We start from the raw sequence: 112,995 nt of genomic DNA, 5'->3' as shown, positions 1-112,995 counted from the left end.
AGTGTGTGTATCTGCAAGGTGCTTCGATGATAAAACCAGAATCAGTTTGCTTAATTATCACCTATTTATAGTGCTTGTTGTTGGACTTTAACTTGACTGGGCTTTTACATTTCACACCTTGCAATTACTAAATATATTTTTAGTGTTTTGGGCCTATTTATTGTGCCTTGATACCGTACTATATCCTTAAAACTTTTCCATGAGAAATGCACGCACTACGTATGAGGTACCTCTCATTTAACTACTTGTTAAAATTAATTTAAATTCAAGATATTATTAGAAAATAATTGAATAAAAATCAATTTTAGAGACAAAAAATAATTAGTTGTTATATTGACTAAATTAAATATTATTTTAGAAACTAAAAAAATTATTGGTATCTAAATTAGTTTATATTGTTGATAAATAATTTCTAAATTGATATCTAATTAGTTACCAATGTTTTAGTTATCAATTATTCTAAAGTTGGTAGCTGAAACATTTTTAGTATGACTGTTCCTACCAGAGAAAGAATGAACAATAGAGGATTGCAAAACATTTTTATTGGCAATAGAATTTACATTTTTGACATTTGCAATCAAACGTTGCTACTTACTTGACGTTCTTGTCGATAAAAAAAAACTTAGTTGACGTTCTTGCTGAGCAACCATGGATTTTTTTTTTGTTATGGTAGGAATAGGATCCATAAGGTGATCATGAGCCTTAATATTGTTATACTGATCATTAATACCTCTTAAAAATTGCATAACCTGATCTTCATTTTTTCTTTGAGAAATGATAGAGGAATCACTATAAGAACATCAACAGATGCAAACCCTAAATCCTAAACCCATATTATTCTTAACTTGGTAAAATACTCATAATGGAAAGGTCACATTGGTTTAAAGAGGACGCTTCCATTTGAAGGTTAGATATACGTGAAAAATCTCCTTGTGTGTATCTGGTTCTGAGATCATTCCAAATATTGGTCCCTTTGTCCATCTAATAATGCTTTGTCGGATCGGAACTGAGACAAAATGTACAAGCCACAAAACTACCATGTTATTGCACCGATTTTATGCTGAAAAATTTGAATATGTTTTTGCTGGTTGAGGAACTACCATGTTATTGCATCGATTCTATGCTGAAAAATTTGAATCTATTTTTGCTGGTTGAGGAGTCGTGCACCTTTTTCTTTGCACTAAGTGTCGTAAGCATTGCTCCATGAGTGATAGTTGCTCGAATCGAGGACCGACGAGACAAGAGGAGTCACTGGGTTTTCATTCAGATGAAGTCGTCTTCTTTCCATGCTGAAAAATAAATCAAGAAATCAACAAAGAAAAACAGGTAAAACATCATAAGAACACAAAAGAAAACAAAAAGAAGATTTAAAAGAAAACCAAGATGAGATAACACAATAGAGTTCTTTAAATGAGGAAATCTGATACCATAACAAGATAATCACATAATCCGCACACGATTATGAAAGTGAAATCACAAAAGGCGAATTTCACAATGAACAAAGAAAATAAATAATAAAACAAAAAAAAAGAGTGAGTAGAAGAAGAGAGCAGAGAAAATAACAACTTTCATTAAAAAAAAAACAAGATTATATACAACAAAAACAAAACTGAAAGAGAAAAAAAATAGTAAATGGGCTTTGAGCCCAATAACATGTAACAAGCTTGATAAAGTATTTTATTAATAGGAGTCTTAAAGCTTGAATCTTAGATTTTCAGTGGACTGTTTCTTCCTGCACCTCCATATCTTCTTCTGGCACTTCCATACACAACATGAAAATACATTTTTATCCTTCTTGTGCCACCCCATAGAATAACTTCTGGATTATGTAATCCGAAAACGCATTTGGAAAAAGACTTCCGAATTACATAATCCGGAAGTTAAAAAGACTTCCGGATTATGTAATCCATAAAGTAATCATGCATCTAAAAATAAGACTTCCGGATTATATAATCCGGAAGCTAATTACAAATTTGAAAAATGACTTCCAGATTATGTAATCCAGAATATTATAGAGGGGTAGTTTTGGAAATATGAAAATCTATGGAGGTGAGAGAAGAAGGTATGGAGGTGCAGGAAGAAGCAGCCTTTTCAGTGCGCGAGATGAGTACCTATAAAGTAGGGGTGGTAATGCGGGCTGGCCCGCCCCGCACTTGGTCCACAAAAGGCGGGCTGGGTTGGCCCGTCCCGCATAAAATTTGCGGGCTGATTTTTCTAACCCGCCCCGCATAAGGGTTGGCCCGCGGGCCTGCGGGCCAACCCGCATAAGAAATATTTATTAAAAAAATAATTTTTTAAATACAAATTTTGAATTTTTTTTTATTTAGATGCATTAGGTAAATGATTTCATAATATTATTTTCATGAAACATGCGTAATAACATGTTATTAAAAATTTTGGAATGTAAAATATGAGACTAGATGAAGAAAATATAGGGATGTAGAAAAAAAAATTATACATTTTAAAGTTATGCGGGTTATGCGGGCCAATCCGCCCCGCCCCACACTTAGCCGCGCAGGCTACGGGTTATGCGGGGCGGGCCTAAGCGGGTTAGCGGGTTGAAATAAGCAATCCGCTCCGCGTTTTTTGCACTAGGCCGCGGGCTGGCCCGCACGGCCCGCCCCACTTTGCCACCCGTACTATAAAGGGTGATGCAACATTCAAGTATTATTTAGTATCTAAGTGGTTAGAGTGATAAATGTTATTAAATATATATAGAATAATAAATATTATTATATATATATATATTTGTTTTATTTTAATTATATATTTATAAAAAATCAAATGAATGGACTCGAATTAACATAAATAATTAAATTAATTTTTATATTAAATTGGTATTTCATAGACCTTAATTCTATTTATAAAGTGCCTTAAAGAGTGATTTTAGCAATATGTTTTAAGATGTACTCAGTTAATTTGTTTGATAGATATTGATCACTAATTTGAAAGTATTGTGATGTATAAAACTATAAAGCTATTAAATTAATGAACGACAACGTTCAATTATCAGCATTTTTTTACCTAAAGGAAGTCTTTTTGACAATTGTCACCACTTTTTGCTCTTTTTCTTTATTCTGTCGGGAAAAAGAATTAGATGACAATCACTTTTAAAAATATCCAGAAAATTTGGTACAATTGATAGATACTTAAGCTCAATATTATAATTAAAATTTGGAAAAATGTATCCATTCTTTCTATTTTGTAAATAGTTAGAATCTAGATAATTTTAAGCATTAACAAAAGAAGAAAATAAGAAGTTTATATAAACTAAATTTAGTTTTCAAATAACTAAATTTAAATTTTGAATTGTATACAAACTAATTGTAAACTATTTTTTTATGATGATTTAGTATTCACACAGCTGTACAAAAAATAGAAACAAAATCAAGAATAAAAAACGAGAAAAAATTAATTAATTTTTTGTTATTCAGAAATATTTTATTATTATTTATGTTTAGATATATTAGATTATAAAATATTTGTATTATTAATATTTTATTAATATATTATAATGTAGAATATCATCTTTTTCCTAGAAGTACAATAAACTAAATAATTAATATCCTATTTTTTGAAATATAACTTTTTCGTTATGACAATTTGGTGATATTTTTTTTATTTTAATTCTAATTTATATTTTTAAAAATTAGCTTTTTATAGTAAACTATTTTAAAAAAATTATTATATCGTCAAATTATTTATATTTTGTTTTATTTCTTTATGAAATTTTTGCTTATAACATAAATAATCCAATTTTTCATTCTATTTCTTCATTTATTCTCCTTTCATTATTCTTTTGTTGCCAAACAAGTCTTAATGAAAAAGGTATTCTTATATAACTTTTTTCTTTTCGTATGAATTTTTTTAACTGTATATCAAAATCGTTAACCTTAATTATTATATATTAAATAAATATTTGTTTCATATTAAACTTTAATACGATGAAGTTATTATTCTAATTTTAAAGTATGGAGTTAATATATTAAAAAGAGAGGTATGCTTTTTATAATGATATTATGTAATTTAAATAAGGTTGTTTCTATAGTAAAATATTGTCTATAATATAAAAAGTCTTATTTTTATTTTAATAATTTACCTACTCCTCCTCGATAGGCAAGTTCTAGAAAAGAACCAAAAAAAATACCAAAGATAAAGCAAGAAAATAGAAAGTTTGGTGTGGGATTTTGATAGAATGTGGTATAATAAGGTAATAGTTTTTTCTTTAGTTGTCATTGTTGTAAAAAGGAAGTCTCAATTTATATTATTTTTTAACATAAATATGAAAAATATTCAACTTTATTCTTGGTAGAATCTTACTTAAACTTATTTTATTTTCTCTATTTTCTAAATTATGTTTAATCATATCTATAGGAAACTTTGTTGATATTTAAATATACAAATATTTTTTGACAATGATGATATTGAATAAGATTGAGGGAATACATTTTTTATTTATAATAACATTTAAAATTTACGTGAATAAATAATTAATATTAGTATTATTGAAAAATACACATCTTTCTATTAGTAGTTATACAATAAATAAATTAATAGTTGACTAAAATTATTTAATTATGATCCAAGTCACCATAACCAGTTTGTAAAAATAAATAATTATAACTTTTACAATTCTATTTAACATTTTTCCTAATTAGTGAAATTAAAATATTTAAAATTATTATTTTTACTTAAAACTATTAAGAATTAAGAAAACATTATAATAAATAAATTAGAAACTTCTTTATTTAGTTATTGTAATAATTATTCTATATACTAGTGAAAACACATAAGGCTTTTGTTTTTTTGTCTGTGTATCCATATTTTTTAATTTTAATCATAAAATAAATTTTAAAAAATTATTTTCTTGTTTATTGTCTCCTTATTCCAAAAACAAAATTTCTCCCATAAAGATTGTGGCTTAAGTCCGTAAAATAAGAAGTTAAAGGAAGAGTGAGAAATTAGTTTACATATAAAAGTTTTCCGTTAATTAAAAATTAAAAATAATTTTATTTTTAAGTGATTCACATGAAATGACGAAATGCTTTTTCTCATAATAATAAAATTAAATATATTAATAAAGATAAAATCAAAAAAATTTGTGTACACCAAAAAATGTTATGAACAAAAATCCTCATTATATATAGTTATAGATAATACTTAAAATATTAATTAATACTATAAAGTATTTACTTGAAAAATAAGTCCATTTAAGAATTATATCTTTCCTCCTTGTTAATGAAAATTATGGAGATAAAAATGTAACACCCTGAAATTTTATAGTAATAACTATAAAAGAAAATGTTGTACTATTTTTTTTTAAAGTCTCTCTTGGCCATGTATATATGCTCATGTACATATTACAATTATCGCACTTCATACACAACCAACCCATACAAAGGTAAGCTATCAAAATTAAATTCCAACATAGAAAAATATAAGTAAAATAAATCAATTAGATTAATCATTCAAATTATTTAGTTCCATTTTATTTTGCATAAATCATTATCATATAATATTAAATATCAATCATCACAATCCAAATTCCTTTCAGTACCATCAAGACAATAATTTTCATTTCAATACTGACTCCTCATAGATCCATTTGTCTCACAATACATTGATCTCCTTTCAATCCCTAGTACTTTTGATTTCATTTCAATCATAGTCATTGCATATGAATCTATCGTCTCCCAAAAAACTCATTAAGTATGTCTTTACTAGCTAGTAACATCTAATCCACTCCAATAAGATCAGAGTAAGTCTAAACATCCAATATTGTATGTCTTTGCAGGTTAATGTGTAGGGACCCCCCAACTTCTCACTACCTGCCTGATACCTTAGTCTACGTGACTTAGATCATCAGTGAAGCTAGAAGATTGATAAGTGTCATTATTTAGTTAAATTTCATGCAAAAAGTTAGATATTTATTGATTTTAATTTTTGATTAAGGTATGACTCAACCCTAATTTGAAAAATCAGGATTAATAGTATATTTTAGAGTTGTGAGATTAATAGAATTATTTATTCCCAATTTTGTGTTATTTTCAGGAATTTAAGGAGAGACAAAAGCAAAAGAATATATCATGAATAGAGATGTCACTTAATTCAAACTCAATCAGGTGAAATAAGGGCAAAAGACTTAGAGGAGGAGAAGAAAACCCTAGGAAGCAACCGTCAAGGGGAAACACTCTAGATTTTTTTCTTTTGCTTTCAATAATCTTTTGGTGCATGTAATGGTTACCATGAGTGACTAATTCCTTTTCTTTGGGATTGAATGCAATAATTTCAAATTCTTATATAGTGAGGTGATATTTATCTATAGCATTATACTCTTATTTGATATTGTTATTTTTATTTTATGCTTAAAGCTTGAATTTTTATTTTTGGTTTAGATCTTTGGAATTGACTGGGAAGTAATTTTGATGATTTTACTTTAATGAAAATACTTTATGTGTTCTAATCCTAAGAATAAATTATTATATATCAAATGCTTTATAACATCTTTTCTTAATGATAAGAAATTTTGCTAAATAGTTGAGGAATCAATGTTTAGGAGATTATCTTAATAATCTCATATGTGAGGAATCAATATGAATGACATCAATATCAATTGAGTAAGAACGTTGTATGCTTTTATTTATCAAAATACAAACGAGTGAGAAAGATCATATACCTTGAATCAATTTACTGCACACATTTCAATATCTAGTGAATGCTACACATTAAAATTTTAATAAAACTGTTCATTAGGAGTTTGATATCCATTTTTTGAGAGAAATTATTACTTCTAACTTGATACACTTGCCAAATTAGGTCAACAAAAATCTATGTTAACACATAGGTTTTTCATACTTAATATACCATTACATAACATCTCATACATTATCCCAAATGTATGACATCAATTTCATACAAGCTTTCATCATTCACATACAAAGCATATCAATCATTCATATATTATTTAAGATTTCTCAAATCAATTATTTAAGATTTCTCAAATCAATTGCACCTATATCTTAATTTCATACATCTTCCATCATTCACGTCAATCTATATCATTTAGGATTTGTACAGTTTAATTGACCATACAATATCATTCATATATATATATAAACATACATTATATAACATTTAAAAAGTTCACTAATTAATTAAATATACAAACAAATGTCTACTTTACACATAAAAAAATGAATTCATGCAAAATTCAAATCACTAAAAATACATTAAGAAAAGAAAGAAAGAAAAACATTTGGAAGAAGTTTTTTTTTAGTCTAGCTCAACTGAGAATGAACTTTTAACTTGAGCGAGATTTTTTAGCTTAATAGAGAAGGAACTTGCTTTAATGAAAATTTTCTCACTTAAGCGAAAATAAACCTGAGACCATATTTCTTCAATCAATTCCATATATACAAAATCATTCAAATTCATTTTAACTACTATACACTTAAACATGTATAATGCAACGTCCAGATTAATTTATTATCTAAACCAACTACCCTAAGGTTATATTCAAACACAACTAGTTTCCCTTATCTGAAATTCATTATTATAGTAAAAATTAACTATAGTAGAAAAAACACTCCAAAATCTAGCAATCTAAAACATATTAACCAAACATTACCAAAATTCAATATGTGGTAGAACAAGTTGAGAGAAACAATTTTCTCAACTGTTACCATGAAGATTTATGATCAAATCATAACGAAAAACAAGAAATAAAGAATCTTTAGATAATTTACTTTATTTAAAAACGAGATAAAATAAATTATAATAAAAATGATTTTTTTTATGAACATACGTGTTTAGTGTAGATTTCTTTACACTATTAATTATGAATTAAAAATAGTGATTCTTAAGGTAATATGGAAACGATAAACAAATTTGAGTATTAAAATGGAAACTCTAAATATTTTTTTTATTTTATTCAAGTAACTACATTTTCTAATTAGAATCAACAGACTTTGTATGATATTTAATTAGACAAAGATACTAATTTGTTTTAGAATTAAGTATGTTGGGAAAATAGGTTATTATTAAAAATCATTATTTAAGTTTTGAGAAAGTAGCCAAAGTTGCGAACTTGTTAGTAGGAGCAAAGAGGGAAGTGTGTGGGAAAAGCACACACCGAAAAGCGCAATGCTGTTATTGTAGTGTAGATTTATTTAGACTATGAACATAGGTTGTTATGTAGATTTTGTATGATATTTGATTGGGCAAAGATATTAAATTGTTTTGGAACTACGTAGTTGGGAAAATAGGTTATTATTAAAAGTCATTATCTAAGTTTTGTGAAAGTAGCAAAAAACTTGTTAAACGGATCAAACTGGAAAGAGTGTGGGAAAAACAGACCAGACACAGCACAATGCAATGCTTGTGCTTTTTCTGCTTTCAGGTACATTAGTTCACACTGTTCTTTCCTCAAAGTTTCCCTCAATGACTCAGACTCAGTCACCTTTTCTCTCTCTTTCTCACTCATGATCCTTACCTTATCTATCTATCTATATATATATAACCCAAAGACTCTGACTTCTTATTATTTTGATACCTTAAAACAGGTCTCACCCTTTGTTTCCTTGTTTTTCTATACTTGGTAATGGAATCAATCTCTTATATCTTTACTTCTTCATACCCTTTTGCTTGCTTTGGTCACTCTTTACTATAACCTGTATGGATTCTTTCTGGGATAGTGCCAATAAACATGTCCCCTTTGTGTTTGATGATTTCACCATTTCTAATGATGAGAGAACAGTGTTGTTCCTTGTAAAATAACCCACTTTAAGATATTTAGACTCTGTTCAAAATGCTTGGTTGGTGGGGAGGGGGATAAGCTTGTGCTTAATTATAGCAGTACATGCTTTACTTTTCATTTTCATTTCTCAGGAAGTAATGGTATAGAGGAACCCTTGAGCCTGTATAATTTGGAAACCTACTGGTGCTGTCACAAAAACTCTTGGCTTTGTTTTGTTTTTCATTTTTTTTTCTTCATGAAAGGATGTGATTTTGTCAAGAGTAGAAAAAGAGATAGTAGAGTGGGGATGGGAGACTTTCCAAAATTAATTTGAAAAAGAAAATGAACTTTTATTGTTTTTTCTGGTTGTTTTTTCCCACCATCATGTCATCTCTTGTACCTTAAAGTTTCATTGTTCTAACGTCAGTTTCAATCATTTGAGTCTTAATTGCATGGACTGTAAGTTTATGTGAAAGGGATTCCTTGTATCCTTATAGTACATTATGTTTCATTTTCACATATATATGATGGTCATTGAATGCTCTTCTTTCTTGTCACTCTGTATGTTTTTGTTTTTTTCACTTATTCTGTTTTGTGCATAGGTGGATTAATTTGACTTTGATATCACTGTTTTGACATAGAAATTGAGATTTTGATTCTCTTTTTTTTTTTTATAATTTGCAGAACACATGGCTAATTTTGAGAAAGATGAGGTACCATTTCTATCAGATAGTCATCCCCAAGTATCAACTGAAGTCGTTGATTCTATACTCCCAAGGCATATATCTAGGACTCAAAGTGTATCAATTTCTATTCCTACGACTCTCACAGAGCCATATGAAAGAGATACTAATAGTGTGGGATACACTGGTCCCCTAAGGATTCAGAGAATAACTCCATTTAATCAGATGAGTGGTCCATTGCATGATACTAATAGACCCGAAAACCTTTCTCGGCAGAATAAAGTAGCACCCAAGCCACAACCAGAAGAAAGTAAGACTGAAATTTTTTCTTCATGCTGTGGCATCATGGGTGAAAATGATTTGCAGACCTACTATGCTAGCAAGAATGAACATTTAGTTAGGTCCGGTCCACAGGGAATGTGTAGTGATCCATATTGTACAACGTGCCCAACCTACTTCAAAGCTACTCAGCAAATTAATCATAAGGTATAAAATAAATTATCCTTTCTTTTCTCTTAAGAAGCTAATGACTACTATATGTTGAAGTTTCCTTAGATTACACTTTGTGTGTCAAGGTTCTTAAGTTTTTGCATGTATAATGGTCAAGAATTTTATACAACATATGTATGCTTCTGCTATAGAGTTTAATTGTAAGAATTGCTTATGCTTTAATATGATGATTTTCTAATGATGCCTATGGAATTATTTGAAACTACAACTTCTGAAGCAGCCAGAGATTTCTATGTTTTACATAGTATTATGGTGTATTTTATTCTTATTGTGACTACTTTGTTGTTTCCATAAAATATTTTTTCACAAGGTAATGAGATTTGGAATTGCTACTGCTGTTGGACCTAAAATGGAATTACATACCATTTTGTGATGCATGTATATAAATGTTGCAGCTCTATGTTTGGTTATGTAGGCAATAATCTTTCAAATTTTGAAATCTATTTTTCCATTTGTGGATATTTGATCTTATGAATCACTTTGACAGTATTAACTCCATTTACTCAATGAATTTCAACTTTTAACATTTTCAGTTTCGCAGTACTCTTTACGGGGAGGCCAAGGATTGGGCGAGAAAGCTTTTTACTTTCTTGATTCCCCATGTTCCTAGAATTATGAATCCTCACAATAAACTTGTACAACAATGGAGTAATTTTTTTACAATTTGTTGCTGGGTGACATTTTTTGTGGATCCGTTATTTCTCTTCTTGCTCTCTGTGCAGAAGGTATGGTTTAACTCCTTTATTATGATTCAAAATATTGCATGCTGTATCTTGTTGCTTACTAATCTTTGTTTCTACCAATATGAGCTCTGATCACTTCACAACAAATAATTATATCAATGACATGGTGATCCTTATAACTTAAGATAGTCAAGAAACACTCTAGCTTATCAAGACACCTTAGAATTTGGTGTTTTCATCTCATTTTGTTTCCCAAATCTATATGTCTTGAAACATTATATATCAGCAATTGTATTTCAGATTATGAGGTTTTATTTTGCATGCTAAAAATGTCCAATAACCTGCTTCAGTTAGTATTTCTAAAGTTACTATTTACATTTCACTATTGGAAATGGGGATTATTTAACCATGACATGATAGGAAACATTCATGAATTGCCTGTTGTGATCAAACTTGGATGGAACTTGGCCTTTAAACTTGTTATATAGGTTGGAGTGTGTTGGATATATGCCTCAAAGAAAAATATAGTCAGTGGCCATTTACTATAACATAAGCAGGATTGATACAAATATCCAGGAAATCAAGTTCTCTTTGGAAAGGATATATATTAATAACAGAGTTTATATTTTTTCCAATATTACCAAACAACATTATTGGCTCTTTTATTACCTTATTGACCTAAGTCGTCTTTGTACAAGAAGGAAGTTAATTTGTAGGTGTTCACCTCACTAATTTATTGGCATCGTAATTCATAATTCAAGTAATAGTCACTACGTGATTCTTGTTGTCTCTGATTAAGCGATTAACATGTCTTCAATTCTCTGTGAAGTGTCTAACGTGCTCTAAGTTTTCTGACTTTTTTATGCAGGAAAATAAATGTATTGGTATAAACTGGGCTTTTACAAAAGTTCTTCTTGCACTTAGAAGCATCACTGATTTCATAAACTTTCTACGCATTGCTCTTCAGGTAACTTTTAAGAATTTTCTTGGGTTGTTTACTTCTCTGTAACTGTTTAACTATTTTTCTTATATTAAGTCAGAGTACTATATTGTTACTTTGAGACATGTATTTACAAGTTTTCAAATATTGTTACTAAGAGAATATATGATAATCTGCTGAATGTTCCTTAAAGCAACCTATGAATCATTTTTGTTTGTTTTCTTTTTCATCAATTATAAAAATCTATATGAAAATTATCGGATCACAGACTTGCAGAGTATGCCAAATTTTTCTATTGAATTTAAAATTTGGCTTCGATACCATTTTGTGCCAATTTCTTTCCTGTGAGCTTCGTTTTGTGTAACAATCACAACTATCATTAGTGAAAAAGTGTGGAGGTTGAGACTGTAGTGTTCCTGTAATGTTGTTACCAAACAGAGACATGTGATGATCTTGAATCTAGTTTTATTTGTTCACAAATCTATGTTGGTACTCTATTCTGATGCAACAGAGCTCAATTAATTCTTTCGTGTTGATTCTCTGCAGTTTAGGTTGGCTTATGTGGCTCCTGAGTCTAGGGTGGTTGGTGCTGGGGAGTTAGTCGACCATCCTAAGAAAATAGCTCTTCATTACATTAAGACATATTTTTTTATTGACTTATTTGTTGTACTTCCTCTTCCTCAGGTAAATCTCTCTCCATCCCTTTCTGGTTATTTTCAAAGCCATATCATTGCATCTAATATGATTTTTTTATGTTCAAGTATACAATATACACTACAAAGTAATGGGAATTGTCTGTTTTCATTCCTTGTCACTAACTTTGGGTGTATACCATTTTATCAAGATGGAAGCAAATTTGTGTGAATAATTGTATATTTGTCAAACTCCCGGTCATGGTATAATAGTGTGTAATATTTGCAGATATTCATATTGCTTGTCCTACAAAAGAACTTGGCGACAGATACTTCAGGAGCAAACTATGAAAATGAACTTTTCGTTGTTCTGATGATGCTTCAGTATTTTCCCAGATTGTTAAGGTTTTTTCCTATGGTGTGTTCTCCAGATGGATTAGTATTTGAGTCCCCATTGTTAAATATCTTTATAAATCTTTTGACCTTTATACTATCTGGACACGTTGTTGGGTCCTGGTGGTACCACTTCAGTTTGCGGGTAGGTTAAGACCTTTCCTTTATATAATTGTATTTCTTTTTCAGTGGAACCTATTTCCTGCCCTTTTTTTTCTATACTTTCTAATTTTAAATTGACATAGCATTGGAATTCAGTTTAAATTGTAAAGGAAATGAGTCCCTATGGTTTTATGAGCTACATTAAGTTTTAAAGCATTATTTTCTAAAGTTGTGCTCAAGTGAGAAAAAGAACATGGTTGTGTACTTCTGATATTTTTTATATAGTGCATTATTGTTCAAGTGGAATGTAAATTATGCTCAAGCAAAGTGTACTATTATTGAAATGAAGAAAATTCATCTCGCATTCACTCTCTCACACACACACATTTTATTACTACCAACTAATAATGAAATGATGATAAGAGATTCAATTAAAAGTTGGGGAATTTCATTTAGGTGGCTACATCAAATAAAGGTTCATATTCAGTTATTAGTCTCAGCATTCTCTCTATTTCTTCTCCCAGAGGGTTAATCAGTGTCTAAAAGATGCCTGTGATACCACACATATTACTGGATGCACAAAATTCATTTATTGTGGGCATGGAAATACTGGAGAATATCAACATAATGCAAGTTGGCTTAATTGGACGAACAATGCTGTTGCAAGTGCTTGTTTCACTGAAGATGGTTTTCGTGATGGTTATGGTATCTTTCTTAAAGCTGTCAACCTTACCGCACATCCTAATATGCCAACCAGATATTTCTATTCATCATTTTGGGGATTCCAGGTAACCGTGTTTATTATCTTCAAGTTTATCATGTTACCAGAATATTTGTGAGGTGTGTTTCTATTAGAACTTAGGAACATAAAGCTTGCCTAGTGTTGAAAATTGAGGAAAGATAGCAAGCATATTACTGTGTCTTAGAGCACGAAATTCCAAAATGAATATCCATGAATCAGGAAAAGCCACATTGAAATTATCTTGGGAACAAGATACTTTGTTGTTGCATATAAATGGCATGCCTTTTAGTTCACTATTTTATTTTTCAAATAGATGAAATCCTACTAATGCTCTATGCCTGTGTTTTCTGCAGCAACTTAGTACACTGACTGGGAATTTAACCCCTAGCTATTATCTTCCCGAAGTCCTTTTTACTAAGGCCATTCTTGGGTCAGGACTGTTGCTGTTTGCTCTTCTCATTGGAAACATACAGAAAATTCTTCAGGATTTTGGACGCAGGTAGAATGCCTAGCTTCATATATGGAAAACTACATGAATTTATACATAGAACACAGTATAATGACTAACAAGCGTTGTTTTAGGACAGCATTGTATTCTCTCCACCTCTCTTAAACAAGTAATGTTTTAGAGTTCCTTTAAGGAATAGTTTACAAAGTTATCTAATGATCTACCTTGAATACCGAAGATTTGTTAGCTTCATAAAGGGAAAAGAGTTGCACTGCTTTCTCTCCCCTGTATCTCTGGTTGGGTTAATACTGCATTTTCTAAAGTTGTTACCTTTACTTTGATGTAAATGTAAACTGAATAGAAGTTCATTACAGGTTTCATGATTTTGGAATTGGGACTTTTTGAATTGATGCTTTTAAACTAGAAGAGCCCTTATGAATATTATATCCTGGTAGTTTTCCTATAGTGGTTATGGCTAATAACTTTGCCACTTGTTATGTGTTAAATAGTTAATAACATGTTATACATACATATACATACATATATATATATATATGATCTTCTTACTTTCTCTTAAAAGGAAGCAGGAGATGTCAAATAGACAACGTGATGTTGAGCAATGGATGAGCCATTGGTGCTTAGCAGACCATCTACGAAGGTATCATCCTTTCCCATTTCGGTCAGGCTTGTTTTGCGTTCATATTTGTTGTTAAATTGGTTAAAATTTTGTCTTGTTATATCTCTACTCCTTTCCAAAACACCAATTTTTTTGGCAATATATGTATTAACTTCAATAAGAAAATACTACTACTTTACAGGTCAAAATTGATCCACTCAAGTCAACAACTATTAGAGAATCTTTTATTGAGAGACCAAAGATAGTTTGTTTTTCTTTTTTACCTGGATAATTTAAAATTTCTTGAATCTCTAGTTTATGTGTGTCTGAATGTGCTTCCACTTGAATGCATGTTTTGTTTTGCTAAAATGCATTATGCACAGGCAATCTCTAGGAAAAGAGTGTTGATGGAAAAGGGTTATCTACAACTTAAAAAGAGACTATTTACCAACCTTACTTCGTCCAAAAACTTAATTCCTTCCTCTGAATCAATATCCTAGCTACTAATTATTGCCACCCTACTGGAGGCTATTTCATGTTTCCTTGAGCAAATGCTTAAAAGCAGTTTTACAATTTGCCACTTTAATTCAAGCATTGAAATCATAAGATTTGTCTAGGTGATATAAAGTGAGAGATATTCCATTCCACTTATATGATTTGATTGGTCTGTCATGTAGGAGAGTGCGACAAGCTGAACGTTTTAACTGGGCTGCAACAAAGGGGGTGAATGAAGAAATGCTCCTGGAGAATTTGCCAGAAGATCTCCAAAGGGATATTAGACGTCATCTCTTCACATTTATTAAGAAAGTTAGTACAGTAGTTTCCTTGTCATCAATTCACTGGTTACATAGATTTTGCATGTTTCTTTTTTTGAGGCAGGCTATAGCTTTGTAGTCAGTTATAGCTTGATGTTAAAACTTGTTCATGACAGAGTGTTATAACGTCTACGTTCATATGCTCAAGAATTTGATCCTTAGTGTTCCCATTATGCTAAGTCAGTCGAGTTTTATTGGGTGATTTTGTGCATTGCCCATACTTCAAGCTTAAATGGATCTTACATTGTTTTTTATATGCTGCAGGTTCGAATTTTTGCGTTGTTGGATGAGCATATCTTGGATGCCATATGTGAGAGGCTAAGACAAAAAACATATATCAAAGGAAGCAAAATTTTGTATGATGGTGGTTTGGTAGAGAAGATGGTTTTTGTTGTGCGTGGAAAGTTGGAGAGCGTTGGCGAAGATGGAATCAGTGCTCCCCTTTATGAAGGGAGTGTCTGTGGTGAAGAACTTCTGACATGGTGTCTTGAGCATCCCTTAGCAAGCAAAGGTACACTTCATTTCTAGAAGGCAAATATTAGAAAAGTAACAACTCCTCCAAGGTACTGTTTGACATAAAAGTATAGAAAATGTTATGAAAAAATGGAAGCATTTATCATATGGAATATATAATAATCATTTAATGCTTGCATTTTCAATTAATTTGATTTATTTAGACTTATTTGAACTTCTGATCTCTTTTCCAATCATCATTTTGCAAATTTAGTCCCTCACTTAACCTTAACAGTGTCTTTACTGGGTTTTTCTTTTTGGCATATTCAGCTGTGTTTATAAGACAACACAAATTTATATATAGAAAATTGAATCAATACAATAAATAGAGGATATTCTAATACATGATCTAGATGTTCTTGATTATATACTATCTATTTTTTCTTTCTTCTTGTTTCCATGATTATAACAAGATGAATCAAAACTGTATAACTATAAAAAGAGACCAATTATCAGAAACAAAAATGAGGGAGATCAAGTCTCTGAAATGAATATAGTTGAAGAATCAAATGTATAATTAAGTAAAGCATTTAATAAGTCATTATGTTTAAGGCTTCTTCACCAAACTCTTAAAAGGTGCTCATTAGTAATATCCTTTATAGAATTACTTTTAATAGGCACATGTTTCAGAGATTAATAATAAGAACATTTCATAGTATAAGTAGATGTAAATCTCATCTTATATAAGTCAATTTTATAAAATTAAGTTAAACTTAAAGTTCACATTGCTAAAGTCAACAACATTAACTTATTTGAAGTTTGTCTTGCAGGTTGCAGAAAAGAAAGTATTCCGAGGCCAAAGTTGGTGAGTAACAGAACAGTATGTTGCTTAACACATGTGAAGGCATTTTCCCTCAGAACAGCAGACCTTGAAGAAGTTATAGGCCTATTTGCAAGATTCTTTAGGAATTCCCGTGTTCGAGGAGCCATAAGGTTATCTTCTTGTCCCATTTTATGTTTGGCTATGTGATTCTTCCTAATTTTCTTTATCTTCTCATAAACCTTTTCTTACCACTAAAAAAAATCATGAAATAGAAACCAATTTTAAGATACCAAAATAATTAGTTACAATAGTAACTAAATTAAAGACCATTTGAGAAACTAAAAAAAAATTGGTTTCTAAATTAGTTTCTATTATTGTTAAATAGTTTCTAAATTGGTATCTAATTAGCAACCAAGGTTTTAGAGATCAAATTTAAAAACTAAATAATTGGTAGTTAAAACTTTGGTTGCTAATTAGATACCAATTTAGAAATTATTTAATAATAATAATAAAAACTAATTTAGAAACCAATTTTTGTTTTAGTTTCTAAAATGGTATCTAATTTAGTTACTATTGCAACTAATTATTATGGTCTCTAAAAGTTGGTTTCTATTTCATGATTTTCTTGTAGTGTACACGGTCATATATATGACTTTGATTGTATCAAGTGTTTGTCTTTTTATAGAGGTAAAAAACATGTATTTTTCTCATTCAATTCAAGAAAATGAGCAACAGGATAATTTGTGAAAATCAATTTAAATTCAAGATAATATACACACATATTTTTAGAAAATTTCATGTGTTTTTTAAGCTTTTCATCCTTATATTTTTTCAAACAGTCCATGTAAAGTTATTTTTTACTGAAAAAAAAATCATTTTTTATAATATTGTTGTAGACCCTACATATGTTTATAAAATGTGGTTCTTTTTGAATTAGTCTTTCTGTGGAAAAATAAATTGATTGAGAATAAAAGCAAATTATCCAATGTACTGCAGCATGTTTGAATTTTGATTTCACAAAGTCCAACATATGAATACTTGGTCCCCTTTTCCATGAACTTTGTCAAAAGTCAGTGAAGAACTAAATGCTTCAACACAAATAAAAGACTACATAGTCAAGTGTAAGAAGGACCTAGGACTGAGTCCAGTTGAAAGGATTGGTCTCTCAAGAAGGTTTAAATTATTACTAAAATAAATGTTTATATTTAGTGTCTCTTCGTACCTTCTCCATGATTTTTAAATTTGATAGTGAGCAAAATAAAAAAAAAGTGAAGACATAGATTATCATTACAAGAAAAATATTAAATAAAAATTAATTTTATAGATCAAAATATTTAGTTATTATTTGATTAAATTAAAGATCATTTTATAAACTAAAACAATTATTGGTATCTAAATTAATTTTTGTTATTAATAAAAATTTATAAAATAGTTTTTAAATTGGTATCTAACCCTCTTAGCTACTTAGGTTTTAGTTACTAATATTTTAGATTCTAAAAGACCGATAGAGACTAATTTAGAAAATAAAATAGTAAGTAACTAAAACCTTGGTAGTTGAGGGGTTAGATACCAATTTAAAAACTAAAATATTAGTAACTAAAATCTAAGTAGTTAATTTAAATACTAATTTAGAAACTATTTTATAAATTTGTATTAATAATAGAAACCACTTTAGATACCAATAATTTTTAGTCTCTAAATTAGTATCTAATTTAATTAATATAATGACTAATTATTTTTAATTTCTAAATTTGGTTGCTATTTAATAATTTTTTTGTAATTTATAAAAAAAAAATTACATAGTTTTATGACCTAATAAAATAGTCAAATATTTGATGATGTTAGTCCTTAAATAATGGGAATTAGGTATATCTCCTTAAACATGCATTTAACTATGAAATTAATTATCCCTTATTGTCCATGATGTTATGATAGGTATGAATCACCTTATTGGAGATGCTTTGCAGCAACAAGCATTCAGGTTGCATGGAGATACAGAAGGAAATGTCTTGGTCGTGCTAAAACTACACAATCAAATCAAACATAAACATTTATATTTCACTATGTAATATAGGTGCATTAGACAACACTTATTCATTCCTACAAAATATTGTAAAGTCATGTGTGTGTATATAGCTTCCTTTTGAGAAGCCATCTTTATAAACACATTTTTAATAATAATAATAAAAAGGCAAAAGAAAAAAACTAAGGCTTCATTAGGCAAATTTCCCCTACACTTTCTTACCTTCCCCTACACATCTATATATTTTTTTTAATTTCAACTATATCCAGTCCGAATATGTTGGAGAGTGTAGTATCTTCTTTTTTATTTTCAAGTAATGGTAGTTGTTTGTTGTGACTGGTGGTAAACATTGATATTGAGGTAAGTTTTGAGGTGTTTGTACGGTTATAGTTGTGTTTTTGTTTGCTTATTTTTTTTCCATACTTGAAAGTCACGGAACCCAAAAAAAAAATCAACAAGATGCAAAAATGAAATATAAAATTAAAAAAGTTATCTTCACACAAAAATGTCTAATACAACGAATTTTTGTGTGAATCATTTCGCTTTAATTAAATAAAGACAATTAACTACACTACAAACATAAATGTTTTAGCATTTTACCAATTAGACATAAGATATATTTAATGATAAATCTTATGAAATTACTCTATACCTACTTAACTATCATATCATAATCATAATAATATGAATTAATAAAGATGATTTAAATTTATTAAATAGTTGCATATTTTTATGAAATTATTTATGTATAAATTTTCCTTAATATCAAGTATATATACGAAGAGTTGTGAGAGATTTTAATAAAATAACTTATTTATATTACAAGAAAATCATTAAATAAAAAATATTTTTAAAGAAAAAAAATTAATTATTATTTAACTAAATTAGAAATTATTTTATAAACTAAAAAATTATTTATATCTAAAATAATTTATATTATTAATTAAAATTTATAAAATAGTTTCTAAATTGGTATCTAACCTTAGTTACCAAAATTTTAACTACTTATTACTTACCTTAGTTATCAATTTAAAATCTAAAATATTAGTATCTAAAACTTAGGTAGCTAATTTAAATATTAATTTAAAATTATTTTTTATTTTTTATTAATAATAGACACTACAAGAAAATCATGGAATAGAAACCAATTTTTAGAGACCAAAATAATTAGTTGCAATAGTAACTAAATTAGAAACCATTTTAGAAACTAAAAAAAATTCTAAATTAGTTTATATTATTGTTAAATAGTTTCTAAATTGGAATCTAATTAGCAATCAAGGTTTTAAGTACCAATTATTTAGTTTCTAAATTTGGTAGCAAAAACCTTAGTTGTAAATTAGATACCAATTTAGAAACTATTTAACAATAATAGAAACTAATTTTTTTTTTAGTTTCTAAAATGGTCTCTAATTTATTTACTATTGCAACTAATTATTTTAGTATCTAAAAATTGGTTTCTATTTCATGATTTTCTTGTAATGAGAAATCACTTTATATACAAATAAATTTTTAATTTCTAAATTAGTTAATTTAATGATTAATTATATTTTTTTCTCTAAATTTGATTAATAGTTAGCACTTGTGTTGTTACAAATAAAAAGGTGATTACATATTTATAAAAAAAAATGTTACAAATGTCTTAATATATAAGAGATTTCTCATATGTGATTCATATTTGTCACCAAGACAATGGAAAAATTATTTTAGTATTTTCACACTCTTATATAAATAAACTATGAATAATATCTGAGTTGATGGGAAATTTAATACAATAACAATAATATCTCAACAAAAGCAATACGCAGCAGATAACAATTTCCCCAACTTGCAAGAATATGTGAGGAGCAATAGCAAATAATGGCAGCAACACAAAACACACTTCAAGAGTTGACCGGAACGCTGGAAACTGCCTCGTCAAAGGATCGACGTGCGCACCGCTTCGAACCTCCGTTCCTCTTTGAGATCCACCTCAAGAACCTGCAAAGAAACAGAGGCCAGTAGTAGCCTGCACGGAGAGTCCTCGCGGCCAGAGCTCGACCCCCAACGTGGCTTCCGCATATACCCTCGTGGAGCTCTGCCATGATCCTCGTGCACTTCTCGCCGTGTACGCATTCCAGGAGTGGGTGAGTGAACCCAAACCTGTACAGATCGCCATCAATCAATGTGTATTTGCTGGAATTTTTCTTTACCTTCCTAGCTTCTGTCGGATCCAGTGGGAGGAGGCCATCTGCCAGGCACTGCTTGTACTGTGTTATCCAAGTGTCTGGCTCATGGGTGGCGCAGACCTGCATCACATTCACCTTCTCTCCTCGACATGCTCTAATTCTCGGCGATCTCAGAGTTTCTTGCGTCAAGGACTTATGGCTTCTCGCTGCTTTCTCCGTCGACTTGCTTATCTGAAGGACCAGGTGATCTGCTACAAATGCCCTTGGCGTCTTCAGAGTTTCTTGAATCAATGTGAGAAGTAAAAACCACGGGCACAAGCCAGTCAATCAAGGTTCCACTATGATAAAAAATATGGTTACAAGAGACTCAAATCACAGCACAAATTGTGCTCAATGACTAGCCAAATACCAATACAACAGAGATGAAAACAGAGAACAAGGAACCTGAAAAATTCACAAACTGCAGTTACCGTACACGGCGTATATGTCACTGTTTCAGTGACTTTTGAACAATCCGAACGGTCAAACTGAAGAACCACGAGGTATGAACCTTCTGACAAAATTTCAGCCCGATCCAACGGTGGACGAAACCGCAGCAGCAATCTGAAAATTCCCGTTCTAAAAAAAATGCTGAAAAATGCTGCTGCAGTGTGAGATAAATTTCTCTCTGCTCAAGCACCTTCTGCAAGATCCGAACGGTCAGATTGAAGTTACACACAGTATGAACCTGCTGACAAAGTTTCAGCCAGATCCAACGGTGAACAAATCGGCGGCGGTGGTCGGAAGTTTTTGACGAAACTTTCTCCTTTTCTCTGCTTCACTATCACTCTCTATGGATGACACACTGTTGGCTCTCTCTGCTCTCTCGCTTGCACCTTGACTGCACTCACTCATCCATTGAAAGAATGATAAGCAAAAGGGACCTAACCTAATTTCACTGTGGGCTGGGCCTCCACATGTGAGCCCAAGCCCAGCCCAACATGAATGAATACTTTTCGTAGTTCCACCACATTTAATATCCATATATTAAACCACGCAAGATAAACAAATCCTTTTAGAGTTGGTTGAAAAAATTTATACAACTCTTTAACAAAAGTTTTGTGGACAAGAATTTTGAGATAATAAGAGAATGATTATTGACAAAAACACTTTCTGAATTGCATATATACATACATATTAAAGGAAGAGAAAAACCTACATATCATTTTTAATGTTTTTACTTAAATTCAATAGTTGTATTATTTTGTATGACGTATAAGGATATGTTGACCTATTCTAATTGGTCTAATATTTTTATCTGTTTTTATTTAATAATATATTCAACTATTGAGTTTATAAATATATATATATATATATATAACTATAAAGTTATTAAATTAATAAACGACAAGGTGCAATTAAAAATAATAATTATGTGAGTCTTGTGAATGTGAAAACATGAAGCAAGTCTTTGACAACTGTCATCACTGTTTTGCTTTTTTTTTCTTTATTCTGTGGGGAAAGTCAATTAGATAACAATCACTTGCTGTAAAAGTAATTCAAATATCCAGATTTTTTGGCACAATTGATAGATGATTAAGCTCAATATTATAATTAAAATTTGGAAATATTTATTTTTTAATTTTGTAAATAGTTAGAATCTGGATAATTTTTTGAAGTATTAACTGAAGAAGAAAATAAGAAGTTTTTATAAATTAAATTTAGTTTTCAAATAACTACTTTGTAGACACAATTATTTTAAATTTAATTTTTGAATTATATACAAAATAATTATAAAATATTTTGTTTCTGAGGATTTAGTAATCACGCAGGTGTTAAAAAAAACAAAGTAAAATAAAAAATAAAAAATAATTTTTATTATTATTCGGAATTATTTTATTGTTCTATAGATATATCAGATTATAAAATAAGTGTATTATGGGAAAACACAGTTGAAAAAGAAAGACCTTGACATGTTTCTATGCCGTAATGCACATTCCAAGGACCATCCCTCTCACCAATGACTCTCCAATTTCATTTCCAACTCTAACTTTCAATCTTCATCACACACACTTCACTTCATCACAACTCACTTTTTCACTCTTACACCTCTCACTTTGGTGTTTACCTCTGTTCATTTCTCCTTTTGAACTTAAACTGATTTCACCCTTTTGTGAGAATCTCCTCTTCATTGACCCCATGACGAAGAAGCTCTCAAAAATGCAATATTTCCCTTAAATGGATTAAAAAAAGCTGGTGGGCGTTTTAGGTTTTGACTCTTCACTGGGAAATTTGCTCCTCACCAGGTTTCTTAATTCTGATCAGTGTTGTTTTCCTTGATTATTGTTTGATCGCTGCCTTTGTACAATGTTGACCACTTTTCATCGTGGTAGAAGAATTCTTCCACTGATTCCAAAGCTAATTGCTAGTTTTCAATGCTGCATGTTACAGTATGTATATGGATGCTAATTTTTATGGAATGCATGTGGGGGTAGGAAAAATGGGTTGAAGGGTATCTGTAGAGGTTGATGATTCATGCATGTGCTTTTGTTCATTGGTTTTGGTCAATGGATCATTATTTAGTTCCTTTAAAGCTCCAGAGGATTTTAATAAGTGAGTGAGTTAATCGCTATTTTTTATCTTGAATAAATAAATGTTCTATTTCTAGTGAGTACGGGGGAGATATAAATTTATAACTAAATTTCACTATTTGTTTTCGTGAGTTGCAACACTTAAATAAGTACCCCTTTTAATCGTTGTATGATCACACATCCTCATCATCTTATTGCTGTTTAATAGTCCTGAAATGCTGAAAGTCTTTGTCCGGAAAATGAATTGCAGCCGACTGAGTTTTGGTAAAGAATCAATGTGGAATAGAAATACAAGGGAAAGATAATGCTGGTATCCTTATTCTGTATTAAATTCAATCTGGTTCTGTTACTGCTGTATAGTATTTGGCTTCTTCATGCTGCACTAAATCACTTTCTAGTTTTACATTCCCCCTTGTTACATTTCAAGTTAAATTGCAGTATTTGATTTAGAGTTGCTGATATGATACATAAACATATATGCATTTGATGTTTTGCTAACTTTGTAAACAGTTTTTGCAGAATTATCAAAACATGGCTAATTTTGAGAATGACAAGCAGCCTATGCTGTCAGATACTGATGCACAACCATACGATGATCCCTTAGACTCTAAATTCCGAAGGACAGTTACCAGGACTCAAAGTGCTTCAATTTCTATTCCTATGAGTTCCTTGGAGTCATATGAGAAAGAAACTAGCCTTGTGGGACATACTGGTCCACTTCAGAGCAAGAGAAAAACACCCTTTATGCATATGAGTGGTCCATTGTATGCTACCACTGGAACTGGAAATCTTTTGCAGAAGCATATTGTATCGGGAAACAAAGCAGATGAAAGAAAGACAGATAGTTTTGCTACTCTCCATGGCTCAAGTTCAGATTACCAAAATAGTGACTATGATAGAAAAAATGAACACTTACTAAGGTCTGGGCAACTGGGAATGTGCAATGATCCTTATTGTACTACTTGCCCTACTTACTTCAATGCTTCTCAGCAAAGAAATCCAAAACCTTCAACTAGATGGGATCCAAAGGTTTTTGTCTTTCATCCTAAAATAGACTATAATTTCAGTTGTCTTCAATTATTTAGTGCATAGACAAACATTTCAGTTGTTTTCATGTTATAGGCCTTTATTCTGACAAAGATCAGGAATTCACTATGGTATAATAATAATTTGTATTTGGTTCAATTGTACTAATGCAATTTTTAAGTAGGCTATTAATAGCAGACCTGTAGTTAAGCAGGTCTATGTTATGAAGAAGGGGATTAGTCCAGTAGCTAGCAAGGACCAAACTATCGTAGCACAAGAGTCAGTTTAGCTATTAGTGGTAGTAATTATAAGTTTGGGTCAGAATTAGCAGCAGTTGATATTTGTACGAGGATATCAGATTAGGGGATTTGGTTGCTGCACAATGTGAGGCATATAGGAGAGTCTAGTATCTGTCTGACTTTGGTGGAGCACAATATCCTTGTTTTTGTTGCAAAGTCCGACATTGCCCGCTTCGCTTCAATTCTAAGAGTGATGCTTATATATTTGTAGGGCAACATCACTTAATTTCAATTGGTTTTGAGATGACTTTGACATGGTATCAAATCCTATAGCCCATTCCAGTCAATTCCTTATTCTAATAGGCATCTATGGAGGGGGGTTTTAGGAAGTTTCACGTTGTCTGTCTCAGTTATTGGAGTGCTACCTATATATCTGTTGGATAACATAAAATCAGTTGGTTTGAAGGTGAACTTTAGCATGGTATCATAACCTATAATCCATCTTGATAAATCACTTCTTCTGGTAGGCTAGCCTATTTTGACAAACATCTGTGGAGGAAGTGTTAGGAAGTCCCACATGTCTCTCAATTTTTGGGTGTTGCTTATAATTTGTTGGACAATTTACTTAATGCCAATTGGTTTTAAGATGAACTCTCACATAGTATCAGAGCCTACAAACCATCCTGGTTAATCGCCTATTCTTGTAGAGTAGTGTAGTCTGACCCGGCAGACAAATGTGGCGAGGGTGTTGGGAATTCCTACATGGTTGTGTCAATTTTTAGGGTGTTTTTTTGTATATTTATTGGATAACTTCACTTAATGATGCCGATTAGTTTTAAGATGAAATTTGACCGTATTTTCTCTTTTCATGCTGCTCTCATAATGGGTCAGATCTGGAGATTGCTGCTATTCAATAAATATTTACTCTTCCTGTTTTCAATATCGCCAACTGTAGCAGCTATTGCTCTCATATTTATGCATATCCTTATAATATTGTTTGTACTGTCAGTCATTAAGATGACTGTACTTCTCTAGTTATATAGTTGCGTTTTTTGTTTTTGCATTTGAAATCACCATATTTTAATAATATCTCAATAATCAGCATGTTGAATGGTTTTGCTACGAAAAACACTTGGTTTAAGTAGCTAATCTTTTGGATTCATACTCACGAGAAAGATTGTTGGTCCTTAGTGATTTAGCTAAAGCATACAAAATATATTTGCTATTTAATTTTGGTTAATCATTAGTAGTCATTGTTTAGAAAACTCATATTATTTAGGAAGTTAAGTATTTACAATAATTAATGTGTGATTTAGAGAAAAAGATTGTTCTTCTGTGAAACACTTGTTTGGTGATGCTCCTAGAGAAAACATCTGTTAGCAAAGAGAAAAATAAATTTCTCTGGGAGTTATATTCTCCTAGTTGAAGGCACCACTCTTTGAACTCTCGTGTGAAAATTTCCAATGGGAAATATTACATATTGATAAAGTTTGTTCACTATATCGAAAGAAAATACAGAAAAAGGGAGAGAAGAGAGGATATTGCAAATGTAATTCACTAACTAGGTTCTGAATAATTGTAACTTACTAATTTGTGATGCCTTACTTTGACAATTGGTAAATTCATAGTATTATCTACTATCATATGATCCTCTTATATTCTTTTAATCTGGGTACATTACAAGAAGCCACTCTCTTAATCCTCAAGTTTGTCCTTATTAATATACTTTTAACAAAATTCTTATTTTTAAGCTATGTCAATGAACATTGTTTTGCTACCACTAAGGCTATTACTATTTGTCCTTGTTCACTTTGAGGAGAAATGATAAGTTGTTATCGTTATTTATCTCATACTTGTTATCTGCTACAGGCTTTACTGTATTATTATCTTTAATCTTATAGTAGCATTTTCCATTTCTTTTTGTAGACATTCGTCACTGACAATCACTTTCTCATAACCAAGCCTACTTTTTTTCATATTTTGAATGCAGTTCCATAATGCTCTTTATGGGGATGCCAAGAGTTTTGTGAGGAAACTTATTTCTTTCTTCTCTTCTTATGTTCCTGGAGTTATGAATCCACACGCTAAAGTTGTACAAAAGTGGAACAAATTTTTGGCCATTTTTTGCTTAATTTCTATTTTTGTGGACCTATTGTTTTTCTTTTGCCTCTATGTGGAGAAGGTACGATTATTTTCTATCATTTAACTAGAAAGTGACAATTCTAGAAGTCACTTATCTTTCTATTTACAAATGTACCCTTCATTTTTCCTGATCATTATGCAGGATAATAAATGCATTCTTATCAACTGGCCATTGACAACAGCACTTGCTTTATTTAGATGCCTGAATGATTTTGTTTATTTCCTTAACATTGTTCTCCAGGTATCTTCTCATTAATTACCTTTTCATAAACCCTTACTCCTACACCCTGATTTTTAATTTGTGCAAATCCTTTAACTCTCAGAATGGTCAAACTCTGTTATTGATGCCATGTTTTTATTAATATATGTTCTTAGTTTTGAGAAGGTATATATTCTGATGCATGTACTTCAGCATAGTAACAGAGTTTAGTTTCATATAAGCCAACTTAAAGAAAGTTTATTCCATTCAAATAACATGTTACTATTCCATTCTGCAAGTATGTCTACATTCTGTTTAGTTATCCACCCATAATTTCATTTAACCACACTCCATTTTAAACAATTGCCCGATATAATCTATCGGGTATAGAGCCTTGTTCCTACATTTTCCAAATCCAAGAGTATATTATTTGCTGATAAATAAATCATAATGTCATGATAGCGATGAAGAATCTAAAGAGACAAGCAGAAACATGCTAAGAATAAAAAATGGAGGAAAAGTTTGAACTGATACCTTATTGAAGTGAGAGAAAAGAATGTCGTAAATTTTATTGATAAAACATTTTATATACAGCTGTAACAAACAGAAAATTATCTCAACTGATTGTTAGAACAGAAATGTGATAGAATTATCTATCTCTAATAATACTAGATGAAAATAATTTTTTTGAAATGATTAAAAAGCACAAATGCTGAATAGACTGGACTGTATCCTTTTTTATATTATGAAGTACTCACATGTGTCTTGTACTTTGTTTATTAGTTTAGTTCAAAAGGAAAAACAAAGAAAAATAGCATTGTCCTGAATCTTAAATATGGTTAAGTTTTTAGCCTAGTTGGCTTTGTTTTCAAAATTTAAAGATTCAATAACTCTATGAAGTTGCCTGTTTACAGTTTAGGTTAGCTTATGTTTCTCGTGAGTCGAGGGTGGTTGGTGCTGGAGATTTAGTTGACCATCCAAAGAAAATTGCTCTTCATTACCTAAAGGGTTATTTTCTCATTGACTTATTTGTTGTATTTCCTCTTCCTCAGGTAATGTTCTTCCTGTTTTCCTTTGGATTTTGTTTTCATTTTTTTTTCTGAGCTTGCTCGTGCAGATTTAGTATATCAAACATCCTAAATGCCGGATTTTTTATTTATTTTGGAATACATGATATACTAGCCTAACATCTGAATATGAATATTTGTTCATTTTTTCTCTTCTTTTCCTGGCAATCATCAAATTCTGCTTTCTAATCATCTCATGAGATTTATGTTTTTTACAGATCTAAATTTTCAGTTGTCATACAAAAAGGGAAAATACAAGGGTCCTTGGTGTCCTACAGCCATTTAACTTATATTATCTGTTTAGAGTTGTTGGGATTTTGTAAATAAAATTCTGCTCTCAGCAAATTCGAGCATTAGGTTTTCCCTATGAATTTGAAGTTTCAATCCTCACTGAAGATATAAATTATTATGATATGTTAAATAAGGGATATGGTTAAAATGCTATTAAGTTTTTTTTTTTGTAGTGTCATTGTAGTTACTGTTGTCATATGAGCCAATTCTTTAACAGGCATGCCACTTTCCTATTTATCTCTTGGCAGTTGACAATTATTCAAAGCTTTGACACCTTCTAATCAATTAATGTTAGATTCCACACTGACTAGAGATAAAAACATTTCATGGTATATAAGTAAGTGCAACCTTACCTTATGAGGTGACTTTGTAAGGTTGAGTTAGGCTTAAAATCCACTTCTTAATATGGTATCAGAGTCATTTAGAGTCTATTTTAGCTAGATTTTGTTGGGCTTATCAGGCCACCTGCTATTGGGTCGTTATCGGATCACCCATAAATATATAGTTTCACACACGAGTTGACAGGTTTTGGCGTGAGGGGTGTGTACATCGACTAGAGATAAGAATATTTCATAGTATATAAGTAGGTGTAAACCTTATGAACCGGTTTTGTAAGGTTGTATTAGACTTTGATTGTTATTAAAGGAAAAGAAAGAATAGGGTAAATCCCTTGTGTATATTGAACACATAGGGTTATGTTTATATAGGAAAAAGAAACATATGGGCTAAGCCCATTACATAAATATGAGATATCTAACAATATCTATAATATCTCATAATATCAAATAATATCTAATTATATCTAATAATATCTAACACTCCCCCTCAAGCTGGTGCATATAGATCATATGTACCCAGCTTGTTACAAATGTAATCAATCCTAGGTCCTCGTAAGGGTTTAGTAAAAATATCTGCTAATTGATTATTTGAATTAACAAACTCAATCTTGACATCTCCTGATATAATCTTTTCTCGAATGAAATGACAATCAATCTCAATATGTTTTGTCCTTTCATGAAAAACTGGATTTGAGCTAATATGAAGAGCAGCCTGATTATCACATATGAGTGTCATTTGAGTAACCTCTCCAAATTGCAATTCTTTAAGTAACTGTTTAAGTCAAATAAGCTCGCAAGTAGCCGAGGCCATAGCTCTATATTCTGCTTCTGCACTAGATCTTGCCACAACACTTTGTTTCTTGCTCTTCCAAGAGATCAAGTTATCACCAATGGAGACACAATAACCAGAAGTTGACCTTCTATCAGATGGAGATCCTGCCCAATCAGCATCTGAATAACAAACGACTTTAGTATGGTTATTATGACCATATAACAAACCTTTTCCAGGAGAGCCTTTAATGTACTTCACTATATGAATGACTGCATTCCAATGATCTTCACATGGAGAATTAAGAAATTGACTCACCACACTGACTGCAAAGGAAATATCAGGACGAGTAACAGTGAGATAGTTCAATCTTCCAACTAATCTCCTGTACTTCTCAGGATCTGAAAGAGGCTCCCCCTGATTGGGTAGAAGCTTGACGTTGGGATCCATGGGAGTATCAACAGATTTCGAATTCATCAACCCAATTTCCTCCAAAATATCTAATGCGTATTTTCTTTGAGAGATAACAATACCAGTATTGGATTGTGCTACCTCAATCCCCAAGAAATATCTGAGTTTGCCAAGATCTTTGGTCTGAAAGTGTTGACAAAGGTGTTGTTTTACTTGTGAGATGCCATGGTGATCACTGCCTGTAAGAACAATGTCATCAACATATACTACAAGATAGATACACCCAGCACTCGAGTGACGATAAAAAACTGAATGATCGCCTTCACTGCGAGTCATACCAAATTGTTGAACAACATTGCTAAATTTTCCAAACCAAGCCCTAGGAGACTGCTTGAGGCCATATAAGGATTTGCGAAGACGACATACCAATCCAGAAGACTCCCCCTGAGCAACAAAACCGCGAGGTTGCTCCATATAAATTTCTTCCTGCAAATCCCCATTAAGAAAAGCATTTTTAACATCCAGTTGATAAAGAGGCCATTGTTGAAGAGCAGCCATAGCTATGAATAAGCGAACAGAGGCCATCTTTGCTACTGGAGAAAAAGTATCACCATAGTCTAAACCAAAAATTTGGGTATAACCCTTACCCACAAGACGAGCTTTGAGACGATCAATAGTACCATCAGGACCTACTTTGATAGCAAAAATCCACCTGCAACCAACAACAGATTTCCTAGATGGTAAAGGAACAAATTCCCAAGTTCCATTATTCTGAAGCGCATTCATTTCATCAAGCATGGTCTAATGCCAACCAGGATGGGCTAAGGCATCACCTACAGATTTTGGAATGGATACAGAAGAAATAGACGAAAGGCAGGTATAAAAGGGTTGAGATAGTCTATGGTAACTCAAAGCAGTATAATGTGGAGAGGGATTACGAGTAGAACGTATACCTTTACGGATAGCAATAGGAAGATCAGGTTCAATAGTCGGAGGTTCAACTATAGGAGCCGGAGGGGGATGAGGTGTTGGCACCAGAATAGAGTCTGCTGATGGACGATGAGACGGTTGACGACGACTATACACCTGAAGAGTTGGCGGCGGTGGTGAATTGTTAGGTGCACTAGGCACAACAAGAGGAATATTAACTTGATTAGATGAAGAAATTGAAGGAGAAGGACAAGACTTAAAGTAAAGGGAAGATTCACTGAAGGTGACATCTGCTGAAATAAAATAACAGTTTAAAGACGGTTAGAAACATTTATATCCTTTTTGTGATCTAGTGAACCCTAAAAAGACACATTTGTGTGACTTAGGAGATAATTTATCAAGACCAGGACTAAAATTATGAACAAAACATGTGGACCCAAAAACTTTGGGAGGTAAAGAGTGGAGAGGGTCATGTGGAAATAAAATAGAATGAGGAATTTTGTTATCTAAAACTGAAGATGGCATGCAATTAATGAGATAACAAGCACTAAGAACAACATCACCCCAAAAACGCTGAGGAACATCACCATGGATTAAAATAGTACGAGTTGTTTCAACAAGATGTTTATTCTTGCGCTCAGCTACCCCATTTTGTTGAGGTGTATAAGCACATGAAGTTTGATGAAGAATACCATGAGAAGCCATAAAATTTTTAAAAGAATGAGAAAGATACTCACGTCCATTATCACTGCGCAAAATTCGGATGGAAATTCCAAATTGATTTTTAATTTCATTGTAAAATATTTGAAATATAGAAAACAACTCAGAACGGTTTTTCATTAAAAATACCCAAGTACATCTTGAATAATCATCAATAAAAGTAATAAAATACTGAAATCCTAAATTAGACTTAATACGACTTGGTCCCCAAATGTCAGAGTGAACTAAGGCAAAAGGAGATGAAGCACGTTGTGAGACACTACGAGGAAAAGAACTACGAATGTGTTTCCCTAACTGACACGACTCACATGATAAAGTAGACACATTAGACAAACTTGGAACAAGCTGTTGCATCTTGGCAAGACTAGGATGACCCAACCGAGCATGAATGAGAGATGGAGAATCCATAATTGCGCTAACATGTGCAGAGATCTGTAGTTGATAAAGTCCATGAGACTCACATCCGGTGCCAATCATCCGTCCCGAACTCCGGTTCTGTAAAGTAACAGAATCTTTGGTAAAAGAAATAACACAGTCAAGGGAACGAGTGAGACGACTAATGGATAGTAAGTTAAATGGAGATCCAAGAACATAAAGAACATTATCAATAGATAAAGATGAAAAAAGATTAATAGTACCAACACCATGTGATGGTACCCTATATCCATTGGCCATGGTAACTGAAGGTAAATAACCCGTAGTAGATAGGGAAGAGAAAAAAGATTTATTACCAGTAATGTGATCAGTGGCACCTGAATCTAGAACCCAAGGGCCATGGGAAGTGGAGTGAGTGAGGCCAACAAAAGATGTACCTGAATGTGCAACAGAAGCCGTGGAACTAGGGTTCTGACGATCCTCATACCATTTAAGAAATTCATTGAAAATAGCAGGCTGGCTTGGGGTATCAATTGAAGTATGGTTCATGGTAGAAGGTTGCACAGGGGCAATTTGAGCAACCGCAACAGATCTAGGAGGACGACCATGTAAGGCATAACATCTGTCAATTTTGTGGCCAAGTTTGCCACAATGGTCACACTTGTGACGCCCTTTGCCCGGCTTGTGAGGGCGAGTACGATCATTATGCTGAGATACTAAAGCAGAAGAGTCATCAACATGAGACGTTATATCAGCGGTGTGTTTACCTGGCACGCGCAAAAGGGTAGAACAAGTGGAAGTAAAATTGGGCACAATAGGAGATCCCAAAATTTGATCACGAACGTGAGAATAATCATCAGGAAGACCATGTAAACCCAATAACATGAAGAACTTGGATCTTTGTTCTAGTTCTTGAGAAGGAGTAGATGCAGGAGGTAATAACTCATTAAAATCATGAAGAAGAGCATGAAGTTTACCTAGATATTCTGCCATTGTACCATCAAGACGTTTGGGAGCAACAATTGTGAGAAGATTTTGACACACACCATAAAGACGTTGAGTATCATTGGTGTATAATAATTTTGCTTGTTCCCAAACTTCTGAACATGTTTCATAGGTACGAAAAATTTGTTTTAAAGATGAGTGAATGGTCGATTTGATAACAATGCATAATTGAGCATCAATTTTCGACCAACGAACAACCTCATTTTCAGCAAGAGTAGGATGAGTAAGATGATCAACATAACCTTGACTCTTAAGCCAAGTGTCATAATTGGTTCCATCCAATTTGTCAATGGAAAGATGAACATTGACGTAATTAGTATAAATAGATGAATCCGGCATAATGACTGAAGAAGAAGCCATAGTGGCAGCGGAAGCGGAAGAAGCCATAAAAGATAAGGGCAAATCCAGTCACCGGTTAATTGGCGGGAGCAACAAAGATGAAGGCTCCGACAGCGATTCCGGCGGCGTCTCCGGCGAAGGTCCGGCGAAGGTCCGGAGGCGGGTACGGCGAGACAGTGGGGTGGTGGCTGGAAAATTCCAGTGAATAGTGGGTTCACCAATAAAAATTGAACCCTAAACCCTAAACTCTAACCTTATGCTCTGATACCATATTAAAGGAAAAGAAAGAATAGGGTAAATCCCTGGTGTATATTGAACACATAGGGTTATGTTTATATAGGAAAAAGAAACATATGGACTAAGCCCATTACATAAATATGAGATATCTAACAATATCTATAATATCTCATAATATCAAATAATATCTAATTATATCTAACAATTGTAAACCTGGTGTCGACCACTACTGAATGTGAACCAATCAAATTATGCCGAATGGTCATTTTGCAAATCCATTCAAATCAATCATAGTGCACAATGTTAAATAAGGTGTCAACTTGTCAAGCATAGGTCTCCTAAAGCACATTTGTCTCCACATCAACCAACCATTGTTGGTTGTATTGGCATTGCTAACCTTTACATTATACTACATTATGTATTCAGTCTTTTAAAGTAAAAAGCATTAAAATATATAATATTAAGATAAGATCAATATATATATTTTAATTACTATAATGAATTGATTCTGTATTTTAATAATCTTATGGCAAATAAATGATTTTCACTTTCTTTATATATATTGGATGCCATGCTTTATCTGTTATAAATTATAATTATAATAGGTTGCTGTTATTCTTTATGTTAATAGAATCAATATTAAGGTTTTAAATTAATAAAAAAAGCTTGAAATGTTAAAATACTGTCTATAAGGATTCATGATAACAATTTATACAAAAAGTAGCATCTCAACACACGCATACTCATTAATTATGCACTGGTTCAACAATATTCAACTATTAAACCGTGAATCCAATTTCACTGATCCAATTACTGGTCTGACATCAGAAGCTTGTTTTTGTTATTAAACTGCTTTTTTTATGGTATCATGCATAATCGGTTTGGAGTTGACCAAAATGGTTTCTCCTTTCTGTGTCTTTCCAAGGAATCATTTGTCCATGGATATGTACATGCATGGCACCGCATAGGAAGAGTTTTCAATCTGCAAAACAAGATAAAGCTATTATGAGCTTGTGTACCTTACCAAATTCCTTGACATATGTAGTAAAATATGTGCAGATAATATTATTATTTGTCCTACCAAATTCCTTGGAGGGAGCAAATTATGCCAAGAATCTTCTGCGTGCAGTGATATTAGTGCAATATTTTCCGAAGTTATTCAGGTTTCTGCCGCTACTAATAGGCCAATCTCCAACAGGATTCATATTTGAGTCAGCCTGGGCAAATTTTATTATAAATCTTCTCATTTTTATGCTTGCTAGTCATGTTGTTGGCTCTTGCTGGTACCTCTTTGGTCTTCAGGTGAGGGACATAACATTGAACTTGTTTTTTTTTTTTAATATTGAATTTTATCCTCAATATATCATAAAGTCCACTAAATTCTCTCTTTTCGTTGGGGAAGAGCCGAGCTCCCAATGATATTGTTAATGAGTAGCATAGGCTACAAATTGCATGCCTGCCCTCAAACCATGATAAGAGCAAAAGGAAAATAAAACTCAATTCACTTAAATGCATATTTCAATGTGGTTGTGTATTATATAAAATAGTAATTATTATTATTGTATGCTATGAGATTTATCGAAACATGTTATCAATATGCATATGACATCTTCTATTGTTATCCCAATATCTGAAATGAAATTGTTCTACATAATACATTGTCTTCTAGGATGCTTTAAAGATGACTGGCTCAATTAGAATCAGGAATTTAATTTGGTAAGCGAAAGTTAGCATTGGATTTACTTTCTGCTTTTCTTCTTCTTTCTTCTTCCAGAGGGTTAATCAGTGTTTGCGGAATGCCTGCCATAGTTCTAATATACAAGGATGCATGAGGCTCATTGATTGTGGACATGGCGTAACTGAGTTCATATCAGATCAGTGGATCAACAATACTGATGCTGTTGCTTGTTTGAATTCCTCTCCGGATGGTTTCACTTATGGGATCTATGAGAATGTTGTACCACTTACTATAGAAACTAACATAGTAAAAAAATATGTGTATTCCCTTTTTTGGGGATTCCAGGTTTGCATCTCTCTTTCTCTCTCTCTCTCCCTTCTGTAGCAATTATACAAAAAGTTTGACTCCTGGCTAAATAGGTCACAGAAACTCTAATTTGTATTAACACTCCTAAATACTAAAGCAGCCACATCAATGATTTGATATCTAATCTAACAGTTATGCCCTGGATGTTCTTGATACAGCAAATCAGTACCCTGGCTGGTAATCTAGAACCTAGCTATTTTGAGTGGGAAGTCCTTTTCACTATGGCGATCATAGGATCGGGACTCTTACTTTTTGCAATTCTCATTGGTAACATACAGAACTTTCTACAGGCTCTTGGACGGAGGTAGAATAGAACTTACCTAATGCTGCAAGATTAATATTTGACAGTTTTGTTAATGTTTTTATTATTGCAATATGTTTGATATGTTTTCTTTTGTTCCTTTTACAGGAAGTTGGAAATGCAACTTAGAGGCCGTGATGTTGAGCAATGGATGAGCCATCGGCGATTACCCGAAGGTCTAAGAAGGTATAAGTTGACAAAAGTACAAAAGAGATAGAATGAATGAGAGAGTGAATTTCACTCTCTTATGATCTCATATTTATAATAACTTTGGATATACCATATACAATGTATGAGAAGGGAAGAGAAGAGGATATGACAATATATATCTAGGAACTAGGTACAACACAAAGCACACAACACCTTTACAATAAATTCTACTTAAGACTATTTATTCTAACAGTATAAAATTTTCTCATTCTTATTATGAATTATGCCAGCATTGGCAAAAGGTATATTTGTCAACTGTTTAAGTCACTGCTTGATTGTTAATTCTCCATCCTCTCCCAGAACACCAATTATTGAAAATGTAAACATTTTTGTTGCACATTAGCAGATTATTTTTCAAAGATTCAAATGCTCTTTACCTGACAAAGTTAAGTTAGCTGGTTCTGAAGGATTTTAAAGTGAGGCAATGGAATTTGGAATTTTTTGCATCTGTCTGTTTCTGTCTTAATATGTGTTTATTAAATATGATTAGTCATTCTGTACATTAATAGTACACGTAATCTTGCAGAATATGTAAAGTCTGTTGAACATGTTATTGGATATCCTGTTGAATTATGTGGTGATTTAGACAATCAATCAATAGAACATGGTTTATAAATTCCACCAAGTGGTAACTTTTGACACTAGTGTCTCCCCAAAATTTTGACACGTCAAATTTTCTTGTGCAATGTTGCCTAATAAATTATTCCAAAAATATTAAAAGTTTGAAATTCTATTATTGCTTGTTACAAACAATTCAAAATTTGAATTCATTAGTATCTTATTGTGAGAAAGAACTCATTAACATCTTATTACTTAATGTAGATCTAAATTTTAAATATTTTATAATTTTGACTTGATATCTTTCTGATGGAAATAATTCATTAATATATTAATACACAATTCAAATTTTTAAATATCAAATTCTTTTTTTATATAACTCAGTGCATCACATGAATGTTAATCTAGTATGCAAATATGAGAAGCAACCAATTTTCCCATAGTATTACATGTCTATAAACTTCAATTCTGAGAAAATAGTATGTGCACTACTTTCCTTTTTATTTAGGTATCATGTATCATGAAACTTGAAAGTATGGATCATATCTTGTGTGTAACTACTCGATAATATGCCTGTCACGCAGGAGAGTAAGACAGGCTGAACGGTATAATTGGGCCGCAACAAGGGGGGTGAATGAAGAAATGCTTATGGAGAATTTGCCAGAAGATTTGCAGAGAGACATAAGACGTCATCTCTTCAAATTTGTTAAGAAAGTATGTGCACCTATGTCTTAAATGAGTAATAACTGCTCTAATTTGTCATGCTTACACTTCAAGTGCATTTAAATTTTTAGGTTTAAATGTAAGGCAAGCATCATAATGTCAGTCACTGATTTATTTAAATTTTAGCTTTCATTAGGTCTCTACTTGTAAGCTGCTAGTTCTGGATAAAAGTTTAAATTGAAAGCCAGTTTAAAGGAAAAGTTTTATGCAACTTCATCATGAAACTAAAGCCATGAATACCAAAAGCCAAAGCATGTCATACAACCCTAAGTTCCTTATAATGATGGTTTTATTTTCTTTTAGATTTTGTACCAATTTGGATCAATAATCTGAGGATCTGAATTATCTGCAGATTCGGCTTTTTGCTCTGATGGATGAGCCTATATTAGATGCCATTTGTGAGAGACTAAGACAAAAGACACACATCAAAGGAAGTAGAATTCTAAGTCATGGTGGTCTGGTAGAAAAGATGGTATTCGTGGTGCGTGGCAAATTGGAGAGCATTGGAGAAGATGGAACCAGAATGCCTCTATCTGAAGGGGATGCTTGTGGTGAGGAACTTCTGACATGGTATCTTGAACATTCTTCTGTCAGCACAGGTATATCAATAAGCTATGACATAATCTATGTTAATATTTTAAAGTATACCAGAAGGAGTTGCAAAATCAACAAAAGAAACAGAATGGTTCAACAATTTGATCTCTCTTGCAGATGGTAGAAAAGTAAGGCTTCCAGGACAGAGACTAGTTAGCAACAGGACAGTAAGGTGCTTAACAAATGTGGAGTCATTTTCACTCTCTGCTTCAGACCTTGAAGAAGTCACAATTCTTTTCACAAGATTCTTGCGGAGTCCATGCGTTCAAGGAGCCATAAGGTCCATCAATCCCTTGTTTTTTTGTATCTATATGAATTTATGGCTCAACTTAATCTTCTTAACATTTCCTGACTAACAAAAATGAACATAACCAAACCAGTTATAATAATGCACATGTTTTATACTCACAAATCCCTCACACATAACATGTTAGTTCTGTTATAACTCTTTCTGTCCTCTTCAATTTTTTCTTATTTTGCCCCCAAGAAAATTTGTTTCAATTTAATTTGTGTACTTGTTAACTGATGATGTAGCTAACCAAGATTGGAAAACAGCCTTAATGTTTCCTGAAGAACACAGACTAGAATGAAAATTTTCCAATATAAGAAAGGACCTATCGAAAGTTTACAACTGAACACATTAAGGACTACATAACATAAGAACCAAAACAGGAAAAAAAAAGAGTTTAAGATGGCTAACCAAAACAATCTTGTAGAGTTAAAAAAGTTACTTAAACCACACATGTAGGAGGTAGTAACATCAAGCAAGTTTGTGATTTTCACCATAAAAGGTTCTATTTCTGTTTTCAAATCCATGACTTTCTTAATCATTTGATAATTGTCTTACATTAGATATGAGTCACCTTATTGGAGATCCCTTGCTGCAACCCGCATTCAAGTTGCATGGAGATACAGGAAGAAACGTCTAAGTCGTGCTAATTCCTCACCATCAGATTGAACATTGAGGTTTTGGGTTGCACTTTTATATTTGATTTCTTAGTTTTTATGATCTCCAACCCAATATTGTAGTTTCACTAGGTTGTTATCACATATAGAGCCCTCCATTTTTCACTAAAACAACGAAAGTGTAAGTTAATTTCACCTCCAAGTTTATTGTGTATACACTCAGTGCATTGTATTCTGAAAAAGAGAAATGTGTTACTCACAGATAGTTGATAAAGCACATCCTCAATTTTGGTCCCAAGAAAGAAAAGGTATTGATATTTTTGTTGTTATAACAAGTTTGTATAAAAGCCTTTACATTGTTAACCAATTTATCATATATGATAATTTATAATTGATAATAGAATACATACTTTTGAAAAGTTATTCCGAAAAACATATTATAGAATGTATTATATACATTTTAGAAAGTTTATTCTGGAAATTCTTTTTGGAAAATGTTTCCGAAAATCCTGTTTTTTTCCAAAAAAACGTTTTCTGAAAATGAATTATGGAAAGGGGTGTTCCAGAAACTTCCAGAAAAAATAATGTTGAAGTCATTTTAAAAAGGGTAAATTTGTCTTTCAAGGAATTGATAGGTGCAGGAAGTGTTTCGATAGGGTGCAGGAAGAAACACCCTCCATTAATTTTTGTTTGTCACCATTGTTACCAATTTTCATGTAGCTTATTTAAGGGGTGTTAGCAATAGGGTTTCTAACACATTATTTTTACCTTTTCTTTTTATATTGATTTTTTTAAACTAAGAAATCATAATCTTTAAATATGATATGAGATCCAAAATTTTGATGGTGACTTATGGGATGATTTGTTTACTTAATGCTAGCAAAATATTCTATAATGCATTATTTTTAATTGGGTATTTTTTTAAACTACAAAATCATGAGAGAATTGTTAAATTGGATGAGGGCAAATTCTCCCACCTCCATATACCTTTTCGGTCACTTTTATATTAATTTATATTAATTGTGAAAAGTCGGATTTAACTTTTTAATAATCCTAAATAAAATATAACTTTACATTTTTAAATAACATTGTTCTTCTAACTATAACCCTTTCACTTTTTGTCTAGCCATAATGTTTTTTAGAACAATTTTATCATTTGAGTATGTGAGAACAATTTTATCATTTGAGTGTGTGAGAGAGCGTTGACTAAAACTAAAAAATTGGTAGTATTTAATGTTTCCTAACACAAAGATAATTTTTTAAGTTTTCTAATTATTTTTTTAATATTGTTAGAGATTTGTGTTACAATTCAAAAGAAATATCTTTTAGATTGTAAAAGGTGGGAGATTTTTTAATTTGTGATAAAATCCACAAGATAATGTTTTTAATAAATTTTAATCAATAAAAAAATTTGTTTAGACCTATATTATAATATATTCCTAACTCTTTCTTGTTTACATATTTATTTCAAAATTAAATAGTATCACACATGCATTCACCTGATTAAATAACAAACATTAATAATTAAAGCTAAAATTGGTATAGGAAGGAAATGGAAATAAAACAAAACAAAAAAATATTTTTTTTTTTAAAAAAAATTGTAATTTTATAACGTAACTTGTGTAAGTGATCCAGGCATTAGCTGATACAGTTTCCATTCGGTCAGGCATTGACCACAAAGTTAGATTAATATTTCATATTTTTTTACTAAGTTAATTATAGTTAAGGGATAAACAACATTAACAAGTACCAAAGATTTAAAGTAACAAAAAAAGTTTATAGTAACTAAAATAAAACAGGATAGTATTTGCAGGGTTTTAAAAAGTATTTAAGTTAATTATTCTATTAATTTTACATCGTGTAAAAATAGGAAAAAAGAATAATAGTAAGTTTTTAAATCACATATAATTTTAATATATTAATTCTAAAAGGATTTTTTTTTTTTAATTTTCGTTAGAGATAAAATATATGTGATTTAAAAATATTTTATAATAATTTAATATTATAAGTTTTGGGTAAAATATAATTATTTAAAATAAAAACAATATTAAAAGCAAAATAATAAATGAAAAAGGTAAAAATAATATATATATATATATATATGTAATTGTATTATTTATATTAAATAATTAGTATATTACTTGATTAGATTACATGCCTTAAAATATAATCATCTGTAAAATATTATATTAAAATAATTAGTATATTAATTGAGTAGATTATATTAAAATATTATAATAAATTTACTTTTTTTTAATAAAGGCCTTATTTTTATCTTCTGTAAATGCAAACACTAGTGTAATTTACTTGAAAATAAATGAAGAAAAATAAATAATATTTCATTAAAAAATTAAGAGAATTAATAAAGTGACAACAACTGTGTCAGTTACCAACATCAACTGAAACAACCACCCTTTGCTCCAAAGTAGATAATGTTCTGTTCTTCTATGTTACTTCCATCAAATCCTTAGACAGAACAAAACAAAGTTAGACAAATAGAAAAATGGTGAAGTGAAGCAAAGGCTTTTATATTGTGTTTTTAAATTCAAAACAATTCACACTAATGCTGCAAGTTTGAACAGATCATGTCACAGTCAGCATTCCAACTCCCTTTCATTATCCCTCACAATCTCATGTCAGAACTGACATTTTGACATTTTCAAACTCTTCAACCCTCATCTCCAATGCAAGGGTTGCTATTTTACTTCATCAGAGTACCATTTATCATATCATTTGTAAGACTTTATCATAATTTTTTTTCCAAGAGTTTTACAAAATTCATGTTATGATATAATCTTCTATTCACTCTTCAAGTTTTCAAAACTTAAAAAAAAAAAATTTTTATTCATTTGACTCAACGTGTTACTGAATATCTAAAACCTTAAATTTTATGGTATATTAACATCCTCTGTCTTATAAAATTTAGGTGTTGTTGACTTTGAAAAATGCATGCTGTAATGTAAACTTGACGGGATCAAGGTGTTGGCTTTTCACTTAGAAAGCTTCAAACTGGTATTACCACTGTTTTTGGCTGCACCTTTGTTGTTTTACTTGGTTATTTTTTGTTTAAACATCACCTTGTTGCTATTACACAGTTTTTATGCATGTAAAGGCATGAGGTCAATGGATGTTTGATTAGTTTCTGCCAAGCTTCAGAGGATTTTGCAGAGTAGGATTCTATTCTACTATAAGGGGCAGACAAACATCAAGACAGTATTTTCATTTTAGAATTAAGTATTCTTAACATTCTCAAACATTTTAGATTGATAAATTTTTGTTCTGTAGTTTTTTATTAGGCCAGTTCATCATCAGGAAAAAATGTCAGCAGTAAATTTTGAGAAATGGTTCAAGAAACTTAGTTCCCTTATGTTGCTTTAAAGTCTATCTGTCTTTATCACAGTTGTATAGTATTTGGCTTTCTGAAACTGAAGTAGTTACAGAATGTTTTATAATCTATATTCTCTTTAAAGTTTCAAGCTGAATTCCATTATCAGATTTTAAAATTGTTATTGTTAATGATACATATTCTGAATGCAAAAAAAGTTTCAGAATTGTCAAGGAAGCATGGCTAATTTTGAAAACGGTGAGCAGCAGAAGATACCAGAAGAAACAGATGCACAACCATATCATGAAACTTTGCATCCTAAATTCCAAAAGATTTTATCCAGGAAACAAAGTGCATCAGTTTCTATTCCCATGGAGTCATATGAGAGAGAAACTAGTCTCGTGGGAGATAGTGGTTCATTATATTCTACACCAGAAATTGATAATCTTATGCAGCATAGTATAGTAGTAACAGGAAACAAAACAGAGGAGATCAAGATAGATGAATTTTCTACTTTCGACAGCACGGTTTCAAAGTACTGGAATAAAAGCTATGATAGCATAAATGAACATTTACTGAGATCTGGGAAACTGGGAGTTTGTAATGATCCTTATTGTACTACTTGTCCTACTTACTTCAAGTCTTCTCAGATAAGAAATCCAAAAGCTTGTAATATACCTGATCCCAAGGTGTCTGTCTTTCTTCCTATGATAAATTATTGTTTCAATTGCCTTTGATTACATGGTACATAGTCAAACAATTTCTTCTAGATATTGGTGTTTGTGCTTTATATCTTACTTTTTACCTTTCTTTGTGTTCATTACAAAGAAAGCACTCTTTACACTCCACATATTCATTAGTATTATAATTTTAACAAAATTCTGAAGTTCTTCTGAGCATTTCATTCACTTTGCTGCTAAAGTTTACTGTTGTCTTTATCATTGTTCAATTTGAGAGTCAAGTATTGTCAACTTACAATTTTGTGATGGTTATGAATTCAAGTGAGTCGAAGTCTTACATTTAATATAAATGAAAAGGTTTAGTAAGATATAAGGAAGAAAACCCATAAAAATCATTGTTTTCTGGTTGAAGGTGGTGTCGATCCTTTATGTGAGTGTAGCTTATTTTTCACTGGTTTTTGAATCTATCTGGTGAATCTAATTCTCATTTTCCTAAGGCACTTATAAGCTTTTCTTTATCATTACACTTTATCTTATTGTGACCTTTTTCATTTGCCTTTGTAGACATTTATCATTTGCTATCACTTTCTCATTACCAATTATACTTCAGTTTTCAATGTTTACAGTTTCAGAATGCTGGTTATGGGGATGCCAAAGGATTCACTAGAAAACTTTTTTCTCTATGTTCATCTTTTGTTCCTGGAGTTATGAATCCTCACTCTAAATTCATACAACAGTGGAACAAGGTTCTTGCCAGTTTTTGCTTGATTGCAATTTTTGTGGATCCATTATTTTTCTTCTTATTCTATGTTCGGCAGGTATAACTTATATAGTTATTTTCCTTTTATTTAATTACACAAATTTTGTAAGTTCTAATGAAATATCTTTTCCTGCAACTGTGAAATTTAAATTTGCATTTCTCGGATGCAGGATCATAATTGTATAGTTATCAATTGGAAATTGACAAAAGCACTTGTTATAGTTAGAAGCATGAATGACTTCATATATTTCCTTCACATTCTTCTCCAGGTAACATCCCAATAACAATCATTTTAGAAGTTCCCCCTCCCATTCTCCATTCTCTAACTTTTTCATATCCATATATTCATAGAACAACAGTTTTTTAGTTTAAAAAACATTGTCTATCAGTAGATGTCATTGACTTTGCACTAATGAATATTCTGATAAATGTGTCAGAAGAGTTTTCTAGCGCTAATCTAACAGGCTTTAGGCTAGTAAAAGCCAACTCAAAGGATAACTGTAATATTCAAGGGAATTTTTGCTCTTGCTTTCTGCAAGTATGTCTGAAATCTTGTTTAGTTACCCATCACTCTCATTACAGCCACCCTCAATTTGAAACAATTATGAATCTATAAATTGCAGATGTTCTTCCAATGTACAAGTACAGTATTTATTTATTTTGTCAACCTACTTATAAAGAATGGACTGGAATAGAACTATTATATTAGGACTTTCTCAGTTTTTTACCAGGTATCACAGTAGTTATTAAGTTAGTTTGCTTCCTTTCCAAAATTTAAGGCTAAATAACTCTACCAAGTTGCTTTGTCACAGTTTAGGTTGGCTTTTGTTTCTCCTGAGTCGAGGGTGGTTGGTGCTGGAGATTTAGTTGATCATCCAAAGAAAATTGCACTTCATTACCTGAAGGGTTATTTTCTTATTGACTTGTTTGTTGTATTTCCTCTTCCTCAGGTAATTTCTTCCCATTTACATTCTTCCTTTAGGAATTTTTTTCTTCTTTCCACTGAGTTTTCTCCTTCGAACTTACTAATTAAGTTTCTAAATGTGTTAATCTCCCAATTCCTGATTATGAAATATGCAAGCCTAACAATTTGAACATGAATTCAATTCCTTTTTATATTTGCTCTCGAATTCCTGGGCATTGTCAGTTTTGAAACTATACATTTTTTCAAGTTTCTTACTTGAGTATTTTGAGATATCAATTATTCAGTTATGATATGTTTCTTCTATAAGGCACACATGAGAAAACTTATATACTATGACAGAATCTACAGAAATTACTGCTAATTGTTAAAAACTTATAGCTATAACGTGCATACACTTGAACAACTTTTATCTCTCATAAAATTATCCAGATAATGTTATTGACTGTTCTACCAAAGTCCTTGAGGGAAGCAAACTATGCTAAGAATGTTCTGCGTGCAGCGATCCTAGTGCAGTATATTCCCAGATTATTCAGATTTCTGCCTATGCTGTTTGGTCAATCTCCAGCAGGATTCATATTTGAGTCAGCATGGGCAAATTTCATTATAAATCTTCTCATTTTCATGCTAGCTAGCCATGTTGTTGGCTCTACCTGGTACCTATTCGCTCTACAGGTGAATAAAAATGGCATTTATTTGATGCTTATTTCAAAAATACCAATTTTCTTCCTCACTAAAACTTCCTATGCACCGATGTTTTTTTACTAGTATCAGATACTAATTGTTTTCCTGCCATCCAATCCTGTTAAGAACAGAAATTGAAAGAGTAAAAAGTAGAACTTGATTGATTCATTTGAATGCACATTCCCATGTGCTTGTAGTATAACAATATACAGTGAGATTTCTAGGAAGGATGAACTGCTTTGTGAATATGATATTAGTATGTCCTCTTAAAGTAAATTTTTTCTTTGTAGATATGATTTTAGTCTTGGAAATCACAAATTTAATTATCAAAGTAGTTATGCTTCCTTGGATACTTTGAAGATGAGTGATTCAATCAGAATCAGGGATTTTAATTCAGTAAATGGAGGTTAACATTTAACTTGCTGAGGTTCTTCTTTTCTCTCTCTCCCTTCTTCCAGAGGGTTAATCAATGTTTTCGAAATGCGTGCCATAGTTCTAATATCCCTGGATGCCTGGCATTCATTGATTGTGGACATAGCCATGTTGGAGACAATCAACTTGGCTTATCATCAAACCAGTGGAACAATCATGCAGATGCTATTGCATGTTGGAATTCCTCTTCCAGTGGCTCTTTTGCTTATGGGATTTATAACAATGCTGTACCTCTTACTACACAAACAAACATGGTCACCAAATACATATATGCTCTATTTTGGGGATTACAGGTATGCACCTTTCTTTATTCAGCACTGGTATGCACTTTGTTCTTTATTGTTTTGTTCTTTTAGTAGTAATCTTGTACACAATATATAGAGTGGATCAAATGATACTGGTGAAAAATTTGATGCTCCTAGACCAACTCAATGTAGAAATTTTAAATGCATAAAAATGGTTTACTAACTCAATATCAAGTCATTTGTCAAGGTCCAACTAGTACCAACCAACACTCTTCAAACTAAAACTAGTGAATGCATATGAATGGTTTATTATGTCTAGTAATTATACCCCATTTGATCTTTATGCAGCAAATCAGTACTCTGGCTGGTAACCAAACACCAAGCGATTTTGTGTTTGAAGCCCTTTTTACTATGGCCATCATAGGATTGGGACTTTTGCTTTTTGCGCTTCTCATTGGAAACATACAGAACTTTCTTCAAGGTCTTGGACGGAGGTAGAACTTATCTAATACTGCAAGTTTTAAGCAAACTTTGATGGTCAAGTGCTAATGTGTTTGGTGTTGTAACATGCTTGATTTTTTTTTCCTTCCTTCTCTTCTATAGGAGGCTAGAAATGCAACATAGACGCGGTGATGTTGAGCAATGGATGAGTCATAGGCGCTTGCCAGAATACCTCAGAAGGTATATAACATTTTCCCATTTTTTCCATGAATCATGTCAACATTATCGATGGACTGTTTGTCTATTTCTTGATTCAAGTCATGGGTTGTTAAAAGTTAAACCAACTGAAAAACATCACAATTCTATGATATAGAGCGTCTATAGTCCAAAATTTCAGATAATGTGTGTCTACTTTTGTCATTTTATGTAGGTATTATGTCATATGAAATGATGGATGAAACGAATGTAAAAGTGATATAAAAGTTATGTTTGTCACACAGGAGAGTACGAGAGGCTGAACGGTATAGTTGGACTGCAACAAGAGGGGTGAATGAAGCAACACTAATGGAGAATTTTCCAGAAGACCTGCAAGTGGATATAAGACGCCATCTCTTCAAATTTGTTAAGAAAGTAAGCACCAGAATATCTGTGGCATAGATGACTAGTTATGCAACTTCCATTTTAAATTTTTGTTCTGCATAATCTGGTCTCTACTTGTAACCAACTATAATTGAATGCAAGTTTAAATATGAAGACAATTTTGAAGGAAAAACACTATGCATCCTCACCATGAATCTATGTATTAAGGCCTAACTGTGTGAAACAATCATTGAAGTTTTTGAAGATGGTTTAGCTCACTTTACTACTCTACCAATTTCTAACCATGACATAAAATTCTTCAGGTTCGAATATTTTCTCTGATGGATGAACCTGTGTTAGACGCCATTTGTGCGAGACTAAGACAAACTACATACATTAAAGGAAGTAGAATTTTGAGTGAAGGTAGTGTGGTAGAGAAGATGGTGTTCGTGGTGCGTGGTAAATTGGAGAGCATTGGAGAAGATGGAACTAGAATTCCTTTATCTGAAGGTGATACTTGTGGTGAAGAACTCTTGACATGGTATCTAGAGCATTCTTCTGTCAGCGCAGGTACACCAATAACTTCTTTCTTTCTGGTTTTTCACCTGTATCCTCCTTCATAATGCAGTGGTAATATGCTTATGACTCTACATTCTGAATCAGAAGAACCACACTAAAAAAAAATTATCAAATAGAAACCAATTTTAGAAAATAAAATCATTAGTTGTTATATTGACGAAATGAGATAAAAAAATTATCCGTATCTAAATTAGTTTTCATTATAGATAAATAATTTCTAAATTGGTATTTAATTAGCAACCAAGATTTTAGCTATTAACGTAGAATCTAAATAATTAGTATCTAAAACTTGTAGAAAAAACTAATTTAGATATAATAATGGTTTTAGTTTCTAAAATTTAGTCAACATATCAAATTGTTTTTTCTCTAAAATTGATTTCTTTTCTAATTTTCTAATGGTGATAGTAGAGTTATAGCAGCTTAGTTCATGAATTTGATTACTGGTGCAGATGGCAGAAGAGTAAGGGTTCCAGGACAGAAGTTGCTTAGCAACAGGACAGTAAGATGCTTAACAAATGTGGAAGTACTTTCACTGCGAGCACAAAACCTTGAAGAAGTCACAATCCTTTTTACAAGATTCTTCCGCAGTTTGCGTCTTCAAGGAGCCTTAAGGTCACTCCCTTCTCCTCTATCTATACTTCTCATTCACCATTCTCTTCTCAACTTATGACTTCAACAAAATCAAAGTTAACTAATGACAATAGGCAAAAACACAGCTTTAAACTCACAAAGAGATTGATATAGGAAAATGGTAGTTAAGGATAATGGTTTATGTTCCTCTTCACTTAATTCATTACAACAAAATCATTAAATAAATACTAATTTTAAAAATAAAAATAATTAATTATTATATTAAGTAAATTAGATATTTATTCGGATTCTAAAACAAATATCAATATCATAGTACACTATAAGAAAATGATAAAACAGAAATCAATTCTTAGAAACCAAAATAATTAGTTGCAATAGTAACTAAATTAGAGATCATTTTAGAAACTAAAAAAAAATTAATTTCTAAATTAGTTTCTATTATTGTTAAATAGTTTCTAAATTGATATCTAATTTACAATCAATGTTTTTGCTACCAAATTTAGAAACTAAATAATTGGTACTTAAAACTTTGGTGGCTAATTAGATACCAATTTAGAAACTATTTAACAATAATATAAACTAATTTAGAATTTTTTTTTTTAGTTTCTAAAATGGTCTCTAATTTAGTTACTATTACAACTAATTATTTTGATTTCTAAAAGTTGATTTCTATTTCATGATTTTTTTGTAGTGATGATTTCTATTATTGACGATTAGTTTATAGATTTATATCTAATTAATTATCAAAATTTTAGATACCAACCTTAAAATCTAAATAATTGGTAACTAAAACTTTGACAGTTAATGTTAATTTAGAAATTATTTATAAATTAGTTTAAATACCAATATTTTTTAGTATTTAAAGTAGTATCTAATTTAGTTTATAATAATTAATTATTTTTATCTTTAAAATTAGTTTATATTTAATAATGTTCCACGAACTTTTCTTTTCAGAGAATATGTGTATTATATTTCAAAAAAAATAAAAAAAATGTGTATTATATATTTTTCACTCTAGTCTAGTGTGTTTGTAGAAACATATATGATTCTTTTGAAATCCATGAATAACATATGATTTGATAATTGTGTTATTTTAGGTATGAATCACCCTATTGGAGATCCCTTGCAGCAATCCGCATTCAAGTTGCATGGAGATACAGAAACAAACGACTAATAAATAAACATTCAGATTCTGAGTTCTTATAGATTATATGAACAACTGTGGGAAACTATAGAGATGTAAATAAATCATAAATAAGATAACATGACATTTGTTAGACTTAGGTAGTATTTAATATATATATTAATAAAAAAAATACAATACAATTGAAAAGGTTTAAGTAACATTTATTAAAGAAATAGTCTTACTAACTTTGGTAAAAAAGTATCTTAATTAACATCGATTTCTAAGCTAGACCAAAAAGTAATTACAATTAACTTTAATCTATAAGTTATTATGAACATCAGTAAAAAAATATTAAATTAATAATGTTCCAACAAAAATCGAGTCAATAACAACATAACCAAAGATTAATCGAAAAGAAAGTCAGAAAAAAGAAGAAGATAAATACGAGAGAAGGTAAAAGAGTAAAACTTCATATAAAATTCGAAATGTATTTTGAATTTTCTATACATTGAATTACGTTTTAAAAAAAATCTCATTCAAACATACTAAAATATTTGTCCTATTTAAAAGGTGTTAAAAACTAATTTTGTTACATATAAAGATAACACGCATTTTCAATTTGTAAGTTTATTTTAATATTTGTAGTATATTCTTCATTGTTTTAGTAAGAGATATAAGGTGAACTTGTAAGAAAAAAAAATTGCTACAAGACTATTCCTTTTGCTCTGTTGGCTCTATATTGGTCTTGTAAAACTTGTACAGTGGTCAAGCTTTTTCGAAAAAAAAAATACTTATAAAAAAATGTATATTACCATGATACAATGAGTTTTTCTATTCTTTTGAAGTGTATTAATATTTTATATTATTTAAAAAATTTATTTTACCGTTTATTTCCATAATTATACTGAATTTTGATTATCTGAAATTTGGCAATAAATTGAGACATTAGAGCGAAACTTTAAAATCAGCTAGCAGATATTATTATTTCATTTGGTTGCTATTTATTGCTAGATGTCTTTCATTTTATTTATAAAGGGTAAGTTTGAAGTTTAGGATAAATTAGATATTATCAATTAAATTTTTATAGTTTATTAATTTAAAAAATTTAAATTTTTTAATTTAGTTATTGTTGTTTCATTTTTATATTAATTTTTTTTTATTATAAAAATGTTTTCATAGCATCATTATGCAACTTGACATCTTAACTAGGCTGACACTTCAAGTAACAACAATCATTTGCCATGAGTGATTTGAATGTTATCTTATCTTGTTACCTTCCTCAGTTGTTTCTGCATATTATTTTGTGTCAATGTAATTTTATGTTTAATATAACATGTAACTTTTATTGTTGAACGACGATAAATGCAAACAAAAAGGGAAATAAAATGAAAACCTAAATACGATTTTGGGAAATTACATAACAAATGCAAGGTTAAACAAAAGAACAAGCATGAGATTTGAATTGCGCATGAAGGACATTCAATAGTGAGACTTACTTGTGGGACATTCAATAAACAAATGTCTTTTATTGTTTTGGTTAAAAACCAAAAGGAACAACTTGTTTGGATGTGATTTAAAAGGAAGTGAAAATGAAAACGTGTTGGATGAGGTAAACGAAAACAAAGAGAAAAGTAAAACGAAAATCTAAATATGATATTGGAAGACTTGCAAAGCAAGAGTGAGGTTGGAGTTGCTCTGAAGGTTAAGGAGGATAAAAATCTTACACAACCAACTTACTTATATTTGGCCCTAACCCTTATTTTATAGTTATTGTTATGTTGTTCAACCATAGGTTTGTTCTCTCAACATCGTATTTAGATTTTTGTTTTGCTTTTCTTTTCCTCGTTGTTACCTATATCCAACCATAAAAAGTATCATTATGTTAACCACAAAACTATGTTGTCTAATATTAACAAAAAAAAAAACATATAAAGACAACTAAACAATATAGTAAGATAACAATAACATCATCCAGTTAATAGAAAAACTAAACAATAAAATTTCAATTAAAATATATATATTTTTTAATACTCAATAAACCAAAATATTTAATAAAGACTCCATTGAAAATACTCAAATTTATTAAGGATTTGAAACTTAATTAAGCAATTTATAATTTATAATTTTGTTTTTTTTTATAATTGATTCCTTTAAGAAATGTTAATAATTTTTGAAAAAAATAATTATGAAAGAATATAATTTTTCAGTGTGAGGCACATAAGCAGTTTGAGTTCAAACATGTCCCATTCTCAGCTTTGTCTGAATGACGCGTGTTTATACTTGTTCTTCATACACCTCCATAATTACTAACTACACTCCCATACTAAAAGAAAAAAAATAATTAAAATACTCTCTCTGGCTGCACCATTATAGATGAAAAAGCTCGTTTTAAAAGGTATTATATATGAGACATTGCTATTGAGACACCCCTATTTTACTCTTCACACATTACTGCACTTATACGTATATAGTATTCTAAAAGAATAATTATGAAGAGAAAAGTAATTTACTTTTCTGATGTTTCAAGGGATTTTATTAAAAGCACAAACATATATTTTAAATATACTTCATTAAATTAAAACTATATCTTGGAATCATATGATTTTTCAAAATCACAAATCTTGAAAATTAGGATTTTTATGAATAACTACATTTGGTTTGATGTTGTTAAAAATATTTATAATTTTTTTATTTAAAATCATAAAATAATTTATTATATTTTCAATTAAAATCTTTAATGTATTGTAAAAAAATCAGTCCATAAAATAATTTTATTTAAGAATGTTGTGAAAAAATATAAAAAGATATTATTACGTCAATGTTGAGAACACGTGTTTGACCTAGTTTTGTTTTTTTGGTTGTTAATTTAAGAGGTGACATTGATCCATTCTTCAAGCCTTTCTTTCCTCTATCTTAAATTAAAACATTCCAACTACCCAGTATTATATAACTTAAATTAATTAAGTTAAACTTTTTTTATAATTAGGTTAAAGCTAATTCAATTTTGTAAGAGTTGCATAATTAATTCCATAAGTATTATTTTAAAATTCACCTAATTAAAAATATTAAATAATAATTATATTTATTTTATTAATTAAATGTATATTTTTAAAATATTAAACTGTTCAAATATCAGAAAATATAGGTTATTTAAAAGTTATTAATCTAATATAAAATTACAATTTTAATTATAATCTATATCTTAATTTATCTAACCCATTCAAAAATTGAATTAAATATAATTAAAAAGTATAAAAAATTCAATTCAACTTAGCTTTGATATTTATTTATTTAATTGGAGAATAAATTTATCTAAACCTAACATAATTCAATCTAACCCAACTCTACCTATATGAATCTTTATTTATGTTTTGATTAAAGATGTTCCCTTACGTTGTTAGGCTATAAGATTTTGCTTTTTAAAAATTTAATTTAAATATAAACTATTATATATGCTAAAGTTATTAATTTTATGTTTAAAAATTATATGTATGTACAAAATTTATACCATCAAGGTATGTAACATTAAACTCCTATTATTTCAACCATATATATTAGGTGGTAATTACTTAAAATAAATATTTGAGATTTTGACCAGTTTTCAAATATTGTTAATTCAATACTTTATTCTATGTAATGCATGACATAAATGTTTATTCTATAATTAATTTTATCAAAAATAAATAATTTTAAATATAAATCATATTAAATTAAATATTTTAAATTTATAATGAAAATATATACTATAATATTTAACTATTAATATATTTTTGAAAAAAAGTACTATATAACGTAAAATAAAATAAAATGGATTAAAAATTAGAAAATAAATCCTATAAGGCTAAGGCTAACATACTTTTCTTAAATGGCGTATCCGTGTCGGATATACGTATCGGTGTTGACACTCGTACGACATTCGTATGACACATATTGGTGAAGTGTTCAATTCAAAAAATACTTGTTGGATTTTTAAAAATTCTAGTACGGTTCTATAACACAATTTTAAAAGGTATAAATACAATAATTTTCTAAAAACTCAAATTTATTGCATAAATTTTTATTATGATTATAAAAATAATGAACAAATTCTTTTGAACCAGTCATGCAAAATATCTTCTTGCTCCCAAAAGAATTTGAAACATACTTTTGCACATAAATATTTATTTTCAATTTATATAATTCAAAATTATGTAATATATAGATCCGTGTCCCCGTGTTCTACATTTTAGAGATTATACGTATCTCCGTATCCTACATTTTAGAAATTATACGTATCTCCATGTCCGTGTCAGTGTCCGTATCAGTGCTACATAAACTACATTACTATCTTAAAAACAACTTTATTACATAAGTAAAAACATAAGTTCACATGTGTATTTACATTTTTATTGTATTCAAATATATATAGTTTTATAATTTTAATAAATATTTAATTAAAAAAAGAAAAATAATATAATTGAATATATACATATATATAATTTTTTAAATAAATTTTAAAAAATATTCAACCATTTATTTTGAAATAAATAAATAAATAAATTATTTTTTATTTATTAAAAGATAAAATTATTAAATTAAGATTTTTACTAATTGTTTATCTTCCTTATGTAATGAAACTCTGTTATTTATGGAGAGAGAAGTTTGGAATGTGTTGATCTGTTGAGAGTAAAACATAAAACAGACACCGAAGAAATTCGATTATCTCACAATTGACTTTGTCAAACACAAAGTCTTCTTCTTCACAACTCTCTCTTTCTCATGGTTGTTGGTATTTAAGTGTTCAGTTTCACACTTTCTTCTCCTTATCTTCTGAACTCAACTCTCTGTCAGAAACTGCTTTTTTTGCCTTTCACCATGATCACCAAGCTCCCAAAATTGCATTCTTCAACATGAATTCTTTGTGGGGTTTTCACTGGGAATTCAATTCCTCTTGAACCAGCTCTTGCTCTTTCTGAGTTTGTTTTCTCTCTTGCTTCTCTTTTTCGTTACTGTTCCTAGTTCTTGGCATTTTCTGTAACAAGGGCTTACTAGTTATTATTACATTATACTGAATTCTTCAACTGATTCCTGACCCCAGTTGCAATTTATCACAATAGGTTATGGTGCTTCATATTGTTTATAAGTTGGTGTATATGTGTTAAATTTCGAGTTTAAACACACGCACTGCTGCGTGTATAGGTAGGAACATTGCCGAAAAGGTATAAATGTGTTTGTAAACTGTTAAATTTTCTCTTAAAACTAGGATGGTACATGAATTTCAATGATTGTATTGTCAGGTTAGGTCGGTTTAGGTCAATTTAGTAATGGGTTACTTTAAGATAAGGGATTTGTCACTTTTCTGTTGATATAAGTTGCAATTATTAGTTGTTAGTTTTTGTGTAATCAGAAAATTTCAAATGTATAGACAAATATATCATTTTATAATTGACACTTAACCTCATAAGAACAAGGATCTTCCTTGTGATTTTGCTTAAGTTTTGTTATTTAGGAACAAATATAGTCTTTGGTCTGTTATTTTCTATTTTTATATTAATTTATGCTTTCCCCTTCCAAGTTTTGTGCTAAATTGGATTGTTTTGCTTTAAACTTGTTGATGTGGTGCAGAAATGTATATATTGATGTTTTGTTAGTTCAATATAAAAAAAGAGAATCACCAGGGAAACATGGCTGATTTTGAAAAAGATGAGGTTCCTATGCTGTCTGAAACACGTGCTCAACTATCTGATGATGTCGTGGATTCTAATTTCCGGAGGCTAGTATCTAGAACACGAAGTGCTTCAATGTCGATTCCTATGGCTTCCTTGGAATCATATGAGAAAGAAACTAGTCTTGTGGGACATACTGGTCCCCTTCGTAGTGTGAGCAAAACCCCCTTTGTGCACATGAGTGGTCCATTGTATGCTACTCATGGAACTTCAAATCTTTCAGGTCAGAATAGTGCTGCGATAGGAAACAGAGTAGTGGAGAGTAAGACAGAAAAGTTTTCTTCTTTCAATGGCGCAAATGAAAATCGTTGGGATAATGACTATGATAGAAAGAATGAACACTTAATGAGGTCTGGGCAGCTGGGAATGTGTAATGATCCTTATTGTACCACTTGCCCCACTTATTTCAAGGCTGCTCAGCCAAGAACTCGAAAAACTTCAGCTATATTTGATCCCAAGGTACTTTTCTTCCTAAAATAGATTTGTATTTCTGCTTGAATTTAAGAAAACATTGTCTTCTATGTTTGAAGTTGACTTTCACTATATGCTGAATAGCCATTTATTACACAAATGTGATTTTGTACTGCATATTCATCTTTTTTCTGACCAAATTCAGGTGTTCACGATAGATGATTTTATCAACCTAATTATAAGCATTTCATTGAGTTATGCTGTAACTTTGTGCTTCTTAAGTAGCATTTGTCATACTCTGCACAGCTTCACTTTATGTCCTATTGTTATCACTTAGTAAGATTAAATGCTTATGATTTTGCTCTTAAAATTAAAAAAAAAAAAATTATTCCAGATGAACTATTTATATTGTTCTTTTTGTGGATATCATTGTCCATTTTTGGGGCAATAGAAGTATTGTCAACAAACAATACTTCATTACTTATGCAACACTTACATTCTGAAGGCTACTATAACAGACTTTTCTGTATCCTTATACCTGATATTCATTTGTTTATATAGACACTTGTCTGCTGTCACTCTCACAACCAAACTCACTTTCATTTGTGTTTTGAATGTTTGCAGTTCCAGCATAACTTTTACGGGGATGCTAAGGGTTTTGGAAGAAAATTTTTTTCCTTCTGCTATGCATATGTTCCTGGAGTTATGAATCCTCATGCAAAAGATGTACAGCGATGGAACAAGATTTTGGCCATTTTTTGCTTGGTGGCAATTTTTGTTGATCCATTATTTTTCTTCTTAATCTATGTGAAGAAGGTATGGATTTTTTTCCTTTTATTTAATTAAATCTTCATAGGTGTAGATACTTGTCTTTCCCTGCAACTATTTTTGCAATTTTATATTTTTCCACTTACTATGTGCAGGATGATAAATGTATTGCTATCGATTGGACGATGACAACTACACTTGTTTTTTTTAGAAGCATTAATGATTTCATATATTTCTGTAACATTCTTCTCCAGGTAATTTCTCAGTAACTACTTTTTTAGAATGTCCCCCATTCCGTTATGTTTAATTATGGTAATGATGCCAATTTGTTAGCTTGAATTATATGATTGAGATCCTTCCTTGTGAACAAGTGTTTATTATTCATTTTTTCTATTTTTGAGAAGGTAAATATACTGATAAATGTGCGAAAGAATTTTCTAACTACAGAATAACAGGGTTTAGGTTCTTTGTTTCTTTGCATCATACATAAATATTCGCTAGAGGAATAATAAGATCATTGGAGCTCAATCATGTGCCAAACATCTCCTGCTAAACTTCAAATCTTTGTAAATAAAGAAGCAGGATGATATAAATTGTCTTTTGTTTTGGTATAGATCACTTTCAACTTAAAGATACAGTACTGATTACTGAGTGTTTCATGTTTTAGTATGTACTCTCTTTTTGCTTTTGGATAAAGGTAAGCAGACAAATTTAATAGATAGAGAGTGCAAGAACATGTATCTGGTGGAAATAGAGTATATTTAGTAAACATCACAAGGAAACACAGATAAAGATTGCTGTGTGCAGCTCCAGCTTAAAGTATTAATAAAAAGCTTCTTAAACATATCTCTGCGTGGCATTCAGTGTCATAAAGTAATGCAGATCTTCTTGAAGTAACTGCTAAGCATTGCATGAGATTGTTGATGATACTTCCTCTAAATTTCTTAACCTTCCAGGTTAAAATGAACACCTACGAGCACAGTCATATTTAACCAGAAAAAATTAAAGTAGAATTCCATCTTATGAACATTCAGAAAATGGAGGCCACGTACTTTCTCTCATGTGGTGGAGGATCAAGTACCAAAGATATTTATCGTAATTGTACTAATTATTCATGGTTGCTGCAATTCCGGATTTACCTCAGTGTATTTGGCATTAATCTTCAATATTTCCCGATCAAAATTTCACCCATTCACTCTATTGCCACATTTGTTGCAGAAAATCTTTCATAGTATCAGTTTTTCCTCTTAGATACAAACCTAAAAGTTCTTTTTTTGTTTATATTTATTACTTTGTTGGCACTTGGCAATATGGTGTCAAACTGGAAGAAAAAAATGGAACGATAAATTGACTAGGATGATATAGAATGCTGGACCTTGACCTTATTGATAATATATTGCTGCAACTTGTGTATGTGTTACCTTTTATATTATTAGTTCAGGTCAAAATGAAAAGAAAAACGCATGTATCCTGAATCTTAAATATGACTTTAGAGTTTCATAGTTTTGTTTGCTTCTTTACAGTTTAGGCTGGCTTATGTTTCTCGTGAGTCAATGGTAGTAGGTGCTGGAGATTTAATTGACCATCCCAAGAAAATTGCTCTTAATTATCTGAAGAGTTATCTTTTTATCGACCTATTTGTTGTATTTCCTCTTCCTCAGGTAAACTTCTTACCTTCTCCCTTTTTGATTTGTGGTAACCTTTTTTATATTGTTTCTTTGGCTGAGTTTGCTCATTGTAACTTAGTGTTTTGGGTATTAGTGTTATATGCCACAAAGCGAAAAGTTTACTGTGTGAATTATGAGATGTACCATCCATACAATTGATTATGAATGCTTGTTGATATTTCTCTTCATTTCAGTGGTTCTGTATCTTTTGATTTATTAGAAAACATGAAGTTCTTTGATGTTGCCATTCACTGAGATTATTAGTTTGGGTTTCATATATATATATATATTCAAATCCACCCACCCAAAAAAAAAAACACAATAACTGGGATTGGGATTTTATATGAAGTTGAGTTTTTTCTTGGTTCTTTCAAAACATCAGTGATTTAGTTGTGATTTTTTATTATTCAAATTAAATAAGGAGTGCTTGAAACTAGCTATCAAGTTTTCTATGATTGAATCTTTTGTTATTAATTACTGTTGTCAGGTAATTAAGAGCATGAGAGCATTGTGGATCTATCTTTTACAATTAGTTTTAGTTATAAAGGGTATGATAACTCGCTAATATCCAATTACCTTGAAACATGTATATTCCAAAGGCCCACTTATTTTGTGTTGAAATTGAAATTAATTAAGAAAACGAGAGCATTGAAGATCTAACTTTTATAATTAGTTGTAGGCTAGAAATGATTTTTATAGCAGAACAATGTTTTAAGTGCTCTGAAATTTTGTTGTTGTCATGTTGTCTTTATCTTTATAAACTGCTTATTGTTCTATGTCGTCTTGTTCTAATTCTAATGAACCTCAATGGTTGAACAATTTGTTGTGTTCTGTTGAATAAATAGTGTGGAGAACGGACATAAACATGTCCTTGACATCAAGCAGGCAGTAGTGGAAGGAAAGGGTTTCAATCTGTGAAAAAGATAAATGGTTTATTGTGTACTTTTTAAATTCTTTGTTATGACATGTAGTGAAATATTTGCAGATAATGATATTATCTGTCCTACCAAAATACCTGGGATCATCTGGAGCAAATTATGCTAAAAATCTTCTGCGTGCAGCAATCCTTGTGCAGTATTTTCCTAGATTATTCAGGTTTCTGCCTCTGCTAATTGGCCAGTCTCCAACAGGATTCATTTTTGAGTCAGCCTGGGCAAATTTCATCATAAATCTTCTCATTTTTATGCTATCTGGCCATGTTGTTGGTTCTTTCTGGTACCTCTTTGGTCTACAGGTGAGTAAAAATGTTATTTGAAGTTTCATTTTCAGAAAGTACAAAATTTCTTCTTCCTATCTAAATTTCATAATTTGCTTTGATTTCATGTTGCGTGGAAAAGGAGAATAGGTTGTATAGAATATGATAGTATGTTACACAAAATATAAGCAAAATAAAGTATGAAAGTAGTATGTTCTCAGAAATTTAATCCTTCTAAACTTTTGTAATGTTGATAATGGCATTCAACTATGAGAATTGTTATGTTTCCCTGCATGCTAGATGACCTGTTTAGAATCAGGAATTTGATTCTGTAAATGATGGGTGATATTCAATTATAACCTTCTCTTTTATCTTCATCTTCCTTCTTCCAGAGGGTTAATCAATGCTTGCGAAATGCCTGCCATGATTCTAAAATGGGTGGATGCTCAACATTTATTGATTGTGGCCGTGATTCTGGGCATAAGTCAGTTACATGGAGCCAAAATGTGAATGCCACTGCTTGTTTGAATTCCACTTCTGGGGTTTTTCAATATGGAGTCTATGTAAATGCTGTACCACTTACTATAGAAACTAGGGTGGTAAAAAAATATGTATACGCACTTTTTTGGGGCTTCCAGGTGTGTATTTCATTCTTCTCTTTTATTTTTTTCAGTTTCGTAATAATGGTTTACATCTGTGAAAATCCAAATAAATTTAATAAAATACATGCATATATATAGGGGGCACATATAAGTGAGAACTTGATATGAACTAGTATGGAGTATTCAATCTTACATGGATGGTTAAGATTATTTCCTCTAATCTCTAACACTCTCACATGATATATGCCAATGAGTGTCTTTCTATGAAGATACTATTTGATGCAATCCTTCTTGAGTGTTGGATGGAATTGATGGAAGGCAGCAGAATACTTGTAGATTTGTGGAGGAAGCACTGAATGGCTATGGAGGTTTATGGGTTTGGGCATGAGTTTACAAGGTGCAAAGGCCAAGGAAGATGTTAGACCAACTTACTTGAGTTTCTAAAATGCAAACGAGCATCATGGAAGAGAGACTTGGAGAAGTGTGCTGAGCATTTCATAAACACTATTTCATATATTAATCAAGTCTAGAATTTACAAGAGAGAAGCTTCTCATTTATAGACTAAGGAAAGACAAGTGGCACTAGGAGGTTGAAGAGGCATTGGTATGTGGTGCCTAAGGAAGTGGAGAAGCATGAATAGTCACTTTGGATGAGAGACACATGGCACCATCTTGGAAGCCTTGAAGTGGTGCCATGTGGTTGCCTTCTTCTTGGTCTTTCAAGGCCCAAAATCCTACACTAGTTTGGCCTGGAATACAAGGTCCAAAAATACTATTCTATTATTTACAAAATTTATACAAAACTAAGGCAGATATTTCTACTGTAATCTTCAAGTTGATCTGATGCTCTTAGTTGAGAGAAAAGATGTGTTTAGCAAGGATGGTCCTCCATCACTATTTGTGTTTAAAATCAATGTATGTGTGTGTGTCAGGATTAATTCCTCTAAGATTATCTGTGTAAGATCAATTGATCTATGTCTGTCGAGATCTAAGAAGCACAAAGTCTTGTATATAGTGGTTTTTAATATGATATTCCTCAACAGTTATACCTTTGTCATGTTTGTTACAGCAAATCAGTACTCTGGCTGGTAATCAAACCCCAAGCTATTTTGAGTGGGAAGTCCTTTTTACTATGGCCATCATAGGTTTGGGACTCTTACTTTTTGCGCTTCTCATTGGAAACATACAAAACTTTCTTCAGGCTCTTGGACGCAGGTAAAAAATTTTGCTATTATTTTTGCCATGCCCCATGTTGATGACAATGTTTCTCTTAATGCATGTTTTGAAATGGATTATAATAATTTTGCCCTTCAAGAGCTTTCTCTAAAACTAGAACAAAAAATTATTTGTTTCTTTAAAGTAAGCTGAATAACGTGTACTTAACCTAACCTTATCTCTAGTTAAGTACACTTTATAAAATCGGCTTGTAAGGTTAAGTTTGCATCCACTACAAGCCGATTTTATAAAGTGTACTTAACCTAACCTTAAAGATAAGGACATATACTTATCTCTAGTCAATGTGAGATTTCCAACAAGTCCCTTTGGATATCTTCATCCATTCTCCTGCAGGCCATTACATTTGTCTTGTAGTCTATGCTAACAACATTGTCATCATAGAGATGGTGAAGTTGGCATCTAATATTTCTTGGGAATTGAGATAGCCTAATTACATTCCTGTGTGTTGTTTATCACTCAACATAATTCTCTCATTGACATCTCTGAAGAGACTAGTACGCTTTGACCATCATCATCCTTATAGTGAGTTGTGTAACTGACTTTACTACTTGCTAACAACTAACTACCCTAGGAGTCGAATAAGAGCTCTTCTAATAATGCAATACTCACACAAAGCTTATCTATGACAACCTAGCTGCACACCATATTTCATCAAACAAGGTCTTCCATAAAAGGACCCAATGGAGATCGATTGTTAGTCTGTTAAAAGAGAATTTCTTTCCAGAAAAATCATAATGACTTGTTTACTCCATTGATAAGCTGGCATGTGTTCATTAAGTCTCTTTTATTCTCGGGTTGAATATATCTGTAGCAAGATTATCACATTCAACATATATGTTCCATCTTGAGAGAACAGAGTCGGTGTAAATAAGACATGTTACCCATGGTTAGAATAGAATAAACACATTATTATTTGTATGATAATCATTAATTTGGGATTTGATTGTATTTACTAATTCCCTTTGTACTCTAATATATAACTATATACAGTACATGTGTGACCCAGTATCACAACATTATCCTTAATTTCTTTAAGGATCATAATGTGCTTGATATATTTTCTTCCATCATGATTACAGGAGGCTAGAAATGCAACTTAGAGGCCGTGATGTTGAACAATGGATGAGCCACCGTCGCTTGCCAGAAGTTCTAAGAAGGTATGAAATGTTCTTATTCTTTTCACAAGTCAAAACGCCCACATTTTCAAAAGGTTATCTGTCTATTGGTTGATTCAATTCATTGCTTCTTTACTCTCCACCTCTCCCTGCAACTCCTTTTCATCCTTACTCTTGCAACTTAACATCTGTGAAAAACATTCTAGTGACAACCTGTCGCACAATCCATTTCCTTGTGGATTGTGTTAAAAACTGGTTTTCTGATAAAACCTTTCTACTTTTAATTACTCAATAAGAGCTGTGGGAGTTCAATAAAGCTTGTGGTAAAAAACGACTTGAAAGCCCATTAAACTTGCAAGGATGGTGGGATATGAGCAGCAGATTTCATGCCTCAAGCTCTTGCACCCACACCTACTGCTAGTCACTTTAAAATAAGATGAGACTAGGCAATGTGGGACTTTTGGCTTTTAGAATTGCACATGAAACACAACATTAAGTTCCTAGCCCTAATAATCATAGATATATCAACAATTTAAGTATATTTGGAGCTATATAATAAAGTATGTGAGTAGAAATGAGCATAATGTCTACTTGTTTTTCAGTTTTATGACATGTTATGGATCACAAACAATGAACGATTGATACATACTTTATCTTCCATACAGGAAAGTAAGAGAGGCTGAACGGTATAATTGGGCAGCAACAAGGGGAGTAAATGAAGAGATGCTTTTGGAGAATTTGCCAGAAGATCTCCAGACAGACATAAGACGTCATCTCTTCGACTTTGTTAAGAAAGTATGCCCCAGAAAATTTGTTGCTTAAATGACCAGTAATAATTAAGAAAAAAATGATTAATTTTTATGTTGAATTTAGTCTTCAGATGTTGGGTGAACTTCGAAACCTCCACTCATGGTGTTTCTTTCAAAATTGGTTTTTTAGGTGTCTGTCTATTGTAACCAACTACATTTAACTACAAGTTGAATATGAAAAACTTAAACCATTTTGAAAAAGCTTTGTTCTTATTCATCATGAAACCAAAACTGTGACTCATCAAAAGCCAAGGCATTCAACAAACCTGTAAGTTCTGTTATGATAATTTTCTGAGAATCTGAAACACTACAGGTTCGCATCTTTGCCCTCATGGATGAGACTATCTTAGATGCAATTTGTGAGAGACTAAAACAAAAGACATACATCAAAGGAAGTAAAGTTTTGAGTCAGGGTTGTCTTGTAGAGAAAATGGTCTTTGTTGTTCGGGGGAAATTGGAGAGCTTTGGAGATGATGGAACTATTGTTCCCTTAAGTGAAGGGGATGCTTGTGGTGAAGAACTTCTGACATGGTATCTTGAGCATTCTTCTGTAACAACAGGTATAGCCATACATACTTGGTACAATGATATCATGCATGTTGAAGTAGAGGCAGCAGAAGTTGCAATTTTTCAACAACTCAGCCTCACTACAAAATGAGAAACATGTTTAACCAATGTGTTTCTTGACTTTTGCAGATGGAAAAAAAGTAAGGGTTCAAGGGCAGAGGTTGCTGAGCAATAGGACTGTAAGATGCTTAACAAATGTGGAGGCATTTTCACTTCGTGCTGCAGACCTTGAGGAACTCACAATTCTTTTCACAAGATTCTTGCGGAATCCTCATGTTCTAGGAGCTCTAAGGTATTTCATTTCACTCCATTTCCTTGTTGTATTTTGGTTTATCTTTCAACTTAATCTTGAACTTTTTCACCTACAAAAATGAACCTCATTCAACGGTATCATTTCATGAAGAGCATTCTTCCATTAGGTTTTACTTTTATGGACACAATATAGTTGTATATCTCACATCGACTAGTGATAATGACATTTCATAGTATACAAGTGGAAGTAAACCTCACCTTACAAGTCGATTTTATAAGGTTGAGTAAAGTTTAAAGTTCACTTCTTAATATAGTATTAAAGTCATTTATAATCTATCCTAGTTTGACATGTGTCCAACATTCTTCAAATCCATCCTTTTTTTCCTTGGATGATCTTAATATGCATGCAACTAGTATGCTTTTTATGCCTCATTTGTTTTCAAAACAAGGGCTCTAACAAAATGATTTGAAAATTGTATCATGTTAGGTATGTATCACCTTATTGGAGATCCCTTGCAGCAAACCGTATTCAGGTTGCATGGAGATACAGAAAGAAGCGTCTAAGTCGTGCTTCCACCTCTCAATCAGATCAAACATTTTGATGTCTAGACTGTACTCATTAGCCACACTTTGTGATATAGGTTCTGTTCATCAGTGTATATATTAGCTATTCTTTAATAAATGCTATTGCAGGATTAGTGCTGTTTTATATAATTTGGACAATATTTACTTTATCTTAAGAAAAAAAAGTTCACATTCCAATATTAAGAGAAGATTAAGGCCAAGATCAAACTACTGTTTGAACAATATTTACTTTACGAAATCACTACTAGTACCCCCAAGTTCACTCTTCCATGTACATGTTCTACTCATTTCAAAATATGTGATATGAACCCACAAAAAAAACTCTTCTATGCTGCTAGTATTTTTCGAATTTGGAGAATATTGAAATATGGTAAGGAAATAAGTAATATTCAATTTTTTATATTAGTTAAAGAGATGAGTTTATACATATTTGTTATATTTGTTCATAGTTATTTTTATTTTAAATTATTAAGATGTTCTTAGTTTATTTAATATTTTATCTTCAAATTTATGTAATTATATTGACATTCATTTTTTTTATAATATTATATTTTTATTTTTTATAAAAAATAATTAATAAACATTTCAGATATTATGAGTGTGGATAAGGTATTTATTATGAGCTCCCAAGAAGAATGTGCTTATTTTTTAGTTTAGAAACACGTGGTGTAATTCAATTTACATCATTTTCTCTTATGGTCATCCTACCAACATTTTTTTATTTAATAATTTCTTTTGACATTATTGATTAGTCGTAACTAAGTAATTTGAAAAAAGAATTAAAAAAGAAGTACATAAATAAGTTGAGTCAATTCTGATAAGTTATCCATGTAGCCAAACAAGTCACTCAAGTGAGTGTTATAGTCAATGAGTCAAAAGGAAACAATAATTGCAATATTAACGGTGGATTTGATTAGTATTCATATGGTTATTGTGATAATGAAGAACTTTTTCTATAAACTCCACTAAAAATTCAAGAATAATGATATATTTGATTTTTTATTCTGATATTCTCCAGACCAACGAAAATTTTTCAATCTATCCGAGTTCTTTAGAGCTTTTCTAGAGTTGGTTGGATTAAAGTCAATATAAATGGTGTTAAGGATTTTATAGGTCTTGTTGCCAGTGTTGAGAATTTTAGAGACAGTGTGAGAGAGTTTGTTGGTGGATTTTCTTCTTTTTTCAGTGTTCTTTTTTATTTTATTTTTTTATCAACAAAGAATGAAATTAAATTAAAAGGGATACAAAAGGGGTATCCCAACCCTTTTACATAAATCAAACCACATTAAGAATCTCCAAGAATAAAGAGATGAACAAACACCCCAGAAGTAATAGATAGATAATGTTTGCTGCATAAGCTAGACATCCTATTCCAACTAGCACCGTGCTCGTATTAGAATGCTATAAGCACTGCAAACTGCAGCTACAAAACCATCAAAATCCGTCCTCAGTGTTCAATAGTCTATTTTTGCTTTATGCATGTGATCTATAATTGCTATTGAACAAGCTCAACAATTTGGATATTATCACTCATGGCTAGAGAGTGACTTTACCTAATCACTATGCTCATAAGTTTGACCTTATAGATTTGCTTAATTAGCTTGAGTTTGTTTGGTATTTTAGTTTGTTTCTAATTTTTACTTAAACTTTTTTTTATAATAGGTATAAACTCTATATATATTTTTGTCTAGTTTTCTTCTTTTTTTTCTATTTAATGATGGTTTCCTGAAAAAATGATTAGGTTTCATAACAATGTATAGTGTAAGTTTATTAAAATAAAAACAAGATGCACTGAATAACACACTTTGGTATATAGAAAAACAAATGAACTTTTTGTCTATTAAGAATACAAAATATGGAACACTTGTCATTGAATAAAAACAGTTACAAAAATGTTTTCCCACATAATAATTATTATTCTAATTTTTGGGGACATATCACAAAATTTTCTAGGTTTCGTGTCTTATTTAATAAACATTTCTCAAATTATGTAATTTTTAATAATTCTAATCAACTATAAATATTGTGTTAACAAATGTTGCAGAATATTCGCCTCAAATATAATAATTTAATTTGTCTCGTTCTGTTTATAAGAATCAATTAACTTATTCTCCAAAATTAAAGAAAATAATTATTTTAGTTAGCAATATTAATTTTGTCACAAATTATGTCTTTTTTTCCTAAAGTTACCTTTATCAATATTAGTGAAACGTTCCATTATTATTTTTTATATTTTGTTATCTATAATAAAGATTTTCAGTTTGGTGTACGAATTTTATATTTTTATTTTATCTTTAATTATATTTTAAATTTAAAAAATATAATAATAATATATAGAGAAGACATGTATTTAATATTTTTATTTATTTTTAATTAAATTTTAAAAATAAAAAATAACCAAATTTATTCAAATATTAAAGTAACTACTACTAATCTTTTTCATCTAACCATCATCATTAATCTATTTTTTCTTAAAATATGAAGATACATCAAATGTTTCTTTTCAATAGTTTCTGCTCTTAATAATTTACCTTATTTATTTAGTGATTATTTATTTTTAAAAATAATCCTTTAAATTTTTAAAAAAAACGCGTCAATTTAATCCTTTTTATTATATATATCAATTACTTTCCACATTTGAAAAAGAAAACTTGTTTATGTTTCTTGATAGTTTAAAATTGTCAATAGTTATGTTAACTTTTAATGAAAGTATACTTTAAAAAAAAAAAATCTACGGATTATTATAAATACATCATCATGTAAAAACTTATTTTATTTTTTATTTTCCTTTCGTATGAATTTTTAAATTTTTTCATAAGTTAATTTTAATTTATCAAAAAAATATTATTTTTTATATCGTTAAAATCTTTTGGGAACAGTTTGTCTAAACATACTCAACAAGAAAACCTTTTAACTTTTTTTATGTGTGGTGTTATTCATTAAGCATATAAATTAATAAATTAATATTGCATTTGTATTAAAAACTAAACTGACACTTCTTTTAAAAATTATGTTTTTATGAGATGTATTAAGTATTTTCTTGGGTATACCTTAAAACTTCATGCATCAATAGTATATTAGAAGTAAATGAATAATCAATTAAAACAATAACAATATTAAGAAATTACACATAATTTCCTATTGTAGTTTAAATTTTTCACACAAATTAATAATAATAGTAATAAATATATCGCTTTTTAAAACAATTATATCAAAATCACTTAAGTCTCTTAGTAAGTACATTATTTTTATTGAAACAGATAAAATGATTAATTTGAAAAATATTGAGAATAAAAAAATCATTAAAAATCGAGAACATTAGCTGATTTTGTAATTTTAAAAAAAAATACTAATTAAAATTACAATAATTTTAGAGCAAAGATAATAATATTTTTATTAAATTCAGCATTTTTAATCATCCCTTAAATCTAAAATATTAATTAACTTCTTATTTCATGTACCAAAAGCTTACACGTACACTAATGAGTAAAATGATAAGATTTTATCCAAAGTCAGAGTAATTAAAAAGTAGTATATTTAATTAGCTTTGATTTTTACTTAACATTTAATTAGCTTTGATTTTTACTTAACATTTAATTAGCTTCTCCCTTTTTTTCCAAATTTTCTTATTACATTCCCTACACACAAAGCAATTACTGTTGATAAACCTTTTTTTCTTCATCCTACTTTTTTTTTGTTTTTCCTTTGTTTTTCTGTGGACACAGAAAGAATATGCAACTGTTGTGAAGTTTTCACACCCCTTTTGTTTTTCTATGATATTTGAACACAGATTTGAAGTTTTGGAAGTGAAAAGAAAAAAGTGGAGGAAGAACACTCTCTTATCTTAGGCCTTTGTGAAGGTAACAATATGAATATTTCATTTCAACATTCCTTTTATCTTCTCTTTCCCATCTTTTTCTTTCTTATATTTGTGTTTGTAGAATGTTGGATCTCTGAATCTTTGTCTTGGTGGTTGTGTTTTGTTTTGTCATTATTTTTCAATTTGGTGTTATTTAAATCATGTGAGTATTTTAGATTATATGCTAATTGGATGTTCATCATCATGTTTCACTGATCCAGCCTAAGATGCCTTTAATCTGTTTGTATAATAGCATGATTGCATTTACCACAAATAAATTGCATGATTATATATTGGGTTATCATTAAAATAAATTATTAAATAAAAATTAATTTTAAAGATAAAAAATATTAGTTGTTATATTGACTAAATTTGATATTAGTCTAAAATTAAAGAAAATATTTTTTTTTTAGTTGTTCTATTTAGTTTATGATCCCTCTATATTTTGTGATTGATAATTTTTTTATATTATTTTTTTATTTGGATTACTTTTTCTTTTTTATTTGTTATTTTTCACTAAATAAGATTAGTATATTAATAGTTTTTAAAATTAATTTTGTTTCGATTTAAGTTTGTTAAGATAAAGTCAATCACTGTATTTGAAATATTGTCCATTTTAAAACTCAAATCTCCGTCATGATTTTGTTTGTGTCTCAAAAGATTAAGAATGAATTAACATTGATCTTAACTTCTAAGCAATGCTTGACCGATACTGAACCTAGGAAAACAAATCCTAAAATATATTAAATGTTTAAAAAGGAGATGAAATAGAATAACACATACATATCTCATCATCATAATTAATACTAGAAGATGTATAACTCACTGAATAGTTCAAGTTGTAAAAAAATATGTAAAAATATATTTAGTTTTTCTATATGTCACAGTTAGTTTTCAATTTGGTGCTTACATTTTACTATTTTTTTTTATCAGCAACTTACATTTTACTATAATTTAATACCAATTTCAAGATATCAATACATCCACAAATAATGGGGATCAATTTTAAAATAATAATATGTATAAGAATTGAATTAAAAATTATTCTCTCAGATAAAAAATGTCTTCTTTTTATCTCTCATTTATAAAAATGAATCATTTGTATTAAAAGAAAAAGGATTAAAAAGAGACAATTTTTTTTAAATAGAAAAGATCAAATCTAACATGTTTTTATAAAAGAAACCATTATTTTGAAGGAGTAAAAGCAAATATTGTTCTATTTGCAGACATAGAAAAATATTCAAATCTAAAAACATTCATTTGAAGGATCAAGTTTAAAACAGACAGAAAAATACATAAGCATTAAAAAAACATGAAAATCCAAACCAATACTTATCACATGCTAGCTATTATCTAACTCACGAGCTTTGTTGCAGTTTCGTGGATAACAAAGTAACATCCAACAAAGATGTTTTCTTGCTCCGTCCTTGCATTTCAAGTCACAACTATCACTTTGTTGCATTGCAAATCATCACCTCTCTCTCTCTCTCTCATACACTTTGTTCATATTTACACAAACAAACCTCTCCATTTATCCCATAATCAACAACCTCACAACAATGCATGCTTTAACTTCAATCACAAAAGCATAGTTGCTGGACTTTTCACTGTGATTTTCTCCAGTCAGGTCTTAATTACTCTCTGTGTTTCTTTTCTCTCTTGTTTTTCTTAGTTATTGCTGTTTATTCATGCACATATATGGAGGATATTCCAATAACTAGAGTTATAGATAGACTATGAAAGATTGTAAGTAAAATTATTGAAGGAAGACTCCTAAAGTATTGGCTTTTTACAAAACACAATGGCATCTTTTCATTCATGCATGTAACCAACTCCATCAAGCTTGAAAAGGCTTTGAGTAGTGCTGTGTTAGTGCTTATCCTTTTCATCATATAGTGCCTCATCGTGTTGCTATGTGACAGCTTAATTCGAATTCAAGCAGAGATGCATATGGAAGGAGCAGTGAATATATAGAACATATATTCACAAACTTCTCAGGAAAAACTTCTGAAGAGAAAAAGAAAAAGAAAACATGAAATAAATCTCTTCATAATTTAAAAATGAGTTTATATATAAACTGATTTGTAGAAGTTCTCTTCTATACTTTTTAACAAAATTAGTTTTGAGTTGTACATGAGCTATTTTAACTTAGGAAGAAACTCATTTCATTTTCTTTTCTGGAAGTCATTATGCAGAAGTTTGTCTAAACATGACTGCAGATGTTTTCATAGAAATTAGAGAGGTTGCATGGTACAAGCATTTCAATGATTTTACTATTAGTTCTGGTCATTGAATCTTTGAAATCTTAAATCTATTCTATTTTAACTTATTAATAAACTAGCAAACTATATATAAGTGAATTTGACATCATATATTCAGCTCAAAACTTTAAACTTTTAGGTGTATTAATTCTTTTCACGTATATGATACTCAAGTTGCATATTTCTATTCAATGTAGAACTTTTTTACTTACACTTGCTACTCCATCAATTTCTTAATTGTTTAGGCACAAATTTATTATTGTATTGACTCTGCCTCATGACAATTATGATCTTGCTTTCCATATGGTATCATCTTTGACTTTTCATACAGCACTGGTTATCTAATAATATTGGTTGTTTTATGGTTTACCTTCTCCCTTTCAAGTTCAACTTACACTGAAGTGTTTGATTTTAAAATTGACATGGTGCAGAAACATATGCAATGATTATTTTGTTAATTTCATTAAAATTTGCAGAATCAACAAACATGGCTAATTTTGAAAAAGATGGGGAGCATAGGCCATCCGAAACACATGCACAACAGAATGAACATTTTAGGTTTGGGAAGGTTGTATCAAGGACAAGAAGTGCTTCAATTTCTGTTCCTGTGGTCTCCATGGAGCCATATGACAGAGAAACTAGTCTTGTGGGACATTCTGGTCCACTTCCTAGTGTAAGAAAACCCTCCTTAATGCATATGAGTGGGCCACTATATGCTACCAATGGAACTGAAAATCCTTTGCATCACACTAAAGTTGTGAAAGGAAACAAAGTAGTGGATAGCAAGACAGAAAAAATTTGTATTCTTAGCCTGAAAGATGAAAATCATTGCAGTAACAACTATGATAGAAAGAATGAACACTTGGTGAGGTCCAGGCTACTGGGAACATGTAATGATCCTTGTTGTACTACTTGCCCTACTTACTTCAAGGCCTCTATGCAAAGACTTCCAAAATCTTCCACTGTGTTTGATTCCCAGGTAATAAACTACTACTTTTGTTTAGAAATCATGGACTTCCATACTTTGAAGTTCATCCAAAATCTTCCACTGTGTTTGATTCCCAGGTAATAAACTACTACTTTTGTTTAGAAATCATGGACTTCCATATTTTGAAGTTCATGTTAAATATATTGTGGCATAATAAGAGAACTTTTCAGTTTTCAGTTGTGCATGCACTTTCGATTGACAATTTTCAGTTGTCTCCTTGTTTGTTCAACACTCACTGAAGGCCACTGACAAACTTTACTCTCACAGTTCTTGATCTTATTGTGGCCTTTTATATTTCCTTTTGTATACTTCGCTACACAATGAAGCTTATTTTAACTCATGCTTACAGTTTCACTTCCACAGTGCTCTTTATGGGGATGCCAAGGGTTTTGGGAGAAAATTTCTCTCTTTCTGCACTTCATGTGTTCCTGGAGTTATGAATCCTCACTCAAAAGTTGTACAACATTGGAACAAGCTTTTGGCCATTTTTTGCATGGGAGCAATTTTCGTGGATCCATTATTTTTGTTTCTAATCTATGTACAGAAGGTGTGATTGTTTTCATTTTATTTAATTGAAAAAATCGTCTAAGTTATATGATAAGTAGTTCTGACATTTTCAAGTTACTGTTTCTTTTGCAAATTTACTATACATTTTTCCCATTCATTGTATGCAGGATGACAAATGTATAGCTATCGACTGGGACACAAGAAAAATACTTGTTTTTCTTAGAACATTGAATGATACTGTGTATTTCTTGAACATTCTTCTCCAGGTGATTTCTCAATAACTAACTTCCTTTATAAAAAAGTGTGCTAAGCATGGTCCATAGTTGAGGAAATTGGAAGGAAAATAAAAGAAACAGAAATAGTTTTTCGTGAATATTGAATATGGTTGTTGAGATTTGAAGTATAGTTTTGTGCTTTTTCATAATTTAAAGCTTAATACTAATAACTATCAAGTTGCCCCTTTGCAGTTTAGGCTGGCCTATGTTTCTCCAGAGTCAAGGGTGGTTGGTGCTGGAGATTTAGTTGATCATCCCAAGAAAATTGCACTTCATTATCTGAAGGGTTATTTTCTTTTTGACCTGTTTGTTGTATTTCCTCTTCCTCAGGTAAATTTCTTCCTGTCTCCCTTTCTTCATTAACTGAAGGCTTATTTTCTATTTCTTTTTTCTGTAAGTTTTCTCATTGTGACTTGATATTTTTAGGGTATCCACTTGTATATATTTCAAGTTTCTAATGTGGATTATGATCCAGCCTTACAGTTGAATGCAAAAACTTGATACTTTCTTTCCATTTCTTGGAAATCATCAGCTTTGTATATAACACTCCATGCACAGGAAGTATTTCAAGTCAGAAAGTTAATGTTGATCATACAACCAAAATAGATATTCTAAATTAGATTGAACTAAAACTTTCTTCTGTTTTTATGTATACACTAAAAAAACCATTAAATAAAAACCAAATTTAGAGACAAAAAATAATTAGTCATTGACTAAACTAGATATTATCTTATAAACTAAAAATATTATTGGTATCTAAAGTAGTTATTATTATTCATAAAATTTATATAAATTGGTATCTAATTAGCTATCAAAGTTTAAGCTATGATTGACGCCTTCTAAGATTGCTCAAGTTTGAAACTGATTACACTTTTGGTTTGTCATTCTGAGAAACATATTTTCGGTGGATATGATCATCTGCTTATGTACAAATAGGTGAAAGGGGAAAGAAAGTGTTTTTATTCTGTTAAAAAAATGAATCAACAATGGGATTTAGTATATGCTCATCAAACTCCTTGCCATAATGAAATATGTGCAGATAATGATATTTTTTGTCCTACCAAGCCGCTTGGGGGCATCTGGAGCAAACTATGCAAAGAATCTTCTGCGTGCAGCTATCCTTGTGCAGTATATTCCCAAATTATTCAGGATCCTGCCTCTGCTAATAGGACAATCTCCAACAGGATTTATATTTGAGTCAGCTTGGGCAAATTTCATCATAAATCTTCTCATTTTCATGCTTGCTAGCCATATTGTTGGCTCTTGCTGGTATCTCTTTGGTCTACAGGCGAGTGAAAACAACATTTGAAGCTTTTTTTTTAAATGAGAAAGAGAATGTTTGATTAAGTCTTTGTTTAAAACTAAAACGAAACATAATTTGTTTTTGTTGTCAATTTTTTTATTTGTTTGCTATGAAAACATAATTCAGTTTCTATTTTAACTTGTTTCCTTGACTTCTATACTCTTCAAACCACTGCTACAGTTTCCTTCAGCTCTCAATACAAAATTCACCAAACAAGATTTATGGTACATTTTTTCAAAAGCAGGAAAACAAGAATGAATTTCTTCCTTGCTGAATTTCATTATTTGTACCCTCACTGTAAAAAAAGCAAAAGAAATAGTACTGGATTCACATGAATGACTCTGTTTTCCAAGTGATATTGCACATAGTACAGGCAAAATGAAGTGTTACTGTCTTGTCTGTATGATATCAGTATATGCTATAAATTTAATCCTTCTAATTAATTTATTGATATTGATTGTACAATTCAGCTACCATAGTCTTGGATTCTTTAAAGAATGTGGTCCAATTGGAATCAGGAATTTGGTTCAGTAAACAAAGGTTGCTATTATCTTACTGTCTCTTTTTGTACATCTTCCTTATAGAGGGTTAATCAATGCTTGCGAGATGCTTGTGGAAAGACTCATATTGATAGATGCATGACAATCATTGATTGTGGAAGACAAGGTTATATCAGAAGCAAGTATTTTGACCAAGCATCAGCTCTATGGAACAACAACACAGATGCCATTGCTTGTTTGAATCCCTCACCCGGTGGTTTCCAATATGGGATCTATGTCAATACTGTACCTCTTACCATGGATATCAGTGTGCCTAACAAATATATTTATTCTCTATTCTGGGGGTTCCAGGTATGCATCTCATTCTTTTCTTTATTTGTTCCTTTAGCAGTAATTATGTACATTTAGTACATGTAAGGTATGAATATTGATTTCGGTGCAAATCTGAATGCATGTATGCAGCATATCTAGGAAGATGTAAGCTTTTTAGTTTTCATATAACAATTATCTACACAGATAGAATGCTAAGTTAAAAACAACTAAGTTATATGGAACCAAATCTCGCAAAACAATGTTACAAATGAGTCTTTCAATATAAGTTGAATGTTTATCCTTTTATGATTTGAGTGTTTGAGAAGTGTTTAAGCAGAAGTGTTCACTCACTCTTGATTGGTGTTCAAGCCATTCAAGTTGTTCCGAAGAAGTGTTTCAGCCAAACATAATTTTTTTCATTATGGCATGATTGAAAAGTTTCTCACATGTTACCATCTGCAAACCCTTTTTCTTTGTTAACTTATTTGGCACCCAGTGAACTCTAGAACATATCATAAAGTCCAGAGCAAACGAACTCTAACTTAAGCTCTTCAGTGACAGAACATGAATGATTTGATGCCTTCCCAATTGTAGTATAATATCTACAGTATGTTTAATGCAGCAAATTAGTACTCTCGCTGGCAGTTTAACCCCAAGCACGTTTTGGGGAGAAGTCCTTTTTACAATGGCCATTATAGGATTGGGACTCTTGCTTTTTGCAGTTCTCATTGGAAACATACATAACTTTCTTCAAGGTCTTGGAAGAAGGTACACACATAACTTATCTACAACTAAGTCTTAATTTTTTTTATAGTGTTCTTATATTACAATGCATCTGATATATTTTCTTACATGTCACTTGCAGAAGGCTAGAAATGCAACTCAGAGGCCGCGATGTTGAGCAATGGATGAGGCATCGTCGTTTACCAGAAGATCTAAGAAAGTACCAAATATTTCAAATTTCTTTAACAAATTATATTGATATACCACACTTAATGTATAAGTGATAGATTAATATTTCTTATGCAGGAAAATACGAAGGTCTGAACAGTATAATTGGGCTGCAACAAAAGGGGTGAATGAAGAAATAATTCTAGAGAATTTGCCAGAAGATCTTCAGAGAGACATAAGACGTCATCTCTTCAAATTTGTTAAGAAAGTATGCACTACAATACTTGTGGCATAATGATGTTATTATAGTAACACCATTTATAATGATTGCTATGAGAATGATTGCTGTTAACATATTGGATGAAGTTGTGTAGTCCTTAGGTCTTTTCTCTCTGAGTAAGAAACTATAAATGAAGGATGGAACTTAAATTTAAATATTTTGAAGGCAAAGCTTTATGATCTTCATGGTCAAACCAACACCATACATCAAGTTCCAACAAATATTTGACTTTTTTTTTATATATAAAGTTTTCATGTTAGGCATCACTATGCAACTCTAACATCACTATGCAACTTGACATGAAATATTTGACTCTTTTACTTAACGTTGGTAGGTTCGAATATTCACCCTTATGGATGAGCCTGTCTTGGATGCCGTTTGTGAGAGACTGAGACAGAAGACATACATAAAAGGAAGTATAATTTTGAACCAAGGTTGTATAGTTGAGAAGATGGTCTTTATTGTGCGTGGAAAATTGGAGAGCATTGGAGGAGATGGAGTTGGAGTTCCCTTGTCTGAAGGAGATGTTTGTGGTGAAGAACTTCTGACATGGTATCTTGAAAATTCTTCTTCTGTAAGCACAGGTATAGCTATACTTGGTATAATGGCAACATGCTTGTTAACCACACTTCACTAGGAAATAAGCAAAAACACCAAACGAGAAACAGCACAAGTAATCAACATTTTTTTTTCACTTGCAGATGGTAAAAAAGTAAGGCTTCCAGGGCAGAGGTGGCTTAGCAACAGGACAGTGAAGTGCCTAACAAATGTGGAGGCATTTTCAATCCGAGCTGAAGATCTTGAAGAAGTCACAAGCCGGTTCATGAGATTCTTGCGGAATCTTCGTGTTCAAGGATCTCTAAGGTCATTTATTTCCAGGTTTTCTAGTCTTGTCTATGTTAAGAAGAATTCTAAGAACAGAAGAGATGAAAGCCTATTATACCAATGAAATGATTTTCTATGAATAAATTTTAATGCTTTGTGATTACTTTGTTTTTCATATATAGTTATGTGTCACAAGTTTGAGAATTTCACTAGTAATAAACCCACTTTCTTTTCTTCAAATTCATGGTTCTGTCATGATCATTTGATCGTTTTGTTATGGCAGGTATGAATCACCTTACTGGCGATCCTTGGCAGCAATTCGAATTCAGGTTGCATGGAGATACAGGAAGAAACGTAGAAGTCATTCTATCACCTCACAATTAGATCAATCAATGAACTTGTAGAGTATTCACCTTGCTACCTACTGTTACCTCCAACCCAACATGGCAATTTTCTAGAAATTTGTTTGTCTTTTTTGTTAAACTTTAGTCAAATTATCTCTTCAGTTAAGATTTTTTCGTTAGACTTTTGTCAAATTATATAAGCCTAACTTAATCTCATAAAACCGGTTCTTAAAATAAGGTTTGCACCCACTTATATGCTATGAAAGACTCTAATATCTAGTCAATGTGGGATCTCCAACATGGTGGGAATAACTTCTTAAGTGATCCTAGAATGCGATTAAACTGAATGATGGGTGGTGGTTGATGCATTTGAAGCATGCCATTGAAGAAGGTAACGAAAGTGAGAGAGAGAAAGTTGAAGATATTATATGAAAATATGTTTTTTATTGACTATTTCATATTATTTTTAAAAATACGAATACTTATATAAATTTAAATGTGTGTATTTATTAAATTTTGCTTAAACCTCTTGGCCTAGTTATAGAGTCCAACTTTGAGGCAAAAGAAGCTTCTTCTTGCAATTGATTTTTCTGGTCTAACTGAGACAATATAATCCAAAATCTTGTGACTTATTTTGACTTTTAATCTTCACCTAGGTTTTGATTATTCAAAAAAATATATGTATTAAATTTTGTTCTTCAATCTCTATACTAGATTTGAATGTCACAATATCTAGTTTTATCCTAATTATGTATGTAATGTTTCACATAACTAATCCACAAGATGGAAAATTAGTTAAAGTTGAAAAACTTGTTAATAGTTATAAATAATTGTTAAACTAAATTATTAAATTATATGCATTTGGTGTAAATTATCAATTAAAATTATTTTTTCCTTATGACATAACACTTTAAATTTGTATTTAAATTATCAATTGTTACCATTTTTCTTATATTATAACATTCCAAATTTTAAAATACTAATTTCTAACAAAAGCTAAATCAAAATTGAGTTCTAACACATTATTTTTAACGTAAAATATTTCCAAAATCTTAATTTAATCTTCACATTGATTAAATGCCTAAACATTATCTTTATACAAGACAATATCGTTCAAAATATAAATTAAATTATAAAAATAAAATTAATTTCCCTTATGTTAATTCTTATTGTATTCTAAAAATGAAAATTAATGATCAATGATAAGAAAAGAAAAAAAATATTAGAATAACCATAAAATTATCAAAGATTTAAAATATAAAAAAAATTGTCTTATATGGAAGCTTTTATATAAAAAAAATATATAAAAAAATTCAGTAAGGACTAAAACTAACCAGAGTTATATTTGAAAATATTAAAATCATGTTTAAAATTAAATTAGTATATAGAAAAAAAATTGAAATTGGTCTTCTATTTTTTTATAATTAAGACTAAAAGTAATATTAAATTTAAGTAACCAACTTGAGCATCGAAAACTTACTTGTGTGTACAAACACTACTTATCTCTTTGTTAAGATAATGAAGAATTTATTTCATTTTATCACAATGTATTCTTGTAGGTTAAGAACTATATGTTATTAACAAATTTCCAACAATTTATATCATATAAGTACAATAAGCAAGATACATCATGCTCCTATAACAATAAGATATAGGAGACACAGTACGTGAAAAATATGAAAACAAATTCACGCACATTATTAAAGTATAATTTTTTAATTAGATAATATGAAAAATAAGCTCTTAATCAAAGTATTTGAGTTAATATTCTTGAAAATACTTAAAATGTCATAATCTAATGCTTTACATCAATTTAAATTATAAAATATATAAGTGATACACTTAGTGAATATATGAATGTATAAATTGTATCGATCGGGGTTGAATGAGAGTCATGTCACTTAGTATCATTGATCGATCGATCAGGTAAATAATCACATAACAGACTGAATGAGTCACATCACTCGGTAGCATTGACTGATCAACCACATTACGGGTCAAATGAGTCATTTTATCTAGTATCATTGACTGATCGATCGAGTGATCAACCACATAAAGAACAAATTGAAACATAAATGACAAGTAAGGAAACATCCTATAAATCAGGGTAACCTCCCTACAAATCCAGACTACATCCCATCAAAACTATGAGAAATCAACTAACATTGATTGATTGAAAATATGCGCTAAATACGATCCATGAATCAAATAGTTCACTACCAAACACTATAAATAAGCATTTTACAAAGGAGTAATGTATGTTTTTATCAAATACATTATACTCTTATACAAAGTATTGATTTGATTGTTGGAGAACCTTTTGCAGGTTAACTCCTCCTAACCGGATTATGAGTACGAGAAGAATGAATGAGAAGTGACCGAGGGATAAAAAACCATTGTTAAATCCAGTTCCAAATACTGTGTCTAGACCCACTTTGTCTATACAATTCCATAAATCATAATCAGAATCAACATATCTATAAAAAAAAACATGTTTTCATATTTTTCTAATAATTCTTAATAAAAAAATTTTAAAAAAGTTTTGGTAGGTTGTGGCCAAACCAACTACCTTATCACAATATAGATAACGTAGATTTTTGTTTTGTTTGTTAGTTTCTCAATTTTTTTTCTTTTCATTTATCCTTTACTTTTTCCACTTTTTATGAAAAAAAAAGTTATTCTTACAACTTCTCTAAAAATTATATATGCAAACATGACTTCAAACATAAACACTACCCTAAAAATTATATACTGTTTCATTTATGTATGAGACTTCGTCCCCGAGTGAGTTATTAATAATTTATTATTTTGTTTCAAAGATTGTTTATAACAATAATAGTTATTATAATTATAAAAACACAAAAATAAATAAAGAACGAATAATAAACGATTTAAAAAATTTAAACAAAATAACATCAATAGAAGGTAACAAAAATAATTTATGAAAGTAAAGATAGTTACATTTTATTTATAAATACAACTATAACTTAAATTATACAATCTCAAAGTTCACTAATCACTTAAGACTATCAAATAAAAAATACAGAAAAATAATTAAAAATCAGTGTAATAATTATTATTCATAACATAAGAAAATTTTAATACTCATCTCCATTTTGGAAAAGTAAAATGACTACTAATCCATATTTATTATATAAATAGATAGAATTAGTTATTGATTTCATTAAAAATTAAAACAACTATTTAAGAAAAATAGGATTATGAAAAATAGCAAGTAAAATTTGTCCTAAAGAATCCTAATACTAATTATTGTAATAAAAGCAATGTTTTGAAAAAAAAAGGAAGTTACATGAGACAATGGTGAATTTGGTAGAATGAAATCCATAACCGTCCAGATTTGACACGTGGCAAGTTGCAAATGAGATGAGATCCTAATCTGTCCGTTCTTTTGCCTCACTCGTATCTCCTTAAGCCACGTGACCCCTCACGTGTCTCCTTTCCATCATCCAAGGGATCTCTCCCTACCACACTTTCTGAATCCTTCACGCGCCTTCGTCATCCCACCGTCCATTCCTCACCTGTTTCCGAATCCGCCACGCAACTAACAGACACGTGGCGCCAAACCAACGGCTCTCCAAATATTGTTATTTTAACCTTATCCTCATTTCTCTCACTCTTCCCCTATAAATAGGACTCCCCTTCCTCCAATTTTCCCCTCACTTCATTCACTGAACCCTAAACAAGTTTCTATTTTTCGTCATTGCTCGTATCTTATCCTACCAATTTTTTTGGAAGAATTCTAATAACAAAGAAGATTTCAATCCAATTGTAAATCGGGAAATCTCAGAGAATTTTTCAATCCAATTTTGAATCACAAAACTGTCCAAGATTTGAATTCGATTGCTATTTCGAAAATGGCGTTGAGCATGACTCACCAGATCGGGAGCATGGCCGGTGCGGCGATGGAGTCCTCCTTCAATAACGGCGATTCGACGGCGGCGGTGGTGGTGAAGTCGCCGGGGACGAGTCTGAAGTGCAAGGCGATGAGGACGGATGGCGTGGATGGACTGTCGCCGCCGATGAGTCCGTGCATGACGACGGATGCAAGAGCGGTGCGGGCGGATCTGTCGGCGGTGTGTAAGGCGTTGGCGACGGAGGTGGAGGTGGCGGAGGAGAAGGAGCACGCCGAGGGAGGAAAGAAGGGAGAGGGGAGTGGCGTGCCGGTGTTCGTGATGATGCCGCTGGACAGCGTGACGGCGGGGAACACGGTGAATCGGAGGAAGGCGGTGAACGCGGCGATGGCGGCGCTGAAGAGCGCGGGGGTGGAGGGGGTGATGATGGACGTGTGGTGGGGTCTGGTGGAGAGAGAGAAACCTGGAGAGTACAATTGGGGCGGGTACGTGGAGCTCATGGAAATGGCCAAGAAACATGGCCTCAAGGTTCAGGCCGTCATGTCCTTTCATCAATGCGGCGGTAACGTCGGAGATTCCTGCACGTGAGTAATACCATTTCTTCGTTCTTTATTCCTGTTCTATATTTTCTAATGGTTAGTGTGTGAATGTTTATTACTTTTTGGTTTATTTTTTCTTAAATTATTTTTTGTTTATATGAATTTGTAAACTAACGAAGGATAGTGACATAAGAAGACCGAAATCTAATTGCATGTGAATAGATTATTAGGATTAATATTTTTTTATAGTAATGGATCTTGAGAAAGAGTTTTAGTTTATTACGACTTGAAAAAAAATATAATTTGTGACAGTTAATCAATTACAAAAACAGTTCTACATGTTTCTGGAATCTAGATATTAATTTAACATAAAAAGTAAGATACATATTTTTTGACATAAAAAGTAATGGTTTTTTAGGGCTCAATTTAAGTTTCTTTACGTTTTTCAAAATTACGTAAGATCTTCATCCGAAATTTGCGTTCATTGTTTTGTGGTAGGGAGAGATGAACCCATGGCATGTGAGGTGGAGTGGACTTGTATTACTTTGCTTCTAAGTGTAGAATTAGCTTTTCTATTGAATGAACTAGGAACTTGAATTATTAAGTATTATTGGGTCTTAAGTATTATTTAGCCTTTTTCTCTTTTTGCTGAATTATTAGTGTTTTATTTTCATAATGATTGGAAATTATTAAGTCAATTAAATGTTAATCCTTGTACTCTTTGGAATGAGTTTACACTCTCTTAAAATTAGGGATAAAGTAAGTTTCAATTTTTATTATAATCACAATAATTCAAAAAATAATTTTTTGAAAATATTATTATTTAAAGAGGCGTGGTGATGACGGTGCTGCGTGTCTGATTTGGTTTCGTTCTTTGTGGTTCTAGTGAAAAGTAGATAAAATACATGAGAAAGGTGTGTGGCTTAGCCTATGAAAAGTCCCAAAAATGGAACCACGTGAAGACTCTAGTTCCACGCATTCACGTCGTTATCCCCACAAAAAAGTAGAAAAAAGTTTTTAGGATCCACCTATAAGTTAGTGGTCCCGAGATCTTACTTTGCTTTTCAATCAATTTTTTTTTAAATATTTTAAAATTCTCATTTTCTTAAATAAAATCAATTCTATCCAATAATCCAAATGTGGCAAGTTGAAACTTCTAGATCCCTAAATACCAGTTCTTATCTGTGTGATTTTCTCGATGTTATCGCTATCAGTCTTGCATCTCGCACTGTTCTGGAATTCCATTTGTGTTCTTGGTGGGCTTATGAGATTGTTGTTGTTTTGTGTGTAGCATTCCCTTGCCCAAATGGGTTGTGGAGGAGATTAACAACGATCAGGATCTAGCATATACCGATCAATGGGGAAGAAGAAATTATGAGTATGTATCACTGGGATGTGATACTTTGCCTGTGCTCAAGGGCCGAACTCCAGTTCAATGTTATGCTGATTTCATGCATTCTTTCCGAGACACTTTCAAGCACCTCCTTGGTGACACTATAGTGGTAAATAACTTTCACCCTTTGTATACAGTTTTTCTTAGTCATGCTGTGATTTGTTATGCACTATATCTTCTTACCTGAAATCCGATTACTGGAATAATTCAGGAAATTCAAGTTGGGATGGGACCAGCCGGTGAGCTGCGCTACCCTTCTTACCCGGAGCAAAACGGGACATGGAAATTCCCTGGAATTGGTGCTTTTCAATGCTTTGACAAGGTAAATTTCTGGGTTTTTTTTCCTTATACTCTGTTTCCCTCTGTATATAACTGGTTTTGTTGGTAAATGTATTCTAAAATATCTTAAGATTTGTCAAAGAATGATTTTAGTCCTATATTTCAAAACTGGTTTTTTTTTATCATCTTTATATACATTTTTAAGGTTGATATTTTTACAGATGTGGTCGGTTTTCATTTCTAACCTTATGTTTCATATCTATTTGGCTTAGGGACCACATTTTAAGTAATACAAAAAACAACCAAAAATGATATTTTTTTAATATGAAAATAATGCATCCAAAACACAATTTATCCGAAAACCGAATTTTCCTATTTATATTAGTTGGGACCACATTTTCAGAAATACAAGAATAAAATATACTATTTTTTAATGTAAAAATAATGGATCCAAAACACATTTGATCCTAAATCCTATATTTAATTGGGACCACATTTTCAGAAATACAGGAATAAAAGATGTTATTTTTTAAATATAAAAATAATAATAATCTAAAAAGCACATTTTATCGTAAAATGAATTCAGTTTCTCTCTGTAAGTTAAAATCATTTTTTTTTTTGTATTTAATTTTTACAGAAGCATACATCGAACTTCTCTAAAATCATTGTCGCATAAGAATTTTATTTTATTTTCTTACAAATACTGAGAAAATTATTCAAATGCTATAGATTTGGTTTGCTTAGTATTTCTAATGCTTAATTATGCGGTGTGGTGCAGTATATGTTGGGAAGCTTAAAAGCTGCTGCTGAAGCTGAGGGTAAGCCAGAATGGGGAAGCACAGGCCCTACTGATGCTGGGCACTATAACAACTGGCCAGAAGACACTCCATTTTTCCGCAAAGAAGGTGGAGGCTGGAATAGTCATTATGGTGAGTTTTTCCTCACATGGTACTCTCAGATGCTGCTGAACCATGGTGATAGGATTCTCACATCAGCCAAGTCGATATTTGACAACACTGGAGTTAAGATCTCAGTGAAGATTGCTGGCATTCACTGGCACTACGGTTCAAGGTCTCATGCTCCAGAACTCACTGCAGGGTATTACAACACCCGTTTCCATGATGGCTACCTGCCCATTGCTCAAATGTTGGCACGCCATGGTGCCATTTTCAACTTCACCTGTATCGAGATGCGCGATCACGAGCAGCCACAGGATGCCCTTTGTGCTCCTGAGAAGCTGGTGAAGCAAGTGGCTCTGGCAACACAAAAGGCGCAGGTGGCACTTGCTGGCGAAAATGCACTGCCACGCTTTGATGATTATGCTCACGAGCAGATCATAAGGGCATCACAGTTGGATGTTGACGGTGACTCTGGTGACAGAGAGATGTGTGCATTCACATACCTGAGGATGAACCCTCATCTGTTTGAAGCAGATAACTGGAGGAAGTTTGTGGCGTTTGTGAAGAAGATGAAAGAGGGGAAAAGGGCAAACAAGTGTTGGGAAGAGGTGGAGAGGGAGGCAGAGCATTTTGTGCATATTACGCAGCCTCTTGTGCAAGAGGCTGCAGTGCTGATGCACTGAGAATTGTTGGAACATCCTTGTGTTGATAGGGATTAGGAAACAGTCACAACTGGGCTGTGTGAAAGTTTTAGTGAACCAGCAGCCCAGCTTTGTGGCTATGGAGATATCAAATTTTGTATTACATTGTTGTTTTCTATTGTATGTATCCACCTAAAACTTCTATTTCCACTTGTACAAACTAATTACTTATTTCTGTATCATTAAACTTATTTGGGACTATTTCATTGTATTTAATGCAATTTTCACAGATAATGAATTCTACTTTTGTTTCAGATACCTCTCCCAACCTTTCTTAATGTTCTCTTGTCACATACTCAACTGCATCAATACATTTTCTGGAAACCTTTTTATTTACTTTTTCTTCTTACAACTGTCAAACACCAGTAATACTTTCTATCAATCAAATAGTTATACTTTACGGAAACAATAACTGACCTACTGAGATCAGGAAAAAGGAAAATCTGTGGTGGGATTGTGTATTTTGTAGTTTTGTCCTTAAACATATATTGAAGTTAATCGTTGTCTTAATTCATAATTCATATCCATGAGAGCATAGTGTTGTGAAGTGTCTCTGATTGTATAATCCTGTAAAGTATTGATATTGAATTAGATAAAATGAAATTTTTTATTGTATAACTACGTCTCATAATATAATATTATACTAAAATAATAATAATAATAATAATAAATATGCTTAAAATTAAAATTAAATTAAAATATTGTTTATGATGATTTGACAAAAATGAAGTGTCAAAATATCATGAGCCATTGAAAGATGATGAAGATGATGTATCATGATAAAGATTATTTGAGGTTGTACTTTCGTTGCATAACTAAATATGAGTGAGAGCAAAATCAATTATTCCTAACACATAAAATTATATCTTAACACATAATCACATAAGATCATATCTTAACACATAATCATAATCAATTACATTTTTCTTGCAAAAGAATGTGTTTGAAATTGTTGCAATGAACTTTAATATTTTCTGTCACTAATGAAATTTTATGTTATAATTTTGCTTCCATAAAAAAAATTCAACTTTTTTCTCCAATTCATTATAACATACACATACATATTTAATTTAATCATTTACAAATTAATTTTAAGAAAACAAATTCAAGGACATTTTAATAAATGATTAAATTAAACATTTTTTTTTCATTTTCACTCACTTTCCATATGTTCAAATAACTTTTCTTTTTACTTTTTTTTTTTTTTCATCCTTTCCTTTTGTTTCCACCATCACCAATCCAAACAAAACAAAACATTATTAGTGTTGATAAATTATTTAGACTTAATTCACTTAACCAGCCATGATTAGACCTAACGAAAAGGGTTAATCCTTCACGTCAATACAAACGTATGAGAGACATAATAAAAGACTTGCAGAAATTTCAATACCACAGAAAATTGCTTACCAGTTATTGTGCACTTGGGTAGAAGACAAAACCATTTCAATGTTTTCTGCACCAAGTTTGCTGAATCAACCTCTTAACTCCTTCTTTTATTTCAGTTCTTATTTCATACATCAATGGTTGCGTGATCTACTACACTATACAACATTTCAATTAATTACAATTTTTTTGTCAATTTTCATATATGTACAAAAATATTTTGAACACTAATTCTAAAATTTTGGCAAAGAAATACTTGATGATTCTCATGACTGACATGTAATAAGATAAACCGTGTCAATTAGAAAACCACACTTTGAAACTTGTTTGATGAATGATTGGTGTGAAAATATGACTATTGAAATGGCTTTCACATATTATCTTAGAAATTGAAATACCAATGATTCTCCATAAATCTTGTAAGTATTGCTTACTAGTTGCTTCTCTTTAAGACTTTTCTTCCTTGTTATCAAAAGTATGCTTGGAAAAAAAAGGAAGTTTTTATAAATTTATTTTGATTTATTTTAATATTTTTATTATATATGATTTTATTATTATTTTTCTATATATTATTATTTTTAAATTTGTACCTTTTTCTTCTAATATTTATATTACTAATATTATTAAAAAAATTGTTATATAAAAATATTTATATTAATTATTATATATTATTTTTTTATTATTATATTATATAATTGATTATATATAATATAATTAATTGTAATAAGAATTATTAGATAATCGATTATGTTAGAACAATTGATTGTGTTATACATAATTGATTATCACATCTAACAATGTTTCCTGTCTTTTAAGCATCAAACCTTTCGTTGTCTCTTCCAACTAAACAAGCTATCACAATTATCAATCTCTCAAATTATTAATGCAAAAAATGAGTGTTGATTCAAACAATAAAAGAAAAAAAAACAGTTTTTTTAGAGGAAAAAATAAAAACAATCTTTTTAATTAGAATAGACTAATATGAAAATTAATTTGTAAAAAATTTCTTATATTAACTCCTCTAAAAAAATATTCTATAAAAAATTAGTTTTAATCTATAAATTATATTTTTTTCTCTCTAATTATTGCAAAATGTCTACGTTATAATATTTATTTAAGGAATTACCTATTTTACTAATGCAACTTCCTAAACATCATAGATTTTGATTGGGTATTTAAGAAAAGATAAATATTTCTAATTAATTAGTTCAAAAACCATTTTTGAATTGTTTAATATTTATAAAAAAATATATTAACTTCACTTATTATTGACCTATATACTTACCTTATTCATAACATTATTTTTCAGTATAAATTATACTTCTAAAGTTTTTTTTTCAGACCTTATCTCACTTTTCTCTCTTTTTTCTTTTTCTCTGCAAGTCTCTGACTTCTTATAAACTTTTGTAGTTTGGAAGTTTCAAATGACTTGTTCATTACATTATGCAAATAAGTCCTTGAAGCCAACGCGAATTCACATGTTGAAAGCAACTTTATTAGTAATAATTTTAGTTTGTGAGAACATTATTTTTAAATAGCATAATTAAAAAAAATGTATCTAAATAACCCTGAAGCAATAATATTTATAGGATTTAAAGGGGACTTAACCTTAAATCTTTCTTTGAATCATATTAAATTAGAAATAAAATTGGATAACTTCAATTCCTTAATTAGGGCTACATGTGATGAACATGATTTTAGGTGCCCCTTTCATAAAGGAATATACCATCTCATACACATGATGAATGTGTCATTAGGGTATTTTAGAAGTTGAGACAACATGTGAATTTTCTTATTATCAACCAACCTAACTTAGAAAACAAACATGGTCATGTTGGATATGAACAAAATTTTGAAGCACAGGAAACCCACAAGATGCATGTGTGGTTGTGTTTGTTTTTTGTGAGGATTAATGAATTTAGTTCACCCACTTTACTTTACTCAAATCATTTTTTAATAATGGGGTTTGTTTAATACATTAGATTTTGTGTCTTTATCTAATAATGAGATTTGTTAGAGAATTTACTTTAAAAAAAAATCTTATCCCTTCTTAAAAATGGTTGTGGATTAATACGAATTCAATGATATTGAAAGTGAATTAAATTATAAATAATTATTTATAACTTCTTAGTGTTTGTTCTCATGAATAGAAAAAAAATGTTTGGAAGAACATTAATTTTAGAATTTGCAACTTCTTAGTGTTTATTCTCATGAATAGAAAAAAAAATGTTTGGAAGAACATTAATTTTAGTGGGTTTAGGGTTTAGGATTTAGGGTTAAAAGTGTTGAAGGTTGACTAATTCAAAAGTCAAAAGTGAGAATAAATTAGTAGTTAGTTTGTTGTGGGTACCACTATAAATAGAGTTTGTGTGTATACGTGCAAATGTGTGCATATAACAGAAAGTGTATTTTTTCTCCCAGTTTTGTATTCTTCTGCTTCAGTTTGTTTAGCATTCTTTTTCATTTCTTTTCTCCAACAAACTGGTATCCAGAGCGTAGTTCAGATTCAAGGGCGTTCTTGTGGGTTGATCTACAATGGGACACACCAGCGCAACCTTACAGTCGAACCTTCTTGTTCTTGATGGCAAGAACTGGAATCGATGGAGTATCCAGATGAAAGCCATTTTCGGCTTTCAAGAAATCACGGAGATTGTTGAAAATGGCTACCCAGAACTTGCTACAGATGCAACAGAAGCACAGAGGGTGGCACACAAGGAAAACAAAAAGAAAGACTGCAAAGCCATGTGTCTTCTTCATCAGAGTGTCGACGATGCACACTTTGAGAAGATTGCATAAGCAAAGATGTCACAGAAGGCATGGCAGATTCTGGAGAAATGTCATCAAGGAGCAGATCAATTGAAGAAGGTGCGTCTCCAAACTATGAGACGCCAGTATGAGTTGATGCAAATGGAGTCAAATGAAAAAATTGCTCAATTCTTTAATCGAATCCTCACTCTCACCAATGCTATGAAGGCATGTGGTGAAACGATGACTGATCAAGCGATTGTTGAGAAGGTATTACGGTCCCTAACCCCTAACTTTGACCACATTGTTGTGGCCATTGAAGAATCCAGGAAACTTGAAGAACTGAAGGTTGAAGATCTTCAAGGCTCCCTCGAGGCACATGAGCAGAGGCTCATTGAAAGGTCCACTGAGAAACCTGTAGAACAGGTTCTGCAAGCCCAGACTTTGAGGAAAGGAGGCTACGATGGCAGGGGTGGATTTAGAAACCGAGGAAAGGGGAAAGATTACAGAGGAAAGGGCAGAAGTTCTCATCAAGAACAAGAGAAGTCTGATCAAGATCAAACAGAAACCTCCTCAAGGAGGGGAGGATCCAATTGGAAAGGAAGTAAGAAGAAAATAGATAGAAAGAGAATCAAATGTTTCAATTGCAATAAAATTGGACATTTTTCTTCTGAATGTCAAGCTCCCCCAAGCCAGTTTGATCATCGCAGGAAACAGCATGATGAAGCTCATATGGCAAAAGAAGAAATGAAAGATAACAGGGATGAAAGTCCTGTTCTACTAATGGTGACAACGGTGCAGGAAGATTTGTGCCCGTCCGTTTTGGACCCGTCCGTTTTGTCTACGTCTGTAATGTTGCAGACGACAAATACTCAAGAAATTTGCAGTGAGGAAGTTTGGTATGCAGACTCTGGCTGTTCTAATCACATGACAGGCCATAAACTTTGATTCAAGTAAGAAAAGAAAAGTAAAGTTTGCTGATGATAGAATGATTCAAGCCGAAGGCATTGGAGATGTGATAATCAAGAGGAAGGATGGTGGGAATGTGTTGCTGTATGATGTGCTCTTTGTGCCTACCATGAGTAGCAATCTAATCAGCTTGGGACAACTATTGGAGAAAGGTTTCTCAATAGCCATGAAGCACGGATTCTTGGAAGTCCTTGATGCTGAAGAAAAGAAAATCATGAAGGCACCGCTTGCATCAAACAGAACTTTCCAGGTACACCTTAATGCTGTTGAAACTCAATGCCTTAACTCCGAAATTCTATCTGATGATACTTGGTTGTGGCACATGAGGCTTGGTCATCTTAACTTCAAAGATCTTAGCCTCATGAAGTCCAAAGAAATGGTTCTTGGGCTTCCGTCTGTACACGTGCCTAAGAAAGTTTGTGATAGTTGCTTAATCAGTAAACAACCCAGATCATCATTCAGCAATTATACTACATCGAGAGCCAATAGTTTACTGCATGTGGTATATTCGGATGTGTGTGGTCCACTTGAGGTTCCGTCCTTAGGAGGGAACAAGTATTTTGTGACATTTGTAGATGATTTCAGCAGAAAATTGTGGCTTTATCTTATTAAGGCTAAAAATGAGGTGTTTCCCATTTTCAAATCCTTCAAGTGCTTAGTTGAGAAGCAGTCTGAAAAATCCATCAAAATATTGAGAATAGATGGTTGTGGTGAATTTACTTCCAGAGAATTTGATAGTTTTTGCACGGAAAATGGGATTGTGCATGAGATAACAGCACCTTATACTCCTCAACATAATGGGGTGGCTGAGAGAAGAAACAGAACCATCCTAAACATGGTTAGGAGTATGCTGAAGAGTAAAAATCTGTCACACGAATTTTGGGGAGAAGCTGCAGCAACTGCAGTTTATGTGTTGAATCATTGTCCTACAAAGAGGCTGGAATTTAAGGTTCCAGAAGAGGTATGGACAGGGAAGAAGCCTTCAATCAAACACTTCAGAGTTTTTGGTTCCCTATGCTATAGGCATATTCCAGATCAAAAGAGAAAGAAGTTGGATGATAAAAGTGAACAAATGATCTTCGTTGGTTACAACTCCACTGGATCCTACAAGCTCTTCAATCCTAAGACACGGCAAGTAGTATTCAGCAGAGACGTGCATTTCATTGAGTCAAGCCTGTATCCGTCCGATCATAACCCAATGTTGCACGCGTCTGATCGTGAGAGATCGCATGCATCCGGAAGTGGAAGCACGTACCCGTCTGTTCATGACATTATGTCTCCGTCCGATGCACCAGAGTCAGAGTCAAGGAGTTTGTTACCGTCCAATAGAGACGAACCCAGCACTGAGTCTCAAGGTGCAAATTCACCTGAGAGATGTATTCAAACAAGACCCACCAGATCCAGAACTCTACCAGCAAGACTCAGAGATTGCGAAATTACATTCGATGATGTTGTCACTAACGAAGGAGAATTACTCCAGCACATTGCACTTCTTGCAAATGCAGAACCTGTCAATATTGATGAAGCTTTAAAAAGCAAAATATGGAAGGAGGCTATGCATGAAGAATTGAAGTCGATAAAGAAGAATGAAACTTGGGAGTTGGTGAAACTTCCAGCTAATAAGATGCCTATCGATGTAAAATGGGTATTCAAAACTAAGTTGAATCCAGATGGAACTATTGCCAAATACAAGGCAAGACTAGTGGCAAGAGGATTTATGCAAACAGAAGGGATTGATTTCTCTGAAGTGTTTGCACCAGTCGCAAGATTGGAAACTGTTAGACTGGTTGTTGCTATTGCTACTTTGAAAAACTGGAATATGTGGCAGCTGGATGTTAAATCAGCATTCCTAAATGGACCTCTTGAAGAAGAAGTCTATGTTACTCAACCTCCAGGTTTTGTTATAGAAGGAAGTGAAGACAAGGTCTACAGACTGAGAAAAGCTTTGTATGGCTTAAGGCAAGCACCAAGAGCTTGGAATAAAAGGATTAATACTTTCCTTTCAAGTTCAGGCTTCAAGAAATGTAATGTAGAGCATGGTGTGTACATTAAAGCAATGGGTGGTGGAGGTATTCTATTCATTTGCCTTTATGTAGACGACCTGCTCATAACTGGCAGTAATACAGGAGATATTGAAGCTGTGAAGCAGTGCTTGAAGTCTGAATTTGAGATGACTGATTTAGGAAGGCTGTCATACTTCCTTGGCATTGAGTTCAAACAAGTTGATGGTGGACTGTTTATGCACCAAAAGAAATACATTCATGATGTATTAAAGAAATTCAATATGCTGGAATGCAATACTGCAGAGACGCCTGCAGAAGCAAATCTGAAACTTGATAATGGTGAACAGGAATCAACAGTGGATGGTACTTTGTTTAGACAGATGATTGGCTGTTTGAGGTTTATTTGTCATACAAGGCCAGAGATTTCATACAGCGTTGGCTTGGTAAGTCGATTTATGAGTAATCCGAAGAAGTCGCATTTCATGGCAGCTAAACGTATTTTGAGATATTTGTGCGGCACACTTGATTTTGGAGTGCTTTACTCAAATCATTCAGAGAAAGTTGGGTTACAACTTGTAGCCTATTCTGACTCTGATTGGTGTGGGGATTTATTGGAGAGAAAGAGCACTATGGGTTATGTGTTTTTACTCTCTGGCTCTCCAATCTCATGGTGTTCCAAGAAGCAGGCTGTTATAGCCTTATCAACCTGTGAAGCAGAGTATATTGCTGCATGTCATGCTGCGTGCCAAGCTTTGTGGTTAGAATCGTTACTGGAAGAACTTAAGGTTGGCTTTGATGGCTATGTTGACTTGTTGATAGATAACAAATCTGCTATCAATTTAGCTAAGAATCCGGTTGCACATGGAAGGAGCAAGCACATAGAAACGAAGTATCACTTTCTGAGAGATCAAGTTGGAAAAGGGAAGATCAGATTGAAGCATTGCAAAACAAATTTACAAATTGCAGATATAATGACTAAGTCATTAAGAGCTGATAGATTCAGAGAACTTAGAAGACTACTGAATGTTGTTTGTCTTTAAGTGTTTTTGTAGATTTTGAATTAGGGGAGAGTGTTGAAGGTTGACTAATTCAAAAGTCAAAAGTGAGAATAAATTAGTAGTTAGTTTGTTGTGGGTACCACTATAAATAGAGTTTGTGTGTATACGTGCAAATGTGTGCATATAACAGAAAGTGTATTTTTTCTCCCAGTTTTGTATTCTTCTGCTTCAGTTTGTTTAGCATTCTTTTTCATTTCTTTTCTCCAACAAAAAGAAAGAATTATTATAAGAAAATCATGAAATAAAAATTAATTTTTAGAAAAAAATAATAATTAGTTGCTATAGTGATTAAATTAAAGACTATTTTAAAGACTAACAAAAATTTGGTTTCTAAATTAGTTTCTATTATTGTTAAATGATTTCTAAATTGGTGTCTAATTAACAACTAATATTTTTGCTACCAGTTTTTTTTACTTATTTATCATTATTTTTCTTTTCTTTTCTACTCTCTTATTTTTCAAGTGAACAATTCAATTTTCATTTATTTCTCATTTCTTTTACTTTATTCCTTTTTTTCCACTCCCTATATTTCTTTCTTCTTTACCAGATATAACATTACGATAATTATTTTAAAAATATCAGAATTATCATATGTAAGGTCTATTTTAATAGAATTTTCTACAAACATTTATAGAAAAAGATTATGAAATCATTTTTCTTATATTAAATTACTTTATATATAAGTTAATTTGTATAATTCTTTTAATATTAAATTTATATTTTTAATTTATGTAAGAATTTTTTTTTGAAAAAAAAATCCTTATAAAATAATTTATCCAAACAAATCCAATATAGTTTGTAATTAAATAACAATTAAAACTATGTACTTGTAGGTTGTATTAGGCTATTTGTCATGTTTATTGGGCTTTACTGTCCATGGATTAGTATGTTGACTTTGTTCAGTACCATTTATTAATGGATCCAAAGCATGTTAAAGAATTGATACAGTAAAATTCATACCATTTATTTATTTATTTTTAATATAAATGCATTTTTTTAATTAATTAATTTAAAAAATAATAAGAAACAAATTCTATTTTTTCTTTAAATAAGTATTTTTAATGAATTATTTTAAATATAAACAATCTGGTCCCTTATATTGTATTTTTATCTTATTAAATCAGTATGACCTTGGTTCTATGTATTTTTTTATATGTGGTTACAGTAGTATCACACGTATATCTTCTAAAAATGTTTGTATAAAACTGAAATTTTCAACTGTAAAATATATATTCAAATTGATCTTATCATACTATGCCCTAGTGTGACTCTTTCTTCCTACACATCCATACCTTCTTGTGTCACCCCATACTAAATATGAAAATACCATTTTATCCTTTTTTTCACTTCTTTGGATTTGAAATAATAAGCCTATGGATTATGTAATCCGGATAAATTCCGGATTACATAATCCGAAAGTCAATTTGATATTTAGAAAAGACTTCCGGATTATATAATCCAGAAGCTAATAACACATCTGAAAAAAAGGCTTCTGGATTACATAATCCGGAAGTTAATATTATGTATAGAAAAGACTTCCGGATTATGTAATCCGGAAGCTAATCACAAAAGACTTCCGGATTACATAATCCAGAAGCTAATTCTGAATTTAGAAAAAGACTTCCAAATTATGTAATCCGGAATATTGAAAAGGGTATTTTTGGAATAAGAAAAATTTATGGGGGTGGCACAAGAAGGTATGGAAGTGCAGGAAGAAGCAGCCATAAAGTGTAAGTAAGCCCATAAAAGATAGGTAAACATTGGAGTTAAAAGCCCAATTTTGTTTGCTCGGGTTGGGCCTATCGGTGAAGTTCAAGGGCCCAAAGCTGAAGAATTTTCGTTTTGAAGCAACATTATGAGCATGCCAATAGAAACATGTAAGACCTAAATAACACTTTTAAAATAAAATAACAACTTTAAATATAATAAAAAACTGTAAGAAGGAAGAAGTTTCAATTTTAAATATTTCTCAATTATATTTTTATTATATACTAAAAATTATTTGGAAAAAATGAAAGATATATAAATTATAATGAATAACTTATCTAAATTTGCATTGAAAATAAAAATAAATAAATAAATTCTAATTTGAATGAAAAAATCTTAAATGATTATTATATAAGAATAGAGCGAGTAATATTATATTTTATTTTTTGAAAATCTATTAATGAGCTGGATGCGTCTTCTTTTTCATATACATATATAAACCACTAAACGAGTAATTTACTACTAATTTTAGAAAAAAAATAAAAGAAAAATTATCAATAGGAGTATATATTTAAAATTAAAAAAAAAAGGTTAAGAGGAGAGAAGTTCTTCAATTTCAAAGTCAAAATGCAGGAACTTAAGCTATTCATACGAATTATTGATTTGTTTTAACAAAAAAAGGTAATTACAAAAATGAACCGAAATTTTACTTTGTTTGGTTTAATTACCAGTTGTTGTGTTCATAGTTTAGTTGGAAAAAAAAACTAAACATTAATTATGTTTGGTTGAAAAAGAAAATACGAAAAATAAGTACATGTAAATTTAGGAAATTCCAAACTTTGTAATTAAGCAATTATACTTTATTAATAAAAATAATTAATTATTTTTAGAGCAAAACAACAACTTATTTTTCATAATAAAAACCGAAATATAAAATTCCACGGTCCCAAACATGCTCTTCCTAATCTCCGTTCCAAAAGAATTTCTTAAATCACTATAAGAAAATCATGAAATAAAAATTAATTTTAGAGATAAAAAATAATTAGTTGTTATAGTGACTAAATTAGAGACCATTTTAGAAACTAAAAATATTTTTGGTTTCTCAATTAGTTTATGTTATTGTTAAATGATTTTTAAATCGGTATATAATTAGTAACCAAGGTTTTTGTTATCAAATTTAGAATCTAAATAATTGGTACTGGATAGCTAATTAGATATCAATTTAGAAACTATTTAATAATAATAGAAACTAATTTAGAAACCAAAATTTTTTAGTTTTTAAAATGTTCTCTAAACTACAGCAACTAATTATTTTTTATCTCTAAAATTAGTTTTTATTTCATGATTTTCTTGTAGTGAATATAAATAATTTTTAAACATCAATATTCTAAAATTAATTATGTAAATACAAAAAAACTTGTACTTCACCATCAAATTTTGTTTCTAAAACACACAAAAAAAAAACTCAAATAAATTTCTGAACTCTTTTAAAAGCTTTACTTAACTTCATTTTTCATCTCTAAACATATATTGTCATTGTCACTTAATTTGTTTGAAAAAATAAATAAAAAAATGAAAAAACTATTTTTAGAACTTAAATCTTAAAAAATCAGAAAATGATTTAATATTTAAAAGTGACGTGACAACAAAAATACAGTTTGAAGGACTAGGAAAATTAATTGTACCGATAGAAAGTACGAAAAAAAATGGAAGATTGGTTGAGTTGAACGTGATTCCATATATTTCTTGCACAGTTGTGTTGTATATATATATATTATGCAGGGAAAAAATAAGGTATAAATATTAAGGTGCAACATAAATAAAAGAGGTAGTTCAACAATAGCTGTTAATTAGTTACCACCCAATTAAGGGTGCAACACTCTTCGTACGTACGTATTAATACACAAAATAATACAGAATACATATTATATATGTATATATATTGATGGACATAGTTAACAGTGCAACAAGAAACATGCATGCAGTTGGGAACACGACAGAACCTAACACAAGTTATACATATAATGCTATTGGCTATCTGTTTTCTTGTCAGTTGAACTACTGCAATTCAATTTCATATCCTTCCTCTTAATACTTCTTCTTCTGCCCATGCATCCTTCATCAATGTACATATATATACACAAACATCTTTTGCTCTTTATAATATATATATATATATATATATATATATGTATATGTATATATGTATATGTATATAAAAGAATTTTTGACTTTGGAGAGTGAATATATATATACATTCATTGTGTTCTGTGGAATGAGTACTTGCCATAGTTGCATGTATACAAAAAATATATTTGAAAAAAGAATTTATAATCTCAATAAATAATGTATATGTTTTTGGAAACTTAGGTCTAAAGTTATATGTGTTTTTTTTATCAGAACTATAAAGAATGATATAAATAGAAGTATTAGATATATTTCAATTCTTTAAAAAAAAATAATAGTGATGTTAAAATACTTTACATCACATATTTTCTAATGAATTAAAGTTACCCAATTCATTAAAAAATAAATAAAATAAATAAATAAAAGGGTTTCTAAATTTGGATGTTATTCATATTTAAATTTTAGTTTGAATCATCATGAAAATTTGTTTGACTCTGATATATAATTATTAAAAATGATATTGTTTTTCCACTACAAGAAAATCATCAAATAAAAACAAATTTTTAGACACCAAATAATTAGTTGCAATAGTAACTAAATTAGAGACCATTTTAGAAACTAAAAAAATTGGTTTCTAAATTAGTTTCTATTATTGTTAAATAGTTTCTAAATTGGTATCTAATTAGCTACCAAGGTTTTAACTACCAATTATTTAGTTTCTAAATTTGGTAGCAAAAACTTTGGTTGCTAATTAGATATCAATATAAAATCATTTAACAATAATAGAAACCAAAAAATTATTTAGTCCCTAAAATGATCTCTAATTTAGTCATTATAGCAACTAATTATTTTTTGTCTTTAAAATTAATTTCTATTTCATGATTTTCTCTATCCAAATAATTTTCAACAACTTGTTTTTTTTTATATATGTGTTATTTATCACACACCAAATTAGTAGTGTTGAAGTGTGAGAAAGTGAATTTGTACAAACTTATTAAATTAAGTGAATTTGTACAAACTTATTAAATTTCACTTTTGAAAGGATTATATAAACGAAGACCAACTCTCATTTCATGAATCAATCTTTAAATAACTCAGGTTTTAATGAAAACTCTGAGAAATTAGCAGACATAAATAACCATGCCTTTATGAGACTCGTACCATTTTCTTTATTAAGATGAACTATAAAAGTGTTGTTGCATTGGTTAAACAGATGTAAATAATTTATTTTATTTAACAAATGATATTGAAGATCCTATAAAAATAAAATCAAAGATAATTTTCATTTTACAAAAAAATTGTCAGTATCATGAATTATACTTCTTTTATGATTTCTTCTTCATCTGCAACTCTAAACATTTAATTTTTTTCTCAGTCCTCTTATTATGTTCCTTGTACTTTAATACTCGCATCAATCTATATTAGTTAGTGTGCAATTAAATATATAATCTAATTAAATGTTTTTCAATGAGTTTTTGTACAAATATTTTTTTTATGAAATAGACAGAATACCAGAAGGTACTCTTCTACCCTTCTAGAGAATAACATAATCAAAAGATAAAATTAACCCAAAAAAAAAAAAAATTTACACAATATTGAACTTTGTTTCTTTGTATAATTCATGTAAATAATTAATCAGATATTTATTAACTCCAAAACATAATTAAAGTCAATCTATACATCCTAAACCACAGTATGTTATTATATATAATAATTCAAACAAACCTTACTTACCAAAATGAATGACGGTCTTATTAAACAATTTCTTCTTAAACGAAACCAAATTGCGTATAGAACAAAAATATCTTTGTTTAATAAAATGTTATCAAATGAGTTTATTTATAAATCAAACTACAATATTGGTTAAAACAACAACCACAGTAGATTTTATCAAACAAGTTTTAAAAAAATTCTGGTAAATTTGTTTGTAAAATTACTAAAATATAAATACAAAGATCTCTAATATTGGTAACTTGGTGGTCCTATATTAATTTATGCAATATATATGTTTGATAATATCATTTTAAGAAAAGAAACGATCATTACAACACATTCATTAAATATAGTCACCCAAATTAGAAACAAAAATAACTATTTATTATATTAACTAAATTAAATTCTATTTTTAAAATTAAAAAATTATTTGTATTTAAAATAATTTTTATTATTAAAAAAAAAATTAAATTAAGATATAAATTACTTACCAGGATTTTAGCTACTAATATTTTATATTCTAAATTGGCCTTAATTAGTCTTTTATAGACTAATTTAGAATCTAAGATATTATTACTTAAAATATTGATAGCTAATGGTTAGATACCAATTTAAAAACTATTTTATAAATTTTTATTAATTATAGAAACTACTTTATATATCAATAGTTTTGTTTATCTTTAAAATGTTCTATAATTAAGTCCAATAGTAACTAATTATTTAGATCTATAAAATTAGTTACAATTTAATGATTTTTTTTTAGTGAATATGCCGGAGTTCCAGGTGTTTTTGGTATCAATAATAGGTTATTTGTATAATATGATTCAAATATCTCTGAAATATTTTTATTTATTAATTATAAAAAAATATAATAACATAGGGAGGAAGAGAATGATGAGAATAGTGTGTGTCACCCTCATTTGCATTTGCAAGGAGAAGAAAAGAGAGTAGATGAGGGCAATGGCTTAAGCAACAAGTTTTGATGTGAATTAATGAAGAAGAAGAAGATTATTTTGAATTGATGGCCTATGTTGAAGTAGCATGCAGTCACTGTGGAGAAAAAAACTAGCATACGTTGCAATTTGAGGATGAAAAGTCAACTCAAAAAGAGACAACACGCAATTCATTGTTTGTTTGTTTCTCCTTTTTCATTCTTCTCTTCAACTGGTTTATTTTGATGGTGGATGATCTGAGAAATGCAGATAGAAAATTAGAAAGGCAATGGTGTGGACCATCCAACTTAATTGGTTACTGAATTTAAGAACTGTTGTTTAAGCCACACCTCACACTGCCATACTCAGACCTTGCTCCCCAACAATCTTCTCTCTCTCTCTATAAACCCTAAACAACAACAAACACCCTTTTAATACAACACTGCATCAGTGTTTTTCTTTTCTTCTGTTCACTCTATTTGAAAAGAAAAAAAAAACCCATATTCTATTCATCTTCCACACAAACTATTTATGAATGATGAATTTGTTGATGTTTACACTAAAAACCTTGAAAGGAATTCTTATAAACAGTTTATCAGTGATGTATATTAGGAGAATGATTAGGTAAATATTGAGTATAGGTTAGTACTAGTTAAATTTTAGCTAATTTTAGTCAGACAATTAAATTTTATTTCGTAAAAGAACTTTTTGGAGGCTGTGATGATTTATAGTTTCAAAACTTTTGTATAAAAGTTAGAATATCTTCTAGATTTTATTTTTTTCAAAACAAAAATGTGTAGAACAAAGTGCAAGAAAATTATATTTTTCTCCTATTTGTGTTTAATTGTTATTTTTTAAAATATTTTTATATTTATTTACACTAAAAATAATCATAAAATAAAATTAATTTTAAAAGTAATTTAACTAGATCTTATTTTAGAAATTAAAAAAATTATTAGTATATAAACTAATTTTTATTATTAAAAAATAATTTTTAAATTGGTACTAATTAAGTATTTACAAATTATTTAAATTCTAACGTTTGTAGTTCAAATATTAATAGATAATTAGATATCAATTTAAAAACTATTTATTAATAATATAAACTACTTTCAATATTAATAAGTTTTGTAGTCTTTAAAATAATATATAAATAATATATAATTTAGTCAATGTAGTACTAATTTTTTTTTATTTTAAAATTGATTTATATTTAATAATAACTATTTTTTAAAACTTAACATAATACTATTTTTTTAGAAAACTATGTATATAATTTATTAAAATTAAGAAATTTGATTTCATTTGTTGATGTTTTGAAAAAAAAATCTTAAAGGACATTAAAAGAAGCATGAGAGTATGTAAAAGTGTAGAATATTAATGGAAAAGGATTTTGAATGATGAATATATTGTTAAAGGAAAATGGGCAATGAGTGGAAAGGAAAAGTAAATAGATGCATATGAATATAGGTATTGTTTGATTGCATATTTATCTACTCTTATAAATTTGTGTTGGTGTGTGCATATATAAGGGTTAAATTTGTGGAAGGCATAGGGTTTTAATGCTGAAAAATGTTCTTCACCAACTGCGTAAATGTTTCATCAAAATTATTGAGCCAAAATTGGGTGCTGCCTCTGGATTTTGAACAACCAAATAACTCCATCTTCTCCTTCATCACTCAAGTTTAAGCTGCAATCATTGTCTCTGCAAATCTTAATGAATCGTTGAAATTTCTTTTAATTATTAATTAAACAGTTGAGTTGATCTTATCAGTCTTTAAATGAATCACTTTTTTTGGCTTCACCCCTCCATTAACAATCTCACATCTCACTTAATAATTTCTTCAAGAAAATAATTATATACTTCCTTCAAAACCCTAATATTCATTGGATTTCAACACACTAATTCTTTTTTTCCTCCATTAATTCGATTTAGAGGCTAATTTTATCTAATATTATAATTTATTCTTGTTGCTCAAACCATTTTTTATGAATATCCTACAACAAAATTATTAAATAATAAAAAATAATTTTTAAAATAAAAAAATAGTTATTATATTAATTAAATTAAATATTATTTTAAAACTAAAAAATTATTGATATTTAAATTAGTTTCTATTATTAAGTAATTTATAAATTTGTATTTAAGGTTTTAATTACCAACTTTAAAATCTAAATAATTAGTAATTAAAACATTGATAGCTAATTAGATATTAAATTTAAAAATTATTTATCAATAATAAAAACTAATTTAAATACTAATAATTCTTTTAATTTTTAAAATAGTATATAATTTAGTTAATATAACAACTAATTATTATTTTTTCTAAAATTACTTTTTATTTTTAATAATTTTAAAATAATATAAAATATTATTGCTTGCCTTGTTGATACATTTTAATTTTAAATTATAAGAGTTGATGATATTTTTTAATATATAATTTCCGAACCACGAGCAAAAATTTTATGATCATGCATTCATTAATTGGTATAATTTCCATTTTCTGTGTAATATAGTTGTCGATAAATGGCGATAGTTGATGAATGCATCAAAATTATTAAAAAACATATAGATATAAGTAATTTAATGTCATTTTTTGCACGAAGGAATGGTGAATAATTTACCAATAGCTTATTTATTGGTAACCATTAATTGCATACTAAAATTCACCAAAAACATTATACAACTGTGCTTATTTATTTATTTTATCAGCACAACTGTGCTTATTTTGATTTGAGCATTTATGGTTTTTATGTTACTGATAATTATGAACGATGTCAAGGTTTATAGTTCACATGTATATATTTTTACTGACTTTTTTTTCTTAGTTTATTTGCCATATATTTTGGTTACAGTACAGTGATTCTAAATTTATCAACAAGTTTTTGTAAATAATTAGGATTGAACACAAAATTCTTGTTAGATGATTATTCAACATGAATATTTTAAATCATGAATTAATTTTTTAATTAAAATTAATACAATACATATTTTTTCTATACGAATTATTTTAAATCATGAATAATTTAATTATAATGAAATTAATACACTACAAGAAAATAATCAAATTGTAATTAATTTTAGAGAACAAAATAATTAGTTATCATTGAGCTAAATAAAAAATTATTAATATCTAAATTAGTTTTTATTATTAATAAAAATTTATAAAATAATTTTTAAATTGAATCTAACAATTAGCTACCGAGATTTTATCTCCTAATATTTTAGATTCTAAATTAGTCTCTAAAAATCTAATTGAGACCAATTTAGAATCTAAAATATTAGTAGCTAAAACCTTAGTAGCTAATTTATAAACCATTTTATAAATTTTTATTAATAATAAAAATAACTTTAAATATAAATATTTTTTAATCTTTAAATATAAATATTTTTTAATCTTTAAAATAATATTTAATTTAGTTAATATAGTGATTAATTATTTTATATCTCTAATTTTAATTATTATTTAATAAATTTCTTGTAGTGATATAACATGTATTTAAAAAAAAATAACTAAAATATGAATAGTTTAATTATCATAATATTATTATTATTTAATTTTAACAAAATTTGGCATTGATGATTTAATTATGTAAAATTATAATTAAACTGATGAATCAATAAAATTGATTTTCTTATTAATATTTATTAATAGTTTTGATAGGAAAAAATAATAATTTGATATATGTATATATATTTATAAGAAACAGCTAGCAGTGGTGTTTGGTCGTTGGGAGGTAGAGGGTGGAAGTGTACGAAGCAGCTTCTTTTTCTTTAATCCTTCTTATTTTGTTTTCCATTTAAACTCTGTTTCTCTTCAAATGTCTTCTATCCTGAATTTAATTCTTTTCCATCACTTTTCTCTTTTCCCTCTTCAACTATCCTTGTCCTACTCAATTTAATTCTATCCTCATTTCACCATTCTTATATCTATATTTATTTCTTTTCGTTATATATACACATTAATATATATTTATAATCATTATTCTATTCACTTTAACTCAATTTTTACACAAATCTAAAATAACAATAATGCATCTTGTTAACATAATTCATCCATTACAATAAAATTATTAAATATAATTAATCATTATATTAACTGAATTAAATACTATTTAAGAAATTAAAGAATTATTTGTATTTAAAGTAATCTTTATTTTTAATAAAAATTTATTAATTAGTATTTAAACTAGCAACTAATATTTTAGATTTTAAATTAGTTTCTAAAATACTAATAGAGATTAATTTAGAATATACAATAATAAATAACTAAAATCTTAATAACCAATGGTTAGATACTAATTTAGAAACTATTTTATTAATAGAAACTATTTTAAGTACCATTTTTTTTTAATTTATAAAATAGTCTATAATTCATTTAAATAGTAACTAATTATTTTAGTATTTAATATTAATTTTTATTTAATAATTTCAGTTAAGAATATTAATTTAAACATATAGAAGTTTCAGTTGCATGTGTTGATTATATTAGGGTGGATTTACAAGGTTTTTTTTTATATTTTATAGCATATATGATTATTGAAAAAAATAATTTTTAACAGATTCATAAAATATCTACAATACCTAGGTATAGCTTCTTCACAATATACTATATTAAGGCATAAAATGCAGATGATTTGTGGAATGTTTGTCGTTAGATTTTTATGAATATAATTTTGTAAAAACCCTAGCATGACCACACTACAATAACCAAATAATAAAGATAAGTGATCAGAGTTAAATGATGACTTTTGATTTAATGAATTTGAATAAATAGCTTTAGTGAATACTAACCTTTAACTCATGTTAATTACAAACACATAGGATCCTCTGTCTAGAAGTTTTAAAATAATGACAATAAATTCACTAGTTTTAAAGCTTGGATTAAAGTATGTCCAAACACATATGAATATGAATTGCTTTATTTAGCAATGTAAATTATGATAATAGCATAATTGGAGCTGGATATTAGAGATGTAGTTGGTCTTCAAGAATTTCTCAAAAAACCTAATATAATTTACAAGGTTTGTGGTGTTTTCTAAAAGACATAAAACTATTTTAATTTTTAAAATATTAAATAAACATCATTCACCCTTCATATGTGTCTAGTGTTTTTTTTTTCATGTGATAATAAAATCATGATGTCAATTTGTTTCCATTCTCTTATTAGCTACACAAAATGTTATTGTTTAATAATTTTTTAACACACTTCTAACAAAATCACATATATCAACAAAAATAAATATTAATTTAATATTTAAAAGATACTTCAATCCTATTATTATCTCTAATAGTTCCAACATTGTTGGAACAACAAAAACATGTCATATAAATCGACCTAAACTAAACCTACTAAAAACTCTGAATAAATACTAGTTTAGTTACTTTGCATAAAGTTTTAAACCAATATTATCAATGGATCAAATTTACTTTTATTCTTAATGACTTAAAAAACCCTTTCTCATTAATAGAGAAATACAAACAGATAGATAAGATTTTTTTCAATATTTCATAAAAACAAGAAAAATTCTTGATAAAATTTCTTTATCAATATTTTTTTTTATAATTTCAAGGACATTAGTTTCTAAGATTAAAAGTAAATTAAAACTAAAATTTAAGAGAATGATTTTATTAATATATGTATAGTAGGAGTATTAGTTAGTTGAGGAATAGAAAAACATTTAGCAATGGAGTTTAGGGTTTTGAAAATAAAAATGTGAAATGAATATGGTTTTTTTGTGTGTTGCAGAAACATTGATGATGGTAAATTGGCAATGATATGAACAGTTAACTAGTTGTAAATTGGGCACCCCACCCACTTGATTCACCTGGAGAGAAATTAAATTATGGTGTAAACAGAAAGAGGAAAAGTGAGGCAATTAAATGCTTGAGCAATCAAGTGCTGGTAAAGAATAAATGAATGGTAAAGTAGATGAAGTTTTCAATATATTTAAGTTTCAGTTAAAGAGGATATCATTAATATGGTATTCATGATCCATCCATGTGTTTATTATCCTCTCTTTTTTCTTTCCTGCATCATCATTTTTCGAATTTCAAACAATGGACATTTTCAACAAGTTCATCACTTAGTTAAGGAATTAATTAAAACTAACATGTATAAACCCTTCATTTATAAACTCTTGATATTGCACACTTTAAATTTCATTGATTTTTTTTATATATATGCACTCATACTTAAATGTAGTAACAAATATATATTTTTTTATATTATAACATGTAATACAAGAAAATAGTTAGATAAACATTAATTTTATAAGACAAAAAATAATTAGTCACTAAATTAGATATTAATAAAAAATTAAAAAAATTATTAGTAGATAAAATAATTTCTGTTATTAATAAATAGTTTATAAATTCAGAATAAAATTGAAGTTTCTCTTACTATTTCGACAATTAAAGACTTAATTTGTCTAGTGAAAAATTTGTCTAAAGCTTTAATGAAAAATGATTAAGTTTTTTTGTATTAATACTCGTAGTGATAAAGTTTTTCGTCCTCTTTCTGTTAGATGAGAGTTTTCTTCACCAGGTTGGGTTAAAATTAACACTAATGGGGATATTAGGGGTATCCTGGTCTTGCTATTTGTGGAGGTATTTTCCGTGGAAGTATGAGAGAGTTTATTGGTGTTTTCTTTGCGTTTGTTAAAGTTCAGACTGCTATGGTTGTTGAGTTTTATGGAGTTATACATGTTATGGAGGAAGTTCAAAAGATGAAGCTTACTAATGTCTGGCTTGAATGTGATTATGTTTTGGTTTGTGCAGCGTTTATTGCTATGACTAATAATCCATGGATGTTTCGTAATCGATGAAATATTTGTCTTAATTACTGTTAGAAAATCAGGTTTAGGGTTACTCATATTTTTCGTGAAAAGCAATGCTTGTGTTGATAAGTTGGCTAATTTAGGATATATTCATATAGAACCATTTCCTTGGAATAAGAGGCTTCTATCTAGTCTACCTATGTATCGTTTTTGTTAGCATATGAGTTTTGATCTAATCCCACCATATTCTTTTATTTTTTTTATTTTTTTTTTAATAATATTTTTTTTCATGTGATGATAGATGATTTGTTGTTGCTTGAGATATCAGCCTACCTGAAATATCAAGTTGCATAATGATACTTAACATGAAAGTTTTTATAAAAAGAATAGTTTATAAATTGATATCTAAGTACTTACCAAAATTTTAGTTACGAACTACAAACTTTGATAACTAATTATATGTAAATTTAGAAACTATTTATTAATAATATTAACTATTTTCAATATCGGTAATTTTTTAGTATCTTAAATATTATCTAATTTAATTAATATAGTAATTTTTTTTTCCTCTACTCTATTTATTGATTTTATTGTAATCTAAAACAAAACAAAAGATATTAAGTAGAAGTGTTTTAGATTAAATACATTATTTATTAATATATATATATATATATATATATATATATTTTGAAAGTGTAATCCGTAATAAAATAATCGAGATTTTAATTCTGATTCCCTAATCATATGGTTAAAAGTAGGGGGAAAATAGAATTATAATACTTTTTAATGCTATTAATATACTTTAACTGTGTTTTCTAATTAAAATTCCATTTATTAAATTTTTATTTGAAAAATATTTTTTAAGTTTCTTTAAGTCATTTTTAAATCTTGAACTTAATTGTGAGAAAAAGAGGTTAGGTTACAAAAAGTTGAAACTGATGCACGTGAAAATTGTCCAGAAGTGATTGAAAGAATTTGTTATAATTAGCTTACTTATTTTATTTACATATCATTAAACATATTCACTCTGATAACATAATTAACATTTAATATTGTTATCATACTAATTACTATTAAAATAGAACTCTTAGTGCCCATTTAATTGAAAGTTATTAGAATAATTCTTTGCAGATTTCTATTCAATGGTATGTTTGTGATTAAATAAAAAAAATTCTGCTTTTTAAACAAATTTACTCAAACATATTAAAAACCAGTTCTTGTTTCATTAACAAATATTTTCTCTTAAAAGAAATAAACAAACATACCTAATATAATCACAAAAACATGCATTAAACTAGTTTTATCAACACTGCAAGAAAATAATCAAATTACAATAATTTTAAAGACTAAAATAATTAGTTACTATTGAACTAAATTAGAGACCATTATAAAGACTAAAAGAATTATTGGTATCTAAATTAATTTTTATTATTAATAAAAAATTATAAAATAATTTTTAAATTGATATCTAACTATTAGTTATCAAGGTTTTAGCTACTAATATTTTATATTATAAATTAATTTTTAAAACATTAATCGAGACCAATTTAAAATCTAAAATATTAACATACATAAACTTAGTTTTATTAAAACTACAAGAAAATAATCAAATTGTGACTAATTTTAGAGACTAAAATAATTAGTTACTATTGGACTAAATTATAGATCATTATAGAGATTAAAATAATTATTAGTATCTAAATTAGTTTTTATTGTTAATAAAAATTTATAAAGTAATTTTTAAATTAGTATCTATCCATTAGTTATCAAAGTTTTAGCTACTAATATTTTAAATTTTAAATTAGTTTCTAAAACACTAACCGAGACCAATATAAAATCTATATTAATAACTAAAATTTTGATAACTAATTAATTTAAAAAATATTTTATAAATTTATATTAAAAATAAAAATTAAATATTAATAATTTTTTAATTTTTAGAATAATATCTAATTTAATTAATATAATAACTAATTATTTTTTATCTAATTTTAATTGCTATTTAATAGTGAAAAGAAAGAGGTAACTATAATCTTTGTTGGGTGTTGTAATTAGGTTAGGATGCAACCATACAATTAATTAACCTAATTTGTTTCCTTCTGCAGTGTGTGAGATAGATGAAGCATGTTATTTCTGATCTGTGTTCTTGTTAGGGTGACATGAATGATCTTCTTTATCATCGTCATTGCTCGAAAGTGACCCATCAACACCTTCTTGGAACCTTGGAACACTCAATGGTTTTTCTTCTTTATTTTTTTATTTTTTTTATTTTTTTTATTTTTACTTTATTTTTCTTTTGATGTATACAACAACAGATATTGGTCAGATTTCATCTGAATTTAAATCTCACTGAGTGTTCCATTACAGATTGAAATTGTTTATGAAGTCATTTAATGGGTTGGTGCCCTAGCCAAATACTTGTACAAACGAAAAAGAAAAAAAAAATAGGTGATACTTTGACACTAAAATAAAATATATTTATTACACAACTCAAAATATTAATATTTTAATTAAATTTATTTTCTTTTTTAACTTAAAATATCAACAGGTATATACTGGTTTTGGTGGATGTCAATTTATAGTTTTTTCTTAAGAAAAAGTGTGTGATGCAATAATGATAGAGAAACTTATTTAAAAATTATATATATTGGTAGTTGTTTTCAGTGATTTGTTGTTCCATGTATTAATGTGAAACTGCTACACCAATATTATTGACTTAAATAAATACAATTCTTACAATTTAAAATAAGAATGTAATGCTTTTTTTTGTAAAAAAATTACGATTAAAATTTTGTAATTTATATTTTAAAGAAATTACCATATATCAAATCATAAGATTTAAAAATATTTCTAAAATATGAAATCACAAAATTTGAATTTTTTATGGAGTTATAATATATAAAGAAATAATAAGTACTTTATATCTATTTTTTAATAGTAAAATTTACCTTTATGTATTATCCTATTAAATTACGTGAAATAAAAAACATTAATTAGTAGTAGTGAGTGCTAATATCACAATAAATAATTCAGAATACAAACAACATTTAATATATTATTACTGAAAATAATAAGCAATTTTGTTATTTAATTTTTTACCATCCTTAACTACATCATCTATAATATATATACATATATTATTTATATCTTCATCAAATACATATTACAAAATATTTTTTTTTTATAATTTTAAATATCAAATGGTTAAGTTTTAGTCTTATAAGTTTTTAATTGAATTCCACCAAACTTTATTACCTTCTAAAAAAACCTTCAAAAATTTTAATTAATAAAAAAATTATGTTTAAAAATTTTCGTAGAATACGCCACTAACTTTTTATAAAAAAAATCCATCAATTTTTTTTTTTAAATCTACTCCTACGTTTTATATATTTTTATTTTTTGTGATTCATATTCTCTCTCAGACGATAAAATATTAATCAACACAATGATAGTCATTTTTTTTATATTACGTATTTCATTTATGAAATATAGTGTGTGTATATATATATTGTTCTTTCATGTTAATTTAAATTTTATTTAACTAAATTCATTTATTTTACACTAATTTATTATTGTAAAACATTAAAAATGCATCTTTAACTACCACTTTTAACAGTCACTTCATTCAGAGCTGGAAAAACACATTATTATTGCTCAATAACTGAGCTATTGAATTAGTGGTTGTGATTTTAATTAAAAATCATTCATGGAGATTAATTAATTGATGATTTCCACAGATATTACCATAGACTGAGAGCTCTGTAGCATGAAAGGGCATAGATTAATGAAAGCAATTAAATGCTTTCAGAGGAGTCACTTTACATATGAACTGAAGCATCCAATTATTTGTTGGCAAGTGAACAATAAATAGGTGATGATGATTAGTAACTAAATCATTTGGTGGTGAAAAATATTTTTGAATGTGAAAGTTTCATTAAAGGGCCAAATAAATTACTAGAATAATACAGATTTTAATTATAGTCAAATTAGCTACCTGTGTTAATTTGGTCTATCAAAGTTTCACTTTCTAATTTAATATGAAATATCTAGCAACCACATTCAAGTGATTAAGATGCCAATGGTGTCTTTTAGAGGACAATATGCAAGTTCATGAAGAATGTTCAATTCAAATTCAAGTCAAATTAGATTATCACAATAATTAAAAATAAAAGCAATGTAGCATTTAACCACTTATGACTTATGAATAACTCTCCAAATGTGAGTGCAATTAACACAATGAACTATATTTTATCTGCAATGTCTTGAATGCTTCTTTTTCAAGTGCATGTTGTTAATTAAAGATGAGAAAATGCTCATTGAAGATAAGATTATAGTGTGTGTATATATATATATGCTTGATTTTTTTATTCACTGAAATTCTTTAATATTTAGGCTTTGAATTTGGTGAAAGCAAATCCTAGGTTCCTACTTTCTTTCTATAACATCATTAAGAACTGCTAGCTAATTAATATCCAAACACATAAATTAATAATTCACTCTATAACTTAAAATAAAAAATTCGAAGTAATGACAAATACCTGATAACCAACGTATACCCTCATCAAAGATATAAAACAAAGTGTAAAACGCCCCTAATTAATACTTTAATGTGTTAGCATATTTGAAAATTTAATATTTTTTTAAAATACCTTAATTAATATAATTAATTATATGGTCCTATATAATTAAATAAATTTACCTAGATACGCATGTAGTTGGAGTAGCTTTTGTTTTCTTATAGACAAATCCTTACTGAAAAATGAAAAGGAGACTAAAAGTTGGTTGAAGGAAAAACACTAATTAAGTAAATATTCTAGTTATTTGTTGTCATTTATATTCTTCTTGGCTTTTTCATAAGTCAATAGACATTATTATGTAATTTGACATCTTAATTAGGTTGATATCTCAAATAACAACAATCATTTGTCATCACATGAAAAAATTATTATTATTATTGAAAAAATACAACAATATGGGGAGACTAGACCAAAACTCATATGTTAACAAAAACGATACATAGGTAAACTATACCTATTCATAAAGAATTCTAATAACAGACTAGATGGAAGTCTATTATACCAATAAAATGATTCTATATGAATATATCATAAATTAGCCAACTATCAGCACACACATTCCCTTCACACAAAATATGAGTAACCCTTATAAACCTGATTTTCTCGTAGTAATTAAAACAAGTATTTCATCGATTACGAAGCATCCACGGAACATTAGTCCTAGTAGTAAATGCAACACAAACAAAGGTAGAATCACATTCAAGCCAGACATTAGTAAGTCCCATCTTTTGAACTTCCTCCATAGCATGTATAACTCCATAAAACTCAGTAACCTTAATTGTCATAACTTCAAGAAACAAAGAGAAAACACCAATAAACTCTCTCATACTCCCACGAAAAATACATCCAAAAGTAGCTAAACCAGGATACCCCTAACAACCCCATTTGTGTTAAAAAATCATTATTTTTACTATACAACTTTAGAATTACAAAAGGTAATATTTATTTTCTCCATCTATATCTCTCTTCCATTTTCAACTATATGTGTATTTTTAAGTTTCTTCCAAAAAAATGACTTTTTTTTCTTTCATTTTTTCATATATAGATGACCATTCTCTAATTATTGATAATAAGGATTAAATATATTTTTTTTCTCTATACTATAACATGAAATTGATTTTTGTCTCTGATTCAAACTTTAGACCATCTAGATTCTTGTAGGAAATTATTGAAATGTGAAATGATTGCTAGTTTTATTCAAAGATTGTTAGTTTTTTTTCAAGATTCGTTGTTATTTTTATTTTAGACTGATGTGTAATCACTACAAGAAAATCATCAAATAGAAACCAATTTTTAGAAACCAAAATAATTAGTTGCAGTAGTAACTAAATTAGAGACAATTTTAGAAACTAAAAAAAATGGTTTCTAAATTAGTTTTTATTATGGTTAAATAGTTTCTAAATTGATATCTAATTAGCAACCAAAGTTTTAACTACCAATTATTTAGATTCTAAATTTGGTAGCAAAAACCTTGATTGCTAATTAGATACCAATTTAGAAACCATTTAACAATAATAGAAACTAATTTAGAAACTAAAAATTTATTTAGTCTCTAAAATGGTCTCTAATTTAGTCACTATAGCAACTAATTATTTTTTGTTTCTAAAAGTGGTTTATATTTCATGATTTTCTTGTAGTGAATTATTTTCAATTGATTGATGAAGTGAAACTTCAAATTGAACCAATTCTACATATAGAATGATTTATTCTAATCATTTTCATATTAAAAAAACCAGAATGGTCTAAAATTTAAAACAAAGATAAAAAAAAAATGTGTGTTATAGTATATAGACGAAAAATATAGTTAATCTTAGTAATAATGATGTTAAGTTTATCGAATGAAAAAAAAAATGGACATGTGATGGATAAATATTGGTTATTTGGACTGATATGTCAATTGATTAGTTATATTAAGATATATGATTAATTTGAACTCAAAATAGAATAAGAGAAAATATATTGAATTGAATATAGAAATTAATTGAAAATGAGAAAAAGGTAATTTTATAACTGTAATGGGTTTATATATTCGCCTGATCAACTAAATTTCTAACTAATGTAATTATTATATAACTAATATTTTAATTTCTATTCCCTCAAAATTAGTCATTATTGATAATGAAAAAAAAAATCTCTAATACAAGTTAAAAGGTGTTCTCAATATTTTTAATTTGGAACGAGTAATACAACTTGTTCATCAAATAAAATAAAAATAAAAATGTCACAAATCTATCAACCAGCCATGGAAAATTAATTAATAAGTTATAATATAAATGATGGAAATTAAAGGAGAAATATTTTCTTGAAATAGTTTCAAATATAGATTTTTGGAGAAGTATTTTTTTTAAGTACATAACATCTCATTTAAGCACTACTTTAAAAGTTTTCATAGAAAAACACATTTCAATAATTTCGAAAAGTACTTAGTGTTTTTCTAAAGAAGAGTTCTTTTTAGTATTATACATTATATCTTGTTGGCAAAAGAAATGCTTAAGATTCATCAAAAAGATGATTATATTATAGATTTTTCATTGTAAATTTGTAGCATTTTGGATGATTTTTTTTTTCTTTTGTAATATGTATTGATAATTTTCCACCATTGTTTGGTTGTGTTGTATGTAATTGAGTGTTTTCATTACCTTTGTAAATATTCTTGAAAAATATTTTAAGGAGTGATTTACATTTCTTGTTATAGTTACAAAGGAGTGCTTGTAATTGGATAATTTAATATTTTAGTAGAAAATTCACCTAAAGTTGCATGGATTAACTAGATGTAGATTTAGATATAATCAAATTAGTGTAAATTTAGTTTATCTTTCTTTTTCATCTTACTCATATTATCTTGAATTATTTTTATTCTTGTTAAACGTTGATTGTTGCATTTAATTACCCTCATTGACAACAATTTTAAGAATAAATTTTTAAAATTTTCAGAGGTCAT

General features: G+C 29.7%; 4 protein-coding genes and 1 pseudogene across 8 annotated transcripts; all 5 read left to right on the top strand.

Annotated features, from left to right (window-relative positions):
* The first annotated feature begins 8,286 nt into the window (after positions 1 to 8,286).
* On the top strand, positions 8,287 to 18,799 carry LOC137837879 (probable cyclic nucleotide-gated ion channel 20, chloroplastic). Of its 2 annotated transcripts, none has more exons than XM_068647042.1 (13): positions 8,287 to 8,398; positions 9,419 to 9,903; positions 10,461 to 10,652; positions 11,479 to 11,577; positions 12,097 to 12,234; positions 12,472 to 12,720; positions 13,202 to 13,465; positions 13,773 to 13,918; positions 14,448 to 14,525; positions 15,161 to 15,290; positions 15,563 to 15,809; positions 16,582 to 16,744; positions 18,510 to 18,799. In XM_068647042.1, exons 1-13 carry the CDS (start codon positions 8,374 to 8,376, stop codon positions 18,619 to 18,621), a joined length of 2,328 nt encoding a protein of 775 aa, XP_068503143.1. In that variant the 5' UTR covers positions 8,287 to 8,373; the 3' UTR covers positions 18,622 to 18,799. The 2 variants fall into 2 exon arrangements, with proteins under 2 accessions (XP_068503143.1, XP_068503144.1); XM_068647043.1 differs by lacking the exon at positions 8,287 to 8,398 and adding an exon at positions 8,481 to 8,596.
* Positions 18,800 to 22,695: 3,896 nt separating this feature from the next.
* On the top strand, positions 22,696 to 49,318 carry LOC137838898 (uncharacterized; annotated as a pseudogene).
* A 4,425-nt stretch (positions 49,319 to 53,743) lies between these two features.
* On the top strand, positions 53,744 to 64,232 carry LOC137837877 (probable cyclic nucleotide-gated ion channel 20, chloroplastic). Its single transcript, XM_068647038.1, has 13 exons — positions 53,744 to 54,075; positions 54,725 to 55,284; positions 55,861 to 56,052; positions 56,160 to 56,258; positions 57,528 to 57,665; positions 58,657 to 58,905; positions 59,259 to 59,504; positions 60,538 to 60,683; positions 61,784 to 61,861; positions 62,485 to 62,614; positions 62,942 to 63,188; positions 63,325 to 63,487; positions 63,935 to 64,232. The coding sequence occupies exons 2-13, from the start codon at positions 54,784 to 54,786 to the stop codon at positions 64,047 to 64,049; spliced, it is 2,304 nt and encodes a 767-aa protein (XP_068503139.1). The 5' UTR covers positions 53,744 to 54,075; positions 54,725 to 54,783; the 3' UTR covers positions 64,050 to 64,232.
* A 3,455-nt stretch (positions 64,233 to 67,687) lies between these two features.
* LOC137837875 (probable cyclic nucleotide-gated ion channel 20, chloroplastic) lies at positions 67,688 to 76,556 on the top strand. Of its 4 annotated transcripts, none has more exons than XM_068647034.1 (13): positions 67,688 to 67,892; positions 70,629 to 71,131; positions 71,490 to 71,687; positions 71,815 to 71,913; positions 72,115 to 72,252; positions 72,962 to 73,210; positions 73,810 to 74,076; positions 74,660 to 74,805; positions 74,903 to 74,980; positions 75,067 to 75,196; positions 75,543 to 75,792; positions 75,910 to 76,072; positions 76,317 to 76,556. In XM_068647034.1, the coding sequence occupies exons 2-13, from the start codon at positions 70,640 to 70,642 to the stop codon at positions 76,435 to 76,437; spliced, it is 2,331 nt and encodes a 776-aa protein (XP_068503135.1). In that variant the 5' UTR covers positions 67,688 to 67,892; positions 70,629 to 70,639; the 3' UTR covers positions 76,438 to 76,556. The 4 variants fall into 4 exon arrangements, with proteins under 4 accessions (XP_068503135.1, XP_068503137.1, XP_068503136.1 ...); XM_068647036.1 differs by having other exon boundaries at positions 67,765 to 67,892; positions 71,504 to 71,687; XM_068647035.1 differs by lacking the exon at positions 67,688 to 67,892 and adding an exon at positions 69,389 to 69,518.
* A 3,068-nt stretch (positions 76,557 to 79,624) lies between these two features.
* On the top strand, positions 79,625 to 84,314 carry LOC137837874 (beta-amylase 1, chloroplastic). The gene is made up of 4 exons (XM_068647033.1): positions 79,625 to 80,833; positions 82,080 to 82,290; positions 82,393 to 82,503; positions 83,239 to 84,314. The coding sequence occupies exons 1-4, from the start codon at positions 80,253 to 80,255 to the stop codon at positions 84,040 to 84,042; spliced, it is 1,707 nt and encodes a 568-aa protein (XP_068503134.1). The 5' UTR covers positions 79,625 to 80,252; the 3' UTR covers positions 84,043 to 84,314.
* The last annotated feature ends 28,681 nt before the right edge of the window (positions 84,315 to 112,995 follow it).

This window comes from Phaseolus vulgaris, chromosome 4 (genome assembly GCF_000499845.2).
Source record: "Phaseolus vulgaris cultivar G19833 chromosome 4, P. vulgaris v2.0, whole genome shotgun sequence".
Lineage (NCBI taxonomy): Eukaryota > Viridiplantae > Streptophyta > Magnoliopsida > Fabales > Fabaceae > Phaseolus > Phaseolus vulgaris.
The sequence above is the reverse complement of the archived record's forward strand: the minus strand, read 5'-3'. Positions and strand labels throughout refer to the sequence as shown.

Coding starts and splice junctions, on each gene's coding strand:
- LOC137837879 (XM_068647042.1), top strand. CDS start 8,374: ATGCTTGTGCTTTTTCTGCTTTCAG. Junction 10,653..11,478: donor TCTTGCTCTCTGTGCAGAAG/GTATGGTTTAAC, acceptor TTTTTTATGCAG/GAAAATAAATGTATTGGTAT. Junction 12,721..13,201: donor GGTACCACTTCAGTTTGCGG/GTAGGTTAAGAC, acceptor TTCTTCTCCCAG/AGGGTTAATCAGTGTCTAAA.
- LOC137837877 (XM_068647038.1), top strand. CDS start 54,784: ATGGCTGATTTTGAAAAAGATGAGGTTCCTATGCTGTCTGAAACACGT. Junction 58,906..59,258: donor GGTACCTCTTTGGTCTACAG/GTGAGTAAAAAT, acceptor TCCTTCTTCCAG/AGGGTTAATCAATGCTTGCG. Junction 59,505..60,537: donor CACTTTTTTGGGGCTTCCAG/GTGTGTATTTCA, acceptor TGTTTGTTACAG/CAAATCAGTACTCTGGCTGG.
- LOC137837875 (XM_068647034.1), top strand. CDS start 70,640: ATGGCTAATTTTGAAAAAGATGGGGAGCATAGGCCATCCGAAACACAT. Junction 71,132..71,489: donor CCACTGTGTTTGATTCCCAG/GTAATAAACTAC, acceptor TCATGCTTACAG/TTTCACTTCCACAGTGCTCT. Junction 74,806..74,902: donor CTTCAAGGTCTTGGAAGAAG/GTACACACATAA, acceptor TGTCACTTGCAG/AAGGCTAGAAATGCAACTCA.
- LOC137837874 (XM_068647033.1), top strand. CDS start 80,253: ATGGCGTTGAGCATGACTCACCAGATCGGGAGCATGGCCGGTGCGGCG. Junction 82,291..82,392: donor TCCTTGGTGACACTATAGTG/GTAAATAACTTT, acceptor GGAATAATTCAG/GAAATTCAAGTTGGGATGGG. Junction 82,504..83,238: donor CTTTTCAATGCTTTGACAAG/GTAAATTTCTGG, acceptor GGTGTGGTGCAG/TATATGTTGGGAAGCTTAAA.